Source organism: Trachemys scripta, chromosome 4 (assembly GCF_013100865.1).
Source record: "Trachemys scripta elegans isolate TJP31775 chromosome 4, CAS_Tse_1.0, whole genome shotgun sequence".
Taxonomy (NCBI): Eukaryota; Metazoa; Chordata; order Testudines; family Emydidae; genus Trachemys; species Trachemys scripta.
Window position 1 is genome coordinate 139,896,955 of NC_048301.1, and position 129,459 is coordinate 140,026,413.

Here is a 129,459-nt window from a genome sequence, read left to right on the forward strand (position 1 = left end):
CCAGCTCCTGTAGTATCATCAATGTCAATACATTCTAGAAAATGCTCTCTGACAGCCACCATTGCAGGGACATTTTCACTAGGTTCTGTTGTTGTTACAAAACACACCATTAAAGTCATTTGTTCCGTACGGCTGATGTCGGTGTGCAGTCCAGAATAACAGAGTAATATCTTGCTGACTTCAGATCTGCCACAATCTTCTCTTTGACTTTTGTTGCCAGTAATTGTATGATCTCATTTTGAATTGTTTTTCCAAGGTCGTGGGGTGTGTCCATTTCTTGGGTGGTGACTCTTCTTAGATGCTCCTGGAGCACAGCATCAAACTCAGCCATCAGCTCCACAATTTTAAGGAAGTTTCCATTGTTTGGCACATACAGCTGATCTGAAGTGCCACGCAGTGCTAGGTTTTGGGTAGTAAGCATTCTCACAATGGCAATGAGCCTTTTCAGAACATTTTGCCAGTAAAGAGACTGATGCAATCTTCTCTTGAAGCTGATCATCTATGGTGGCCTTTAACCTTAGTCTCATCTCAAGCTCTTTCCACCTATGGAATGCTCTCTGGTGATTTGCTGCCTTCTCATGGCATGCCAGATTTCTAGCCAGATTTTTCCAGTCCTTTGTTCCTGTAGAACCCAATGTGGCTGGAACATTAAACTGGAAGAGTTTGCAACAAAAACAGTATGCAGCATTCTGGGTTTTTGAGTACATAAGCCATGGCCTCTCCACTTTGTCACCATTGGGGATTTCACGCCAGTAATATGTTGGATGGAAACTTCTATTTTCATTGTCTTTGGGGAACATGACGTTTTTCACCTGCTGTGGCCCATGCAGTACAAGGAAGTCCCTCAGGCTACTGCTCAAGTGGGTCCACAGTCCTGGATCATCTAGATTTAAGGAACTAAACTCAGCAGCAGCTGTGTCTTGCGCCTCCACCACACTCTTCTCTGATCTACACTTTTCTTCAGGAATATTACAGGTTTCATACATTGGAGATGGAGATATGGATGCTGCAGTAGTTGCCAGGTCACCTGCACTCTGACTAACTGGAAGATCAGGCATCTCCTCACCACTCACATCCTCACTGGGGCCTGAAGGCTCACCATGAACATTTGTGTCTATGTATCTCAGGAGAGCTCCTTCCTGCTTAGATAGAAAAGCTTCCTTTGCTTTCTTTCTTTTTCTGAATGCTGCCCCAGAGGGGCGTTTTCTTCTTTCACTCATGACTGCTGTTCTGTGCCAGCTAGAGTGGCTCTCAACACTCAATTGAAGGGGACAAATAAGCAGGCTGGTAGCAGGGTCTGAGTGAGGGAAGATATCAGCGTCTTAAGGGCCTAACTGGCTCCTACTACCTCAATTGACTGCCTGTTCTCCTCAAGTGGGTTCAGGGAAGCAGCAGGAAACAGGAAGCTCCCTCACAAGCTGGTGTTAATCAGTCCAGGCTCCTGGGGGTGCTAGAGAGGTACATAAGAGGCTCCTCCTCCTCTCTCTAGGGTGACCAGATTTTATCGGGACTGTCCTGATATTTAGGCATTTGTCCCATGTCGCAGATAGGTAAGGGGGCTGGCTTTCAGCACCCCCACTACTAAAAATGTTCCAGTGCTACTGGGTGCCAAGACAGGCAGGCAGTCTGCCTTAGCCCCCCCCACCCCGCTGTGCCACTGACCGGGAGCCGCCTGAGGTAAGCCAGTGCCCCAGCCCTGAGCCTCCCCCCCAAACCCAAACCCATTATCCCCATCCCAGAGCCAGCACCCCTAGCCCAGAGCTCTCACCCCCTCCCACCCCCCAACTCCCTGCCCCAGCCCGGAGCCTCCTCCCACACCCTGAACCCCATCATTTCTGGCCCACCCCAGAGCCTGCACCCCCAGACGGAGCCCTCACCCACTCCCGCACCCCAACTCCCTGCCCCAGCCCAGTAAAAGTGAGTGAGGGTGAGGGAGAGCGAGCCACGGAGGGAGGTGGAATGTAGTGAGCAGGGGCAGGGCCTCAGAGAAGGGGCAGGGCAGGGGTGGGGCTTCAGAGAAGGGGCGGGGCTAGGGTGTTTGGTTTTGTGCGACTAGAAAGTTGGCAACCCTAGGGGGAGGGGTCTCATGCCAGGCTATGGGGGTGGCACCATGCCAACACTGTGGGCACAGGAATGAGTAAAGACCAGATGACTGCAATTTTCCTGGTTCGGGCAGTCCCAGGATGCATCATCCCCAGCACTGGGCCCCAAGTGCTTCCTGATTCAGCCCCTCCTGGAGAGGGAATGGGGGCTCGTGATGCATTTGCTCGGCTTTGGGGCTGCTGGACAGACACATGCTGAGAGGCAGAGGGACACACACACACACACACACACACACACACACACACACACACACACACACACACACACANCACACACACACACACACACACACACACACACACACACACACACACACCTCTGTCCTGCTGCTACTGCTGCCTGGGGGGCAGGGGCAGGGCTGCCAGGCATGGAGAGAGCAAAACTCCCAAGCTAACTGAAGGAGGCAGCCATAGCTGATCAGACGGCTCCCCTGCCCCAGAAACTAGCTCCTAGCCCATGGCAAACAGCTCTCCTGTCACATGCCCCAGAGGCATCAGGATTTCAACAGAAACGCAGCATCAACAAGGGGGAAACTGAGCCACAAAGAGGGGAAGAGACATGCATTACGAGACAGAGGAAAGGCTAGGAACCCAGACGTCCTGACTCACAGGCCATCCTCTGGTTTAACCCACAAGCCCCACAGATCCCTGTGGCTAGAACCCAGGAGGGCGGATTCCCCATTGCTTGAACCAGCCTGAGTGTCCACCGTATCCTGGGGACCTGGCAGGGACTCGGCCAGAGGGGCATGGTGGGTGAGGGCGTTTGACGAGGCAGCCGGCCAGCTTTGAGTCAGAGTCAATGAGCTCATGCTGAGAGGCTGGGCCCAGCCCTAAAGAGGCACTGCCAGACCTGGACCGGGAACTCACTGGTGTGCGGACAAACTGGCAGAGGGAGACGGGTGCAGCTGGGATCCCAGGCCAGGACCCTGCCACCAGGTGAGACAATTCTCCCATGGGGGGTGGGCTCCTTCTCCTGAGGGGTTTGGGCTGCAGGAGGGGGCTCCAAGCTGGGGTGTGTGGCCGAGGGGTTCGGAGTGTGGGAGGGGGCTCTGGGCTGGGGCACAGGGGTTGAGGTGTGGGTGGGGGGGTGGGCCTGGGGCTTGGGGGGGGAGGGTCCGCCGGGGGGCCAGAAATGAGGGAGGGGGTTCTGGGCTGTGGCAGGGGATGGGGGTGCAAGGTCTTGGGTGGGGCTGGGGATGAGGAGTTTAGGGTGCAGGAGGAGGTTTGGGGTGTGGCCTCTGGGTGGCTCTGGCAGCTGCAGTTTGAGGGGGCTCTGGGAGGCATTGACCTCAGGTGGTCACTTAGCAGACCCACCAGCGCTGCCCTGGCATTTCCCGGGGATGGAGGAAGTACATGCGGCTCCCAGGAAGCAGCGGTATGTCCCTCCGGCTCCTAGGTGGAGGAGCGACCGGGGAGCACCACATGCTGCACCTGCCCGCAGGTGCCGCCCTGAGTGCCGGCTCTGCAGCTCCCATTGGCGACAGCCATGGCGCCCCAGATTCGCACCCACCATGGCTTCCCAGCTAATGGGATCTATGGAGCCGGCACTCGGGGTGGGGGCAATGCACGGAGCCCCCTGGCCGCTCCTCTGCCTGGGAGCCGGACATGCTGTCCGCTTCCTGCGAACCGCGAGGAGCTGGGCAGGGAGCCTGCCTTAGCCCCGCTGCGGCCAGCTGGCCTTTTAACGGTTTGGTCAAATGTACTGACCAGAGCTGCCAGGGGCCCTTTTCGAAAACCAGACACCTGACAACCCTGGTCACAGTTAAACAGGAGGAGCAGATAGTTTAGCACAAGCCATTGACACCTGTGCTAAGGGACCATTCAAGATGAAATGGCCCGTGAGTTGGAGGGTGTTTGAAATGGAGAGAGAGAAATTAGACCTGGGGAGGGGAATTGATTGTGAACCAGAGACTGGGGGGGACTGGCTGGCTCCTGGAGCTGCTGGGGACCCTGGCACCCTGATTTCCCTGCCCAAGGGAAGAGCTGGAAGCACACCGGGACTGCAGCAGCCAAAGCGAGCAGGGCAGGGCCATGTGATTGTTCATGTCTCTGTCCTGTAGGTGCCCCCCATGGCTTGGATCCCAGTCCCACCCTGGGGGAGCCCTCGGTGCCCCATGGCAGAGGAGATGGCACTCGGCGTGCAGAACGGCTGCACTGGGAAACCCACAGGGGATGAGGCAGAGACTGTGGTGATGAACCAGGCGGGAACCTGATGTCCTCAGACACCTGCCCAGACCCTGTGCCATCCTGGTGCTGGAGGTTCCTGGGGTCTGGAATATAGCAAGGGAATAGGGCTGGGTCTTGGTGGCAGAGGTTCCTGAGAGCTGGGGTATGGTGGGGGGGATAGGGCTGCTTCTTACTGCCAGGGGCTCCCGGAGTTGGGTATAGTGGGGTGGGTGGGGCTGTGTCTTGGTGCGAGAAGTTCCTGGGGGCTGGGATATAATGAGGGGCCCCACAGGGATCAGTTCTTGGCTCTACGCTATGTACAGTTTTTATGAGTAGCCTGGCACCAAACAAACTCCTCCCTGATAAAGTTTGCAGATGACACAGATTGGGGGAAGCAGTAAATATAGACGAGGAGACGTCGCGGAGTCAGAGCAATCTGGATTGCCTGGTAAATGGGTTGCAAGCAAATCCTGTGTGTTCAAATACGGCTAAGTCTCCATGTGTAGATCTAGAAACACAGAACGCAGGCTCCGCGGAGACCGTGAGCCAGGCAGAGCGTGCAGGGGCTGGGTGTGGAGCAGGCAGGGCAGCGTGTGGGGTGGGCTGGGAGTGGGGCACAGGGTGAACAGGGGGCAGGGTGGGGCACAGGGCAGAGTGGAATGCAGGGTGGGCAGGAGGGCATATGGATTGCACAGACACACCAGGTTCTACACTATATGGGACTAGGGAGAGGGGTGTATGTATATCTCACACACACACACACACAACACTCTAAAGGGCAGAGGGAGGGTAGCGTGGAGTCACAGGATCTGTGCTCTGTCCCGTCCCGGCCATTAATGTGCTGGACGCCCAGGGCTCCTGCTGTACCACCAGGGCAGGCCCCATACCCATCCCGAGGAGGTCTTTGAGGCCCAGCACCCCGTCTCTCAGTAGAAAAGCCAACAGAGAGCAGCTTCCCGAGGGAGCGATGCAGCCAGCAGAGTATTCGCATGACGCTGCATAACCTTTTCAAACAAGGCAGCAGCCCTTAGTCACCTAGACGCCAGCATGAGCAAGGCCTTAGGGCGGCATGGACAAGCCAGGCTTCCAAGAGCCCCCACTGGAAGGAGCCATGGCCCCACACTGCCCTTCTCTTCTGAGAGCCATCCTGGCTCCCTGGCACACACCTTGTTCCTTTGTCATTTCCCCCCATGGGATCATGGCTCTTCCTCTGCCAGCACAGGGTCTGCCCTTCCAGGGGTTTAGATTCCAGCCAGTTCTGGGCTCAACTCAAACCCTAGCCCTGATCTCCCCCGGCCCAGGGAGGAGAACTCTCCCCCCAAGGGGTGGCCAGACCAAGTGGGAAGAGGCCCTGAGTCAGCCAGCTGGGTCATAAAAATAGCATTCAAAAATCCTCCTCTCCCCCCCTCCCCCAGCAAAGCAGCTGCTGTCATGCACCCCGCAGTGCCATCGAAGGCACAGGGAAGTGTCAGCTACCTGGCTAGGGCATGTTACCAGTACGGTAATGGATGTATCATGCCCCCAGCTGTGCCACACAAGGGCACAGGAAGGCGCGACTGATATTGGAACCACACGTATCATCTCTGGGGAGCAGGGCAGCTCACATTTAAAGCCTGAAAACCTCCAAAAGGCACTACAGTGAGCCAGGCCAGACAGTCTGAAGCACACAATATTCACAGCCCCTTGTAGCAATACAGGGGAGGAGTACCTGTGGGAGGTTCTCACACCTTCCTCTTAAGTGGCTAGTACTGGGCACTGCCAGATGGGATACTGGGCTAGATGGCCATTGGCTCCGAGCCAGTCTGGCTGCCCCTATGTCCCTTCTCAAGGGCATGCTCTAGCTTGGCCATCAGATACAGGGTTCGACCCGGGAACTGTGGCCTGGGCTGCTCCAGATGGGGCTGTTTTACAGAGTCAAAGCCCAGGAGTCCCACAGAGCATCTACTCTGACCCACTGTAGAGCACAGGCCATTAAATCCAACCCACTTCCCCATGTGGAGCCCAACAGCTTTAGTTAGCCCAAAGCATTTCAGTCCTCTGCTGAACCCCCAAGAACCAGGGGGTGGAGGGGTGGGGAAGACAAGTGAAGTGCCCAAGCCCCTTGAAATGGCAGAAAATGCCCACAATCCCAGTGCGTGAGCATGCCAGGCTGCGGTGGAAGGTGAAAAGCACTGTGGCAGATCAGATGAGACAGTCATAGCCGCGAGGGAAGGCTGAGATAGTGGATGGGAGGGTGCAGGAGGCACAAACCACACTGCAGAGGCCGGGGCTGTGCTGGCGGGTTTTCTTTTTTTTTTTAAACACTTTATTCATAGCATTATTCTGAAGAAAGATTACATCGGACCTCTGTACACGTTCTGAACATGCTTCAGTAGGAAAGACAGCTCCATGGGAACACTTCCCCCCCAGTCCCTACACCCCCTGCTCCCCAACCACACGCTCCCCCCCCAACCCCAGAGAACCGCTGCCGCCCCCAGTCCTGCCACGGAGGGGGGAATGGTGTGCTCCCCTATACAAAATAACCTTTGCATAGATTATGTTCAAAAGAACCTATTTTACAACAAGGGCTGTACATAAAGAGAAAGGTGGGGGGGCTTGTGTGTTGGGGGGGTCCAACCAATCAGAGCCCCAAGAGTCCTTGGAGCAGAGAGTCTGAAATGTACATAATTAAAAAGAGGACAATTTCTCCTGTGTGTGTCTGTGTGTTGGGGGGCCGCTGCACCCCGTGTTCCAGTCTGTCCCCAGCGGCCAGATTTGGCTGCCCCAGCCTGACAACCTGGCTCCTGCATGGAAGAGCAGGAAGGAAATCGAGAAAAACCCCAGGCGGGAGTGGGAGGCCGCGAATTTGGTCGCATCAGTTAAAAACCAACCCAAGCTAGTTAAAAAGAAAGGGCGAGTTTTTAGAATTTGGGGAGGGGGGGGGGAGCTCCCTCCACTGGGGAAGGGGGGGGGGGATTTGAACCAGCCCTGGATTGGGCAAGAGGATAGAAATAAAAAAGGGGGTGAAACGCCCGGCCCAATCCAGCCAGGGCCTTGGGCTAATCCCATGCCCAGAACCAGGTGGAGCTGTGTATACCACCCGCCTTGGTTGTTGCCCTGCCTGCTCCGTGATGCCAAGGAGGGGAGCCCTGTTCCCTCACAGGATACTTCTTCCCCGGGGCGGAGCAGCAGGGTACCCTAGGCTGCCGAGGCTTGCAGCTGGGTTAGCTTGTGCCCAGAGCCAAGCGTGTGTCGGGGCCAGGGGAACCAGATAGCTATGCCACCAGCCCCTCCCGTGTTCAAGTAGTGGTTTAACAGTCCAGACGGGGATGGCAGAGATGTGGGACGCCCAGAGTGGCCGTACTGCTGCCCGAGAAGGGCAGGGATGGGGGTGGGTGGGTAGGTGAGCTCCGATCTATCCCAATGGGAAGAGACTCTGGCATCTCCCAGGCTGTGGTCACGTTTTGGGCTTGCGGCCTCTGATACTTAGTGAGGAGGTAACCATGGCGGCAGGAGCAGCAGTGGCCGAGGGGGTGGGGGCTCCAGCCACCCCCCCCGGCGTGGTGCCGGTGGCCGAGCGGGTGTTGCCGGCTGGGGTGGCGGCGGCGCTTCGCAGGATGCGGTCGGCCGAACTGCCCCGGGGGCACTGCCGCCTCCTGCTGCCGGTGGTTCGGCCTGCGTGGCGGCGGCGGCGTTTGGGCCGCCGCTCGCCCTCCTCACCGCTCAACTCTGCTGAGGACTCTGACTCGCCACCCCCGTCGTCCTCCGATGAGCCGGCAGCCCCGGGGGACTTGCCGCCCTCTGACAAGCATCCGCGCTTGCGCCTTTGATGCTCCTGCTCCAGCGGTGGCACCAAGCTGCCAGGGCGCTGGCGGGTGGAGCGGGCCGGTGTCTGCTCGGAGGTGCTGCTCTCCCCTGACGAGGTGCCGTCTGGCTCTGGCTTAGGGGCAGCGCTCTGGGATGGGAGCAGGGCCGAGCACTCGCTGCCCGACTCCAGCTTCTCTTCCTGCCGGAGACGGGCCAGCCGGGTGAGGGGGCGGGCCTCCTCGCCATCCGACGAGCTCTCGCTGGGGGCCTGGCCAGGCTCTTCCTTCCTTCTCCACCTCCTCTTGCGGCCAGGTGGGGGCGGCTCCTTCTCGGCGGAGGTGTCACGGTCCGAGGTTGAGCCAGGGCGGGGGGCTGCTGTCTCCACGCGGGGGGAAGCTGGGTTCTTGGGGGGCCGGCCCCGCTTGCGCTTGGGGGGTGACTCAGTGCTGGGAGTGGCGGGGGCCCATTGTGCCTTGGGGGGCCGGCCCCGCCGGCGCTTCTCCAGGGGGGAGTCATTCTCACTGCTCTCTGTCTTGCTCCTGGGCGAGGCTGGCTCAGGGGCCTTGGGTTCCAGCTTCTGGGCACGTGGCTTCAGGGTGCCGGGCGGTGGCCGTGCCTCCCCCTTGCACGGCTGCTTCAGGGTCTTAGGTGAGGATGGCTCAGGAGTCTTGATCTCTGGCTTCCTGACGCGGGGTACATGGGTGCCGGGTGGTGGCTGTGCTTCCCCCTGGCTTGGCTGCTCTGGAGACTTGTTCTTGGGGGGCCGGCCCCGTTTACGCTTGAGGGGTGGCGGGGGCAGGCTGGGGGGCAGCTCCAGCCCAGATCCCTCGTCTCCCCTCTCCTTGGCGGCCCGGCTCTCCAGCTCAATCCTGCGGCGGGCGGGTAGGTCACGGAGCAGCGGCAGCTCCTTGCTGGAGGGGGACAACTCCAGCTCGGAGATGCTGTGGGCCGAACTGCTGCTGGGGCTCACCACGGTGCTGCCGGTGGTGTCCAGCTTGTGGATGCGGTTGCGCCGGCGTCGGATCAGTTCTTTTTCCTCCACCACGGTGACCAGGCGGCCTGGCAGCTTGCGCAAGACCTTGGCAGCCGGGCCGTCCTGGCCCTGGTGGTTCTGCCGGATCTCCACGTCAGCGCTGGTCCGCCGGCGCGGTGTTTTGGCCGGCGATGGGCTGTCCGAGGAGGAGGTCGTCCCTGGCTGCATTTCCCCCAGCCCCAGGGAGGCGGTGTTGGCTGCACTCACTCCGTCTGGGTGCTTGGGCTTGTCTTCCTGGTCCCCCAGCCCCCTCTTGGACACCTCCTTCAGGCTGCTGCTGCACCCAGTGGCTATCTCCAGTGGCTCTGTGGCACCCTGTGCCAGCTCTCGGGGCTGGGGCTCGGCCAGGCTGTTGGAGAGAGGGGAAGGCCGCTCTAGCCCGTTGTGCTCCTTGCTGGGGGGCAGCGTTTTCAGTCGAGGCAGGGAGTTGGCAGCCTCCAAGGACTGGTTCAGGGAGCCCGAGAGAGGCCAGACTGGCTGGGGCTCCACCTCTCCTGGCCCTTTGCCCTCTGTGGTGGAGAAAGGCTCAGCAGTGGGTGGTTCGACCCCCGTCCTAGCAGCGCAGTGGGCAGGCGTCTCCGGGGGGAGCTCTGCTGCGGGCCTATCGGGTGCCAGGCTCTTCGGCTCCTCCAGGGCACGCCTGACTGGCTCTCCCCTCTTCACGGCCACACTGTCCAGCTCCACTGGGCGTTGGGCCAGCTCTCTGGCTACCTCAGCTTTGCCCAAAGATCCCTTGGCTTTTTCAGGTGACTCCTCCCCAGAGGCTGGCGTCTCCGGGCTTGGCACTGGCTTGTGGGGGACTGGGATCTCCAGGCTGCAGGGGGCTGGTAGGGGAACTTTCTCTGAGACAGAAGATGGCTCCATGCTCCTCATCTTCGCTCCTGTCGCGAGCTCCATGGATCCCAGCACCTTTTCCCAAGTGGGTGGAGGTTCCACCCTCAGCATGTGCTCAGCAGGTGGTTTCTTTGAGGCTAGCTCCCCTGTGGGTGCTATGTTCTCATGCCCTAGCAGGGCCGGCGCCCCCAAGACCATCCCCATCTCGGTAGCTGGGAGTGTTGGCTGGGGGGTCTCCTCTCCGGCAGGTGCTACCTCAGGTCTTGGCTGGAGGAGCTTCGCACCTGCTGGTGCCTCAGGTCTTAGGTCCTGCTCCCCAGCAGGAGCTGCCTCTGGTCTGAGTGGGGCCAGCCGGGGCACCCTGTCCCCAGGAGCTGGAGCATCTGTTCTTGGGGGGGCGCTCCGCAGCACTCGCTCCATGGCAGCCAGGGGCTCTGCTCGCTGTGGGGCACCTCGTAGCACCCTGTCCCCGGGGACTGGGGTGTCTGCTCTCTGAGGGATGGCTCGGAGCACCCGCTCTATGGTGGCTGGGGGCTCGGCTCTCTGGGGGGTGCCTCGCAGCACTTTGTCCCCAGTGGCAGGGGGTTCAGGTCTCTGTGGAGAGGTCCGGAACACCCTCTCCCCGATGATGGGGGCCTCTGTTCTGTGAGGGATGGGCCGCAGCACCCTCTCGCCAGCCCCGGGGACCTTGGTCCCCGACTCCTCCCTCTTGGCTCCGGCCTTGCGGGTCAAAGCTGGCGTCTCCTCCCACACCAGGTCCCTGCGGATGGCTGCGCCACGCGTGTGCTGGGCCACCAGGGACAGGTGGTCTTCTGCCTCCTCAGCCTCCAGCCTGGCATGGTGGCCCCGCAGGTGGCGCAGGCTGGGGAGCCGGGCGTGGGGCAACTTGGTGTCCACTCCATCTGCCTCGCGCAGGGAGAGGCGAGTGCCCCGCAGTCGCTCACTCATGCGTGTGCCAGTGCGCTCTTGGCCCGCACGGCTGGGCACCTTGGCCTTCTTGCTCTTTTTGATGTAGCCTTCCTCGCTGAGCCGACCCTCATCCTCGTCGTCAGGCAGCTTGAACACCACCTCATCCTTGGCTTGGTCTATGTCCTTCCGGGCGGCCTCCACCTGCTCCTGTAAAGGAGAGAGACAGCGGTCATCTGCCAGGCAACCACAGAGCATCTGGTCTGGGCCAGGGGGAAGGATACTTGGCCAGATGGGCCCATTGGCCTGATCCAGGGCAGGATATTGAGCTAGATGGGCCCATGGGTCTGAGCTAGGGTAGCAGGGAGGAGGCAGGGTACAGGGCTTGAGGGTCCTGTGGGTCTCATCCAGGACGGGATATGAGAGGGGTGTTTGTACCTCGATGGTCCCATGAGCGTGATCTGGGGCAGAATACAGGGGGATAGATAATCCTGTGGGTGTGATCTGGCATGGCAGGGGGCATGGGATACCGGGCTAGATGGACCCCTGGAATGTGATCTGGGGCGGCAGGGAGGATGGGATACCTGGCTAGAAGAGCCCCTGGATGTGATCTGGGGTGGCAGGGGGGACAGGATACTGGGCTAGATGGATTTACACAATGCCTCAGTGCCCCATGGCCACCCCCATCTCCCACGCAGCTGGTGCCCCAGTGTCATCTCCATGAAAGGTCATAAGCCCAGGGGAGTGGGGCTCATAACAGCCTGGGAGATGGTTGCTGTGCGGCCACACCACCGAAGCTGCGTTGCATGGGGGAGCCACGCGCTTGAGGTTTGGAGGTGCTGCCGAAGCCAAGGCTGTGGACAAAGCTACTCTGGCCAGCCAGGATGAGATTCCCCCACCCGGCCCCAAGCGATGAAGGGGCTAAAGGGGGTTGCATTCACCTCTGCCTGCTTCAGCTCCTCTCGGCTGATGTCCTCCAGAGAGGCCTCCAGGAAGTTCATGGCATAGCGTTCAATGGGGGTGAGCTGCAAAGGCAGGAGATGATGAACAGGAGTTACCAGAGAGATTGGGGAAGTCAGGACTCCTAGGTTCTATCCCCAGCTCTGGGAGGGGAGTGGGGTCTGCTGGACTAGAGCAGCAGGGGGCTGGGGGCCAGGTCTCCTGGGTCCTATTTCACATAAAAGAGCCCTGAAATGGTGGGCACATATGGTTGGCTAAACCCAGAGTGCAGGGTCTGCTGGAAGAGCTTGTGAGATTCTGAACCCACCCAACGAGAGCAGGGCTCATTCCCTCCAGTAGGTGGCAGCAAGGACACAGCCACCCGCTGCTCCCCCAGCTGAGATACACTAGGGTTCGCTCTGCTGCAGGGTAGGAGCAAGGGGAGTGACAGGATGCAGGGTGGATCTCTTTCTAGCCAATCTGCCCCCGCCCTGCACCTGCTCCATGAGCGAGGCGATCTCCTGCTCAGCTTTCGACATCTCCTCCTCCTCCTCCTTGCTGGGCCGCTCGTCCGCGTCCAGGGGGATGTTCTCGTTGAACTCAGCCAGCTCTGCCACCTGCTCAGCCTTGGCCTGCGTGGCCGCCCGGATGTCCTCAGGGTCCTCAGCCTTGCACAGCGCCTGTCAGCCAGACACACTTGTCTCAGTGGGTGGGGAGGTGGAGCTGAGGGAAACCCAGCCCTCCCCGTGGCTGGGTGGGGCTTACCTGCTCCAGGATCTGGGTCTGCTTGTTGGCCATGGGATCCTCCTCATCCTCCTGCGCCATGGTGAGGACCTCCCCTTCCTTCTTGGCTGGCTCATCCAAGGGCATTTCGAAGAGCTCCCGGATGGTTTGCTGAGGGGTAGACACACACAGGTTAGGCAGAGATACCCTTAGGTTATACTGAGCTGTGACCTGCTAGAGTGAGGGGCTTTGTAAGAGCAAGAGCAATGTACTCAGCCAGATTTCTGGGATTGGAGTATTTTTTTCACACAACGCACAGTCAATCTGTGGAACTCCTTGCCAGAGGATGTTGTGAAGGCCAAGACTGTAATAGGGTTCAAAAAAGAACTAAATAAGTTCATGGAGGACAGGTCCATCAATGGCTATTAGCCAAGATGGGCAGGAATGGTCTCCCTAGCCTCTGTTTGCCAGAAGCTGGGAATGGGTGACGGAATGGATCACTTGATGATTCCCTGTTCTGTTCATTCCCTCTGGGGCACCTGGCATTAGCCGCTGTCAGAAGACAGGCTACTGGGCTAGATGGACCTTTTGTCTGACCCAGTTTGGCCATTCTTATGTTCTGTTCTGGGCAGGGAGTGGTGTCTGTTGGGTTAGAGCAGGGGGTGCTAGGAGTCAGGACTCCTGGGTTCTCTCCCCAGCTCTGGGAGGGGAGCTGGGTCTGGTAGGTTGGGGGTGCTGGGAATCTCTAATCCTGGGACCCAGCAGGGAGTTTCAGCTTCCAGCCCATGACGTAGCTGGTCAGCGAGGGCTGCAATGCAGCAGGGAGTGCGACGGCTGCAGCAGGACCAGGTACCTGTTTGAAGTAAGCTGTGGTGAAGTTCCCGCCCTCAATGGCCATGTCTCCCAGCATCCTCTTCTGATTGGCCTTCTTCAGGATGTTCTCCTCCACTGTCCGCTCGCTGATCAGCCTGCAGGGGGAGGCAGAGAGGCAACTTACCCTCTGGGGCAGGGTCAGCCACACAGAGTGGGAGGGGAGGGGACAAGCACTGCACAGGCTCCCTCTGCTGGACAGGAGGAGTCAGAGCAGGTGACACTGGGCGCGTGGCTGACCTGTAGATGTGGACATCGCGGGTCTGGCCGATGCGGTGGCAGCGGTCCTGGGCCTGGGCGTCCATGGTGGGGTTCCAGTCGCTGTCGTAGAACACCACAGTGTCAGCGCCCGTCAGGTTCACCCCCACGCCTCCGCTGCGTGTCGACAGGATGAAGCAGAAGATGCGCTTGTCAGCGTTGAAACGCTCCATCAGCGCCTGCCGAGGGGGGGGGGGGGGAAGCCACAGTGAGGGGTAGCAGACAGGATATGGGGCTGGTGGGGTCTAGAGGTTCCAGAAGTGGGGCTGGGAGTCAGGACTCCTGGGTTCTGTCCCCAGCTCTGGGAGGATGAATAGCAGGAGAGGCCGGGGGGCTCTGAGGAGTCCCTAGCCTGGCTGCTGAGGGAACCCCCAGGACACATGGGCGCAAGCAGCCGGTGATACCTGTCTCTGCTCCACGCGGGTGCTGCCGTCCAGGCGCAGGTAGATATGCCCATGGTAGTTGAGGAACTGCTCCAGCACGTCCAGCATGCGGGTCATCTGGGTGAAGATGAGGACCCGGTGCGCCCCGGCCTTTAGCTGTCGCAGCAACAGGTCCAGGGTCTGCAGCTTCCCTGCAGGAAGGAATGGGGATGGTGACCAGGCCAGCCAGGCAGGGGTGGGGACCAAGGACAGCCTAGCCTCTCTGCTTCTCCCTCAGCCCCTGCCTGAGCAGAGCATCTCTGCCCAGCCTCCCTGCTTCCCGCCCCTCCCCTGGATCGGCCAGGGGCCTAGCTAGCCATGGCCCCCACTGCCCGGTCCACCCACATACCGCAGTCGTACTGGATGAGGCGCAGGTCGGGGAACTGGGTGCGCATGTTGCAGACGATGCGATGCAGGCCGCTGGCGCGGGGCGAGATCTCCCGCCGCAGCGTCTCCTTGAAGATGGCCTGGTGGAGCAGGAGTGACGGGGGCGGGTGAGAGGTGTGAATGGTGATGGCAGGTGCCTCCACGGGAGGCATAGCAAAGATGAACCTGCAGATACAACGGGCATGGCTGAGGGTGTGAACAGCCATGGCACAGCAGCAGGCCAGGGGACAGAGGACGCGCCTCCACCGTTGTCAGCTCCAGGAGGGGAGCGGGATCTGGTGGGTTACAGTGGGGTGGAGAAGGGGCCTGGGAGTCAGGGCTGCTGGGTTCCAGCCCCAGGCCTGGAATGGGGCAGGATGGGCCTAGGTGCCAGGACTCCTGAGTTCGAACCCCAGCTCCCCAAGGCAGCTGCACAGATCCCCGTTCCTCACAGAGGGGCCCAGCCGCGCCGCCGGGCGGCGTTACCTCTCAATGATGTCTGCCAACTGCTCAACCCTCTGCTGGGGGATCAGGATGGCCTGGGCAATGGCTGAGGCCCGCTGCCAATACGCCTCTAGGTGCTGGGGGTCCCGATGCACCTGTGCCATGTAGCAGTGGCTGTAGCTGGCCCCCCTCCAGCCATCCAGCTCAGGTGCCACTTCCTGCCCCTCCTCCTCCTGCTCCCGAGGGGGGCCGGGGGGGAAGAGGGTGCAGAGGCGCAGCACCTCGGTGCCATAGATGGGGGCCAGGTTGCAGTGCTGCTCGTTGAGGCGGAAGAGCCGGTCCAGGCGCTCCTCCTTCTGCTTCTTCCGCTTCTCTTCAAGTGATTCCTGCACCAGGACCGCACAGATGGACGGACGTCAGTGCTGGCGATGGGACGCCCCCTGAGTTGCCTTGCACCTGAGATCCTCTCCCCTCCATCCCGGCCAGTCTGGGCTAGCACAGCTCCCACCTCTTCCGAGATCCTCCCCCCTGCCCAGCTGGTCCAGATCCTTCTCCTCCCCCTCTCCTGGTCCAGTCCTATCCCTGCCCCACTGCACTGAGATCCTCCTCCCCATGGACTATCCCAGCCCCTCCCTTTCCCCCAAGCCCAGTCCCAGGTTCCCTGCACATTCACTCACCAGATAGAAGGGTGACCGGGGCGGGGGAGGGGGCTGCCGTCTGTGCCGTGGAGCCCGTGGCGACGGGGGAGGCGGGGTGGGCGTGGTGGAGCGTAGCATTAGTGTCTCGGGTTCCTCCTTGGGCACTGGGCTGGGCGCGGCTGCGGGCCGGGGAGCCAGTGCAGGGCAGACAGCAGCAGCGATGGTGGTGGCAGGGGGGGTGGGAAGAGGGGCGGCCGTGGCGGGAGAAGGTGGAGCCGGTGCTGGAGCTGCAGAGGAAAGCCAAGTGGGGTTAGTGTGAGTCCTAGGGCACAACGCCCCATCTAGGAAGGCAAAGACGACCTGCTTACCCGACTGCTCCATGCTGGGCACTGGCGCCTGCACCACCCGGATCATGGGTCGTACCAGGGCCTGCAGTGGGGTGGGTGCCCGCACTGGAACCAGTGGCTGAGTGGGCAACCGCACGGGCGGCATGGGTGCCACGGGGAGCTGGGCTCGCTGTGCCATCAGGGCGGCCGGCAGGCTAGGCAGGGTGGTGGCTGTGGTTGGGCGTGGAGGCTGCTGTAGGGCTGGGGCAGGCACCAGGCCGTCCCGTGGGGCCTGCCGCACCACGATCTTCACCACACCAGAGCTGTTCACCATGGAGGAGGGCACTGGGGGTGAGGAAAGCAGGGTTAGAGCCTGGCAGGCATCTTCCCCCCACACAAATCACTGGACCCCACTCCCTTCCCAGAGCCAGGGACAAAACCTAATTCCCAGCCCCTTCCGCCCTAACACACTAGTTCCACCCCGCTCCCAGAACCGGGGCTAGAACCCAGGAGTCCGGCCTGCCGCTCACCCTGATCTGCCCTCAGGCCACTGACACTCACCTGGCGTGGCAGCTATGGGGACGCTGATAGCTGATGAAGTGGCGGCTGCCGTGGTGGCAGAGGCTGGGGCGGGCAGGATGGTGGTGGGCTGGGGGCCTGACATGGCCTGCACCCCGCCCTGCGCCTGCGCGCCCTGCTGGGTCATGGCCTGGATGAGAGCCACCTGGGCCGGCTGGCTGATGATGTGGTGCTGACCCCCAGCAGAGACCAGGTGAACTACATTCCCTGCAGGGGAGAAAGCATGAGCAGCTGGCACAGGCGAGCTTCCCCACCAGAGCACGCCCACCCCCACCGTCCCCTGTGCGCCCCCCTGCAGCGACCCAGCCGGGCTGGCATTGGGGTCTTACAGCAGGGTCAGGCTTGGAGTTTTGCTCTCTCCCTCGGGTCAACAGGCGCCTCACAGGCAGAGACGGCTGGAGCTTAGAGGGATCCCACCCTGGGCGTCTGCCCTGCCATCCCCCAGCACTTCCTTATGGTGCCCCTCTGCTCCCTGCCCACCAACGGCCCTCGGTTCCCCACTCCCCATCCCACCGGCATCCCTCCATGCACCACTGCCCATCCCACCCCACAGCGCCACTCTGCTCGCCCCCAATCAGCACCCCACGGCTCCCCTTGACCCAGTGCCTGTCAGCTCCCTGCTCTTCCTCACTGTGCCCCATGGCTGTTCCCCAGCACCCCACTCCCCCAGATCCATTCCTACCCACCCACCAGGGCCCTTGGCTCTTCCATCTCCTTCCCCAAGTGCTGCCATCTCTCGTGCCCCCTCCCTCCACCCTGCCTCGTCCGGTCTAAGAACGAGTGTTCAGCAGAGCTCTGGCTGAGTGGAGGGGAAGAGGAGAGAAAGCCGGTGAGCCAGCCAAGCGGCCAGGGCACAGAGACAGTGAGAACAGCAATGGTGGAAGCCGGGGAGCGAGGGTTTGGGGCAGGGAGAGGGCTCTTAGCGGAAGGATCTCACTGTACAGGGACTGATGAGATGCAGCCACCTCTGGGGTGGGGTGTGGGGGCTGTTTACGCAGAGATCCCTCACCAGGATGGCAGGAGGGGATGGGGGAGCAGAGGTGCCTGGGGGCCACATGGGAGGGGAGGGGTTTACCTACTTTGCAGCTGTCGGGGCTGGGCCATGGTGACCTGCCGCACCTGGGTGCCCGTCAGGGTCAGCTTGTTGCCTTGGATCTGGAAGGTGAGGGGCTTGCTGCCTGGGGCGCTCTGCAGGGGCCGGTTGGCCAGCGAGGCCAGTTGTGCGATGCTCACCACCTCGCCCGCTGCAGAGAGGAGACGGGGTCAGTTCCCAGGACACCCGCTGCCTTTCCCCCCCCTCCCTACAGCGCCCCTTGTACTCACAGGGCAGCCGGGCCTGCATGTCCGGGGAGAGCAGCAGCCTCTGCTGCACAGTGCTGGTGGCCGGGAAGTTGTAGCCAGGCAGGGTGCTGGTGGTGGAATGGACTGTCACTGGCTTCATCATGCTCCCCACGGCGCCCGGGTTCAGGGGGTTGGGGGCTAGCCGCACGGCGGGGGCTGGCACCGGGCCGGGCTTGAGGGTGGAGGCAGCAGCAGCGGTGGCAGGGGCCGGCAGCACGGGGGGCTGGGGGGCATTCGGGACCAGCTGGGCTGCAGGCATCAGTGTGGGCAGGACTGTGGGAGGAAAGAGGGGCTGGTTAGAGGGGAGGAGTCAGACAGCCTAGCCACGCCCCCATGGAAGGGAGAGGGGGATGCCAGCCCAGCTCCTCCACCCTGGGAAAGGTGGGGCAGGGCCCAAGGAGGTGTTACCTGGCCCTGCCCTGCCCTGCCCCCAAAAAAGGAGAGGGGAGGGAAATCCTGGCCACACCCCCTCAGTAGGGCATTTCAGCCCTCAGGCAGAGGAAAGGGCCCCGCTCCAGGGGACCCCAGTGGGCACCCAGCCCCGCCCCACCCCTCCCACTGGGCAGGGCCCTTACCCTGCGGGGCAGACACCGGGGCCTGGAGCACGGCAGCAGCGGCGTTGTTCTGGCTCAGCGTAGGCACTAGCGTTGGGCCCTGCGGCCTGGCAGCGGGAGGCACCGGCACCGGGGATGGCGGGAGGGGCAGGGGCAGCGAGATGGGTACGGCCATGGGGTGAGGGAGCAGGGGAGGCTGAACGGGCCCTGGGAGAACCGGGCCCATGGGGTGCATGGGGGCCAGGGCCTCTGGCAACACAGGAGCCATAGGTCTCTGCAAGGGGGTCACGGGGCGAGGGCTGTTCACCAGCACCACGGTCCGGTTCTCTGGCTTTGGCACCGGCTGCAGCATCCTGCAGGGAGGGGGAACAGACAAGGTTAAAGTGGTGGGGGGGGGGGGGGGGAGAGAAGGGAATTCGCCACTTCCTGCCGACACCCCCCCATCCCGCAAATCCAGGACTCCCCTCCAACCCCCTGCTCTGCGCTATGGCAGCCCCCTCCACACACACCCCCAAGAACCCCCCTGGCATCGGCTACGGAAGCCTCCTCCACTGCCCCCGAGATCCCCCCTGCCCAGGCTATGGCAGGCCTGTGCCCCCCCTGAGATCCCTATTCCCCCAGCCCTGGTGGTCCCCTGCGCGCACTGAGATCCCCATCCTCCCAGCCCATGGCAATGGCAGCCCCCTTCCCTCCCCACTGGGGGGCTGCGGTACCTGTTCACTTTCATCTTGACAGGCTTGGGCCTGGGCGGGGGGTCCGGGGACTCGGCGATCTCCTCGATCAGCTTCCTTGTCACCTTCCACTTAGGCAGGAAGGTGTCGGCCTCGTAGCGGGACACGCGCCCCTCCAGGTTGATGAGGTCGAAAATGCCCATGTCCACATGCTGCAAGGGGCCAGGCCCAGTTAGGAGAGGACCAGCCCTCCCCTTGGCTCCTGGTACTTCCCCCCGCAGCAACAATAACATGAGGGCAGGCGGGAAGGGGAAAGGGCCTGTGTCCCATTCCCATCTCCCCCTTGAGCGGGCCAGTCCCCGGCAGAGCCGGGACCCCTAGAGGAGAAAGGTCCCATCCCTTCCCTTCCCTTCCACCGGTCTTCCCTGAGCCAGCCAAGCCCCTGTCCTGGGGCTGGACGGGGGCTGAAGTCCCCTAGAGCCCTGTGTCCCACCCCACCCCCCTTAAAGGGCTGGGAACACCTGCCTTAAAGGGATCGCGGTTGAGGGCACACAGGACGAGGGAGGCGGTGCTGAAGCAGATGCCCTGGGTGATGAAGGGCGAGTGGATGGGCCGGGGGTCGAAGAGGTTGGGATGGTTGCACACCTTCCGCAGCTGCATCAGGATGTTGATGACGCTCATGAAATGCCCTGTGGCCAGAGTCTCCTTGGTGCTGAGAGGAAACCGAGAGCGGAGTCAGCTAGCACTCCTGGCTGCCACCACATGCTGCATTTCTGGGCTGGCGGGTGGGTAAGAACCACCCAGCAATGCCACCCTGGGATCGACCACCTAGTGCTGAGATGCGGCCATTTCTGGGGTGCAGCGCAGCAGCTGGGTAACCACGCCGTGACACTGCACAGGGACCCCTCAATCATTACTGAAATGCAGCTACCTCTGGGGTAGGGAGCAGTGACTGATTAACACTGCAGTGCAACAGAGCAGTTTGGGACAGGAAGTGAAGGTGGATTCTGTACCCAACTGACACTATGGGCACGAGTTAGAGAGGCAGAATGCAATCACCTGAGTTGGGATCTGGCTCCACCCCCTCCCAGAGCTGGGGACAGAACCCAGGAGTGCTGGCTCCCAGCCCCGACTGCTCTAACCCATTAGACACCCCACACCCCCAAGAGCCAGGGATAAACTCAGGCATCCTGTCCCCTCTGCACTCACGTGGCCTGGGCCATGAAGTCGTCGTAGAGATAGCGCTGGCGCTTGGACAGCCGGCACTTGATGACGTGCTCGTATTTCTTTGGCATTTGCTTCTCCACATCCACCTTCACCCTCCGCAGGAGGAAAGGCCGCAGCACCTGCCAGGGGTGGGGTAGAGCCATCAGTCCGAAAGCCAGCCCCGTCCCCAACAGTCCTGATCGCCTGCTGGAAACGCCCAGCCCAGCCCAATGGGGAAAGTCTGCCCTCACACCCTGGCCACCACTGGCAACCAGAACTCTGACCCCTCCCAGAGGCACCCCCTATGAGGATCCTGCTTGGGGCCCCGGCCCCACCGATTGGCTCGACTGTACTATTTAAACCAGGAGGCACAGAAAGTTGTCTGAGCAACCTACTGACTTCCTGACTGGTTCCCGATTCTGGTCCCCTGGCCTGACCACTAGACCTGTCACCCCTGCTCCGAGCACAAGATCAAACCACCTACGTCCCGGTCCTGACCCATCCCCTCTACCAACCCCAGTCCCTGGCAGACCCCACCCCAGGCCTGATTCCTAGCAGCCCCTGCTCCCCACCCCTCAGCAGCTCCCTCTCCCCTTCCACTGCAGCCCCACCCTCACCTTGTGCAGCCGCTTGACCAGGCTCTCGTTGTACTCCTGGCTACCCTCGATCATGCCTGTCAGGGGATTGGAGAACCACTCCTTGAACTCGCGGTGCGACTGGAAGACGTGGGGCATCAGGAAGTGCATGAGGGACCAGAGCTCCATCAGGCTGTTCTGCAGGGGGGTGCCTGTCAGCAGCAGCCGCCTCTGACTGGAGGAGACATGGGGAAAGGAAGGGCAGAGCAGTGAGCGTGCTGGGCCACACTGGGCCAGGGCCCTCTCCCCCCTCAGGGGGAGTACCACACCCACCTGTTGAAGTTGAGCAGCGACTGCCAGCGCTGGGATTTGAAGTTCTTGATGTTCTGGGCCTCATCCAGGATCAGGTACTTCCAGTTCTTGCGCCGGAACGCCTGGTGGTCCTGCAGCACCAGCTTGTATGAGGTGATGCAGATGTGGAAGGCATTGGGTTTGGTCCAGCCCTAAGGAGGGGAGCTGGGTTACATTGGGAGGGGCCAGAGAAGATAGGCCACCCAGATCTCCTTCCCATCCCCAAACCAGGTGGTTCCACAGCCCAGGACCAGACTGGAGCTGGTGCCCCCAAAGGGGAAAGGCCCCGGGTCCATTCCCTGACACCCCTGAGCCAGCCAGTATCCTGTGCGACCCTGCAGAAGCCTGCCTGCTCATAGAGCAGAAGTGTGCTAATGATACAGACCTGGGAGGCACTGTCAATACAGAAGATTGGAAATATTATACGGGAAGATCTGACCTTGAAGCCTACAGTGACAGAAAGGGGATGAAATTCAGCAGGACAAAAGTACAAGGTCCTGCATCTCAAGTCTAGTAATAAGAATTTCTGTTACAAGCTCATCAGTTGGAAGCAAGAGAGGAGAGAGACGTGGCTGTGGGGGGGGGAGGTCTATCACAGGATGACTATGAGCCACCAACGTGATGGAGCAGTGACAAAGGCAAATGTGATCCTAGGATACCTCAGGAGAGGCAATTCCGGTAAAGAGGGAAAAGTATTAATGCCATTGTCCAAGGTACTGAGAAGACCTCCCTGGGAATACTGTGCACAGTTCTGGGCCCCCTGGTTCCAGGGAGATGAATTCCAGCTGGAACAGGTGCAGAGAACAGCGAGGAGGATGACCAGGCAAGCGGAGGCCAACCCTACCAGAGGGGATTGGAAGAGCATGGCTTATTTAGTCTAGTCAAACAAAGACTGAGGGGGATCTGACTGGGCTCTATAAATACACCAGGGAGTGGGGGGGGTGCAAATACCAGGGAGGGCGAAGAGTTATTGAAGCTAAAGGACAAAGTTGGCACAAGAACAAATGGCTATAAATTGGCCATGAACAAATTCAGGCTGGAAATGAGAAGGCGGCTTCTAACTATCAGGAGGGTGAGGTTCTGGAACAGCCCCCAGTAGGAGTTTTGGGAGCAAAAATCTTCATTAGTTTTAAGAGAAAGCTGGAAAAACGTATGTGTGCGATTGTACGAGGGGGTTGTTTGTGCTGGCAGGGGGCAGATTTATTTCTTATGTTCCTAAAGCTCATGCTTCAGGGTTTCAACCAGGAGCAGGAAGGGAATTCCTCCACATATTGTTTTTGTGAGGCTTTTATCATCTCCTTCCTCTGAAGCATCAGGGATGGCCACACTGGAAATGGGACATTGGGTGGGCGGGCGGGCCAGGGCACTTGGGTGGCACCGAGTAGTCTCTCTCTCTCTCCAGTGCTTGGCTGGCTGGTTCTTGCTCAGAAGGTTGGGTCTCACTGATCACTGTATGTGGGGTTGGAAAGGAATTTTCCCCCAGGTCAGACTGGCAGGAACCCGGGGTTGCGGGAGATGACTTCTCCTTCCTCTGCAGTGTGTGGGTGCAGGTTGCTTGCTGGGGTCATCTGGGGATCTTGCACCTAATCATTTCCCTGCTGGTGCACCGGTCCCTCCTATTCTGCCTGTGGCACACAACAGTCTAGTCAATACATTGGCCACATTTCGCTGGCTGGATTAGCGTGAGGGTGCAGGTGGTGGCTTGTGCTCTATGTGGAAGTCAGACTAGATCTAGTGGTCCCTTCTGGCTTATACTCTATGACTCTCGTCCCCAATGCCAGGAAGAGCGGATAACCCTCAGCCATCGTGGGGAGACAGTCCTGTATCCCAGCTGGGGGGTGCACTTGGGGTAATGGAGGGGCCTCTGGTTCCTCACCTGTCGCTTGAGCTTGCGTTCCTTCTGCGCCCCATAGTAGGTGAGGATCTTGAAACTGGGGCACCAGCGCTTGATCTCCATCTCCCAGTTCAGCATCACGCTGGTGGGCACGATGATCAGGTGGGGACCCCAGCTACCTGTGGGACCAACACAGAGCAGGGCTGCTCTCAAGCTGCGGGCTCAGGGATCTTGGAGCGCCAAGGTGGGCAAAGCCTGGGCAGTGGCATGGCAATCTCTGCCACGCACCCTCCTCACCAATGAACCTCCCCGAGCCCTGGGGGAAGGGAGCTCCATCTCCATGGTCTGTCAGCCCTGGGCCTCTCTCCACATGCCACCAATGAGGCAAGTGGCTATTGCAATCCAGGCATCTGGGCCCATCTAGCCCGTCCCCACCTGGGGCAGGATTGTCCCCGTCTCTCTAATTCCCGGCAGCCCCGTCCCACACCCTCACCCTTCTCGCAGGCCAGATGAGCCAGCAGGGAGATGGTCTGGATGGTCTTGCCCAGCCCCATCTCGTCCGCCAGGATACCGTTGAGCTTCTTTTCGTACATGGTGACCAGCCAGTCCAGGCCGATGTGCTGATACTCCCGCAGGGTCCCCCGCAGCAGGTAAGGGATGGGCGTCTTCACCTGCGCAAAGGGGGAGGAGGTTAGTCTGGCTGCCATCCCTCCTCCAACCCCCTCCCCACTGCAGTCCCGCTTACCTGGGTGGTGGCCAGGGTGTAGCCCTTGGGCTGCAGGCTCTCGGCAGTGGCTGCGATGTCTGTGATCTCCTTCTTGGGCCCCAGGGCGGGGGCTGCGTCGTTACCCCCCTCTCCCCGATCCTCGTCCCTTTTCAACAGGTACTCCACGCCAAAGTCTTCCTCCCGGCTCGCCGCCGTCGCTTCCTCAGCGAGGGCATCCTCCTCCTCCTCCTCTTCCTGGCTCTCCTCCTCCTCCTCACTCTCCTCCTCTGCGGTGGAGTCTGGGGCAAGATCCAGCCAGCATCAGCCCTGCCTTAAGACACCCACCCACTCCTCAAACCACGCTCCCTCATCCCTCCATACCTGACTGGCTGCTGCTGTCCTCGTCCTCTGACTCCTCCTCATACTCCGAGGTGCTGGACTCCGAGGCATCCGAGGAGCTATCCGACTCATCCATCTCAAAGTCCGAGGCGTAGGCGCCGGCGTATCTCTGCAGCAGCTCCTCCATGGGCAGCTCCCCTGCCAGAGGAGCATGGGAACACGCAGAGGGTGGGACGGAGCAAGGGTCATATCACGTCCCACCCCCGCCCTGTGACTAGATGTCTCTCCAAATCTGTAACGCAGCCAGCACTGGAAGGACCTGGCTGCGGGTTGCAATGGAGAGGTTCCTCTGAGCACCAGCTACCAAATCCCAGCCTATGGGGCCAGGCAGAGACCTGTTTAAGTGCTCTCTGAACACTGATCACATGACTTGGGGGACAGTTTGCCAGGAGCCCTAGGGATGGTGGGACAGAGAAACCGACCCTGTGTCCCTGAGAGAGATCCAGGCCACGTCAAACATCAGCGCTACATAGCTGGAATCAGTCTCCTCCCACCCCTCCATACCTTCCTGGGCCAAGTCATCCAGTTCCTTCCTGTGATCCATGTCCCCTTCCAGCTTCTCTTCAGCATCGATCGTCTCCTCTTCATCCTCAGCTGAGGAAAAAGGCGGCTGTGTTACCACGTGGATGGGAGAAGGCCCCGTTAATCTGTCACCCCCATCAGCCACCAGTGGCAGCCAGGTCCCTCCCATCCACCCAGAGCCTAGCTGCTTCAGCAAGTCCCTTGCCATGCTCACCTTCCTCCTCGTTGGCCGTGAACTCCTCATCCTCCTTGTCAGGCTTCCACGGCCTTTTGTTCCTCTGCATGACGGACTTTGCTTTCTCCTGCTGGATGCATGAAGGAGAGGGCTGGGAGGAGAGGCTGGGGCCAGGCCCTCCCACCCCAAAAGGAGAGCCCTGGACCCCTCCCAAGCCCTCCTACCCTGGCCTAGGTGGGACACACAGATCATGCAGCTTAAGGTATCTGAGTGCAGCTGCCTCTCCAGGTCAGTGGCCTGCAAAGAGAGGTGCTTGCTCTGAGCAAAGTGCTGCCTCAGTCAAGGGTGTCCTGTCTACCGCCCCACAGACTCTCGCCGATCACCAATCCCCTTTGCCTCCCTGGCAGGTCTGACCCACCCCTCCGCCATCTTTACGATCTTGGATTGTTTCTCTACCTCCTCCTCACTCTGCCCCGCTGCCTCCTCCTCCTCGTTGTTGGAGCTGGCGATGGAGGGGGCAGCGCTGCAGGAATTCTCCAGGATCTGGGCGGGCAGGGACTGCAGCAGCTCCTCCAGGGGCAGCTCACTCTCCTGCTTCAGCAGCTCTATCTCACGCCGGTGCGTCTCTGAGTCGTTCCCTTCCTGCTGCTCCTCCACCTCAATAGTCTCCTCGTCATCTGACTCCTCATGGGGCTGGAAGTCACCATCTGTGGGGGGAGGAAGCAGGGGGTGAACCATACACCTGGGGCACTGACAGGGCAAGTGGGGAAACCCTGAGACTAAGGAGCCCTGGGAGTGAAACCTGGTGTCTTTCCCCTGTAGGGGGCGCCAGCTGATCTGACCCTGGGGGGATGGGACTGGAGGGCTCAGGGAATGGGACATGGACTCTTTCATCTCTAAAGGGTGCCATCTTCCAATCCAGCCCCAGGGCAGGAGAGACTGGCCAACTCAGGGGAAAGGGACACAAGACCTTTAACCTCTAGGGGAGGACTGGCTGGCTCAAGGTGAGCAGGGAATGGGACGCGGGTTGTTTTGGTTCCCTACCTTCTTCGTCGGTGAGGTGTGGAGGTGGTGGGGGGCTGGAAGCGGTGGAGCCGGCGTGGGAGGAGCTGATGTGGGAGGAGGAGCCAGTCTTGCTGGCCATGGGGAAGGTCTCGTTGAGGCTCTGAGTCAGCAGATCTGAGTACTTCTCCGTCTGGCCCACGATGAAGTCCAGCTGCAAGTCCAGGGCCTTCTTCCTCTTCTCCTCCAGGCGAGACTGCTGCTTAAACTGCACTACCTGCCAGTGGAGGGCCAGGGGGGTGGACAGGGACATCCAAATGAAAGAGAAGGGTAAGAGGGAGGTCTCAATAGGCAGCATATTGTTAGCCTGTCGTACTCGCTTCTGAAGAACCTTCCTGCTGTGGCCCAGCTGAGGGGCAAAAGGAAATCTCCCCTCTAACGACTGTATTCTACTGCTCAATACAAGACATTGTGTTAGTGAAACCCACCCTGGAGCAGCGGAGAGGCAGGGACCTCGAGCTAGAGAGTCCTGATGCCCAAGCTGAAATGACAGAGAGCAGGGAATGCTGGGAGAGAGAAGCCCAACAGCCTGAGCTAGAGCAGCAAAGAGGCACGGATCCCAGGCTAGAGAGGCCTGTATGTTATGTGACAATTCTTATATGAAGAAGGCCAGACCCAAAGCCAGGCTGAGCACTCCTTCTAGTGCTGCACGCCCTACGCACCTTCTCCACGTTGCTCCAGAACTGCTTGACCTCTTTGGCGATGGAGGAGGCGATGCGCCTCAGCTTGGCCTGCTCCTCCCGCTTGGCTCGCTCCTCCTTCTGCTTCTGCTCCTCATGGTGCCGGATCACCATCCGCACAACCTGGGGGAGGGGAGGAGGAGGGTGAGAGGCACGTGCGGGGAGAGGGGGCTGCACCGACCCAGGGCAGACTGTATTGGGGGTGGGGGAGATCTCTCTAGCTGCCAACCAACAGCTGGGTCACCAGCCACAGTTTGAGAAGGGTCAAGGAGGTTTCCGTTCAGCACCTACGACAGACAGAGCAAGCCTAGATGGAGCACAGGAACATGGATAGACAGATGGGCGCTTGGATGGATGGACAGGCAGATGGTGCCTGGATGGATTCCAGAGCCCTTGGAAATGCTATCTCTTAAGCCAGAAGGCGTGCTCTCTGAGCAAAACTCTTAGTAAATCCCCTGGAAAATGTGCCCACCAGTCACAGAGAGCTGCTGAGGGCAGGACTTGAACTCACAGCACCTGGGAGCCATCCAGCTACCCCGATACCAGGCCACCTGCAAACCCTCTGCCTTGCAACAGAGACGCTGTCCTGCTGCATATGTGCCTTTCCACCCTCTTTGGCACAGCATGGTGAACAAAAATCTATGCTTTTTTTAAATCAGATTTCCGACATTTAAATTAGCTATAGGTTTATATTTTAAATATAAACCTATTTAAAAGTTAAATTTGAAATGACAACCTATGTTAAGACCTCAACTTACTATAATCTATTGAGTCTATAAAATAATTAAAATTAAATACAAAAATTAGCAGTTCATATTTGTTGTCAAGTTTTAAAGAAAGACAAAGCACTGAACTGGTGAAGTCACAGGCAAAGCACCAGGAACCAGAGTTTGTTGTAGTCTTAAACTAGCTTTTGACACAAGTAGGCTCTTCTGCACCTGCAGAATAATTTGCTTCATTTCAGGTTATCCAACTAATTCAGTTCAATGACTAGATAATTCAGTTACGAAATGAGCTGGGTGTTGAAAAAGCAGAAAAACTTGTTTTCTTCTTCCAATCTATGAATAAAAACTAGGCATGAGAGGATGTGATCTACTAGTTCTAAATTTCTGAAGGACATGGTGACCGAAACCACAGTTCAATGCACTAAGTACTTCCTTTGTTTAATAAATCAGTTTTCAACATAAAACATATTTTGATAAACTGTCTGATAAACTTTTCTTGTTTATCTAGCACGTTTAAGACTGTTTTATTTAACTATTTAAAAAACTGTTTTTGTGCATTTTAGTTGACTCTCCATCCAAATACAGCTTGGCACAAATCACATGTAAAAAAGAAATGCATCATTCACTGTTTTCTAAACTAACAAAAATGTAAAAATTAAGAATCAGAGTAAATGTAAGTTAAACTATGTACTTGCTTAAATGAAGGTGTAAGAAGCATATCCTCCTGGTTAACTAAAAGAAGCACCAAATTTAGTATAAAGGTTATATTTGGTAGTAAATCAGTAGACCTCTACCCCAATATAACATGACCCGATATAACACGAATTCGGATATAATGCGGTAAAGCAATGCTCTGGGGGGGGGGGCTGCGCACTCCGGTGGATCAAAGCAAGTTCGATAGAACGCAGTTTCACCTATAACGCGGTAAGGTTTTTTGGCTCCTGAGGACAGCGTTATATCGAGGTAGAGGTATATGTTGTAATGGTTACCAACCAATGAGAATCAACCTTTCTTTAGGAAAGTAACTAAAAAGTACAAATGCAGAACAAGAGTAAAAAATGATTTAAATCAAGTCTTGCAGATTTAAATCATGATTAAAATCAGGCATTTAAATAGCTTTGATTTAAATCAATCCACCCTGCATTGTGGGTTGACCTATGCTGGAATTCCCAAATTTGGCCCTCAATGACTCTTATGCTATTGATTTCCCAGAGGGCCAGTGGGTATGAAATGCTGGCTGAGATCAATCCTGAGTGGGGGAGGATCACAGCAATAGGTTTGAGCCCCAGATGCGTGTAAGAGAGAGTTAGAAGACCCAGAACATTTTGATGTCATGGGATACTTTCACAGATCTATCTCAAACGCCCCCAGGTTTGGACCATTTACCCAACCCTACGGCTCCTCGAGGCACAGCAATTTCCAAGACAATCCAAACCCACCTTTGGGCTTTAAGGGACTTAATAAACCAGTCAGAGCTGTTTCAGGGAGGGGCAGAGCTCACCTTCCTGGCCACACCCCTCTTCCAGCGTCGCTCCTGGGCAAAGTCTGCCGAAAGCCACTGCATCTCCTCACAGAGGTAATCCCAGTGTACCTTGGGGCGAACTGGCTCCGGCACCTTGGAGAGCCTCTTCAAAGACCAGAACCCCTCCTTCTTCATCTCCGCGATGCGGTTCTCAATCTCCGCCTCCTGGAACACAGCACCAAGTCAGCAGGGATCCCAGCCCCCACCCATCACGGGAGATTGGAAGGCAGGGGTAAATCAGGGAGACCCACAGCAACCATCCTCTGGGCCGAGACCCATCTGACCCTAAACAAAAGATGACCCAAAGTGACACAGATGTAAGGGACCTAGAGGGGCTCTGAGTCACATTACCCCTCCTCCCCAGCCCCACTTCCTCCCACCCCCAGCCCTGGCATGGGCTCCTTGAGGGCATCTGGGTCATGGCCCTGGGAGCATGGAGGGCTCCAGCCCAGGGGACCCTTCAGACACAGTCAGCTTCTCACATGCTTGGCCTGCTCAGCGATCTCAGCGTGCGTCTTGTCCCACATACTGGCCGGGTCCGAGGCATAAACTCCTGGGGACGCCAGAGCTTTGCTTTGCAGCCTGGGCACATCAAAGCCCAGGTGACTGTCCAGAGAGGAATCGTGAGTGAGGTGTGATGGCGAGACGCTGCCACTGGAGGCAGGTGACCCCGAAGAGGCCGGTGACACAGGATTGCTCCCCGTCATTTTGTCTGGTGCAATCTGGGGGCAAAAGAGGATGAGGTGACTAAGACAGCCACTGCCACAGCTACATATGGAACCAGTGAACTCAATAGCCCGTTCAGACCAAGGACCGTAAAGTGCTTTTTCCCATGTGTATGCACAAGAAAGACTTGCCTGGTGCTGAGACACAGCTGTCTCTGGAGTGGGGAAAGGGGCTGTTTAGACAGGGATCCCTCACCCAGCACCCAGGTGCAGCCAGCTCTCAGATGAGGCATGGCCTCTAATTATCAGCTGCACAGAATAGTTTTGGATGGGAAGTGACAGAGAATCCCATATCCACCTGAAACTGCAGACGGAATTAAGGAAGCGGAACAGAATTACATTTAAGATTTGGACAGGTCAGTAAGATTAATACTCCAAGTCTTGAAAAAAAAAAGAGCCAGGACCACTTTAATAGAAAGGGGGGTTGACTTATTTTAAATCTCTTAATGCAGAGATACTCAGACCTCAGCGGTTCAGGAACCAAATTCGCGATCAACATTACCCAAAAAAGCCGCAGTAGTGTAAATTCATGGTTTCATTTACTATAGTAATATAATATAATACATAAAAATAATGAATTGGTTAATTACTTAGACTGGTTAATAATTAAATCACACAATGTTTTAATATCATGTGCTGCAAAGAGTTGCAGGAGACACTTTAAAGAGCTACATGCGTCTCCTAAGTCTCAGTCCGAGTATCACTATCTTAATGAAAGACCTACCCCAGCCAAGGCCTGCTCTACACTACAGCCTTGCGTTGACCTCGCTGTGGAAGTTTCTTCACTTAAATTTGGCCTCTGCCGACGCAAGTGCCTCTCTACGCTGATTTAGTAACACCACCTCCCCGAGCGACATTGAGTCACAGTCGATATAATTAGGTCGACGCAATGTTACTGGCTTTCAGGAGCTGTCCCACAATGCCCCACACTGATAATACAACCGATACAAGCGCTCCTGGTGAGAGCAGGCACCGACAACACAAGGAGCCAAGTGTGCACCCACACAAGCGATATAATAATGCAGACATAGGTTAGGTCGACATCATTTTGTAGCGTAGACATAGCAGTAGTGACTGTCAGCACGGCATTGGGGCCAGCACTCACTGCAAGGAAAGAGCATCCCCTACTGAGTTTCCACCCTGCTCCATACAGCACAGCGTCCCCTAGCCTCGCATTGGGGTTGGCACTGAGTCTGAAGTGAGAGTGCTCCCTACCCTGCAACACAGCTCCCCCAAGTGCTGGGGTCAGCACTGACTGAAGGGAGGGAGCCCCCTAGTGAGGCCCCACGCTGCTCCTTACAGCACAGCTTCCCCAAGCACCACACTGGGGTTAGCACTGACTGCGAGAGGAGAGCGCCCCCTTCTGAACCCCCAGCAGCATTCGAGTTTCTCCAGCTCTCCCACCCAGGCAGCAATGCGGCGTGTTCCGGATCAGCTCCAAGGCCAGGCTGGGAGCCCCTACCTCACTGCGCAGTGCATGGTGCTGTTGGGGAGGATTGCTCTGCATTTTACTGCTCCCTTGCTCTTCGCCTCGCGCCCCGATAGCTTTGCTCGTGGCCGAAGTGCTGTCGTCCTGCTCCAGTGCATGCTGGGAACCGGCCTCATTCTGGTCAAGCAACCGCTGGGACGAACTGTCCAGCTCCTGGGTCCCCTGGCAGCCCAGCCTGCGCTCGGGGCTGCCTGTCTCTGAATCACCTGGCAAGAGATGGGGAAGTAGCCATCAGATGTGTATTCACGCTGCCAGGTGGGTGATCTGAAGGGACTCCTCTGCTACCGAAGGCTGCCCATACTCAGAAGGCAACGCCCATCTCCTCTGGGGAGACTCACCTTGCAGAAACAGAACTAGAGGGGAGTATGTCTAGTGGTTAGAGCAAGGGGCTGGGAGTCAGGACTCCTGGGTTCTAGCCCTGGCTCTAGGAGAGGAGTGGGGTCTAGTGGGTTAGAGCAGGAGGGAACAGAGCCAGGATTCCTTGGTTCTGTGCTGTGGCGTAGATGCTCATCTTCAATGAAAAAAAAATTAAGTTTATAATGGGGAAAAACTCCCTCCCTGACTACACTGCCTTTTGCTGCCAGTTCTACCTGTCAATCAACTACCAAGAACTGGGAACTAAGCTCGGGACACACGACACTTTATTTTCAATTGTTGTTCATATTTTAACAACTGCTGAAGTTGGGATAAGCAGGAATTTGGCCTGATCTAAGTTAAAAAAATCTGCACTGATTTACATTACACCAATCGACATGCACTGTGGAAACTCCATAATACAGACACAATCTACTGCCTTAAGTTGAACAAGTTGATGAAGTTTCCAAGTTCAGCATCACTAGTATAAGTGCAATTTTAATGCATCCAGGACTGAGTTTTGCAGCTGAAACTAATTTACTTAGCAAGAATGTTCATATACTATCTTATTTATATTACTACAGTAGCATCTAAATGCATGAGTCACAAACCAGGACCCCATTGCACTAAGTGCCGTACGACAACAGAACAAGAAGACAGCAGCATGGTGTTAAAGTTTCCTCCTAACAGGAAACAAAAACATCTTGAAGTCAACAACAATATTTTGAAAGAGTTGGAAATACACCTTCTTTGTCAGGATTCCCCCAAGAATGGCTGCTTCCCAGTTTGACTCAGGGAATCCATAACCAACCTCTGCCCATCTGATCCCTCAGCCCTTTTCATCAGTGAGCTGTGTTTTTCCAACACTTTTGAATCTGGGATCTCAAAAGGGTTTCTTACAGGGGGAAGGATTCACTTGCCCGCTGCTGAAATGCAACTGCCTGTGTGGTGAAACGTGACACAGCTCTGGAGAACATCCAAAGCTTTCTGCTGCAAAGGCAATGCTACACTGCTGGCTTCCCCCAAGAGGGGGGCAAAGCCCTGAGTCACCAGAGAGTATATCCCAGCCATACCTGTGTGAGCTGAAAACTCCTCCTCCTCGTCAGACTCCACTTCCAGGGTTTCTCTTTCCCGGGCAAGACTGCTCCTGCAACAAGATGGAATAGGATGGGGGCCTGGGTCCAGAATTCCTTCTCCCTTCACACTTTTCTAAGAGGTAACAAATACTCCATCCCAGCCCTTTCCTTGGGAGGGTATTCCACAGGGATACAGACGACCCTCCCCCGCCTCCCCCGTTCCTTCCAGTTTTCCCTGCACTCTTGGTCCAACATGGCTCGCACAAACCAGTCCTTGGGTCTAGCTAAACCTGTCTCTCCGGGCCTGAAATGCAGCTGGCAGATTATGGACCTAGCTGCAGGATATAACGGAGAGTTTTCTCTGAGCACCAGCTACCAAATCCCTGCCTATGGGGAAAGGCAGAGACCTGTTAAGGGTGCTGGGGAGAGGCAGGGACGGGGACACCCTGTCTGTCCAGTGCAGAGCCTGGGAGTCGGCTGGCCGCCGGCTGGTATAACCCATCTCCACTTAGCTCGCTGGCTTGGCTCGTCTGCAAGGGATGATGTCCCAGAGGGACAGGGTGGAGTCAGGAGCTCAGACCCTTGCATTCTTTCCTCTAATCCTGGCCACTTCCCTGTCCACCACCTTGCTCCATGCTGTTGCTGTAACTTATCCCTTATCCCATATTAGCCCTTCACCCCTTTCTAATCTCCCACCCCCTGATCTATTGATGCCCTGGCATCCCTATTAAACCCAATCTTGGCCCACCCTGTGACCCCTTCCTGACCCATCCCTTGTTACTCCATCCCATTGTCATTACCTGCTAACCCCTGCCCCTCACCCCACTGACTTCATCCTGCTCACCACATTACGGCACCCCCACACCACAATCTGTGTCCCCTCCCCTTCACAACCCTGACCCCCATAAGCCCCAATCCTATTACACCTTCCTGTTTCCTGGTCCCATGTGCCCAGCTGTTCCTTGTTACCCCATCACCCCATGCCCTGTCCCGTCCCTGCCAATCCCACAGCCCCACTTCCCCACCCCATCAGGCCAGTCGCCCTGTGTCCCACCACCACCAGTTCAGCCATTCCCTGATCCTGCTGTGCCCACCCCTGCCTCTGGTGTCCTGTCTTTGCTAACTCAGGCACCCCCTGACCCCACTTTGTGATGCTGTGCCCTGGAATCCCCCGATCATGTCCCGACAACCCAGTGAGCCCGTGCCCAACCACCTCCAACCCTGTCACCCCCTGACCCCGTACTGCCAACCTCCTTGCCCTGTATCCCTCCATTGCCAATCCCCACCCCACGGATTCTGTCACCCCAGGTCGCTTGCCTGCCAACCCATGACCCTGTCCTGCCAGCCCCTGCACACCGTGCCCTGACACCACCAACTCTGCCAAGGCCTGACCCTGTCCCACTAACTCCCTCACCCTGCGCCTTTCCAATGCCAAACCTGCCATCCTGAGCTCCACTGCCTCTGTCACTCCCAATACATGACCCTGTCCCTCCCGCCCCAGCCCCTCATATCCTGCCGTCCCTGCCACCCCACGTCCCCATCTCACTGCCCCTTCCAACTCCAGCACCTCTGGACTTTGTCCCAACAACTCAGCCACTCTATTTCCCACCACCTTCAACCCACTAAGCCCCCGATCCCGGCCTGCGAGCCCTGTCACCCCTTTTCCTACCATCCCAGACGCTTCTACTACCTCCTTACCCAGTCCCACTTTTGCTTCCAGCCCCCTTGATACCTGAACCCATCCTGCCAAGCCTGTCACATCAGGGCTTTGTCCCACCATCCCTGGTCCCGCCACTACTACACCCTGGTCCTGTCCTGCCAACCCTACCAACTCCGTATTCCTGTAATCTGTGTCCTTCAAGCCTGATGCCCTGGGTACCGTCACCAAGTCCACTAACCCACTCACCTGCTGACCTCGTCCTATCACTGCATATCCCTCTACCTCCAACCCCAGTACCTTCTGACCCCATCCAGCCAACCCGGGTACTCTGGATCTCTGTATCATTAAACCTGCCAAACCCATTATCCTATATCCCCCCAACCCCATTACCTCACAACTCCGTCTTGCCAAGCCTGTCACCCCAACACCCACCATCTCCCTCTTCCCAAGACCCCGTGCTGCCGACTCCCTTTTGTCAACCACCTCTGTCCTGCCTGGAGACTGTCCTGCCTCCACTGTCACTACCAGTCTTGGCACACTGTGTCCCAGCGACCCCTGACCCAAACTGACAAACTCCCATTCCCTCTGATCCTGCCCCACCAGCCCTGGTGCCCCCGGATCCTGCCCCACAAACTCCATGACTGCCTGTTGTGCCAACACCGGTGTCCCCTGCTCCACTAAACCCCTGGCTGCCTGCTGAGCCAACTCCTGATCCTGTCCCATCAACCCTGATGCTCCCTGCCCCACTGACCCAGCAACCACCTGTTGCACAAGCTCTGATACCCCCTGACCCTGCTCAGGGAGCCTCAGATCTGCTGCCCTCTGAGACAGACCCCCAAGCTGTGCTGCCCCTGACTCCATAGCCCCGACCCACTTCAACCCAAACCCTCTTGCCCTTTGACCTCTAACCCCTGCCCTCCCTCAGCCCCTAACCCTATTCCCCCTCGATCCTGTCAGCCCCAGCCCCCTCTTGCCCCTTGACCCCCAGTGCCTAACCCAACACCCTTTGACCCCCACCCAACACCCTTTGACCCCCACCCCTAACCCAACACCCCTTCCCTCTGACCCTTTGACCTCTGACCCCTACAGCCCATGCCAACACCCTTTTGCCCCTTGACCCCTGCACACCCTAACCCACCACCCTTTTGCCCTTTGACCCCACCCCCGTTGCCCAGCACTCCCCAGAGCGAGGCTGCCCTCTCTAGGAAAGGCGGCGGTTAGTGCCGCGCGGGGAGGGGGAGCGGCCGTTGGCGGCGCACGCGCTCCCTCCTCCCTCGCGCCCCCTCCCTCCCCAAGCGCGTCTCGCGCCCCCATGGGTAGGGGCGGGGTGGGGGGGGAGTGCGGAGCCCCGGCCGGGCCGCCATCTTACCTGGGTGGGAGGGGGGAGGAGGGAGGGAGGCGCCTCCTGCTCCGCCTCCTCCTGCCGCCGCCTCAGCCCCAGCGCCGCCGCCGGGCAAGATCCGCCGCCATCCGCAGCCCCCCGGCCGCAGCCACCCCGCCCGTCCCCGCGTTCGGACCCCGCCGGCCCCGATCAGTCCCGCGCTGGCCCCTCCCCCCCGAATGCCGACCCCGAACCAGGCCCCGCCGAGCCGAGCCGAGCCGCCGCGGCAAAATGGCGGACGCCACCACCTCCACCACCAGGGCCGGCCCCCCCCGCCCGCTTCGCCGCCCGCCAACTCTCGCGAGAGCTGACAGGGAGACACAGTCAGAGCCGCGAGGGACGACGGGAAGTGGAGTTCGAGCAGGGCAACAGGGATAGGGGACAGAGCTGGACAAACACCGCCTCGAAGTCTCGCGAGAGGAGGAAGCTGGGGAGCGCGGGATGTGAAGTCCCGACTCCCAGCGAGGAAAGAAAGAGCGCTGAGCTCAGGGAATTGTGGGAAATGGAGCTAGGGCGCAGGGGATGACGGGAAAAGTAGTTCCATGGACGGGGCGGCAGAGGCGGGCGTTTGGAAATGTTATTCCATAGAGCCGGGACAGAAGGGGATGCTGAGAAATGGAGTTCCATGGAACAGGCCGGGCAGGAGACAGGAAGATGCTGGGAAATGTAGTTCTCCAGCAGAGTGCCGAGGAGGCTGCTGGGAAATGTAGTTCCAGGGGCAGATGAGGCTGCTGGGAAATGTAGTCCCATGGAAGGGTGTCAAGGATTTTCCCCACCAATTTTTGAGGGGGTATTTCCCTTGAACGCTTCAGTGAGAACATTGGACCTGAACCATGGTGGATTGTCAATATCTACTGTCTGGGGAACTTAAACAAAACCTTGTGATCATTTTTCTCTGCAAAATTTTCTGCCATGCCCCTTTCGCTGGTGCTCATGTGCGGATGTGATCGGCGCCTTCGCCTACATGGAGCCATGGGGGGGCTTTACAGAGAGAGAGCGCGAGCGGACGGGCTTGTGCTATCACTTGCTAAACACATGGGGCCAGGAATTAGCCCCCATTAGATGATCTAGCTGAAATCCCACAGGGTTGGGAACCTCCCCCAATACTTCCTGCATCCAGCCCCACACGTCCCTGGCTGATCTAGAGCAGAGTTCAGAAAAAGATGTCTTGTCTTTATTTAAACACTCCACCTGAGGAAGAATCCACCCTGTTTCTGCATAAACAATCCCAGTAGCTAATAGACAAATGGAGCGGTGATTAGAGTAAGCGGGGTGTAGGTCTGAGTGTATGGAGATAGATACATGGGGGGTGGGTGGGAGGATGGATAGAGCGGTCCATATGGGGATGAATGGATGGCAAGATGTGCATATGAAGGGATGGATATAGATGTGTGTGTATGGGAAGGGATGGATATAGAGGGCCACTGTATGGGGATGGATGGATTGGGTGTATTCGGAAGTGAGGACAGGTTAGGTGGGTGTGGATGTGGACAGATAAAGGGGTTGTGGATAGAGAGGTGTGGATGTGGAGGGAGGTGGGAATAGAGGGGTGTGGATGAGGATAGATAGATTGGATGTAGGAGGGATGGACAGATGTAGATGGGTGTGCAAGGGGAAGGAGGGCTGGATGTAGGTGGGTGTGAATAAAGATAGATGGGGGATATGTGGAGGGAGGGAGGGGTGTGCATGGGCAGAGGTGGAGAGAGAAGGATATATGTGGACAGAAAACTAGCTCTGGAGCTCCAGTCAAATCCCATTTCAAGGTAATGGGATGCTATCAAATCATACATTGCAAACAGTTCCGTTCCCTCTGCTGTCTCACTACCGCCCCCTGGGGACAGCAGTCAGCTGCACTTGAACCATCCAGCGACTCTTCCCCAAACATCCTGTTTCCTTCTGAATTAACATAGCAGGATCCTTTAGGGCTCAGCTTCCCCCTAGTTCTGAGATCTGGGTTCTTTTCTGTTCCCATTTGAACAGGCTTTGTTGAGTATGAATGACATCCCCTTCGCTCCCTTATTGCTCTTGGCTCCATCCACTGGGGGAAATGGGTCAGCACATCACTGCACAACAGGAGGCATCCCTCCCCTAGCCGCGGGTTCTGTTGGGTCAGATAGTGCAGGCCCATTCTAAACGCTTGGGGCCAGGAATTACCTCCTTGGCTGTAGAGCGTCCCAGCCTGACTGCAGTAGATAATTGTTAGTAATCCTCTAACATGGAGCATTTTTTCTGTTTGCTAAACCCTTGAGGCTCCCAGTGCCTCCTGCTCTAATCAATAGATGCTATTCCCCTCCCAGAGCTGGGGATAGAACCCAGGAGTCCTAGCTCCCACCAATCCTATTTCATTCCTTCTGTACACAGAACCTCACTTAAACACCATTGGCTCGGGGTTGGAGCATCATGCCCGACATGGAGGAAGCCCAGGGTCAGGGTTGTGGCAGCAGCTGGTGGTTGTGGAGAGCAGCCCCTCATTTTAGAAATACCTAGACCCCTCTGCTGCCACCATGTCCCCAGCAATAAAGCACCTCCTGCTGGCCTGGCTGGTGCTGCAGGCTTCCACAGCTGCTCCTGTACTCCGCTCGCTGTATCAGGAGAAAGAGCACCCATGTGCCAAGCACACCCTGCAATGCACTGTCACGGCCTTGCCAAAATGCAACTGTCACGGGAGTGAAGCACAGAGAAAATCTAGGGGCAGGGGCCAGTGGATCTTCCCTGCAAAGGACGGGGCAGGGAAGCAGGGGGCTTCTGCCCCTTTCTCGTTTTGTACCAGTGGAACAGGAGGGATGGGGAGTTTGGGTTTGGGTGGAGAATGCTCTGGAAGCCTCTCAGAGCTGGAGGAGAGAGTGTCTCTCCAGCCGTACAGCAGGGATTAGGAATGGCCAGCAATCACGCAGACCCCTCTCCGACCCGGATCAGGGCTGCTGTTGCATGAGGGGCAGTGTGGACCCCTCCCCAACTGGGACTGCAATGTGCCGGGGGCCGTGCGGCCCTTTCCCCACATAGGATTGGGGCCGCATCACACTGGGGGCTGCACAGATCTATCCCTGCACAGGATCAGGGCTGTGTCACACTGGGGGCTGCATGGACCTCACCCCACATGGGATCAGAGTTGCCATCGCCCCAGGCTCTGCCCAGATCCCTCCCCGAATGGATCGGGGCTCCCACTGTGGTGGGTGCTGCCCAGACCGCAACTGAGACCGGGGCCCCAGTTGTGCTGTGTGCCGCAGAGAGAGAGAATACGAGTCCCTGTCCCAAGAAGCTTACAATCGAAATCGACGAAGGGGAGGACAATTCTCCCCATTTTACAGATAAGGCCCAGAGAGATTCAAGGACATGCCCAAGTCCCCCTCAGCCTGCAGTGGAGCCAGGAATGGAATCCCGGTGTCCTGGATTGGTGCCCAAACCCCAGATCAGCTCACATATGGCCTCCCTCATCTCACTGCGTCAAGGCACCAGCTGCCCTCTCCTTCCCGGAGACTCCCAGCCCTGGGCCTGAATATTTCATCACCGGCATGTTCCGATCCTGCAGTCATGGATTATAACCCGGATCCCTCACCCACCCCCACGTAGAAGAAATCACAAAGAGGAATGTATCCAGAAGCACCAATCTGGGGTTTAATTAAACCGGGAGGTAGGGGTTGGGGGAAGGTGGGGGGCAAAGAGGAACCGGCAGTGTCCAATGCAAGGGGTGGGGGGGTCTCCAATACCCTTCCCCTGCAGCCGTGTTACCCCTTTCCGATCAGGTCCAGTGGGGAGAAGGAGGGGAGCATCACAACGTCGATACAGGAATAGAAAAAGCGCGGTACATTAAAAATGAGGGGAGAGAAGAGGGGCGGGGGGATCCTTTAAAATCACCACCTCAAACCTGATATAAATGTACAAAACCCAGCTCACCTGAGGGAGCAGGGGCCTATTCACACTAGGCTGGGGGCCCCAGCTCCACTCCTGCCCCCCAGTCCACAGGAGCAAAGCAAGACACCCCCCGAAATCCCCACTTATGGGGAGATTTGGGGAACCCGAAGCCCAGATTCCTGCCCCGAAACCTCATGAGCTTGGGGAGATTGCCCTTTAACCTCCACCCGTCCTGGGGTGATCCCAACAGCCCAGACCTAACCCCCCCAGGCCATTAGAGAACACCCCGACAGCTGGTCTTTCTCCCCCAAGTCCTCTCCATGGGACAGCATAGGGCGCCCAATGCCAACCCTCCTTCACCTGGATGCAGCCAGGCCAGGGGCAGATGGGGAGGCACAGCCACACCCTGAACCCCACTGTCCTGCCCTCCTGCCCTCCCCCCCCCCTTCTGAGCTTGTGTCTGTGTAGCGGCCGGGGTGGGGTGTGTGTGTGGGGAGGTTCCTCAGCGTTCTCACCCCTGATCCTGGCCAGGCCAAGGGATGCGGGAGGGGATGCTGCACCTGATGCCACGGTGAGGGGAGTGGATACCAGTGCTGAAGCCAGGTGGGAGGGATGCCGACTGGCCTGGTGTGGGGAGGACATACTGCCCCTGATGCTGGGGTGGGCGGGGGAGAATGCTGTCCCTAATGGCAGGGTGGGGGGATCCTAGCCAGCCCAGTGTGGAGGGGGATGCCATCTCTGATGCCAGGGCGTGGGACCCACGGGCATCATTATCTGGAGTCCCGGTCCTTGTAGGCGGTGGTGAGCTCTCGGAGGTCCGGGGCACGGCGGGGGGAACTGGGCCGGGCGCCGGGCACGGCGGGGATGAGGGGTGGAGGGGCACCAAGCAACCCCTCTGGGGGTGGGGCTTTGGCCAGCAGCGCAGCATGGCGGGGGTAGGCCAACAGCCCCGGGGGATGCGGCCCCAGCCCATAGAGCCGGGCGCGCTCGTAGTCCTCGGGCAGCTCACGCTCCAGATAGCGGGGCAGGGCGTAGGGCTCCCGCCAGGCCTCGAGGGTGGCATAGGGGGATCCAGGGGCCGGCCCAGCCACCAGGTATGGTGGCCGCTCGAAGACGGCCAGCGGCCCCAGCGAGTGGGGGACATGCAGAGCCCCAGGAAAGGGCCCGCCCGCCCGTAGTGCCCCCTCCAGCACACCCAGCTCCGGCTCCTCCTTCACCTTCACTTCTTTCTTGAGGACAGGGTCAGGATAGGGTGAGCGTGAGGCCCGGCCCCTCACCGGGCTGCCGTAACGCTGCTCCCGGCCTGGCTCGCTGTGTGCCCGCATGGGGCCGTCTTCCAGCCCCAGGGAGGCGGGGTGCTTAGTGGGGAGGGGCGCCGGCGAGGCACGAGGGGGGGGCCTGGAGAAGAGGGTGTCCCTAGAACAGAGGTGGGGGTTAGTGCCACAAACTGGGCTGAGGCCCGCACAATCCCCAACTCGTCCCCCTCCTCATCAGTCCCCGATCCCCCCACATTCCTCAGCCATCCCCCCCTCCTCAATCCCCAACCATTCCATCCCCTTCCTTCCCCACCCCCGCATCAGCCCCGATCCCCCCCGAATCTGCCAGCCCGTCCCCCCTTCCCCAGAATCAGTCCCAACCCCGCACCTGGACCTCATTGCCCAGATCCCACCCTGATCCCCCACAACCCTCAGCCAGCCCTGCAACCCTCATCCCCTGCCCTCCTGCATTGACCCCTGCACCCCCAGCCGCCCTGCCCCCACCTCATACCTGTCCTTCTCGTCCTTTATGGCAGGCACCTCCCGCTTGTCCGGCTCCTTGTCGTGCTGGGCCGGCCCGCGCTCAGCTGCGTCACCAGCACCCCCTTTGGGCCAGGCGGGGGCAGTGGGGAAGGAGGGGGGCGTGCGGTGCAGCCGGTTCCATGGGTCGTGGGGGCTGCCGTAGGCCTGGGCCCCGGGGCTGTCCTTCTGCCCAAACATGGAGCTGGAGTCTGGGATGGGAACACAGCGAGCAGAGCATGACACAGAACGCCATACACATGCTCCGCCGTTCCCAAAGTAGGCTCTGTCCCCAGGGCTCTCCCTACAAAAGCTCCATCTCTGCCAAGGGAGGCCCTGTCCCCATGTCCCTTCCCTATCCAGGCCCTGCCTTATCTCATGGGGGATTAGCCTACAGAGGTTCCCAGAACAGGTCCCGCTCCCCAGGTGCAGGCCCTGCTCCTCTTCCCCCCCAGAAATCCCTAGGGCTCGCCTGCCTGCTCCAGCACAGGCCCTGCTTCAGGGCTGTCCCTCTTGGACACAACCCCTTCCCCAGGGCTCACTGAGGCCCTCCTCCTCTCACATGGGGGTCTCACTCCCCAGAGCTCACATGCCTCTACAACTTTTCCCTCCACCCCCAGACTCTCACCATGCAGGTCCTGGCTCCCTCCCAGGTGGGCTTTGGCCCCCAGGGTCACCCCACATGGGGCCTAGAACAGCCCTCCCTCCTTCCCACACCGGAGTCCGCCCTCACGCCTGTGGCCCCGCCCCCTCTACTTACTGAAGGCGGGGTTCCCCAGGCCCCCGAAGGCCCCGTTGGAGAGCGCCATGGGGAAGCTGGTGGGGCGGCTGAAGGGATCTGAAAGGCAAGGAGGAAAGGGAGGGGTGAATGGGCGCAGCGACGCCCCCCGGGGCCCTGGTGCCTCATCCCTGGTGCGCCCTGCACAGCCCATGTGCCTCATGGGCAGCCCCTGACTCCATGCCTAGTCCTGGTGCCCTGTACCCTGCCCCCAACTCTTACCAATGTGTGCGCTGGGGCCCAGGAAAGAGCTATGTGGCGCACTGGGAGGTCCAAAGGAGGCACCAGAGCTTGCCTGGACGGCGCCTGTGGAGGACAGAAAGAGCATTAGATTGGTTGAGAGGAGGTCATCCCTACTGGCTAGCCCATCTCCCTCCCTCCCCCAGACTGAGCCCCAACCCTCCCACAGCCCCTGGGTGGCCTGTCTCTTCCCTCCCCCAATCGGCTCCGATCTCCCCACATCCCCCACCAACCCAGCACCCCCTCCCCCAGATAGGCCTCCAACTCCCATGGCACGCTTATGCCCAATTTTTCCAATAACCTGGGTACCCAGGGCTGGGAGGGGGACAGTGGCTGCAGGATCATGGGGCCAGGAAGGCGCTGACCTGCGGGGGTAAAAAGCGTGGCTGGGCGCGTGAGCTCTTGGCCATGAGCGAGGCTTCCAAAGGTCCCTGTGCCAGGAAGGCAGGTGATCAAGTCGTTCCGGAAATCCAGCTTGTGGGGATCACCCTGCATCAGCTGGGGAGAGGGGAGAAAGGAGGTCAGCAAAGGAGGAACCTAACTGCATCTCACAGGGCCCTTCTAGTCCCCCCACCCAGGCAGGGTCACCCCCAATGGTTACTCCCCAGGGCTCCATATGGCGTCAGCCCCCAGTCTCACATGCCTCGGTGCTAGGGAACGGGCCCTCCTGGAGTTCTGGGAACCCTGGGCCAGAGCTGACAGTCTGGGAGCACGTGTAATTCTGGGGAAAGTTAACAGCAGAAGGGTGAGGGAGGGGTCATCCGATTCGTGTAAAAAAATCTACAGAATCCTCATTTCACTGGTATCAGCCTCTGCGAGGGAATCTCAGTCCCCCCCAGCTCTAGGTCCTCTGGTTAGTGGAAGTTTGGATTAGACGTCATCAGCAATGGGTCGAGTCAGGTATCATTCCAAAGCCCTTTCTCCCTGCACACAATGGGCCAAACCGCGAACAATTATGTAGTTTTGGATTAGAGAAAAATATTGAAAACCCAAAAGGGTCTTTTAATTCTCCTTTAACCCAGGGATGTGAAACATGCAGCCCTCCCACAGTGAAACTGGGGCCCTTGCCTGACAATACCGTGGTAGTAGTTAATGCCCAGAACACGAGACCGGATTCATTTTTCTAAGGTTACAAGAAAGGGAAGGAGAGAGCTTCCAGCTGATTTGGCGTCAGCGGCAAAAGAGAAGTGGTTCATTGGTGTAGATCATCACTGTTATCAGCTTGGATTAGGAGGCCAAAAGAGGTGTAATGGGGCGGTGGTGAAGAAATCCAGGCACAAGTCACTGGCTCTGTCCACAAACTGCAAGCCTTGGGCAAGTGTGGAGCAGCACCAGCAGGGGCTGTGTTTTGCGGCGGGTGCCTGGACCGTGGTGCTGCAGGTGCTGGGCGGCAGCTGGTGGGAAAGGCAGGGGGATGGGCTACGTGGCTGGTTCCTGGTGAGCTCTGTGCAGCTGCTGGAGGTAGAAGACCAGCTGCACCAAGTGTCTGGAGGGCAGGGGGTGCAGGAGGGGAGTGCAAGAGTTAGGGGAGAAGGGGCACAGGAATCCACTTTGGCCTTCCAGAAGTGACATGTCCCAAGGGGGAGGGACGGGGTTACGTGGACCCCCCGATTTCTTGGGATGCCCAGCAGCGAGGAGGCAGCGCTCCCCTTGGCAGCTGCTCTCTCTGTGTCCCCCTAGGAAGCAGCAGGGCGGCTTGCTGAGCCCCCCACTCTGACCCCTCCATGAGGCTGCTTCTCCTTCCCTGCTGCTGGCGTGCCTGGGCTGCTGCGTGCTTTGGAGTCTGCCCACTGAAGTGAGTCAAGGAGTGGAGGAAGAAGCAACATGTGCAGTGGTCACATTTCCCCCCCCACCCCCCAAACCTTTCAACTGTACCCCCTGCTAGCCACAGTTATGCGCCGCCTGCCGCCCACTTCTACCAAGGTTCTGGTGCCCTTGACCGAGTAACCCTGGCTGGACCATCCCAGACAGTGGCTTGTCTAACCCATTTTATAAAACCTCCAGTGCCGGGGATTCCACAACCTCCCTCAGAAGCCCGGTCCAGAGCTTCATTGCCCTTGGTAGGAAAAACTTTCTAACTCCATCTAACCTACATTGCCCTGGCTGCAATTTAAGCCCGTTGCTTCTTGTCCTACCTTTAGTGGACATGGAGAACAACTGGTCATAGTCCTTTTTCGAACAGCCCATACCATAGTTGAAGATTGTTAGCAAGTCCCCTCTCCGTTGACTTTTTGCTCAAGACTAACATGCCCGTTTTTTTTAAACCTTTCCTCCTAGGTCAGGTGTTTTAAAACTTTTTAATAATTTTTGTTGCTCTACTCTGGACTCTCTCCAATTTGTCCGCATCTTTCCTAAAGCACGGCACTCAGAACTAGACACCGTACTCCAGCTGAGGCCTCACCAGTGCAGAGTAGAGTGGGAGAATTGTCTCCCTTGTCTTCGCTATGACACTCCTGTTAATACACCCCAGAACAATATTAGCCTTTTTCACAGCTGCATCACATGCTTGACTCATTCAATTTGTGATGAGGGGGAGGGATAGCTCAGTGGTTTGAGCATTGGCCTGCTAAACCCAGGGTTGTGAGTTCAATCCTTGAGAGGGCCACTTGGGGATCTGGGGCAAAAATCAGTACTTGGTCCTGCTAGTGAAGGCAGGGGGCTGGACTCGATGACCTTTCAAGGTCCCTTCCAGTTCTAGGAGATAGGATATCTCCATTAATTTCTATTTCAATTTCTATTTCTATTTCTATCCACTCTAACCCCCAGATCCTTTTCAGCAGTGCAACCACCCAGTTATTGCCCATCTTGTGCCTTTGATTTTTCCTTCCTAAGTGAAGTACTTTGCACTCATCTTTCTTAAATTTCATCTTGTTGAATTCAGACAAATTCTCTAATTTGTCAGTGTTGTGTTGAATTCTAATCCTGTCCTCCAAAGTTCTCGCAACCCCTTCCAGCTTGGTGACATCTGCAAAATTTATAAGCATACTCTCCACTCCATTATCCAAGTCATTAAGGAAAATATTGACTAGTATTGGACCCAGGACTGACTCCTGCAGGACACCACTAAATACACCCTCCCAGTTTGCCAGCAAACTATTGAGAACTACTCTTTGACTACAATCGTTCCACCTTATGGTAATTTCATCTAGACCACATTACCCTAGTTTGTGTATGAGAATGTCTGGTGGACTATATTAAAAGCCTTACTAAAAATCAAGATAGATCACATCTTGAAGGAAATTCGTTTGGTCTGCCATTATTTGTTCTTGATAAACCCATGCTGGCTAGTCCTTATAACTCTATTATCCTCCAGGTGCTTACAAACTGATTGTTTAATTATTTGTTCCAGTATCTTTCCAGGCATTGAAGTTAAGCTGATTGGTCTATAATTCTCCAGGTCCTCTTTGTTCCCCTTTTTAAAGATCAGTACTGTGGCTGCCCTTCTCCAGTCTTCTGGGAGATCACCCTTCCTCCAGGAGTTCTCAGAGATAATTGCTAATGGTCTAAGATTGCTTCAGCTAGTTCCTGAAGTACCCTACAATGACTTTCATCAGGCCCCGCCTACTTGAATACATCTGAAGCATCGAAATATTCTGTGATGGTTGCCTGGTTCCTTGCTGAAATAAGAGATGTAGAAAATACGGGAGGAATTTAGAAAAGGAATTTGGGTTGTTAAAAGGTCGCCAGTTCCTTTCTGTGCACTTGGTTCAGACGAAGACCTAGAACATGAACACGGAGCATTGAAAGTCACTGGAGGATCGGGGGGCAGGACAGGATCCTTTCCTGGTTTCTCTCACAACGACAGGACTCCATCGAATTTCGCACATTAAGCATGGCTGGGATGACTTTCCCCAGAAGCAGCCAAGCATCGTCTAGATTCGTTAGGTGGTGTTAAATGCCAAGAAGGGGTAACTGTAAAGCTACATGATGAGCTTACTTGCATTGGCAATCCATTTGCATAGAACGGTCTGGAGCTCATTAATAGCATGAGATAGCTAAAGGTGTCGGTCAAATGGATACTTTGGGCCATGACCTCCATGAAGCCTTCAGCACCCAAACACTTAGCTAAGACCGCGTCAATCTATAGGCTCCAATCAAGAACGGTAGACTAAAGCTGTGCTCAAATGCAAAGAAGAAAGTCAGAGTGAAAGGCTAACCAGACAGGTCACGGTCTGCTCATCTCCTGGCTGTGTCCAGATCGCAGCATGATGTTGATCTACATGAGACTTCGGGAATGAACGAGTTCTTTGTGGTACTACAATCTACGTTTGAACGCGACAGAACAATGCGTATGTACCAGGCAAGAAGCAAACTAATGCACATCTCACATGGGCTTCCTAAGCCAGCACCTACTGACAACGTGACCGGTGCCTTACACCAGCAGAGGCCATTTAGCAAAGCTATCAGAGATGGTATGGCTGAGGTACAAGCTCTTGACAAACCAGAACCTGGTAACACCTGCCAAGATTTGGCTGAACATTTCATTATGAGGCTACAGAGAAAATACTGGACCTATGATAAACTCCAGCTCATGTTTGACACCCTATGCGGGGGAATCAATTAGCAGTATTACCAGAAAGGACATACTGCCCCTGTCCACAAACATCTCCAATTTCACACTGAAGAAGCTACTGTCTCATACTTGCACAAAGGATGAGTTAACGGCGTCCATTGCAGAGACAACGCTGCAGCACGCAAAGAACTGATGGAAGAATTTCATCGTTGCATGGTGTAATGAAGCTGCCGCTTTGCACTGTTCAGTGGAGTTTCTTCGTGGTTCCCATGAGGTGACTGAGACTAAAATGATCTCGCCTGCCATCAAAGCCACAGAGAAAGAGGTGCTACTAAACGCCAGAGTTTTGCAAAGACACAGATGTTCTAGGTTCTGTTTTTGTGCCTCCTTCTGAAGAACAGAATCACTGTATATCCCTCAGAGATGTGTTCCTATCACTCGGCCCATTAAATGCTATCCACTGGCAGGTTTCCATGCCCTTTCAAGATGTGACACTACTGGAAGGTTGACTGGGAAGACCAAATTATCTTACTGGAAGACATTTGATTCACTTCTCTCCTTGTTCAAAGGTGCTCGAAACAGCTGTGACAGTCACTGATGAGGTTTTTAAACTAAGGCTGGAGAAAAAGCCAACAGGTGCAAAGGAGCACACGGTTTGGACAGAGACATCCCATAGGAAGGATCTATTAACCGGGATTCTCTATATTCTAGTAAAGAGGAGAGGATAGAAGTTGATAAAGTACAGGTAGGAACAGAAGAGAAACAGTCAGATGAAAAGTCGTCCCATTCAAGTACATCACATGAAGGCAGACAACTAAAAGGTGATATATTTTATAAGTACTTGTATACAAATGGTAGAAGTCTAAATACTAAAATGGGTGAACTTGAGTGCCAAATATTAAATAAGAATATTGATATTATAGGCACCACAGAAACTTGGTGGAACAATTGACAATCAATGGGACAAGGTAATTCCAGTGTGCAAAATATATTGGAATGAGAGAATAGGTCGTGCTGTGGGAGAGTGGCACTATATGTGAAAGAAAGCACAGAGTCAAATATAGTGAAAATCTTAAATGAAATAAATTGTACTATAGAATCTCTATGAACAGAAATTCCATGCTTGAGTAATAAAAGTATAGCAGTAGGGATATACTACCGACCACCGGACCAGGATGGTGACTCTAAAATGCTCAGGGAGATTAAAAAGGCTATTAAAATAGAAAACTCAATAATATGGCGGATTTCAACTATCCCCATATTGACTGGGTACATTCACCTCAGATGGGATGCAGAAATACCGCTTCTAGACACCATTAATGACTGCTTCTTGGAGCACCTAGTCCTGGAACCCACAAGGGAGAGACAATTCTTGATTTAGTCCTATGTGGAGCACAGGATCTGGTCCAAGAAGTGAATATAACTGAACCACTCAATAATAGTGACCATAATATAATTAAATTTGACATCCTAGGGGAGAGAGGGGGGAGAAAAGAGGAATACCAAAGAAACCCACCACAGTGGTATTTAAATTCAGGAAGAGGAACTACACAAAAATGAGTAAGCTAGTTAAACTGAAATTAAAAAGAACAGTCACAAGAGTAAAATGCCTGCAAGCTGCAGGGAAACATTTTAAAAACACAATAGAGGCTCAAATTAAATGTATACCCCAAATTAAAAAGAATAGGTAAGAGGATCCAGAAAATGCCACCACAGCTAAACAGAGTAAAAAAAGTATCTAGAAGCAAAAAGGCATTCTTTAAAAGTTGGAGGTCAAATGAGAAAAATAAAAAGGAACAAAATCTGGCAAATAAAGTGTAAAAATATAATTAGGCAGGTCAAAAAAGAATTTGAAGAGCAACTAGCAAAAGACACAAAACTAACAGCAAAATATTTTTTAAGTACATCAGAAGCAGGAAGCCTGCTAAAAGTGGGACCACTAGAAGATCAAGGTGCTAAAAGGAGCACTCAAGGAAGACAAGGGCACTGAGGAGAAGCTAAATTCATTCTTTGCATTGGTTTTCATTGCAGAAGATATGAGGGAGATCCACACATTTGGAGCCATTCTTTTTAGGCGACAAATCTTAAGAACTGTCCCAGAATAAGGTGTCAATAGAGGAGGTCTGGAAACAAATTGCTAAGTTAAACAATAAGAAGTCACCAGGACCAGATGGTTGCATCCAAGAGTTCTGAAGGAACTCAAATATGAAATTGCAGAACTACTAACTGTGGTTTGTAACCTATCATTTAAATCAGTTTCTGTACCCGATGACTGGAGGATAGCTAATGTGACGCCAATTTTTAAAAATGGCTCCTGAGTCAATGCTGGCAACTACAGGCTGGTAAGCTTAACTTCAATACCGGGCAAATAGTTTGAAACTATAGTAAAAAACAGAATCATCAGACACATGGATCAACACGATTCGTTGGGGAAGAGTCAACATGGCTTTTGTAAAGGGAAATCGTGCCTCACCAATCTACTAGAATTCTTTGAAGGGTCAATAAGCATGTGGACAAGGGTGATCCAGTGCATATAGTGTACTTAGACTTTTAGAAAACCTTCGACAAGGTTCCACACCAAAGGTTCTTAAGCAAACTAAGCGGTCACAGGATAAGAGGGAAGGTTCTCTCATGGATTGGTAACTGGTTAAAAGACAGGAAACAAAGGGTAGGAATAAATGGTCAGTTTTCAGAATGGAGAAAGGTAAATTGTGGTGTCCCACAGGGATCTGTACTGGGATCAGTGCTGTTCAACATATTCAGAAATGATCTGGAAAAAGGGATAAACAGTGAGGTGGCAAAATTTGCAGATGATTCAAAATTACTCAAGATAGTTAAGTCCAAAGCAGACTGCAAAGACATACAAAGGATCTCACAAAACTTGGGTGACTGGGCGACAAAATTACAGTTGAAATTCAATGTTGATAAATGCAAAGTAATGCACATTGGAAAACAGAATCCCAACTATACACATAAAATAATGGGGGTCTAAACTAGCTATAACCATTCAAGAAAGAGATCTTGGAGTTATTGTGGATAGTTCTCTGAAAATATCCACTCAATATACAGTGGCAGTCAAAAAAGCGAACAGAATGTTAGGAACCATTAGGAAAGGGATAGATGATAACACACTAAATACCATAATGCCGCTATATATATCCATGGTATGGCCACACCTTGAATACTGCATGCAGTTCTCAAAAACTGCATGCAGTTCTCACCCCATCTCAAAAAAAAGACACATTAGAATTGGAAAAGGTACAGAGAAGTGCCACAAAAATGATTAGGGATTTGGAACAGCTTCCATAGGAGGAGAGTTAAAAGACGGGGACTATTTAACTTGGAAAAGAGACGACTAAGGGGCGGGGTATAAGAGAGGTCTATAAAATCAGGAATGGTGTGGAGAAAGTGTTTTTTCCCCCTGCACATAACACAAGAACCAGGGGTCACCCAATGAAATGAATAGGCAGCAGGTTAAACACAAACAAAAGGAAGCACTTCGCACAATGCAGTCAACGTACGGAGCGCGTTGCCAGGGGATATTGTGAAGGCAAAAAACTATAAATGGATTTAAAAAAGAATTTAATTAGATGCGTTCATGGAGGATAGGTCCACCAATGGCTATTAGCCATGACAGTCAAGGATGCAATTCCATGTTCTGAGTATCCCCAAGCCTCTGACTGCCCGATGCTGGGACTGGACAACAAGGGTTGGATCATGTGACGATTACCTGTTCTGGTCATTCTCTTTGAAGCACCTGGCATTGGCCACTGTTGGAAGACAGGCTACTGGGCTAGGTGAACTATTGGTCTGACCCAGTATGGCCATTCTTATGTCATAAGTGCACTGGAGGTGTTCATATGCCGAGTTTACCATTTGAAGATCCACATTACAACACTTGCAGAGTTACAGTGTCGATGTTTTCCGAGAAGCAGACCAACGAACATAAATTGCCACCGACAAGGGGTGCATTTAGACCTGCTACCAGAAGGGCAAATCATCATGCAATGGAACGGCTCCAAGATGATCACATGCATCCAAAACTACCCTCCTCCTATCAGGCACAGATGGCCTGACCACACCAGTTGTATGTAAAATACCGTGTGCTCCTGATTTCATCCTTAGATAATCAAACACTCACATGCAAAGCCCAGATACTCATCACCCTGCAAATGTCTGGCCAGCAGATTGCCTTGTACAGAGACGTGCGAGTGCAGCATGGACAAAGATCAGTGTGACAACGTGCCTAGATGGAGAGGACCTCGATGATGACTTAGATGAAAACATGTTTTCAGTCCTAGATGTCAAGGCTAACTTCCCTAGGATTACCAAAGAACCAGGTTTTTTTTATGTAGCCAACGCATCCCCGGTTAAAGTACAGTTAAAAAAAACCCGTTACCTTTATCAATCAAACTTGTAATCTCATTAAAAAAAAAAAAGATATTTGGTTAGTTTGACAGGATCCATTTAAATGTTCTGGGTTTGTTACGTTTGGTACTGTTGTGTTCGAGGGAGAAAGGGCTTTTGAATGATACTCAAATGGACTCATTTCTGATGACACAGTATTATCAAAATTCCCACCAACTGGAGGATCTAGATCTGGGGCCAGGGGCAACAAGTGCCCCCTGCCATGCCGCAGAGAGTGAAGCCACTGAATTTATAATTCTGGAGATATTTAAGACTCAGCTGACACCTCTCTTGCCTTTCTATGGCTAAGGTGCCTCCAGAATGAGTTTTTACTACATTATGCTCCCAGACTATGAGTGCAGGATCCCAGCTGTGCTCTCGCCCAGCACCGGTACTGCAGGGGGCGCTACTGGTCAGGATCTGCTGTCCCCTGCAGTGCCCACTGGGGCCTAGAAAGGGCACCACCACGACTCTACCTTCATCTTCTCCTGGTGCCGCAGGATCATGTAGGCCACGCGGACGTGCATGGAGCACCATTTGCCAGGCTTCTACAAGAAAGATGGGAAAGCATCAGCTCCTGGGACACACCAGGGCAGTGCCCCCGCCTGGGCTATTCCCCCTTTGTGACCCATTCCTCACAGCGCCCCCTGCTGGGCACAAGATGGGCTATTCCCCTGCCCCGTGACCCATTCCTCCCAGCGCCCCCTGCTGGGCACGCACTGGCCTATTCCCCCCCATGACCCATTTCTCACAGCATCCCCTGCTGCAACAAGCGAAGTCACAGGATTGGTACACGTGGTTACTTACCCTCAGGGAGGGTCTGAAATGGTCCGTGAGCTACAAAAAGACAGAGAGCGGGCGGTTAGAGAGGGATCCGTGCCCACATCCCACACCACGCAAACAGCCCACTGCCCTGCTCACCTGACCCCCTTTCTGAGACAAAGAGGGGGCGACAGCTCCCAGCCGCGATGGCAGCTCTGGGTTAGTGCTCTGGGGAGAGAACAGGGCGTCAGGAGGCTACAAACAAACAAATCCCCCTACCACAGCCAGAGCCAAAACCCGGATAGAGTCCTCCCTCCCCCACAATTGGCTAGACTCCCAGCCCCCACACTCTAATCCAGGAGATCTCACTCGCCTGCCAGAGCAGGGGATAGAATCCACGAGGCCTAGCTCCCAGCTGCTACCCCCGTCCCCTGCCAGCTTTAACCCTCTAGGCCTCACTCCCTTCCCAGAGCTGGGAATGGACAAGGTCTACTTCCCCACTCACCTTAGGCTGAAAAGCCCCCTGCAGGGAGCCAAAGGAAACAGCAGGGGGCAGGACAGGTTGGATCCCAGACACAGGAGGGAACGTGGCATAGAACTAGGAAGAGAGAGAGCATGGAGAGCTCACTGAGTGGAAAGGGAGGTGCCATCACTGCAGGGGTCTGCTAGTCCCTAGGGAATAAGCAGCACCCTGGGACCTCAGACCTCAACCCCTGGGAACACCCAGCACTACAACATAGCCCTGTCTCCCCACCACTATATTCCAGCACCTGGGAACCCCCAGCACTGAATCATGTCCCCATCCTCCCGGTTATATCCCAATCCCCAGGAACCCCCCAGCCCCAAGACACAGCCCTGGCCCCCCACTGCTACGCCTCAGCACTGGAAGCCCCAGCACTGAGAAACAGTCCCGTCCTCTGGCTAGATCCCAGCCACCGAGACACAGCCCACATCCTAGCCACTGGGAACTCCCAGCACCGAGATGCAGCCCTGTTCCCCACCGCTATAGCCAGCCCCCAGGAAGAAATGGTTGCTCACCCTGGGCAGTAACTGTGGTTCTTCGAGATGTGCCCTCCGGGTGCTGCACTCTAGGTGTGCTTGCGCCCCCATGCCTCTGACTGGAGAGTTCTCATGGCACTGCCCTGGGCATCGTCATATAGCACTGCGCGGGCGAACCGCCCTCAGCTCCGTCTCTACCATGAAGCCCCATAGCTGAGAACTCTGAAGCGGAGGGGAAGGAGGGAGGGGAGTGGTGCACGCATAGGGACACACATCTCGAAGAATCACAGTTACTGCACAGGGTGAGTAACCGTCTCTTCTTCGTTGAGTCGTGTCCCTGCAGGTGCGCCGCTCGGGGGACTACCAAGCAATTCCCTCTAAGGTCGGGGAGGGGGGAGGGCCTTCGGAGTCGAGTCCAGTACGGAAGAAAGTACAGAAAACAGCATCAGAAGCAGCGTCAGGAGTTACTGACTAGCGTTCAGCGAACGTGCATATAGAAGCCCAAGTAGCAGCCTTACGTATTTCAATCATGGGCATGTTTTTGAGAAATATCGTAGAGGTGGAAATGGACCTCATAGACTGAGTTCGTATGTCTGGAGGTGCCTGAATATTACAAGATTTGTACCAAGAATTAATGCAGTCAGATATCCACTTGGCAAGTCTTTGATTAGAGATTGCAGGCCCTTTTGATCTAGCTACGAGTGAGACACACAATTTGGGAGTCTTTCTGAAGGGGTTAGTCTTATCCAGAGAGGAGGCCAGGGCTCTCCCAATGTCCAGGGTGTGCAACAATGCTTCTTGTTTATCTAGGTGAAGTTTGGGGTGGAAGATCGGCAGGTGAATGGGTTGGTTAATATGGAACTCAGAGGAAAGTTTAGGTAAAAATTCAAGATGGGGTCATAATGTGACCACCTCCTTAAAAAATTCTGTGAAAAGAGGCCTTTGTGGCATGTCCTCCATTTCCTCAACCAGTCGTGCCGACAAGATGGCTACCTGGAATGTTGTTTTCACTGATAAACAGAGCAGGCAGCTCAGTTTAAACTGTGATCTTGTAAGGCATTTAAGAACCAGATTACGACAATTGACTGACCGATTCTGATTTCTGAGACGTCTGAGGAACCTCAATATTGTCGGGTGGGCAAGAACAGAATAACCCTCTATTGGAGAATGGAAAGCCGGGATGGCTCTAATGGAACTCAGAAATAGCCCCGAAATTTTTAGAGAGTTAGGATATAGTCCAGTATATCTGGCAGCGACGAGGTCGGTGGAATATGTCGGAGGTCACACAAACAGATAAATCTTGTCTATTTGAGAGTATGTGTAGCGAGTAGACTGTTTTCTGCTGTATAACTACTCTTTTTACCTCCTCTGAGCAGGCGGTCTCTAATCCCATGAACCACAGAACAACCGTACTTTAAGACGAAGCACTCCAAGGCTGGGGTGAAGGATCTTCCAACCCTTCCTGGGAGAGCAGGTGAGGAGCAATGTGGAGAGCGGTCGGTGAGCAAACGAACCGCTGTATTAGGTAAAGAAACCATGTTTGTCTGGGCCCAATCAAAACTATTTGGATGACTCTGGCTCTGTCCTTTTTTATTCTGAACAGAACTTTGGCTAGTAGAGGAGTCAGTGGGAATACATGCAGTAGATCCGACAACCAATGAAGGCATCTCACAGGAGTCGGTGACCCAGTCCGCCTCTAGAGCAAAACTAGGCACATCTCTTGTTTATTGCTGGGATGGACCGGAAATCTCAATCCGCTAATCGAGCATCCTTCTCCAGTTTGGGACCTATCTGGGAGGTGCCCCAGTGTAATATGCTGGAATCTATTTCTCACTCGTGGTCTTGGAAGAAGTGCCTGCTGAGAGTATCCATTGTCACATTCTGAGCCCCTGGAAGACGGGCTGCTGTGATGACGCTCTGATTGTATATGCATCAATTCCAGAGCTTGACAGCCTCAGTGCAGAGGGAGGGGGATCTTGCGTCTCCTTGCCAGTTGATGTAAAACATGCATGACATGTTGTCCGTCACAACCTTTATGTACTTGCCCCGATTAGTGGTAGAAACCGGAGAAAGGCGTATCTGACCACTCGGAGTTCCAGGAGGTTGATGTGTAGCATGGTCTCTTGTGATGTTCACTTGCCTTGGGCCATGTGAACATCCAGGTGCTCTCCCGACCCTCGCATGGAGGCATCAGTCATTATGACGAGCGTTGGGAAAAGACGTACAAATGGGAGTCCTGCGTACACGCCGTGATGGTCTTTCCAACAATTGATGGACGGTTTTATGCAAGTGGGTATGGAAAGAAGCATATTTAAACTGTGTCTGTTTGATGACTAAACACTCCTGAGCCACCCTTGAACCAATCCCCTGGATCTAGTGACAGAATTAACACTGCAAGTGTCACCATTTTGAATGTTTGTGCCTTCACCTAAGTGTTGAGTAGCCTCAAATCTAGGGTGGGTCTCCCAGGGCCATTCTTTTTTGGTATTAGGAAGTGCCTGGACTAAAACCCCTTTCCTCTGTGCTGCATGGGAACTGGTTCTATAACACCCTATTGTAGGAGAGGGGCTATTTCCTGACAAAGCAAGCTCCCGTGAGAGGGGTCCCTGAAAAGGGATGGAGAGGGGGGTTGGTCAATGGAAAAGATGTGGAGGGGATGGCGTACCCTGTGGAGAGGATCTCCAAAACCCATCTGACTGTAGGGATCAACTCTCAAACGTGCCTGAAGAGGTAAAGGTCGTCGCCAAAGGGAGGAAGGCGGTGGAACTGGTGGAGTTGGTAAGGATGAGGGTGGTAATTCAGAAATCTGAACTAACCCATCAGAATTGCTGTGCAGAGGTGGAAGGGTGCAAGGCAGAAGGCTGAGAGTTGGATGGTTTCTTTCTCTGGAATTTGGGTGTCTTCTGCTATGGTTCACACAGCCTCTGGGAGATGAGGAATTGAGCTGTCTGGGATCTCGGAGCTGTCTGGGACTTGCTAAACCATCTCTTGTAGGCAGATGTATAGTTCCCAAGAGAACACAAAGTAGCCCTAGAGTCCTTTAATGTGCTCAGAGATTCATCTGCCCCGTCTGCAAACAGTTTACATCCATCAAAAGGAAGGTCTTCCACCGTATTCTGCTCCTCTTTCAGAAATCCAGAGCTGGAGCCAGGAAGCCCTTCTCAGAACTACTGCTGCAGAGTTCGAATGGGCAGCAATATCGACAGTGCTGAGAGAGGCTTGTAAGGGTGTTCTGGCAAGAAGCTGGCCCTCCACAATAATTGCCTGGAATTGCTCTCTCTGCTCTGCCAGTAAGCGGTCAACAAAAGAGTTCAGTTTGGTGTAATTTATATGATTCTTAGGCCCTACCAAATTCACAGCCCATTTTGGTCAATTTCACGGTCATAGGATTTTAAAAATCGTAAATTTCATTATTTCAGTTCTTTAAATCTGAAATTTCACAGTGCTGTAATTGTAGAGGTACTGACCCAAAAAGGAGTTGTGCGGGGTCACAAGACTATTGTAGTGGGGGTTGCGGTACTCCTACCCTTACTTCTGCGCTGCTGCTGGCACCGGCGCTGCCTTCAGAGCTGGGCAGCTGAGCGGCGGCTGCTGGCCGAGAGCCCAGCTCTGAAGGCAGAGCCGCTGCCAGCAGCAATACGGAGTAAGGCCGGCCTGGTATGGTATTGCCACCCTTATTTCTGCGCTGCTGCCTGCAGAGCTGGGCCCTCAGTCAGCAGCCGCCGCTCTCCAGCTGCCCAGCTCTGAAGGCAGTAGCACAAGAATGATGTGGTAGGTATTGCCACCCTTATTTCTGTGCTGCTGCTGGCAGGGCGCTACCTTCAGAGCTGGGCACCCAGCCAACAGCCACCGCTCTCCGGCCACCCAACTCTGAAGGCAGCGCAGAAGTAAGGGTGGCAATACCCCGATCCCCCTAAAATAACCTTGCAACCCCCCTGCAACTCCCTTTTGGGTCAGGACCTCCAATTTGAGAAACGCTGGTCTCCTCCGTGAAAACTGTATAGTATAGGGTAAAAGCAAACAAGAGACCAGATTTCCTGGTCCATGAAGCATTTTTCATGGCCGTGAATTTGGTAAGGCCTTAGTGATTATATTTCACCATTAACACCTGATAGTTGGTTATTTTAAGTTGTAAGGAGGCTGACGAATAAGATCTTCTACCAACGAGGGCTAAACGTTTATCATCTTTCATGGGACGTGGATTTAGCACAGTGCTGCCCTCCATATTTGTTAACTGCATCGACCATCAAAGAAGTAGGAGAGGGATGAGAAAAAAACAAGTCTTTTGCTGGAACATAATATTTCTTATCCGTTCTCTCACATGTAGACAGAATAGTGCCTGATGATCGCTGGGGGGGTCCAGAAGGGCCTTGTTGACAGGCAAGGCTATGTGGGCAGATGAGGGTGAATGAAGGACACCAAGCAGCTTATGATGAGGTTCTTTAACTTCCTGGAGAGAGATCTGCAAGGAGTTGGCAATTCTCTTGACCAGATCCTGAACTGCTTAAAATCATCCACCAAGGATGGAGGAGGAGGCATGACTGCTTCATCAAGCGTTGAGGAGATGTGGCCGGAGGAGAGACCTCTTCACTGGCTTTAGTTTCTTGCTCCTCAAAAATTTCTTCTTGAGGATCAGGTCTCCTAGAGAGGGCAGGTGATGAAGGTTGCCCATCTTTGTGATGGGTGGTGCTTGAAGCCCTGGAAAATTGTTAACGATAGGCTGCTTTGGTACCAAGGACGCAGAGGAAGAGCTTTTCTTGCTGCTCTGGTCTGCTAACGGTACCAACGATCTCGCTGGGCTTGAGGCTTTGCCATCTTTTGGTCCAGTGGTGCCCTCGGAACCTGAGGAACCAGCAGCCTCACAGGTACCAGACTGGAGAACAGATAGCGCTGAAGTAGCTGAAGATACTGACGACCTTGGCTTTTTTGAGATAAATTCTACCTGGTAAACTCAGGGCATGACCTTTGGAAGGCTTATGAGAGGAGTCTTGCATCTTCCTCCTAGATGCCATCGATGAGAGCAGTTGAGAGATAGTGGAGGTAGCATATTTTCCTGGTGTACAGGAGGAGTCCCTTGGCCGGGGTCAGAAGCCAGGCGTAGCGAGCTCTCCATCATCAGGAGCCGAAATTTGATCTCCCAGATTTTTCTGGCTCTAGATGTCAATGCCAGACAGAATTTACACTTTCGGGCAACATGTGATTCCCCGAGGCAACAAATGCACTGAGGAGTGCCCGTCACAACAGACAACATTTGACACCGGGAGAACCGGGCATAACCTCCCAGTGAACACAAACTACCTTATCTACTAACTAATATCTATCTAAATGTAACAGATTTTTTAAACAAATATTAATTATTTTTCATAACTAGGAAGCTAAAGCTACTACTACCACTTGTTAACTAATTACACTAATGTTAAACACTACAAATTAACTACAACAACAAAGCAGGACACAGTTGAGGTAATCTCAACGGGAACCACTGCCAGAGTTCTGTCTCCAGCTGAGAAGGAACTGAGGGTGGTTCGCTCACGCAGTGCTATAGAAAAGCAGCACGGGGCACGAGCGGACCAGACACTGCTATGAGAAATCTCCAACCAAAGGCGCAGGGGGCACAAGCGCACCTACAGTGCAGCAACCATAGGGACACTGCTCGAAGAACCACCCCTGGGATTGAGACATGACCCCGTCCCGCCCCGACATATCCCAGCGCCCAGGAGCCCCGGCACCTAGACACAGCCCTGCCCTCCCACTCTCCCCACACCCCAATATACCAGCCCCCAAGAGTCCTAGCACCTAGACACAGCCCTGTCCTGCTGCAATATCCCCAGCACCCAGGAGCCCCGGCACCTAGACACAGCCCTGCCCCCACCCATATCCCAGCTCCCAGGAGCCCTGGTACCTAGACACATCCCTGCCCTCCTCCCCAAATATCCCAGCCCCCAGGAGCCCTAGCACCTAGACACAGCCCCCCCCCCCCCCCCCCCCACAACATCCCAGCCCTTGGGAACCCCTGGCACAGGGTAGTGGCTGCAAACGCTGCACTCACGTTATGCCTCAGAAGCCCATCAATCTTGCCTGGGTATTTCTCAAACTGGAAAAGAAAAAGTGGGATATAAGGGGAACCCAACGCACCAGTGCTCTCTAGAGGGGAAAGGTCCTGTGTCCCTTTCCCTGCTCCCCCTGAGGCAGAGTTTCTTGCCCTGGGGTCGGACCGGAGCTGACGCCCCCGAAGGGTCACTCACCATGGCGGGGGCGGGCATCATGCCCGGCGGGAAGGGGGTGAAGTGCTGGTGCGTGTGCTGGTGGGTGTGCTGGTGCTGGTGGTTGTGCTGATGGAACTGGAAGGCCAGCGGGCGGATGGCGGCTGCCCCCATGTCGGCCCCGCCCTGCGCCGTCAGGAACCGCGAGCTCAGGCCCTGCCGGATCAGCTCTTGTTCTGAGCAGGGAGAGGAGAGAGCGGGGGTGGAGTTATCTGGGGGAAATGGGACCCCCTTGTAGTTACTCCCCCTCAACCCCCCAGAGAGATGGGACCACCCCCCCCACCTCTTCCTGAGAAATGAAACCCCTTCCACAACCACCAGCCACCTCCGCACCCTCCCAGAGAGATGGGATCCCCTTGCCGGCCCCTCTCCCCTGGAGATATGGGAACCATCTTCTGCCAGCCTCACCTTGAAAGATGTTCCCCTCCCCCCTCCGCCAACCCCTTCCCAGAAGAGATGGGACTGGCCCCACCAGCCCTGCCATACCCCCTCCCACCCCCAGTGCCTCCCTCCCAACTCACCGGATAAGGCTGCGGCTGCGGCGGGGTGCCCAGCGACCTGGAGCAGAGGGGGTGGTGGGGGCAGGCCCGGAGAGGGGGGGAAGAGGGGTGGGTGATGGTGGGTGGGGGGGCGCAGGGTGGAAGGGAAGGCGTGGGGGGGCAGGGCCAGCGAGGGGGTGGAGGGGCGGGGAGGAAGCTGCGAGGAGGAGGAGCACGGGGGCAGCAGGGGCTTGGCGTGTGCGCTGCTCCGGCTACACCTGCAGAAGACAGAGAGGAAGAGAGAAAATCAGCCCAGGGGAGAGAACGAGCGAGACCGAACGAGAGGAGAGTTAGTGGGGGGAAGATGAGGGGGTACGGAACATGGAAAGGAACGGGGGAGAGGGGGACACACATGATTGAGAGAGAGCAAGAAAAGAAGGGGGGGAAAGGCGACAGAACGAAGGGGGACAGAACGAGGCAGGAATGCACGCCCTAGCTCACTCACCCGGCGATGCTGAGGTCCAGCCCTGCTCCATAGGGCCCCGGCGGCGTGGGGCTGGCGAAGGGCGCTCCCTTCCCATGCACAGTGGGCTGGGGCAGGCCGTGGGGTGCCTGGCCCCCCTGCGGCGCCGGCGGCTGGCCCCGGGGCTGGGGCGTGGTGCGGGCAGCAGCCGGGTTGGGTGTCCGGGAGGGCGGCGGGGCTGGAGGAGTAGGGGGCCGGGCCGGGGCCACAGGGAGGGCTGGGGCTGCCTGAGAAAGGGGGTCCTTGGGCAGGAAAGGCACTAGCAGGGGGTCCCCGTCGGCCTCGTGGCTCCGCTCCTGGCTCCGCTCCAGCCCTGAGACCTTGGGGATCACAGAGAGTTTGGCTGCACAGCTCCCGTTCACGGCACCAACTGGGCCCGAGGCTGGGGAGAGAGACAGCACCCAGTGAGAGACCACCCAGCACCAGGGGGCACTCCCCGGGCTGCCAGTGCTGCCCTGATGCCCCAATGCAGCGCTGGGGGTGGGGTGGGTGGGTGCTGCCATGCAATGAGCAGGGTGGGGGGGCTCAGTAGGAAGCACTCTCCCCAGCAGTCAGTGCTAGGGGTGTGTGACAGACTGTACTCCATGTTCACACTTTTCAACAGACTATGATAAATTGTATACAAATGTATGCCTTGTGAGGTGGTTTGAAAACTCAATCTGCTGAACATTTTTGTCCTGGTAAAATATGTGTGGCAAAAATGTATGTGAAGTTATAAGATTCTACAGTATCACATTGTTGTAACGTGTTCCAAGTTTAGAAAAGCAGGCCCAAAACAGTTCTTCAGAGACAAAAGACACATTGTCGGCCCGGCCAGGTAACCAATGAACCATCATATACTAGATAAGCGGCCATTCTTTGGCAGGGTGTGAGCGAGAACTTTACATATTGACAAAGCCACAGCTGGGGGGTTCTGTGTAAACGCACTGCCTGTTGCCTGAACCCCAGCTGGAGATAATCTTCAAAGAGGGAAAAAGGGTATGAGAAACAGTGGCCTCCAAATCATCTCTCTCTCTCCATATCTCTACTTACAGCAGCAGTGAAGTTGGATTGACAAAGGCAGCATCACTGAACTGGGGGGAAATCCTGGCTGAAGCAATCCAGCCAGGCTGCTGTAAGCTTATGGTGAGAAAAACTTTTTTGCTTTAAGTTCTCTTAGCTTGTTAAGGTAGGTACTTCCTTGTAAAAGGAAGTATTTTTTCACACACCGCAGAGTCAACCTGTGGAACTCCTTGACAGAGGATGTTGTGAAGGCCAAGACTACAATGGAGTTCAAAAAAGAACTAGATATATTCACAGAGGATAGGTCCATCAATGGCGATTAGCCAGGATGGGCAGGGATGGTGTCCCTAGCCTCTGTTTGCCGGAAGCTGGGAATGGGTGATGGGATGGATCACTTGATGATTACCTGTTCTGTTCACTCCTTCTGGGGCACCTGGCATTGGCCACTGTCAGAAGACAGGATACTGGGCTAGATGGACCTTTGGTCTGATCCAGTATGGCTGTTCTTATGTTAGGTATTAGTTTGCCTTTTTGATTTTTATTTTCTTTGTAACCACTTCTGACTTTGATGCCTAATTACTTGTAATCACTTAAAATCTTTCTTTCTGTTGATACGAAACTTGTTTTATTGTTTTATCTAAGCCAGTGTGTTTGGATTGAAGCATTTGGGAACCTCCACTTGAGATAAAATTATATGCATATAATTTTCCATTGATGAAACGATTGACTTTCTGTGAGCTTGTATTGCCCAGCTGGGAGCTGAGCAGTACAAGATGTCCATTTCTGGCGGACAAGGCTGGGACCGGGAATTTGCTGGTGTCGCCCTGTATGTAATTCATGAGTGGCTGGCCAGAGCTCTCCTGTCGTTTAGCTGGGAACGATTCTGCAGGCTAGGGGCTATGAGTGAGTAGGACCAGGAATGGCTGTTCTCACAGCAAAGCAGTGCAAAAGGCACCACAGGCTAGAGAATGAAGGGGACGCAGTTGTTCAACAGTCCGGATTGTACCCGGGGTAATGTCACAGGGGGCGCTGTGCTGCAGCGAGCAGCGTGGGGGTGCTCGGTAAGGGGCGCTTTTTTCCTTTAGCACCCACCTTTGTTGGTTGAAACAGTGAACGATTGATCCAGGTCATCATTGGAGGCCTGATAGGGAGAGAAATGAACTCATGTTATTGCTGGCTGTGGGGAGCCTCCTGCTGCCAAATACACGCCAGGCGCACGCCGCCCCCCCCCCCGTCCTTGATTCTCTGAGCTCCCCAGGGAGGGCTCCCCTCCCAAACACGCCTGCCCGGGGGGGGGGGGGGGATTCAGGGATGTGGGGGCAGGAGGGATGGGCTGGTGGAGTTCAGGGGGTGGGGATGGGAGAAGGGGGCAGGAGGAGGGGTGAGGTTCAGGGCCTCTCACCTGCTCCCCTGGGTCACTCTCCATGTCGCACTGCAAGGGAGAAAGACAAAGGTGGGATGAGCGGAGGGCGAGCTGCCCGAGCCTGCCCCTAGGGGGTGCCGTGGGCCAGACAAAGGGGGGAGAGGCGGAGCGCGAGGGAGCCACTTACTATGTATCCTGTTTCCAAGTAGGAGCGGAGGGAGGCCTGTGGGAAAGAAGGGGTACGATTGGCAGCACCGCCCTCTGATGAGCAGAGTTGAGATTCCCCTGCCATGTCATGAACACCCCCCGGCCTGCATCCCAAAGTCCTCATCCAGCCCCCACCCTCCCTTGCACCTCCATGCTCCATCTCCCCGCACCCTCCCTTGCACCCCCAGCCTTTTCCGCGACCCAGCCCCTACTCTTCCAGCATCCCGTCCCCCTTTCACAGCACCCACCCACCCCTGCAATACCCTGCTATCCCCCTGCCCAGCTCCCCACCCTCCCTTGCAGCCCCATATCATCCAGCCCCCCAGTTCTCCCTGCCCAATCCCACACCCCCCTCTCCACTCACCTCTTTCCTCCTCCTCTTGCTGCGTCTCCTCAGCGCCCGCTCCCCCGCATGCCGCCCACACCCCTTCTCTGAGCTCTCATCACGGCCCTCCTCCTCCTCTGAGCCGCTCCCCTCGTCCCGCTTCCGCTTCCCCGAGTGCTTCAGCCGATGCTCCAGCCGCTCGGGGGTCCTCAGTGTCGTGTCCTTCTGTGGGGAGGGGGAGATGGTGAAGCAGCTCCTTGAGGACAGATGACACCTGCCCAGCCACCCCTAATGAGTTCCCTCACCTAGCGCTCAGACGCAGCCACCTCTGGGGTGGAGCTGCTTATACTGGGATCCCTTGCCCAGCACTGAGATATGGCCACCTCTTGGGCAGGGCACAGGGACTGTTTACATAGGGATCCCTTGCCTGGTGCTGAGAAGCAGCCACCTTGCGGGCGGGACGTGACAGGTTACAACTGACCTTTACTCTGGGGTACACGCCTTGATTCCTAATCAGTCCAGTCTGACAAGAGGAGCGAGCATGAGTCACCGCAGAACAGGAACACACTGAGACTGGGGAGCTCCCCACCCTGCATTGCTGAAACCTGGATTCCCTGCTTCACATCTTAACCGGAAGATGTTTTACGGCATGTCTACACTGCCCACGTTACAACGCGGCCGCGCTGTGCCGTGGGCAACGGAGTCACGCTTTATCACCAGGGGAGAGCTCTCCTGGGGATAAAAAATAACCACCTCGAACAAGGTGTCTATACTGGTGTTTTTTCACACCCCTGAACGAGTGAAGTTTTGGCAGTGTAGACACAGCCTTACTTGCGGCCTGACACAGCACCGCTTCCCAAAGGAGAGCAACCATCTTGGACACAGTGCCCAGCATCCCAGACAAAAGTCATGGCCCCGTTCCCACCGGCTATATCCCAGCCCTCGGGAACCCCTGCCATTGAGAGATAGCCCCATCTCTCCCACTATATCCAGTGCTAGGACCCCCAGTTCCAACGCACAGGCATCCCCGTCCCCCCCAGCTATATCCCATCCCTTGGCACTGCGACACAGCCCCTCTGTCATGCTATATCCCATCCCCTAGCATCAAGATGCAGCCCTGTCCCGGCCCCTGCCCCACTATATCCCAGCCCCCGGAACCCCCCATCCCCAAGACATATCCCTGTCTCCCCAACTATATCTCAGCTGACAGGAACTCTGGCACCTAACTACGTCCCTCACTATATTCCAGCCCCCGGGACCCCCCAGCACTGAGACATGGCCCCATCTCCACGGCTATATGTTAAGTACTCCAGAAACATAACCCCATCAATCCACCGTATCCGGGCTGGGCTGCCTATAATTGTCTGTTTTGGGTGTGGTGTACGTGTGTCGCACACCACTGTGCTTCGCCTGGAATGGGCTCTGCTATGTGTCTCCTGTGCCCTATAGTGCCTGTAGCTGAGAACGATTCTCAGCCCCTCACCTCCAGTGCCTCCAGACTGATGAAACTAGCAATGGCGAAGCCATCAATCAGATCCTCTTCCTCCTCCTCCTCCTCCTCATGGCTGCAGGAGGAGCCTGATGGCCTCGTCCTCCGGCGCAAGGGCCGGCGCCGGGGCTTACCGGGCGCCACAGGGGCCGGCGGGGCGGGACCTTCGCTCTCTGAGTCTGAGGAGGAGGAGAGGATGCCCCGGTGGGCGGGCTCCCCTGGGCGTCCCCCTCGACGTTGGCTCCGGCGGCTCTCGCGGTCCCGCCGCGAGCAGCGACGCAGCCTCCGGGCCCTGCCACCTCCCCCGCTCCAGCAGGGGGCAGGAGCTGCCGCTGCTTCCATGCTGCTCCCGGCCAAGCCTCTTCCTGCGACGCCCTTCACCCCTCTCCAGCCTGCTGCATGGCAGCTGTTCTGAACTGGGTCCTCTCCTCTGGGCGCTGATTGGTGGAGAACCGGAGCGGGGAGGTGCTCCCCCAGGAAGTGGAGGGGGTGTGTCTTCGTCCTCCCCTTTAAACACTTGCCTGGCAACCTCCCCTTTAAGGGGGATTTTGACACACGCTGGCAATCTTCCCCTTTGAAATCCGATTTAGGGCCCCCCAACACGAACTCCCCGTGGCAGTTTCTTTGGGGGGCCTCCCCTTCAGAACGCCACAGCGGCTGCTCTGTGCGTCCTCCCCTTTAAGGCAGGCCTGTCAAATAATAGAGGTTCAATGTCCCTTGACATAAACTCCAAGACAGGGAGGGGCCGAGGTGCGCCTCCCCTTTAATTCGGATTAACTTGCTGCGGAGGCGACAACCCTCTTTCCAAGGACCTCCCCTTTAAGGACAGGCTTCTCGCACAGGCCTCCCCTTTAATCAGGCCTCACCTCACCCCTGCGGGGTTGGGGCCCCCAGATTTAAATCCCGCCCCGCACAAAGTGCAGCGGGGGCTGGGCGGCTTCTGGGCTTTGGCCTCCCCTTTAAGTGTGCGGGCTCGACCCCCCCCCCAGCACAGACAGTCCCTTTGGCAGGCGGCCTGCGCGCGAGGCAACTTCCCCTTGGAGAGTCCGGAGCGAAGCGTCTTCAGCCCCCAAGCACGTCGGAGGGGAGGAGTGACTTCCCCTTTAAGACTCCAGCGTCCACTTCTGCCAGCGATGGCAATGGTCGATGGGCCGAGGGAGGGACCTCGCCTTTCACAATCCAGGGGCACAACTGCCCCCGCCAACGCGTCCGGCTTCGCGGGTCCAGACTGATCGGCGTCTGCCTCCCGGCGGGGCGGGGTCACGGCCCCTTTAAGAAACCGGACTGAAACCGCTTCTCAGAATTCACGTCGGGGCCACGTCCCCTTTAAGAACCCGGAGTTTAAATCTCACCAGCCACTTCCGTAATTAGGCCAGCTGGCGTCCCCTTTAAGAGCTTGGCGTCAAACTCCTCCGACAAGAAACCCCTTTCCACAATGGGGCAGGAGCGAACTCCCCTTTACCAGCTCCGGGCTCCCTTTAAATCCACTGACAGCCGCTGGGATGAAGAGGGGGGTTGTTTTCTTCCGGCAGAAATCCCCCTTGACGCCTGACGTTGCTCTGTCCCTTTAAGAAAGCGGGCGTAGAGGGCAGGAATCCGTTGACGGGGCGGGGAGGGGGCTCTCGCGGCCGTTGCGGGGAGCGGGGCGTCTCGCGACCCCCGCGCTGATTGGCCGCGAGGCTCGTGCCCAGCGCTGTCCTCGTTGCCCCCCGTTGATTGGCCGGAGCGGTGGGGATGGAATGGTTCAGTCCGAACCAGTCTCTGCTTCCTTCACGGGAGGGGGCCCGGTTGGTCTCGCCCTCCCCCTCCACGGGCCGCGCCCCGCTTGCCCCTGTCCCCCGACTCTCTCGGCTGTCTGTCTCTGCGCGTCGCTGCCGGATCCTCTTCTCTGCGCACGGCACGCGACGCAATTCCGTCCACAGCGTGCGATCCCTCCGCCATCTGATGAAAGCGCAGAAAGAGGAAAAAAAATCCCTCAGCTGGAAGTAGTCCCTGCAGCCCCTCCCCCACATTGTGATGTCACAGCGTCCCCAGGAGACGCAACAGCCTGGTGATGTCACAGTCCCACAAACTGCAGCATGATGTCACAGCATAGCTTGATGACATCACAACATACTGTGATGTCATAGCCCTGCCACGCCACACCACACCACAATGACACTTGATTCCATCACCCAACCTTGTGATGTCACAGCCCCAGTGCCCCACCCAACCACAGCACCATGGCACGGCCAGTCCTGCTCTCAGAGTCCCATGTAGTCACCCCAGGCCAGTCCAAACCCAGCTCCATCCCTCCTCCACCCCAAGCCACAGCAGTGGGGAGGGGGTATGACCCGGCATATCTCATCCCTATCCAGTGCCGGCACTCAAGGGACAATCACTTTGTTCATACAGCACCAAGCACAATGCAGACCTGGACTGTGACTGGGGCTCCTAGGTGCTACAGTAAAGGAGTTGCCTTAACACTGGCCTCCTCCCATCTCCTTTCCCGCGCATGAAAACAGGAGCCTCTTCTGCTGCAGCTCCCACCCTCTTTGGGCCCCTGCTCCCTTAAGAGATGGGGCACAAACAGGGCAGACTCGGGCAAGGCATTGCAGTGGCTATGGCAGGCTCAGAGCTGCCAAATAAGCCCGAACAAGCAAGGCGCAGCACTCAATTACTGCCAACAGTAGGGTTCAGGGTTAACAGCCTGGGCCAGTTAGTCCAGCAGCTCCAGGTGGACATATCTCCCACCCACAGGGAATGGAGGTTGAGGGCTTACCTCCCACCAGCTTCCTCCTGTACCTGCTACCTCTCAGATCACAGCCGAGGAGCTCACTGCAGCAGAGCACCCCCTAGTGGTGTGTAGAGATCAGCACTGCCTGCAAAGGGAGATTGCCCCCTACTGAGCTCCCCCCCTGCAGCACAGTGGTCCCTAGTGCCAGGGTCAGCACAAATGAAGCAGATCAGACAACAGGCTGGATGTTTTTGTTGAAAAGTTTAATAGAAATATAGATCTCAAAAAAAACCACACACATAAAACCAGCAAATATCCACTGACTGACCCAACGGGGCCCAGCCCAGGAGACACCGCCCGCCCAGGGCTCCTACCAGTGCCCCCGAGGCTGCAGTCACACGTCAGAGGGGAAAATGCCCTCCTCCTGATGCACACAGGGAACTGATGCCACAAGCCCCCTCTCCTGCCCTATATCCCAGCCCGACTGGACAAAGGCCACTTGCCCCCCAGGAACCCAGTGGGAGGTGATCCTAAAATGGCTAATACTGCCCCCCCTCCACACTAAACTATCTGCCCCCTGGTATGTTCAGCCCCTGGGGGGCAGTAGACAGGCACCGGGGGGATGGAAGCACCAGGAGGATTTGTGCGTAGGCAACTGAGTGCTGAGAATGGAAAGGTTCAATCACACCTGCTGGACATTCATCCCCCCCCACCCCGCTCCTGGACTGGACCTGGAGCCTGTGAGGGGAGCAGTGGCGGAGGCAGCTTGGCGACGGGCTGCAGGACGGCTGCCTCAGCTCAGGCAGATCTGGGAGCAGCCAAGAGCTGCCCCCAGGGAAGCAGCCAATTCTGGGTGGAACTAGGGTTCAGGGAGGAGATGACTCCGCCTGGGCAGCAAAGGATTCTGGGTAGAACTAGGACATCTCTCTCTCCCAGAGAGATCTCTGCTTGGACGTGGGTCCAGGAGCCCCAGGGGAGCAGAGGATTCTGGGAGTACCCCATAGGACACGATGGCTCTAGGAGGATCCAATAGCAGACCATTCTGGGTGTACCCCCAGGGGAGATGCTCCCTGGAAGAGCTGAGGCTTCTGGGAGTATCCTGGGAGGTAACTACTCTCCTAGGATCCCAGAGGATTCTGGGAGCTCGCCCAGGCCAATGAGCAATTCCAAGGACAGAGGGGCCACTCAGTCTCTGGCTCAATGCCCACCACGGATCTGGACAGTGCACAGCGCCCCCCTAGTCCCCATCAGCTTCAAACAGGGCATCCAGCTCGGCCAGGCGCTGACGCAGCAGTTCCTCCAGGTCAGGGTGCTGGGGTGGGGCCCGGCGCCCACCTGGTGCTCGCCCCGCCAGCCTCCCCCGGGGCCGGGCACGGCGCTGCTTGCGGGGCAGGCTGCTGTCCTGGAATTCCATGGTGCGCTTCAGCTTGCGCTGGCTGGTAAGCACCAGTGCCCCGTTCCGCTCCCGAGGCTCCTCGAAGATCGTCTCGAAGGTCCTACGGGGGGAGGAGAGGGGGCTAGACGGGACCCAGTGCCCGAGTCCACCAACCCACGCTGTATCCCAGCTGGGACGCCGACAGCACAAATGGGGCCCAGACACCTCGGTCCTCACCTACTGTGTCCCCCAGCTGGGACACCCTCAGCACAAGGAGTGGGGAGAATGGGGATCGGACTCCTGGGTCCTCCACTCAGGACCAAACACCTCCTGCTGTTTAGGGGGGCAGCGAGTTTGTGAGCTGGACCCCTGGGTTCCCAGCAGCAAGAACCAACCACAGGTAGATTTAACCTCCTGCATCCCTCCACAACTCTGAAGCCAGGCTCTCCCCTTCCTGTGAGTTGGAAGAGGGGGATGTCCCCCCATCGTAGCCACCCCCAACCCCTCACCCCCTCCAGCAGCTGCACCCAGGGCCCTCTCACCGCTTCTCGGTGGGAGTGCGATAGTTCTTATTCGTGTAGATCTCCTCCAAACTGAACTCCTTCTTGTCCAACCTATTACAGGGAGACCAGACTTAGCAACAGCGCACGGAAATCCCTTGTCCGTATGGAGACTCGGCAGCCTCGGGGGTGGGACGTGGGGGCTGGACGGCCGCCACACAACAGGAATGGAAGAGAATCCTATGGCCTGCTGTAACCGCTGGGGAGATTCAGAGCCGGGGATAGAACCCAGGAGTCCTGACTCTCAACCACTCCCCTCCCCCCAGAGCTCCCAATACCTGACCGGCCGGGGCAGGCCCATTGGCGTGAGGTTGGCTTGCTGTTTGGCTGGGGTCTTGCGGATGCGGAAGCGGGACACTTTCCCTGTGGTCTCTTCCTGGGAGCACTGCAGGGAATGGGGAGAAAAATAGAACAGGATCAGGAAAGATTCCCTGTTATGTACACACAGAGTGGAGAGTGCCCCCGGCAGCACGGCACCCTGCCGAGCCACCTCCCTGTTCCCGACAGCACGGCACCCCCCTCCGAGCCCCCCCGCTCCCCACCAAGCCCTCCCCTGCTCCCGACAGCACTGCGCCCCCCACCGAGCCTCCCACTGCAGCACGACACGCCCCTGCCAGCATGACGGCCCCCCTTCCAGGATACTCCCAGAAGCCTCAGCTCTTCCAGGGAGCATCTCCCCTGGGGATACACCCAGAATGGTCTGCTGTTGGATCCTCCTAGAGCCGTCTCCTCGGGGTACTCCCAGAATCCTCTGCTCTACCAGAATCCCCTGCTGAGCCCCCACCCCACTTCCCGCAGCATGGTGCCCCACGCCGAGCCCCCCCGGCCAAGCCCTCCCTTGTTCCCGGCAGCACTGCACCCCCACTGAGCCTCCCCCACCCCCCGCTGAGCCCCCCCGCCACTCCGGCAGCACTGCGCCCCCCCGCAGCAAGACACCACCCCTCCCACTCCCACCAGCATGACGCCCTCCCCTCTCAGGATACTCCCAGAAGCCTCAGCTCTTCCAGGGAGCATCTCCCCTGGGGATACACCCAGAATGGTCTGCTGTTGGATCCTCCTAGAGCCATTGTGTCCTCAGGGTACTCCCAGAATCCTCTGCTCTACCAGAATCCCCCGCTGAGCTCCCCCCCCCCCCCCCCCTGCCGCACCGTGCCCCCCGCCGAGCCTTCCCGCCGCAGCACGCTGGCCCCCCCGCACGGCACCCCGCCCCCGCCAACCCTGCCCCCCGGCAGCACGGCATCCCCCGCTGAGCCCCCCACTTCCCACAGCATGGCGCCCCCAGCACCGCACTGGGACTCTGGGACCAACACTGCCTCCCATTGGTCCACCTCACCTTGGCATCTGTGCGTGACAGGAGAATCCCGCCTGTGGTGACGCCATGGCCCCTGTCCCCCTGCTCCGGGCATTGGGAGCCGTCCCTGTGAGGCAAGGAGACCATATGGACCAGGAACCTCTCAGGGCCGTTTCTGGAGGGCCAGGCGATGCCATGGCACCAGGAGCCCAGATGCTGGGGCAAGGCAGGATGGCAGTGGGACGACCTAGGCCATGGCAGGGCGGCAAGAGGGATGGGGCAGGGGTTACCTGGGACAAGGTGGGGTGGCGAGGTGGTGTTAGGGGCAGCCAAGGGATAGCAGGTGGGGCAGGGTTACCTGGGGCAAAGCAGGGCAGTGGCAGGCTCCTCGTGGTGGGGTGGGCCCGGGCAGGAGGAACGGGCCTCGTCGCAGCGGGTCATGCACACCACCGGGCTGAGCAGGTGGCGGGAGGCCGGGGACGGGAAGGGGAAGACCTCTTTGCGCAGGCAGGGCAGGATGGGGGGCGAGGGGTGGCCCCGCAGCAACTCCCGCGACACCTCCAGGCTGCAGACCGTGTGACGACGCCGGCGAGGCGGGCAGGGGGCGGACGCTGGCAATGGGGACGGCATGGCCCAGGGGAAGTCCGGGCAGGAGTAGCTGCGGCCCAGGCGGGGCTGGCTGGGGTCCTCAGGGCTCAGGCGCCACTGGCAGATGGGGGGTCGGCGGCTCACAATGCTGTCCCCCTCCCCATCATCTTTGGCCTCGCCAGGGACCCTCCTCTCAGCCGGCTGCGAGATGGCAATTTTCACCTCGATGTTCACCCCCTGGCGCGAGCTGTGCGCCCCCTGCTGGCTTGGCCCGCTCCGGCTCTGCGCTGGCTCCTCCTCGGGGCGGAGAGGCTCCGCCGGCTGCCCCCCACCCTCTCCCTCGTCCGGCTGAGGAGACGGCGGGGGGCGCAAGCGCGGCTTGACCGGGCTCAGGAAGATGTCGGCGAAGGTCTCCAGCTTGGACTTGACACTCTGGAAGAGCGGGGCGATGCCCCAGTGCCGCAAGGGGGGGACCGTGGCCCGGGGGCGCAGCAGCGAACAGATCGGGGGAGGCCAGGCGGAGGAGGAGGAAGGCAGGAGGCTGCCAGGTGGCTCGGCTTCTTCTGGGACAGGATCTGCTGGGAGGAGGGCACAGGGTTCAGGAGAAGTCAAGGGAAGACCACATCCTGCGATGCACAGACAGCCCTCAAGGGTACTGAATCCACTAAACCCTCAGCAAGCTCCCAGAAACCCCCCGCCCTCAAAATGCACACACTTGCCTCCCCAGCCCTATTTTCAGAACAAAAGAAGAAACGTTGACTTCCCACAAAACGAGACTTGGGGAAAGTCACATTTCGAGCAGAAAGGTTTCATTCCGATAAAGATCTAAATGTTTTTTGGACTGATTCAATCTCTTTAGAAGCTTCTCAGCACGTCTTTTTCTACAAAACAAAGAAATGGTTGCTAAACAAGAAAATGATACTCTCAAAACATCCAAAATAGAATATTTTTTTACTGAAATTTCATTTAAATTAATGTTTCTTTCTCAACAACATTTTCGGTCAAAAAACGTTTTGAGGAAAAGTTCAACCCTTGCTTCCCATGGAGCCCCACCCCTGTGTCCAAGCTCCACCCCCAGCCCCACCCCTGCATGAGTTGGAGCTCCGCCTACCTGACTGTGGGCACTGCTCCCACTGGTCCGAGGAAGATGCTGTCAGCTGATCAACCCTGTCAGGAGAGAGAGGGGAAGTGAAGCTCTGGGCCAGCGCCCCCTAGAGGGCCCTGTGTCCCACCCCAGCTGGTTGGTAGGGACGTGCACTTACGTGCTAGGAGGCGACGGCATCAGCAGATCTTCCTGCTGAAGGCTGGCATCCTGCCAATGAGAGGTGGCATCTGAGCTGGGGCACGGGATGGGGTCCACCCCCCCGCACCCGAGGCTGACAGGACAGCGGCACCTGGTCAGGGCAGCTTCCTCCTTGGTCGTAAGCCCAACCCCTCCCTCCATTGACCTACCTGGGATAGCACCCACTGCTGAGATCCCCACCCATCCCTCTCCCCTCTGGGCTGGGCTCTGGCAGCCCCCTCCCTGTCCCCACAGCTCCTCCCAATCCCTCCCTCACCCCTGTCCCCACCCCCCATCCCTCCCCCACCCCAGCCCCTCTGGCCTGGGCTCTGGCAGCCCCCCCACCCCCATCCCCTCCTCTCTGGGCTCCGGCAGCTCCCTCTAGCCCCCCACTGCTCACTGCTGCCATGGGGCACTCCTCCAGTGCCACGGTCAGGACGCGCTGCTGGGCCCTCTCCATGGGCGACGTCACCAGCTCCTTCCCCTGCTGGGAGATGGAGGGAGATGACCCCGGCCCCCGGCTCTGCTGCGGCGCCCCCTGCCGCAGCAGCCACTGCTTGCTCTGCAGCCGCTCTGACTCGGACCCGGCTGTACCCTGGGGCGGCCAGCACGATGCGGGGGCCTTATTCTCAGGCCTCTGGCAGATGGGAGACCGGCGCTCCTCGGGGGAGGGTCTGGAAGAACGAGACGGGGCCACGGACCCCAAAGCCCTGTCGCTCACTGGTACAATCTTTGCCCCCCAGGATCTTCAGCCCCCCAGAGACTCCCCTCCCCCCCAAATCACACCACCACCAGCACCCACTCCGAGATCCCACTCCCTGCATCCCTGCCATCAGCTCCACTGAGACTCCCGCGACGCCCAAAGCACCCCGCTTCCCCACAGCCCCCCCCCCCCCCCAACCCCCCCCCCCCCCCCCCGGCCCCCCCCACCCCCAAAGCACCCCGCATCCCCACGGCCCCCCTTACTCCTAAAGCACCCCGCTTCCCCACGGCCCCCCTTACTCCCAAAGCACCCCGCTTCCCTTTCCCAGCCTCCCACATGCTGCTATACCTCCCCCGGCAGACACCCTGCTCAGTATTTGGAAGGTGCCCGGTCAACAGGTGCCCTGACACGTGATCCACCCCCACTCACCTGTCCGTGGCCGGCTCCTGATGCCTAGGGGTCCGATCCGAACCAGGCAGAGGGCTCCCAAGAGGGGGCAAGGCCTTCCCAGGGAGGGGGTGTCCTGGGAGGGAGGGGGTGGCCGGATGAGCTGAGGGGGAGTTGCCCCTTTGGGAGACCTGCTGGGCAAGAGACACCATGGGGTTAAGCATGAACCCCATCCCTTCCCCCCAAACTGACTCCCAGCTCCTGGCACCCCCAAATGACCCTCCTCAAGAGCCCAGCCTGGTCCCCTCCCATGTGTAATGGGGGCACAAATACCAAGCGGTCCTTCCCCGCCCCCCCGAGCTCAGCACAGGAGTTACTGGGCCATCCAGGGGCAAACCACAGCAGGGAGAGAAGGAGGGTACATGGGGGAGAGGCTGGCTGGAGAAAGGGAGCAGGACGACAGGGCTGGGAGGGCTCAGGGGAGGTTGGGGGGGCTCAGGCCATCAGATCTCTAAGCAGGGCCCCCCAACCCCCAGACCATCCCTCCCCTTCGCACTCACAGCCCCTTGTGTGGTGGCAAGACACTCCTCCAGGGCAATGGCCAGGACCCTGTGCCGGGCTCTCTCCATGGGCGAGGCCACCAGCCACAGCTCCGCCCCCTGGCCCCACTGAGGCACCCCCTGCTGCAGCCGCTGCCGTCTGCCCTGCAGCCTCTCCGACTGGCGCCTTGCCTGAGGAGACCCAGCCCTGCCCCGGGGCAGCCAGCACAGTGGGGGAGCCTTCTCCTCAGGCCCCCGGGGGGCGGGGGAGCTCTGCTTTTCAGTGGAGGGTCTGGAAGAGAGAGATGGGGTCACTCACGGGGGCCATTGACCCCAAATCCCCCTGATTACTGGCATGATGTTCGCTCCAGGACCCAGAGACCCACAGCTCCCCCTCCCCCGCCCAAATCCCCACCCGGCCTGGCTCAGACCACTGCCCCTCATTGTCTGCCACCCACAGCCCCTGAATCTCTCCCCACCCAAACACACAGTCCTCCCGGCCACGCCCAGGGAAAGAGGAAGGGCGCTGCCCCCGGTGAGGTCTGCCCAGAGCGGGATGGACAGGCCCTGACCCCAGAGGGGAGGCCGCTGGACAGAGGTGAACCCCCCACACACACCTGTACACGATGAGCCTCTGGCGTCGGATGTTCCGCTCCGAGGCAGACAGCCTGGTGCCGCCCCCTGCCAGCGCCCCTCTGGCCACGGGGTGCTCCATGGCTGGCTCCAGCTGGGATGTAGGGGGCAGCCCCCTGGGATCAGGGGTTCAGAGGTCGTCCCGGGACAGCCTCCTGCCTATTCATCCTCCAGCGTGGCCGCCTCTGCCCAGGAAAGAGAATCCAGATTTACAATGAACACTGCAAGACCCCCGCCCTAGCCCAGCTCTAGGGGGCACGGCTCTGGTCACACCTCCTGCATCCTAGGGTTGGCAGCATGGCCACAATAGCAGAGGGCTGAGCCATGGGGGATCAGACTGGGGTGTGTGTGTATGGGGGGGGCTCTCCCCAATGCTGTGGGGAGGGGCTGCAGAGGTGGCACATTCCCACCATGCAGGACTCAGAGATCACAATGGACAAGCAGAGCAGGGAGCCGCTGGGAGAATAATTACAGGGCATTAGCAGGCAGGCAAAGCCATTGCTAGCGGTAACCAGAGAGCCCCTGCGCAGCTCAGGTGTGACCTGACACCAGCTTGGGAGCAAAGGGGAAGCTCGGGAGGTGTGGGGGTTGGGATCCATCACCTAGAGATGGTTTCCCAGGCCACAAAGGACACGCATGGATCCTGGGCAGTCGGGGACAGGCTAGAGGGGCCCTGATGGGGCATCTCCATCTTTGTCCTGCCTCCCAGCACTGACCCTGCCTAACTCTGCCCCTAGGACTCCCCCACCCTGATTCTCTCCACCCCGCTTCAGGTTCCTCCCTTCTTCCCCAGCTCCTCCCCACCAGCCCTCTCTATTTCCCCTCTCTCAGTCTCCCACTCTGATTACTCCCAAATCTCACCCCCACTGGGTCCCTACCCCAAAATCCATCGCCCCAGTTCTAGGTCTCTCTCCTCCCCTTGAGTCTCACCCCCACCCAACTACTCCCCCTTTCCCTCATCCACCCGCCTCTCCCTCACCCCTTTACTCTCATCCCCTCCCGCAGGTCCCCTCTTCCCCCAGCTCTCCCCATGTTCGTTCCCCTCCCATGCTGCACCCCTCCTCCCTCGCCTCCACAAATTGCCCCCCCTCCCTGTAGGTGCCCCCTCTCACCATCTGCTCTCCCCCTGGGTCTTCCCCCACGGCTCCCATCACTGGTCCCCCTAAACTGCCCTTCCACCAGGTCTCCCCCATTGGTCCCTTTCTCCCCCGCTGCACTCCGGCTTTCCCCCAACAAATCCCTCCACCACTTCTCTCACTGTCCCAAATCCCCCAAGCCATCCATCCCCCAGGTCTCCCCACACCTCCGCTGCCCTTCCCCTTCCCCCATCCCGCCCCCATTATCCTCCCCTCACTGATTCCCCCCCCACATTGTCCTGCCCCATGAGTCCCTCCTCAAAGGTCCTCATTGCTCCCTAACCCCCTAGATCTTCTTCCTCCCACTGCTCTCCCCACTGCCCCTCTTCCACCACTGCTTCCCCTCCCAGCTCCCCCCATTTCCCTCTCCCTCCCACTGCTCCCTCACTGCCCCCCTCCCTCCCACTGCTCCCCCTCCCAGCTCCCCCCCATTGCCCCCTCCCTCCCACGGCTCTCCCCACTGCCCCTCTTCCACCACTGCTCCCCCACTGCCCCCCCTCCCTCCCTCCCACTGCTCCCCCTCCCAGCTCCCCCCATTGCCCCCCTTTCCCGCACTGCTCCCCCCCACCCGCTCACCGGCTCTCGCCCGCTCCCGTTCGGTCTCCGGCTGCGGCTCAACCTCCTGCCGCCCCGCCCCGTTTCTGCCGAAGCTCCACGGCCTGACCCCCCGTGGCCAATAGCAGCGGGCCTTGCTCCCGTCCCCCCGCAGCCAATAGGCGCGCGCCTTGCTGCCCGGGGGTCCCCGGAGCTTGAAGCCGTGGGGGCCGCCATCTTGGCAAAGGGCGAGAAAGAAAGCCGTGTCACGGCTCAAGCTGAGCCGCCGCCATCTTGGGGTGGGGCAACCGTGCAAGGTGTATGTGTGTTGGGGTGGCAAGGGGACATAGCGGAGCCGCCATGCGGTGCTGCCATCTTGGATAAGGGCATCGGAGGGTGTGAAGCAGTTTCAGGGGGAGGCCATCTTGGATGAGGGCGAGAAGCTGGGGCTTTAAAGGGACAGGCGACCCTGGGTGGTGGGTGACGGAGGCTCCGGCCAATCCCCACCCTGGGGGCGTGGGGCCCTCGTTCTTTGTTCCCCAATGGACCCGTTTACACCGCGCCGTATTAAAACACGTGCCGAACTTCCCACCCATGCAGCTGGCTCTGACTCAGCCACCTGGCCTCTTCCTGATCTACCGCTTGTCTCCCCCCAGCGCGGGTCCTCTGCAAACTGGGCCAGGGATCCCCTTATGTCTCCTTCCAACATAGCGTGGGGCCCAGAGCCGATCCCTGCAGGGCCCCCTGGAAACACCTGGCCAACGAGGAGTCCCCTGTGCCACGTGCATTTGATACCAGTCTAGCTTTTTAACCATGGGGCTGATCCAGGGAGGGGTGCGATACCAAGCCAGGTGGGCCCATTGGTTTAGAATTATAGAAGATTAGGGTGGGAAGAGACCTCAGGAGGTATCTAGTCCAACCCCCTGCTCAAAGCAGGACCAACACCAACTCAATCATCCCAGCCAGGGCTATGTCAAGCCGGGCCTTAAAAACCTCTAAGGATGGAGATTCCACCACCTCCTTAGATAACGCATTCCAGTGCTTCACCACCCTCCTAGTGAAATAGTGTTTCCTAATATCCAACCTAGACCTCCCCCACTGCAACTTGAGACCATTGCTCCTTGTTCTGTCATCTGCCACCACTGAGAACAGCCGAGCTCCATCCTCTTTGGACCCTCCCCTTCAGGTAGTTGAAGGCTGCTATCAAATCCCCCCTCATTCTTCTATTCTGCAGACTAAACAAGCCCAGTTCCCTCAGCCTCTCCTCATAAATCATGTGCCCCAGCCTCCTAATCATTTTTGTTTTGGCCTCTGCTGGACTTTCTCCAATTTTTCCACATCCCTTCTGTAGAGGGGGGACCAAAACTGGACACAATACTCCAGGGTGGCCTCACCAATGCCGAATAGAGGGGAATAATCACTTCCCTCTATTAGCTGGCAATGCTCCTACTAATGAAGCCCAATATGCCGTTGGCCTTCTTGGCAACGAGGGCACACTGCTGACTCATATCCAGCTTCTCATTCACTGTAATCCCCAGGTCCTTTTCTGCAGAATTGCTGCTTAGCCAGTTGGTTCCCAGCCTGTAGCAGTGCATGGGATTCTTCCGTCCTAAGTGCAGGTCTTTGCACTTGTCCTTGTTGAACCTCTTTTGGTTGAACTTTCTTTTGGCCAAATCCTCCAATTTGTCTAGGTCACTCTGGACCCTATCCCTACCCTCCAGCATATCTACCTCTCCCCCCAGCTTAGTGTTATCTGCAATTCATCCCATCATCCAGATCCTTAATAAAGATGTTGAACAAAACTGGCCCCAGGACTGACCCCTGGGACACTCCGCTTGATACCGGCTGCCAACTAGACATCGAGCCTTTGATCACTACCCGTTGAGCCCCACAATCTAGCCAGCTTTCTATCCACCTTACAGTCCATTCATCCAATCCATACTTCTTTAACTTGCTGGCAAAAATACTGTGGGAGACCATATCAAAAGCTTTGCTATAGTCAAGATATATCACATCCACTGCTTTCCCCATATCCACAGAGCCAGTTATCTCACCATAGAAGGCAGTCAGGTTGGTCAGGCATGACTTGCCCTTGGTGAATCCATGCTGACTGTTCCTGATCACCTTCCTCTCATCCAAGTGCTTCAAAATGGATTCCTTGAGGACCTGCTCCATGATTTTGCCAGGGACTGAAGTGAGGCTGACCGGTCTGTAGTTCCCCAGGTTCTCTTGTTTGCTCCAGTGAGGCAATGACTGTGTTTGTAAGGACCCCTTTTTACATAGTCACTAGTCTGACTATCACTGTGATGGGATACCTGTGCTGGGCCTAAGTCCCCCCACTGCCCGTGTGTAGGGGGGATCCCACTCCTACAGATGGTGCAGGCCATCTTCCCCCAGGCATTTCAGTACCCAAAAGGATCCCTGTGAACATTTTCCCTTTGCTCAGATCCCACATCCCCCTGACAGGGAATAGGGCTGGGGTTAAAATCAGGGCACATTCTCTGTATAAGTTCTTGAGGGAGACTTCACCAAGCGCCACCTTGCCTGCTTCCTTCCCCGGAGCAGGATTCCCCATCCCCAACCCAGCTGTGATCTCCCGGATGGAGCGAGGGGAAGAGCCGAGCATCCCAGATCTCCAGGGCTCCGAGGAAAGGGAGATCCCAAGAGGATCCCAGACAGATGAGGAATGAGTGACACCGGCTCAGAGACTGTCTGGGACTTAAGGGAAAAGCTGGGATCCAGTAAGGCCGCCAGGAGCCCCCCGAATTCTGTCTCATCTTGCTCAGTATCATTCCCAGCAGGTCCCTGTTCTCACGGCAGCCGTCACTCCTGGATCCCACCCCTGGCAGTAGCCCTCCCCTCCCCCAGCCTTTATCTGAGGCCTTTCCTGGGCCGTTGGGACAGACCCAGCCCTTCCTCTCCCCTCTGGAAAAGGGTTTGGGGGGATTCGCTTCCTGACCATCAAATTTTCTTCTCAGTGACAAACCCCTTTGCTGCCCCCTCTCTCCCCAGCGCAGGAAACGAGCCCCGGCTGGATTCTTTCGGTCTCCCAGCAGGTGCCAGGATGGGGGAAAATCACCAGCAGGAAGGGCCTGCAAGAGCAGAGCCGCATGGGATGTCCCGGAGCCTGAAGATGCCAGTGAGAGTCAAGACAAAATGGACCCCAGGCCAGGGCCAGGGGAGGAAAATCTTGCTTAGAAGAAGAGAGAGAACACGAAGAGGTGTCCAGAGAATAAGTCTCGTGAAACACCAGCACATCCACATGGGTGAGAACCCTGACTGATGCCCCGACTTCGGGAAGGGCTTTGGGGGAGCGCGATGCTGGCTCCCTACCACATGGTCCACACTGGGCAGAGACCCCATGCATGTCCCGAGTGTGGGTGGTGATCTGGGCAGAGATAGTCCCTCTCCAAGCTCCAATGTGCCCATGCGGTGAGGAGACCCCATCAACATCCTGACTGCGGGAAGGGTTTGGTGTCTGCTCCATCACTGCCAGACCCATCTGGGTGACCCACCCCTACAAAAATGTCTGGACTGTGGGAGGAGCTTCAGCTATGCTCCAACCTGGCCACCCACTGGTCATCCCCACCGGAGAGGCGCCCTACAAGGGCACCAAATAAGGGAGGAGCTTTGCTGAGAGTTCCCATCCCTGCAGCACCAGCATACCCCCACCGAAGAGTGGCCCTCCTGGTGCGGCTGCGATGACATGGCAGCTGGAGGAAGGGCTTCTGGTTGGTCTTTCATTTCGCTCAACACTGGAGGACAGAGTGGGTGCTGGAGCAGCACTACAAGTGTCCCAAGTGTGGTAAGGGCTTCAGGGAGAGTGATGGGCCGGTCGAGTACCAGTGCAGATAGATTTTAAGTGATAGCAAACAGATCAAAGTAGATTACCTAGTAAATAAACAAAATCACAAACTAAGTCTTATACAAACTAGAATCAGCAACATCTCACCCTGTCTGATGATACAAGCAGGCTTACAGATTCTTGAGGCACAAGCCGCATCTGCGTTGCAGCTTGGGTTCCCCTCCCCCATTCAGAGTCCTTTGTCTCCCAGGGCTTCTTTCAGGTGTTGAGTTGTGGGGGAGTGAAGACCAAGTCATGATGTCACTCCTCATCGTGCAGAGACTTTCCAGCAAGCTGGAAGAACCTATAAATGTGACATGGGGAGTCCACCCCATTGGCCAAACATTCTCCATTGCCTATGTGCTCCCTCCGAGGAAACTTCCTTATACAGACTCCCTGTGCTAGTGGATTCTTCGCTGGATGGGTGTTGATGACAGCAATTAACATGGTCTGGCTACTCCATTGTTCTACCTGAAAGGCTAATTGTGGGTGTTTTCAACTTCACAACATCTTTCAGTAACACATACATGGCAAAACTTTGTAACGTTACATACAACGATAACACCTACAATCCAACAGGATATTAAAGTTTGACAGATCAAGACTTTTAGAATGATACCTCACAAGGCATGTACAAAACATATTAAAATTCTATGACAGTGGTGAATATGGGGATGTCAGGGTGTCAAAGGGATAATGATACTACCCTCTCCTGTAAAGTGACCTGAGATTTACAAATGCACATAAGAGCTAGGAATTATTATTACTCTCATAATAAAAATCTTGGTCTTGACGGGCCTGGAGTGTTCAAAACTCATGAAATATATCCTAAAACAAAAACAAAACCCATAACATTGGTTTAAAAATTGGGAGGGATCTCTGTATAAACAGCCCTCATGCCCCATACCAGAGGTGGTTGCATCTCAGATTCAGGTGCAGGATCCTATAGAAACAGCTCCCACAATCCACCTCAGCGGTGACTGCATCTCAGCAATGGGTGAGGTATCCCTATATAGACAGCCCCACACCCCTCTCCGAGATGGCTACATCTTAGCAGCAGGTGAGGGATCCTGTATAAACAGGCCCCACATTCCACCCCTGAAACAGCTGTATCTCAGCACCGGCTGAGGGATCCATGCGAAACAATACAAACAGAAACACCATCAAGCAGCGCTTAGACCCTCACAAGCTTGTCCGATAATGTGGTCTCACATTATTCATAATTAAGGCCCTACCAAATTCACAGCCATGAAAAACACATCATGGACCGTGAAATCTGTTTTTTTGTGTGCTTTTACCATATACTATACAGATTTCATGGGGGAGACCAGGGTTTCTCAAATTGGGGGCCTGACCCACAGGGCATTGCAGGCAGTTTGCAAGGTTATTTTTTGTATGGGGGTCATGGTATTTCCACCCTTATCTCTGCGCTGCCTTCAGAGCTGGGCGGCCAGAGAGCAGCGGGTGTTGACCAGGTGCCCAGTTCTGAAGGCAGCGCCCACCAGCAGCAGCAGAGAAGTAAGGTGGCAATACCATACCATGCCATCCTTACTTCTGCACTGCTGCCTTCAGACCTGAGCGACCAGAGAGTGGCAGCTGCTGACTGAAGGCCCAGCTCTGCAGGCAGCAGTGCAGAAGTAAGGGTGACAATACCATACCATGCCATCCTGACTCATGCGCTGGACTCCCGGCCAGCAGCCGCCGCTCTCCAGCAGCTCAGAAGTAAGGGTAGCAGCACAACAAGCCCCCCCAATAACCTTGTGATCTCCCCCACAATTCCTTTTTGGGTCAGGCTGCCTACAACACCATGAAATTTCAGATTTAAATATCTGAAATAATGAAATTTACTATTTTAAAAATCCTTTGTCTGTGAAATTGACCAAAATGGACTGTGAAAATAGTAGGGCCCTATTCCTAATCTCTCCTCTTGTATCCGGATAGCACAGGTGTAAGAAAGCTCTGTTACATACTCTAGCCCCATTGAACGTCTTAACTACAGTGGGTTATCGTGTATATTCATCACCTTTCCTGGATCTCTTTTGTCACCATCTGCACGTCTCACGTGGTTGTGTGGTAGTTTTGAGGAGTCTTCTGCCTAGATAAGCATTGAATCGGTGGGTCAGGACTCCTGGGTTCTAGCTTCTATCCGCAGGTGTGGGGGGAGAGGAAGTGGGGTCTAGTGGCAGTCAGGACTCCTGGGTTTTAGCTTCTATCCGCAGGTGTGGGGGGAGAGGAAGTGGGGTCTAGTGGCAGTCAGGACTCCTGGGTTCTACTCCTATCCCCAGCTCTCGGGGGAAGGGAGTGGGGTCTAGGGGGGTCAGGGCTCCTGGGTCCTGGTCCCAGCTAGGAGAAGAGCGCGAGCTAAGCACTGTAGAAAGGGGATTGGGGGATCGGAAGTGACTCTAACCAGCGGTGTCTCTGCAAGGCCCGGAGAAGAACGGGTTAAATCCCCCGCTCTCCTGAACCTTCCGCTTCCCAGGGAGCTGCCAGCCGCGGGGCTGGAGCAGCGCAGGGACCTTCCTGTCCAGCCCCCCCGGAGCCCGAGTGCTGGCCCGGGTGTGCGCAGGGCCGAGTCCCCGCTCGGGGAACAGCAGCAGGGGCAGGAAATCGCTGCCCGGAGGGGACCGGAGCGGAGCCGAGCCCAGCCCAGCCCGGTTCTCCCCCGCGATCTCGCTGCCCCGAAGGGTCCCCGGCCTGGATCCGCCTCCCCCGCAGCAGAGAGCGGGGCCGGCGGGGCCAAAGCCCGGGCGCGTTCTCTGCCCCGGGGGGAGATTTCTCCAAGCGGGATCCCCCGGCCCGGCCGCGATCCCCCGCATGGAGCCAGGGGCAGAGCCGCGGGTCCCGGATCTCCAGGGCTCCCCGGGCAGGGAGCTCCCCAGAGGCGCCCGCACAGGTGAGGAATGAGGGACACCGGCTGGGAGCGAAGGGAACAGCTGGGGTCCCAGCCAAGCCAGCGGGAGCCCCCCAGGTCTGTCTCCCCTCGCTGTGTATCGTCCCCAGCCGGGGACAAGGAGTGTCCCTATTTCTGTCCCTCCTCCCCAGGGGACAAGGGCACCAGCTCTGGATCGCGTTTGGCTTCCAGGCCCCATGGGAGTCCTCTTGGCTTCTGGCGATCTAGCCAGCTGCAGGCTCCTTCATTTAGCCTTGGCCCGGTGATCCGGCCACTTGCCCCCCATATGGGTCTTCCTCAAGTACTGGACCTGGCGGCTAACCTCCCCGCTTCGCAGTGAGGATGCTGGCTAAGCCCCTTGAGGGCCGCTAGTCGGCTGACGCCTTCCCATCATCCCCATGTGCCCAGAAGGCCAGGTGGCATCTCCCAGGATGCACTGGGAAAGAATCACCTAGCAAGCTCAGCTGAGTGCAGCACAAAGCATTGTGGGATGTGCTCCCCAGAAGCCCTGGCATTGCAACCCACCTGCCTGGGGGAAGGCAGCACCAGAGGACGTGGTGACTTGGACAGAGCTTGGCAGGGGGGCTGCTCACGCTGGAGCAGACGTACCCTCACTCATCCTCCACATCTCTGCCTCTATAACTAGACTTGGTGGCCTTGGTCTGGATGGGGGCACTAGATAAGCTGGGCCAGGGGAGCATTCCGAAAGGCTTGTGGCAGGCTGATTAGTGTCATGGATTGGAAAACCAGAGGGGACCATCCATAGATCCCTAGATGGTTGGCCAAAAGTAACCATGATGGTTGTCCAGCCTGCCCTTCCTGTGTAGCCCAGGCTGGAGAGCATCGTCGTGGGACTTTCATAGAGGAGGGCTCGTTTCCCGTTTTACAGATGGGAAAACTGAGGTACAGAGAGGGAAATGGACTTGCCCAAGGCATCCCAGTAGCAGAGCCAGGAATAGAACCCAGGACTCCTGGTGTTCTATCCAGTAGGCCGCACTGTCTCCGTAAAGAAAGACAACCCCGTCTCCATGTAATGGAAAATCCATCCCATCCCTTGGTAAGGCTGTTCCACTGACTAAATCCCCTCCCTGTTAAGAATCAATATCTTATTTCCAGTTTGAATTAATCCAGCTTCAATTCCCAGCTGTTGGGTCTCGTTCTCCCTTTGTCCAGTAGATTAAAAAGCTTTCTTGTATCAAAGATACCGCAGACCTGGGAAGGAGTGACTCTGAAAAGGACCAGGGGAGGGTGATGCCATTACTGTAGACTGTCCAGTTCTGGGGTCCACACTTCAGGAAGGATGTTGATAAATTGGAGAGGGGTCAGAGAAGAGCCACAAGAATGATTGAAGGATTGGACAACCTGCCTTAGGATGATAGACTCCAGGAGCTCCATCTATTTAGGTTAATAAAGAGAAGGTTAAGGGGTGCTTTGAGCAGTCTAACTACATATGTGGGGAACAAAATTTTAGTAATGGGCTCTTCAGTCTAGCAGACAAAGGTCTAACAGGACCCAAAGGCTAGAATTTGAAGCCAGACAAATTCAGACTGGAAACAAGGTGAACATTTGTGATAGTGAGGGCAATTTGCCAATGTGACAACTGACCAAGGATCGTAGTGGATTCTCTACCATGGGCAATTTGAAAAATCAAGATTGGGTGGTTTGTTTGTTTTTTTAGTTGTTTTTGTTTTTAGAAGACCTGCTCTGGTTCAAACAGGAATTATCAGGAGGGATGTCCTCTGGCCTGGGTTGCACAGGAAGTCAGACTAGATGGTCCCTCCTGGCCTTAGAATCGATGGTGATATCGTCTTCCAGTGACCGTGATCAAGTCACTTCCCTTTGATAGGCTAAATCAACTGAGCTTTGTACGCTATAAGACAGGTTATCCAGAACGGACAAATCATTCTTGTTGCTCTTCTCTGAGCCCTCTCCAATTTGTTAACACCTTTTCTGAAGTTGTGGACACCAGAACTAGACCCGGGATTTGGATGAATGGATACCATAAACTGCCATGGGATAAGGGAGGATTCTCAGATTAGTTTAGGAGGAGTAGACACAACACAGAGAGGTTAGGGTAGATAGGTGAGGTGACTTTCTCCCTTTCCCCCGTCCTTCACAACCAGATTAAACTTTTCAGACGTATCAATGGGTGAATGATAAATTCCTTTGCTGGCCCCTCCTCTCCCATGTGGGAAGGGTTTGGGGGGTGGGGGGTTTGCTTCCTGCCCATCGGGTTTTCTGTTTGGTGACAAATCCCTTTGCTGCCCCCTCTCTCCCTGTCACATAACTGGATTTTCTCTTTCTCCCAACAGGTGCCAGGAAGGAGGAGGAGAATCCCCAGCAGGAGCCACACAGGCCATCGCAGAGCCCCGAGCAGGGAGAGGCCAACAGGGTGGGATGGCAGAGGGGAGACCTCCAAGGGGTGGAAAATGGATTTGGGCTTCTCAATAGCATGTCTGTCCCCCAGAGACTGACCATCTGTGGGCAATGTGGGAAGAGCTTTAGCCAGTATTCAGATCTTATTAAGCACCAGCGGATCCACACGGGGGAGAGACCCTACAGCTGCTCCCAGTGCGGGAAGAGCTTCAGCCAGAGCTCCCACCTCACCAAGCACCAGCGGATCCACACCGGTGAGAGGCCCTACAAATGCCCTGACTGCGGGAAGGGCTTCAACGACAGCTCCTACCTCCTGCAGCACCGCCGCACCCACACGGGCGAGCGGCCTTACGAATGCCTGGATTGTGGGAAAAGCTTCGGAGACAAGTCAGGCCTTACCCGCCACCAGAAGGTGCATCACGGTGAGAGACCCTACAAATGCCCTGACTGCGGGAAGAGCTTCAGCGACAGCTCCTACCTCATCCAGCACCAGCGCATCCACACGGGCGAGCGGCCCTACAAATGCACCGAGTGCGGGAAGAGCTTCAGCCGGAATTCGCACCTGGTTCAGCACCAGCGGGTCCACACGGGGGAACGCCCCTACAAGTGCGCTGATTGCGGGATGAGCTTCAGCCACAGCTCCACCCTGATTGGGCACCAGAGGACCCACCGTGGCGATAAGCCCTACAAATGCCCCCAGTGCAGGAAAAGCTTCCGGCACAAGTCAACCCTGGTGAAGCACCAGCGGACCCACACCGGGGAGCGGCCCTACAGCTGCCCCAAGTGTGGGAAGAGCTTCAGCTGGGGCTCAGCTTTCATCAAGCACCAGCGCACCCACACGGGGGAGCGACCCTACCAATGCACCCAGTGTGGGAAGGGCTTTGGGGACAGCTCGGCCCTGATCCAGCACCAGCGCATCCACACCGGGGAGCGGCCCTACAAGTGCTCCGAGTGTGGGAAGGGCTTTGGTGACAGCTCCACCCTGAATCAGCACCAGCGCACCCATTCGGCAGAGAAACCCTACAAATGCCCAGAGTGTGGGAGGAGCTTCATCCTCAGCTCCCACCTTGTCCGGCACCAAAGGGTCCATGTGGCCTAGAGTCCCCATGTGAGGACAGTTCTGTTCACTGTTCACATCTCTTTAGGGACCTTAGAAACCAGGCCTCCTTAGAAGCCAGAGACCAGGTCTCTTTAGGGACCAGGCCTCCTTAGAAACCAAGGACCTTAGAGACCAGAGACCTGACATAGTTTTTCCCCTGGGGCAAGGCACAGCCCATTGCGATATGGATGCAGGGTGTGTATGGGGGGAAGCGGGGACGGGAATGACTGAGGGGCCCATGGGTGGAAATTAGTTGAAGTGAGGAAGGAAGTGAACGTGGGGGTCCCTTCTGGCCCAGTCAAGATGGGGCTATTAGAAATGCTTAGAGGCCACACGGCAGGGTTCTCACCCTGGAATCGCTGCCCCAGAAAGGGGGTCTTGGTAACCCTACCCCTTCCTTGTTGCTAAGGGGGGGGGGGGATTTCCCGGCTATAAGGCAGTGGGATCCTGGTAGGGAAAAGGTGAGAATCCCCGTAATAGTGAGGGAGTGATCTCTGAAGGACTTGGGGGCTTTTGTCTGTGCCCGCTCCTAGGTGGGGTTGGGGGGGACCTGTTCCTTCGTTCCCCTGGAACTCCACAGCTCTGGGCCTCACTCTCTGCTCCTTCCCCTCTCCCAGGGGCTGGGGGGGGGTATAGGGGGCCATGGGGAGGGGTGCGTGAGACTGCTGGAAACTGGAGGAGGCTGCTCTCAGAGGCCAGACAGACGTATGCTCCCATACGGGGGGGAGGGAGTGCCTGATCTCCTTCTCCCTGGTGGCGTCTCCAGAGCCTGGCTCCTCTTTCCACGGTGCACAGAGTCCACTGGCACCTGGAGAACATCCGTTCCTGTGCTTGGTGCAGCTGGCATCCAGCCAGCCCCACCCTTGGCTCTCGGTTCCCATCAGGCCCCTGGATCCCACCCTCCTGCTGTTTTTGGTGATGACCCAGTCTCCTGTGGTGTTAGTCAATTGTATCTGTAGGAAATAAACTTCCCCACCAGGATCTGCCTCCCCCGTCTCTGTGCTGAGGGCCCTGTCTCAGGGCTCAACATGGCCCTGGACGTGTTGTTCTCGCCTGCAGGGAAGCTCAGAAGCTGCTTGGACTCCCAGTTATCACGATTTGCCGCTCTGATCCTGACACAAACCCCTGCAGAACGCCGTCTCGTCTGCCTGACCCCTGGCAGGAGCCCTCCCCTCCCCCAACCTTTCTCTGAGGGCCCAGAGAATCATAGCCATGTAGGGCTGGAAGGGACCTCGAGAGGTCATCAGGTCCAGCCCCCTGTGCAGAGGCAGGACCAAGTAACCCTAGACCAGTGGTCTCCAAACTTTTTTGATCACGCACCCCTATCAGTAAAAAAACTTTGAGCACGCACCCCCTGCCGCGCCGAAGGAAAACAAAACAAAAAACCCCTCGGACTCACGCCTGACGAAGCAAAAAAAAAAGTGCTCTTCCTGCCGCGCACCCCTAAGGATCCTCTAGCGCACCCCACTTTGGAGACCGCTGCTCTAAGGATCCTTAATTTCATTTAATGACAAGCCTTTTGTTATCTTGATCACTCGGCCTCTGTTTAGAAACAAACTCCCTGCCCAGAAGCTGGGACCAGCACAGAACTTAGGGCTAGTCTACAGCGCTGCCGCGGCAACGCTTTAACGTGCCACGTGTGGTCGCGGCGCAGCGCTCTGAAAAACCCCCAACGAGCGGCGCTGGGGCACTGTTTACACTGGCGCTTCACAGTGCTGAAACTTGCTGCGCTCCGGGGGGTGGTTTTTCACACCCATGAGCCAGAAAGTTGCAGCGCTGTAAGTTGCCAGTGTAGGCTTAGAGGATCCTGAATACGCTGCCAGGCACTCCAGTTAAAAGATAGGAAACAAAGGGTGGGAATAAATGGTCAGTTTTCAGAATGGAGAGAGGTAAATAGTGGTGTCCCCAGGGGTCTGTTCCGGGACCAGTCCTATTAAACAAATTCATAAATAGTCTGGGGAAAGGGGTAAACAGTGAGGTGGCAACATTTGAAGATGATACGAAATTACTCAAAATAGTTAAGTCCAAAGCTGACTGCAAAGAGTTACAAGGGGATCTCACAAAACTGGGGGACTGGGCAACAAAATGGCAGATGAAATTCAGTGTCGATAAATGCAAAGGAATGCACATTGGAAAACATAATCCCAACTATACATATAAAAGGATGGGGTCTAAATTAGCTGTTACCTGTCAAGATAGAGATCTTGGAGTCATTGTGGACAGTTCTCTGAAAACATCTGCTCAACGTGCAGTGGCAGTCAAAAAAGTTAACAGAATGTTGGGAATCATTAAGAAAGGGATAGATAATAAGACAGAAAATATCATATTGCCTCTATATAAATCCATGGTACACCCACATCTTGAATACTGCGTGCAGATCTGGTCACCCCATCTCAAAAAAGATATATTGGAATTGGAAAAGGTACTGAGAAGAGCAACAGAAATGACTAAGAGTATGGCACAGCTTCCATATGTGGAATAAAACTGGGACTTTTCAGCTTGGAAAAGAGAAGACTAAGGGGGATATGACAGATGTCTATAAAATCATGACTGGTGTAGAAAATTTGAATAAGGAAATGTTATTTACTCCTTCACATAACACAAGAACAAGGGGTCACCCAATGAAATTAATAGGCAGCAGATTTAAAACAAACAAAAGAAAGTATTTCTTTCCAGACAATCTGTGGAACTCATTGCCAGGGGGTGTTGTGATGGCCAAAAGTATAACAGGGTTCAAAAAAGAACTAGATAAGTTCATGGAGGATAGGTCCATCAATGGCTATTAGCCAGGATGGGGAAGGATGTAACACCATGTTCTGCATGTCCCTAGCCTCTGTTTGCCAGAAGCTGGGAGTAGGCAATGGGGGGATGAATCACTTGATGATTCCCTGTTCTGTTCATTCCTTCTGAAGCACCTGGTATTGGCCACCGTCAGAAGACAGGATACTGGGCTAGATGGACCATTGGTCTGACCCAGTATGGCCAGTCTGATGTTCTTATATAGAACCCAGATGTATCTGCCCCACACTGTAACCCACTAGTTCCTACTCCCGTCCCAGAGCTGGGATAGAACCCAGGAGTCCTGACTGGGTCTCTCTCTCCGCAGAGTTAGTAACAAAGTAAGAATATACATTACAATTTTAAACTTAACTAGTGTCCCTTCAGTGATTTGCCACAAGATGTCAGAACATGTTAGTGTTAGCGCTGAGTGGGTCTAATATTTATTTAATTTTCTTTCTTTTATATAGGAATTAGATACAGGGCTCCTGTCAACTAATTGCTAAGTTACCTGCCAAAAAACTAGTTTTCAGGTGCCTAAGTAGCCCCTGGAATCATGGTTAAAGTTGCCTCCCTGACCAAAATCTGAAATGGCGCCTCTGCACAACTGGACTATTGTCTGGTGTCCCTGGCCTACTTCCTATGACCCCACTGCTGTGTACCGCTATCTCGTGGGGGTTCTCCATCTCTCCGGTGCACGTGGTCAGCCGTCAGCCAGCCCAGCAGTCCTTCTGGGCCTCAGTGCCGCAGGGCTTGTCCTCGGGCCTGGGGCTCAGCACAGGGAGGATGCATCTGTCTCCTTCACCAGCTCTGGCCCAAAACTGAGCTGCTGGGCCCGCCTCTTAAACGTCCTGTCCCACCTCTCTGCTTCTGGTGGGGCGGGCGTGGCTGGCTCGGCTCCACCCACCAGGGTGAATGGTACCTCCTCCCTATCAGTCTCCAAGGGAGGCTATGCCCCCTCTCTACATTTTCCCACCCCATTGGCCGTGAAAGGGTTAAACTAGAAGCCCAGAGTGCCCACAGCCTTGGCCACTGGGGCTGGGGGGAGAGACTTGGAAGGTTTCAGGATCTAGGACGGCTGGATGGTGGAGTCCCATGTCCCAAGGACAGGCTCAGACAAGAGGTCTGAGCCTGGGCATGTGCCCCATAGACCCAGAGCTGGAAACAGGGACTAGACTCTGCCCAGAGCCCGGGGACTTGAGAGCACATGGGAGCCAATGACCGGGGCCCACTGGCAATGGATGGGTGTCCACACAGAGGGGGACTGGGCCAGGTTAGAATGGACCTCTGACCTGTGGAGGGAGCACAGAGCTGGATTGCTCTGACACACATGGATGGACTGATTGATTGGACAGATGGAGAGATGGACCAATTGCTAGCTGAGTGAAGTGAGGCCCCACCCTGAACTTGATGGCATGACACACAAAATTGATTCCAGAACTCCAGGGAATGTCCACAGCATTGCTGATCAGACCCCTGGGGATTTTGGAGATCAGAAAACCGGCCTGGGGGAGCCACCCAGAGCCCCCGGCATCCGGTTAGCAAAGCCTGCAGCTTCAGCCAGGCCTGTCGTGGTTTGGCTAGAGAGGGAAGACATGGCTGATGGCAGTCATGGATGCCTTCCAGCCTCACAACATTCCCCCAAGCCAGCTCGTCCCAGAGGCCCAATGGAGCGTGGCAGGTGGCCACCCACATGACTGAGCCCTCAGACGGGCAGGCAAGAACGAATGTACATAATTAGAAATTGCCATGGAGGGAGCCGCTGGGGCGGTCACTGAGCTCAGCTGATAGGAACAATGAGCTGTGCAACTGGCACTGGGGGCGAAGACACCCCGAGACCCTGGCAGAGGGAAGAGTTGGTGGGGGAGGGGTTGCAGGGAGTTCCTGTCTTCCTCCCTTTCCCAGGCAGAGCCCATCTCATGGCGCTGTCCAGGGACCTTCCTGCCCCAGTGCCCCGGCTGCCTGGGTCCCGCATGTGCGCCAGAGCAAGTCTCCCTACGCAGGCTGCAGCCCCAGGGCAGTGAGCGGGGCACCGGGTGCAGCGAGTCGCAGCCAGAGGCAGCCCCAGGGAGGGGGAGACACAGCAGCTGAGACAGGAAATCGCTGCCCGGAGGAAGTGGCCGCAGGGCCAGGGACATTGGAGCCAAACTGGGACCGGAGAGCCCCCCCTCCAGCCAGCTCCGGGGCAGCCCGGGGGTCTGTGCTGTTGGGCCAGCCAGGGACCCTCCCCCCCAGCCCGCTGGGCCTTTGGGGCAACCCAGGCCCCTCCTCTCCCCCATGGGGCAGGGGTTGGGGGGTTCGCTCTTGCCCGTCGGGGTCTCCCTCCCTTAGCCGCCCCGCTCTCCCCGGCGCAGGGAAAGGGCCTGGCTGGATTCCATCCCCCAGCAGCCACCAGGACGCAGGAGGGGAGCCTCCGGGAGCTGGGCTGGCTCCAGGTTTTAGCCCTGTGGTTAGAGCCCAAAACGTAGAAGGCCCAGGTTCAAATCTCCCCTCTGCCTGATGGGAAGTGAACCTACATCTGCAGTTAGTGCCCGAACCACTGGACGACAGGATGTCTGGGAGCAGGACTTTCTCGGTCTCTCCTACTGCAGCTGTTCCATGGGGGCACAAATAGTTCAGTGGAACCTGTAGCACACACATTCCAGCTAACCCTCCTAACAACTGGGCTACAAGTCGTTCTTGCTCTGCGTCTGGCCCAGCGAATATTTGGGTCCTGGCTTAGGGTGCCCCCTCAGCATTTGCTATTGGCTGGCTTACGCAGCACTCAGCATGCTGGCATTTGTGGATCCCATTCCCAGGCACCTCTCTCTGCCCCCGCACTGTATAGAGAGCCTGGGCCCCTAACTCAGGGCTGTGGATTGAAGGTTGGTGCCATGGGGTGGCCGCCTGTGAGTCTTTCTCACCGTAGGTACAGGCCACCTTCACCACCACCGGGCTTTATTGTACTGTTTATTGGGACATTAGGTGGGGAGGGCTCTGAGTTACTCCAGAGAATTCTTTCCCAGGTCTCTGGCTGGTGGGTCACACCCACATGCTCACAGTCTGATTGCCATATTTGGGGTCAGGAAGGAATTTTCCTTCCACTCTGATTGGCAGAGATGCTGGGGCGGGGGGGAGGGGGTTTTTCACCTTCCTCCGCAGCATGGGGCACAGGTCACTAGTGTAAATGGTGAATTCCCTATAACTTGAAGTCTTTAAACCCTGATTCAAGGACTTCAGTTGCTCAGCCGGCAGTTAGGGGCCTATTACAGCAGCGAGTGGGTGAGGTTCTGTGGCCTGCGACGTGCAGGAGGCCAGACCAGATGGTCCCTTCTGGCCTTAAAGTCTATGAGGTGCTATTTACATAGTTAGCAGTCCCAGGCAGCGTCCCCTCTTCCTTCTCGGTGAAAGGGAGCAGCGCTAGCAGCAGACAGCGCAACCAACCCACCCACCCACTTTCAGGGCTTCCTTCCTCTCCCTCTGTCTGCTCCCAGCTGCTGAAGTTGCTTCTCCCCTTCCCCGCCATCTAATTAGCCTATCAGCTTGTAGCTCCATTTGTTAATTGCTCCTCCCTTTAGATCCCAGTTAACCCAGCCTGGTGGGGATTTGAGTGACAGGGCACCGAGGCAGCTCCTTGGCCGGAGGTTTTCAAACGGAGGCTGGACAGGTCTCCGTCTTGGATGGGTCAGACACAACGAATCCTGCAGCTTGGCTGGGGTTACACTAGATGATGCTCGCGGTCCCTTCTAGGCCTACGGTTCTGTGTTCCTCTGAACCCCTATTGTAGGTGCCTAAGAGCTAGGCCTTGCAATGATGAGGCTAAGGCCCCTTGGTGGAGACAGCCCTTTGGACCTCTGCTGTTGTTTCCTCGCCTGAGGGATGAAGGCAACAAGTGCTGCCCCTAAAAGCCAAGGGCAACGAGGCCAAATCTTCAGCGCGGGCCACTCTGTGCCACAGGCGTTCATTCCCCCCCTGCCTTTTGCGTGGTGTCTGGGGCTCCTTTGGGAAACGCGAGGGGTATGCGCCCCGGGTCTGTGCTGGGCGCTGGGGATGGGCATGCTCAGTTCATGGCGCATGCACACAGCACTGAGACTGCAGGACGGGAACACCCGCTGGGATGAATGGAGCAGGACGCACTTCTCCGAGCTATTGTTGCAGGCTGTAGTCTTCTCCCTGGGGTGTTCTCATTGCCCTGAGGTGAATGGGCCACTTCACACCTCTCCCATGATGCAGATGGACATGTGTATCTGGGACAGGCATTTGGCATCTCCACTCTCCTGCCCCCAGCTGGGTCGTGCTCCGCACAGCCCCACCAGCTCCCCATGGCCCCTCCAATCTTACCAAGGCATGGGGCAGCACGGAGGAGGGGGAAGGCAGCAGTTGAATGGTGACGTGTGCCCAGGATTCCCCTTTTCACACACAGATGCCCCCAATCCCGCCCCCTCACTGCTACCGGCACTTCCTCAATAACAAACAAGGGAAATCCCCTGCCGGAAAAGTTACCGTTGCCCGCAGCTGATGGAGGGGGGCTAAAATGCAAACTCTGAAAGGCAAGGAATCGATTTCTGGGCAGCAATCTTTAATAGACGTGCCAGGGACCCAGAGGCTTGGATGCATTTTAAAAAAGTCATTATAAATAACAGAGCCCTCGGTTACAGGCCCTTCCCCAACCCGCGTGGCCTACACCAGCCTCCACAAACAGCCTGGATGTTTGAGGCCATTAACTCATTTAATCTCACTTCCGTAGAGCACAGGCCGGTACTATTTAAGTCCAAAGCCCAAAGCATTTCAGCCCTGTTGTGAGCAACAGGCAGAGAGCACGAGAAACCAATCAGCCGCCAATGCCTGAGGTCACTGCACTGGCAGGGAATTGACTGGGTGAGGCCATACTCAGAGAGTAGTTATCAATGGTTTGCTGTAAAACTGGGAGGGTGCATCTAGTGGGGTCCAGTACTAGTCAATATTTTCATTAATGACTTGGATAATGGAGTGGAGAGTGTGATAATAAAATTTGCAGATGCCACCAAGCTGGGCGGGATTGCAAGCACTTTGGAGGACAGGCTCAGAATTCAGAATGACCATGCCAAATCGGAGAATTGGGCTGAAATCAACATGATGAAATTCAATACAGAGAAGTGCAAAGTTCTTCATTTAGGATGGAAAAATCAAAAGCACATCTAGAAAATGGGGAACAACTGGCTAGATGGCAGTGCTGCTGAAAAGGATGTGAAGGTCACAAATTGAGTATGAGCCGACAATGTGATCCCTCTGCAAAAAAGGCTATCATCATTCTGGGGTGTATTTACAGGAATGTTGTAAGGCATGGAAGGTAATTGTCCTGCTCTACTCAGCACTGATGAGATCTCAGCTGGAGCACTATGTCCAGCTCTGGGCACCGCACTTTAGGAAAGGTGTGATCAAATTGGAGAGAGTCCAGAAGAGAGGAACAAAAACGATAAAAGGTTTAGAGAACCTGACCTAGAAGGAAAAGTTAAAAAACCCAGACATGTTTCTCTTGAGAAAAGAAGACAGAGGGGGCACCTGATAAGAGTCTTCAAATATGTTAAGGGCTGTTATAAGGAGGACAGTGATGACTTGTTTTTCATGTCCACTGAAGGCAGGACAAGAAGTACTGGACTCAAATCTGCAGCAAGGGAACTTAGGTTAGTTATAAGGAAAAACTTCCTCACTCTCAGGGTAGCAAAGCTCTGGAAGAGGTTTACCCAGGGAGGTTGTGGGATTCCCATTACTGGAGGTTTTCAAGGGTAGGTTACACAGACACCTGTCAGGGACGGTCTTGGTCCAGCATCAACACAGGGGGCTGGTCTTGATGACCTCTTGAGGTCCCTTTTAGCCCTACAACTCTATAATTCCATGCCCAGATGTTCAACAGCTGGCGACCCACACCCCACACTGCATGGGAAGTTGACAACCCCCCCATGGCCCCAGCCAATCTGACCTGGGGGGAAAATTCCTTCCTGACCCCTAATCTGTCATTCCAGAGCATGCGAGCAAGACCCACCAGCCAGGCAGCTAGAAAGAAGATTCTCTGGACCACCCTAGAACATTGGTCCACCCCATCTGGGATCCAGTGTTCAGATGGGGCAGATCTGTGCTGCTTCAGGTTCATGCTGTTCTCTTCCCAAGGGACTGACTGACCCAGGATTTCTCTGGGGCAAGGTATCATGTACATACCTTGTAACCCATCTGGCCCGAGCTCTTAGCCAATAGCCAGGGCCTCGCAAGACTGGTCCTCTTCGGACAACATCTCGCTGAGACAAGGCAGGTCTATTCCAGGTGTGATGGTGTTGATTTACAAAGACTGCCCACCGTACCCTGTTTCCCTATACACCGCAGAAAACAAACAGCAGGCAGGTTCCCTGCAGCACAGTCCCCACCTTTGCCCCTCCAGTGGGCTCTGTGACCAAGAAGCTCTGTCTCTCTGCTTCCTGCCAGAGTCATGCTCCCATCTCCTTCTCTTGGCTTGCTGACTCCAACCCACGCTGATCTCCTAATGCTCGTGTTTGCAACCAGCTCAGTTCTGACCCGCCATGTCTCTTGGCAGTCGCTTCCTTTCTCGGTGGCTCTCTCTACTCCATACGGGAGCCAGTGGCGCTAAGGAGGTCTGCGATTGTCACCTGATAGCAGCCGCCAGTGTCTTTCAACATCACATCCCCTACCTGCACAATCTGTGGGTCGGCTGATTGTTATATTGAGCCATAGAACATAATTCTGCATCTAAGAACAGATAGATACACTCACGCTCTATTTCAAGGTGCTTGGAAAAATACACGCACACTTCAGATCATTTTGAAAACCTCAACATCAGGTCCAGGGGTAGATGGAGTGGAGCTGCTTTTCACATTCTAACAGGTATGACCCAGCTCTACACCTGGATGACCCATCGATCTCTCCCTGTGTTCCTTCGTTCTCCTGGTATGATCCACCTTTAGCCCCCTATAACCCATCCCTAGTTCTCTTCCCCAATACAATCTACCCAGCAAACAGCCAGAAAGGCCCTGCCTAGAGCCAGGAAGATGCAGCACCTTGTCCAGGAGGGTGCCCATGGGCCGAGCCGGCTGCACCCCCTAGCCCACGGCGTGGCTGGCACGGTGCCGCCGCAGGCTGCCGTTGGTGGTGTAGCTGCGCCCACAGTCATGGCACTGGTAGGGCCGCTCCCCGGTGTGGCTGCGGTAGTGCAGATAGAGCTCCGAGCTGCAAGGGAAGGCGTCCCCGCAGTGGCTGCAGCGGTAGGGCCGCTCTCCAGTGTGGGTGGCCCGGTGGTGGGTGAGGTGGGAGCTCTGCCGGAAGCGGCGCCCACAGTCGGGGCAGGGGTAGGGCCGCTCTCCAGTGTGGATCCGCTGGTGTGTCTTGAGCAGGAAACTGCGGGAGAATCCTTTCCCGCAGTCGGGGCAGCGGTGGGGTTTGCTGCCCGTGTGGCTGCGCCGGTGATGCAGGAAGCGGGCGCGGAGCCGGAAGCCCTCCCCACACTGGGGGCACCGGTACGGGGGCTCCCCGCCCGGATCCCCATGGATCCTCTGGTGAGCAGTGCAGTGGGAGCTGATGGCAAAGCTCTTCCCGCAGTCAGGGCATTTATAGGGTCTCTCCCCGGTGTGGGTGCGCTGGTGGGTAACCAGAGCCGAGCGCTGGCTGAATCCCCTTCCGCACTGGGCACAGCCGTAGGGGCGCTCCCCGGTGTGGGTTCGCTGGTGGGTCAGGAGGGAGGCGCTGAGGGCGAAGGCCTTGCCGCAGTCGGGGCACCGGTAGGGTCTCTCGCCCGTGTGGGTGCGGCGGTGCCGGATGAGGCTGGAGTGCTGGGAGAAGCCCCGGCCGCACTGGGCACAGCTGTAGGGCCGCTCCCCGGTGTGGACGCGCCGGTGGGTGACCAGGTACGAGTACTGGCGGAAGCTCTTCCCGCAGTCGGGGCAGATGGTCAGAGCGTCGCCCATGGGGGCTCCCGGCGCGAGTCTCCCCCCAGGCAGCTCCGCTCTGCAGGCCCTGCTCCCGGGGGCTCCCCGCCTGCGTCCTGGTGGTTGCTGGGGGGCGAAATCCAGCCGGACCCCTTCCCTGCACCCCGCAAGGGAGGGAGACTCCGAGGGGCAGGAACGAACCCCCCAACCCTGCCCCGCGGGGAGAGGAGGGACCGGGGCTGCCCCGAAGGCCCTGCGGGCTGGGTGGGGGGTCCCTGCTTGGCTTAGCTGCACAGACCCCCGGGCTGCCCCGGAGCTGGCTGGGGGGGTCTCTCCGGTCCCAGTTCGGCTCCGATCCCCCTGCTCCGGCCGCTGCCTCCGGGCAGCGATTTCCTGCCTCGGCTGCGGTGAGTGTCTCCCGCTGCGCCGCGCCGCGCCGCGCCCGGGATCCCCGCGCCCCTCTCCCCGCCCGGCCGGGGCTGCAGCCGGGGACGGGCCCTGCGCACACGCGGGCCGGGCGCGGCGGGGCTGGGACAGGAAGGTCCCTGCGCTATTGCAGCCCGGCCCCATGTGCTCTGGGGCGGGGGAGACGGGGTGGGAAAGCCCTGCGCTTAACCCTTCCCTGCCCAGCACGCTCCCGCCTGGCCTGGCCGCCTTCCCCACAGCGTGAGGCGTGTCTGAGTCCCTCCCCCGGCTGCAAAACACTGGGAGATCCCTGGTGCTTTGAAGTCCCCCCAGCTCGCCAGGTACCGTGTTACAAACTGCTGCCCTCCCACTTAGCACAAAAAACCTTGCATCGCTGGCAATCTTGTCGCTGTTTGCTGCCTCCGCCTTTCCCCATTCTCTGGTCCAGGGGAGGGCAGGTGTGCCAGATAGGGGGAGGCTTGTCACCATTTTGCTACCTCTCTGCTTTCCCCATCTCCTGGCAACCCCTTGGTGATGGTTAGAGGTGCGACTTCACACTGTGCTCCCTGGTGAAGTCTCTGTTTTAAATGTGGACCCCCATAAAGAAAGAATCATAGAACGTCAGGGATGGAAGGGACCTGAGGAGGTCATCTAGTCCACCCCCCTGCTCAGAGCAGGGCCAATCCCCAACTTTTCTTTTTGCCCTAATCCCTAAATGGCCCCCTCAAAGATTGAACTCACACCCCTGGGTTTAGCAGGCCAATGCTCAAACTGCAACCCCCCCCCCCCAACCTGACCCTTTTTTAGGTCAGGACCCCCACAGTTACAAGACTATGAAATTTAAGATTTAAATATCTCAAACTGTGAAATTCAAGATTTTTAAAATGTGGTGACCGTGAAATTTACCAAAATGAATTGTGAATTTGGTAGGGCCCTAAAGATAAGCATTGCTACCCCTCATCTTCCCAGGTTTGTGATTCGCCGGGGGACATTGGCAGCCAGATGCCGAGGATAAGGCAGCCGTGCGCATGCTCAAAGGCAGAAACTTAGGCATCTAAGGAACTTTTACCCTGAAAATGTAGCTGCTGAGTTTGTTGAGGTGCCTAAAGGGTTTGGCGGAAGTTTTGGGAATTGCAAATGGAGCCTAAAATTGGGATGTAGGCACCTAAACCTTTGAAAATCTCACCCTAAGTCTCTATGAAGAGGAACAAAGAAGACCCAGGAATTATAGACCAGTCAGCCTAACTTCAGTAGCTGGAAAGAGACGGGAACAAATGATTAAACAATGAGTTTGTAAGCACCTGGAGGATAATCGGGTTATACGGAATAGCCAGCATGGGTTTGTCAAGAACAAACCACGTAAACCAACCTATTTTCTTTCTTTGACAGGGTTACTGGCCTAGTGGTTAGCAGGGAAGGAGTAGATATGATATACCTTGATTTTAGCAAGGCTTTTTAAACAGTCCCACACATAGGTGCCGGCTCCATGGGTGTTCCGGGGCTGGAGCACCCACGGAGAAAAATTAGTGGGTGCAGAGCACCCACCAGCAGCTCCCTGTGGCTGCGCCTCACCCCCCCCGCTCCAGCTCACCTCCGCCTCCTCCGCGAGTGTGCCGCTGCATCCTGCTTCTTCCCCCTCCCAGCGCTTGTGCTGCGGAACAGCTGTTTCGCGGGGCAGGGAGGGATGGAGGAGGAGGGTGAACGTGGCACGCTGGGGGAAGAGGCGGGGCTGGGGTGGGGATTTGGGGAAGGGATCCAATAGGGGTAGGGAGGGGGCGCAGTTGGGGTGGGGACTTTGGGGAAGGGGTTGGGATGGGGGTGGGGCCAGGGGCGGGGAAAGGGTGGAGTCGAGGCAGGGCCAGGGGGCACGAGCACCCACTGGCGCCGGAGAAAGTTGGCGCCTGTGGTTCTACATGACATTCTCATAAACAAACTAAAGAAATGCAATCTAGATGAAATGTGGGTGCACAAGTGGTTGAAGGACCGTACTTAAAGAAGAGTTACCAATGGTTCACTGTCAAACTGGGAGGGTGGATCTAGAAGGGTCCCCTCAGATGTCAGTCCTGGGTCCGGTACTAGTCAATATTTTCATTAATGACTTCTTGGATAATGGAGTGGAGAGTAGGCTTATAAAATGTGTAGCTGGCACCAAGCAGAGAGGGGTTGCAAGCACTTTGGAGGATAGGATTAGAATTCAAAATGACCTTGACAAGTTGGAGAATTGGTCTGAAATCAACAAGGTGAAATTCAATAAAGACAAGTGCAAAGTACTTCATTGAGGAAGGGGAAAAAATAATCAAACGACCAACTAGAAAATGGGGAACAACTGGCTTGGTGGCAGTGCTGCTGAAATGATGTGAAGGTTACAGCGCGTCACAAATTGACTATGAGTCAACAATGTGATGCCTCTGCAAAAAGGGCTAGTATCATTCTGGGGTGTATTAACAGGAGTGTCATACGTAGGGCACAGGAGGTAATTGTCCTGCTCTACTCCGCACTGGTGAGATCTCAGCTGGAGCACTGTGTCCAATTCTGGGCACTACACTTTAGGAAAGATGTGGACAAAGTGGAGAGAGTCCAGAGGAGAGGAACAACAATGATAAAGGGGCTAAAAAACCTGACCTAGGAGGAAATGTTAAAAAACCCGGGCATGTTTAGTCTTGAGAAAAGAAGACGGGGGGCGGCGGGGGAACGGGACCTGATAATAGTCTTCAAATATGTTAAGGGCTGTTATAAAGAGGACAGTGATCAATTGTTTTCATGTCCACTGAAGGTAGGACACAAAGTAATGGGCTTAATGTGCAGCAAGGGACTTTAGGTTAGATATAAGGAAAAACTTTCAAACTCTAAGGGAGTTAAGCACTGGAACAGGTTACCTAGGGAGGTTGTGGAAACCCCGTCATTGGAGGTTTTCAAGAACAGGTTACACAGATACTGGTCAGGGATGGTTTAGGTTTACTTGGTCTGCCTCAGTGCATGGAGAGGGACGTGATGACCTCTCCCAGTCTCTTCTAGTCCTACATGTCTATGATTCTAAATTGTGGCCATAATATGTAGCGTACATGCCTGGCTTCTTCAGATCTTCGTAAGAATGTCAGCATCTTCCTCCTTTTTCAGCCTTGTCAGCCAAGCCATCCCTCACAGTACTCATGTGAAAAGCAACAGAGGGTCCTGTGGCACCTTTAAGACTAACAGAAGTATTGGGAGCATAAGCTTTCGTGGGTAAGAACCTCACTTCTTCAGATGCAAGTAATGGAAATCTCCAGAGGCAGGTATAAATCAGTCTGGAGATAACAAGGTTAGTTCGATCAGGGAGGGTGAGGTGCTCTGCTAGCAGTTGAGGTGTGAACACCAAGGGAGGAGAAACTGCTTCTGTAGTTGGATAGCCATTCACAGTCTTTGTTTAATCCTGAGCTGATGGTGTCAAATTTGCAAATGAACTGGAGCTCAGCAGTTTCTCTTTGGAGTCTGGTCCTGATTGAACTAACCTCGTTATCTCCATACTGACTTATACCTGCCTCTGGAGATTTCCATTACTTACATCTGAAGAAGATTTAAAAGTCACTATCATTGAACAAAAAAACTTCAGAAACAGACTTCAAAGAGAAACAGCAGAACTAAAATTCATTTGCAAATTCAACACCATTAATCTGGGCTTGAATAGGGATTGGGAGTGGCTGGCTCACTACAGAAGCAGCTTTTCCTCTCCTGGAATTGACACCTCCTCATCTGTTATTGGGAGTGGACTACATCCACCCTGATTGAATTGGCCTTGTCAACACTGGTTCTCCACTTGTGAAGTAACTCCCTGCTCTCCATGTGTCAGTATATAATGCCTGCATCTGTAGCTTTCACTCTATGCATCCGAAGAAGTGAGGTTTTTACTCACGAAAGCTTATGCCCAAATAAATCTGTTAGTCTTTAAGGTGCCACCAGACTCTTTGTTGTTTTTGTAGATACAGACTAACACGGCTACCCCCTGATTCTTGATAAAAACATGCAACTCCAGAAGCCAAGGCCCTGAGAATGGAATTAAATTGAGCCTCAATTCATTATCCAAACCTCTAAGGCCTCCCCAATAACCACACTCACCCCCAACACAACCCTTCCTTTCAATACCTCCATAACGACAACACTGACTTCCAAACTGTTGCCTGTGGAGGTTGTCTTTATTACATGCAGCCTGGTGGAAGGCAGAGGTTGTGATCGGTGTCCCCTGTTGGTCCAGGAGTACTGACCATGGAGGCAGTCCCTACCTCGAAGAGCTTACAGTCTGTTCAATAGATACATAGCATCTAGGGCTGGGGCAAGGGGTTGGGGCGTGGGCCTACCTCGGACGGCTCCCGCTCAGCGGCGCAGCAGGGGTGCTGAGGCAGGCTTCCTGCCTGTCCTGGCACCGCGAACCGTGCTGCACCCTGGAAGCAGCCAGCAGCAAGTCTGGCTCCTACGCGGTGGTGCGCAAGGGGCTCCGTGCAGCTCTCGCCCGCAGGCACCGCCCCCGACAGCTCCCATTGGCCGGTGCGGAGCCGGTGCTTGGGGTGGGGGCAGCGCACGGAGCCCTGTGGCCCCCTGCCTAGGAGCTGGACCTGCTGCTGGCTGCTTCTGGGGCGCAGTGCGGTGTTGGAACAGGTAGGGACTAGCCTGCCTTAGCCGGGCAGCACCGCCGGTGGGACTTTTAACGGCCCGGGTCGCCGATGCTGACCAGAGCCGCCGCGACCCAGCGCCTGACATTCCACGACCCAGTACCGGGTTGTGACCCACAGTTTGGAAACTACTGATCTAGTCTGACCTCCTGTATGGCACAGACCAGATAACTCCCTCCAACTTATTCCTAGAGCAGAGCTTGTAGGAAGCCTCCACTCCTGATTTAAAAATTGCCAGGGATGGAGAATCCACCATGCCCCATGGTAAATTGTTCCATTGGTTAATTACTCTGTTAAAAATGTATGCCTTATTGCCACCTTTTATGCCTAAGGGACTGGGCGATCCAATCCCCATTAAAATTAATAGAGAGGGCATCTGAACCCCATGGTTAGCTCTGAACCCTCCCCTCCCCTACACACTCACATGGATCAAAAAGGCACTAGCAGTCTGGCTGGAAATCAAGGGATTATATCCAAGTGGTTGTTGAAATAAATGAGGCCCCTAAAAATGTTTAACTCGCCTTAGTTGTACCTCTGCGCAGGAGGGAACATGTATGAAAGGAGCCACATGTGTGGGTTTTAAGGGATGTTATAAGGGATGAACCGTGGCTAATACACACCCCAGGGCTGGGACATGTATGGAGGTGGGGGGGGGGTGCATGGCATTCTATACTGTATGGGTTCTCCGGTGTGTAATAAGGTGGGAGCGCCGAACAAAGCTCTTCCCGCACTGGGGGCATTTGAAGGGTCTCTCCCCACTGTGGATCCGCAGGTGGCTGGTCAGGGTGGATCCCTGAGTGAAGCATTTCCCGCAGATGGGACATTTGTATGGTTTCTCCCCTGTATGAACCGTCCGGTGCCGGATCAGCTGGGAGCTCCGGACAAACCCCCTCCCGCAGGGGCACCTGTAGGGCCGCTCCCCGGTGTGGGTGCGCTGGTGCTGCAGGAGGTGGCAGCTCTGAGCAAAGCTCTTCCCGCAGTCGGAGCATTTATAGGGCCGCTCCCCCGTGTGGCTGCGCTGGTGCCGGTGCAGGTTGGGGATCTCGTTGAAGCCCTTCCCGCAGTCAGGGCATTGATAGGGTCTCTCTCCCGTGTGGGTCCGGCAGTGCAGGGTGAGCTGGGAGCGCCGCAGGAAGCCCTTCCCGCAGTCGGGGCATTGGTAGGGGCGCTCTCCCGTGTGGGTGCGCTGGTGGCGGATCAGGTGGGAGCTCAGGCCGAAACTCTTCCCGCACACGCTGCAGCTGTAAGGACGCTCCCCGGTGTGGATGCGCTGGTGCTGGATCAGGGCCGAGCTCTCGCTGAAGCCCTTCCCACAGTCAGGGCACCGGTAGGGGCGCTCCCCGGTGTGGGATCTCTGGTGTCGGAGGAGCCGGGAGCTCCAAGGGAAGTTTTTCCCGCACTCAGGGCATGTATTCGCTCTCTCCCCCGCCTGGGTTCCACAAGACACCATGTCATATTCAGCTTCGACACCAGCTCTGGATTGACTCAGTTTCCCTGCCGGGGAGGCTCCCCATTGCCGTTCCGCCCCATCGGTGTCTCCCCGCTCGGGGCTCTGGGATGTCCTGGACAGCTCCGCTCCTGCAGGCTCTTTCTGCTGGGGGATCTCCTCAAAGCTCCCACTCGCCATCACAGCACCTGCTGGGAGAGAGAGAGAATCCAGCCGGGGCTTGTTCCCTGTGCCAGGGAGAGAGGGGTCAGCAAAGGGGTTTGTCGCTGAGCAGAAAACCTGATGGGCAGGAAGCGAATCCCCCAAACCCTTCCCAGAGGGGAGAGGAGGGGCCAGGGCTGCCCCAACATGCCAGCTGAGCCCTCAGAGAAAGGTTGGGGGAGGGGAGGGCTCCTGCCGGGATGGGATCTGGGAGTAACAGCTGCTGTGAGGACAGGGACCTGCGGGGGACGATACTGAGATGAGACAGAACTGGGGGGCTCTCTGCAGCTTTGCTGGGATCCCAGCTGTTCCCTTCACTCCCGGACAGTGTCTAAGCCGGTGTTGCTCATCCCTCACCTGTGTGGGCGCCTCTCAGGATCTCCCTTTCTTAGGAGCCCTGGAGATCTGGGACCCTCAGCTCTTCCCGTCGCTCCATCGGGGGATCCCGGCTGGGTCGGGGAATCCTGCTCAGGAGAAGGAAACAGGCGAGACGGGGCTCGGCGAAATTTCCCCCAAGGGCTCGGTACGGAGAACTGCTCATTGATTTTAACCCGGGCCCCGCTCTCTGCTGGGGGCACACGGGATCCGCCCTGTGGGGTGACAGTCCCTGTGCTGCTGGGCCTAGGGGCAGCAGGACTGATCCCCCAGAAATCTAAGCGGGGAAGAGCCCTGAGCCGTAGCTGCCCCGGGTCCATCAAAGCCCGTCGAGCTCCTGATCCCCGAGGGGCAGCGGCGCCTCACCCAGCGAGATCAGAGTCTGGTAATTCTCCTGCATGTCGTCCCTGTAGAGCTGCCTCTGCCCTTCGTCCAGGAGCCCCCACTCCTCCCGGGAGAAATACACAGCCACCTCCTCGAACCCCACCGGCGCCTGGAACCACCGGGGCAGGGACCCCAGCCACGGTCCCCAGCACTAGGACTGGGGCAGGAACTACTTTAGGATAGGACTAGGATGGGGGTGGGGTCTTGTGCTGCTTTTCGTGCGGCCCACTTTGCAAAGGTCTCTGGGAAACGGAGTCTCCCTTTGCAATGCACCAGGGTTGGCTGTTTGTTTGGGGGCATGCTGGAGATTGCAGACTCACCCCCTCTTGAATATTCACGAAGGGGCGGAGAGCTGTTACCTTTGTTCAAGACAGTCTGTTTTGCTGAAAGATCTGTTCTGGTTCAAGCACGAATTAATTCCGGGTAGGGTGAGCAGACAGCAAGTGTGAAAAATCGGGACAGGGGGTGGGGGGTAATGGGAGCCTATCTAAGAAAAAGACCCAAAAACTGGGACTGTCCCTATAAAATCGGGACATCTGGTCACCCTAATTCCAGGCAGGTCTCTGACCTGTGTTATACGGGAGGCCAGACTAGATGATCCCAATGATCCTTTGTGGCTTTAAGATCTATGAATCTCTCCACTAGCCTGGTAGGTGCAGGGAGGCCCAGGGGCAGGGCTGGGCACTGAGAATGATCAGCAGCCAGGACAGACTGTCATATGGAGTGAGACTGGAAAGCCAGGGGCTGGTTAGCCTAGAGAGGGGAGGAGTGAGAGGGGACCCGATAGATAAGCGAGATAGAGACAGTAGCTTGGGATCTCCTGTGCCACAAGACCATCAGAGAATGGTCAACGGACTTGAAAGGCAACACATTTCAGAGGAAGAACTTTCCGACTGCAGTCCCAGCCATGAGACAGGCCTGCCCAAGGCAGACACAAGGTGGGAGAGGGAAAGAGGCGCAGAGAAGGGAATGACTCCCTCAAGGTCCAGGAATACCCAGTCCCATGCTAGTACCTTCTCCACCACAAGATTGCACACGTCTGTTTCTCCAGCAGGCCCTACTCATTACACACATCATGGGCTCCCTCTTTCCTGCCATTCCCTGGCTGAAGTTCCCTGTGTGCCACCCTCCCAACCCCTCTATTTCGGGGACTCCCTCCTTCTCCCTCATGCCAGGGGCTCTGTGTGTCCCCCATTCCCCCCCAAGCCAGCAGTTCCAACTTATTTCCAGTAGCATGTGCTGCAGCAGGACAGGCCTGGATCTTTACAATGGTTGAGTTCAGGTGTTATTCCAGCAGCCTCTCACCACTTTCTGGAGGAACCCAAGCAAGAGAAAAGAATTGGTGACTGTTAACAACTGATATCCCTGCCAAACTGGAGCAGACTTTCCAGGACAAAGAAAAGGCACTTCTCTAGCCCAAGGGCTTTCCCTCTGCCGTATTTCAGAACTCTGCTACAAACGAGAGAGGTGTTAGAGCTTCTCAAAGAAAGGCTGCAAGAGCATTTTATAAATCAAAACATGGACATTTTTATTATTTTAATGTTTCAAGCCTGGTTACACCCAGAGGGACCAATCAAGTGTGAGATCCCATTGTGCTAGGCATTGTATGTATTGAAGAGACAGGCCCTGTTCCAAAGAGCTTTTTATATATTATACACCCCTCTACCCCGATATAACGCTGTCCTTGGGAGCCAAAAAAATCTTACTGCGTTATAGGTGAAACCGTGTTATATCAAACTTGCTTTGATCCACCGGAGTGCGCAGCCCCAACCCCCTGGAGCGCTGCTTTACCGCATTATATCCAAATTCGTGTTATATCGGGTCACATTATATCACGGTAGAGGTGTATATAAAACTAGACTTGGCAGAATTTTTAAAAATAATTTCAACAGATAATATCAATGTTTATTTTTAAGCATTTATTTTTATCTCTTTAAATTTTCACAGTTGCCGGAAATTAAGTGGGGAGGGTCAGATAATTATTTAATGATAGCAGATGTTGAGATTAAAAAAATTAAAGTTTTATAAACCATTAAAACCAAATTGTCAGCATCACATGTCAAAATATACAAAGTCAATATCCTGACATCACCCCAAATCCTACCTGTTTTTACGATGCATTCACTAGTCCATTTGTAACAGGCTTATTTTCAGTCACTGGATTTTGACTCCAAGAAGTTCTAAAGCAGCATTTTTCTTACTCTGCCTATCTGTAAATGTTGATTATCACTGGAAATATTTTGTCATTGGTTTGTGTGTGCATGCTGAAATTGACATTTACTGACTAAAAAAATTATTCCTTCCAAGGCTTTATGTAGATCCACAGATTCTAAAGCCATTGTGGTCATCTAGTCTGACCTCCTGTTTCGCACAGTCCATAGAGCTTCCCCAAAATAATTCCTAGCGCAGAACTTCCAGAAAAACATTCCATCTTGATTTAAAAATTGTCAGTGATGGAGAATCCACCACAACCCCTGGCCAGTTCTCCAATGGTTAATTACTCTCACCATTAAAAAATTATGCCTTATTTCCAGGCTGAATTTGTCTGGCTTCAACTTCCAGCCACTGGCTAGTGTTAGATCTTTCTCTGCTAGACTGAAGAACCCATTATTAAATATTTTTTTCCTATGGAGTTACTTATAGACTGTGATCAAGTCACCCCATAATCTTCTCTTTGTTCAGCTAAATAGATTGAGCTCCTAGAGTCTGCCACCATAAGGCTTTCCAATCCTTTAATCATTCTCGTGGCTCTTCTCTGACCCCTCTCCAATTTATCAACATCCTTCTTGAATTGTAGGTACCAGAACTGGACACAGGATTCCAGCAGTGGTTGCAAAAGTGCCAAATACAAAGGTAAAAGAATGGCTCTACTCCCACTTGAGAGTCCCCTGTTTATGCATCCCAGGATTGCATTAGATCTTTTGGCTACAGCGTCGCAGGGAGAGCTCATGTTCAGCTGATTATCTACCATAACTTCCAAATCTTTTTCAGAGTCCCTGATTCCCAGGGCAGTCCTCCATCCTGTAAGTCTGGCGGACACTTTCTGTTCCCAGATGTATACATTTAACCGTATTAAAACACAGGATGAACAAGGCACGAGCAGGGTTTGGAAATAAGAGACTACATGGGAGCCAAGTGATCAAATAAATAAACCCCCCAAAATGTTTAATGCCAACATTCAAAATCTCCCTAACCACATCCCTGAGCAGGAGTGAAGGAACGCGTGTGGATTCTCTGATGGGCAAGAAGGTTTGAGCTCCGGCTGAAGCTCTTCCCACATTCAGGGCAGTTATAGGGGCGCTCTCCCGTGTGGGTGCGCTGGTGTTTATTAAGATCAGAGCTGCCGACAAAGCTTTTCCCGCAGTCGGGGCATTTATAGGGTCTCTCTCCCGTATGAGTTCTCTGATGGGTGATAAGGTACGAGCTCCGACCAAAGCTCTTCCCACATTCAGGGCAGGTATAGGGTCGCTCCCCAGTGTGAATCCTCTGGTGCTTAATAAGAGCAGAGCTGTCGACGAAGCCACTCCCGCAGTTGGGGCATTTATAGGGTCTCTCTCCCGTGTGGGTTCTCAGGTGTCTATCGAGCCTGGAGCTCAGGCTAAACTTCTTCCCACACTCAGTGCAGATGTAGGGTTTATCCTCTGTGTGGACTATCCGGTGCCGGATGAGGTGAGAACTCAGTGAGAAGCTTCTCCCGCAGACGGAGCATTTATAGGGTCGCTCTCCCGTGTGGGTGACTTGGTGTCTAATAAGGTGCGAGCTCACACGGAAGCATTTTCCACATTGGGGACACTTATAGGGTCTCTCTACTTTATGGATCCCCTGGGGTGGGCTGAGAGAGTGGCTTTCTCCATAATCAGGGCGTTGGTAGGGTCGCTCCCCTGTGTGGATTCTCTGGTGCTGCTTCAGGTTGGACTTCTGATTGAAGCTCTTCCCACAGTCAGGGCATTTGTAAGGCCGCTCTCCAGTATGGACCATCTGATGCTGGAGCAGGCGGGAGCTCAGAGAGAAGCTCTTCCCACAGTCAGTGCATTTATAGGGTCGCTCCCCCGTGTGGATCCTCTGATGCTGCATGTGATTGGACCTCTGACTAAAACTCTTCCCGCAGACAGAGCATGTGTAGGGTTTTTCTCCCGTGTGGGATCTCTCGTGGCGGATGAGCATAGAGCTCTGGGTGAAGCTTTTCCCGCATTCGGGGCATTTATAGGGTCTCTCTGCTGTGCAGATTCTTTGCAAGTCAAGGAGCTTCTTAGAACATTCTTCATCAGTGGGTTCTCCCTCTGTCTTTCCCTGCTGCTGTCCTCTCCTTCCCTGGCTTTGGCCAGCGTCTCCCTGCTCAGGGCTGTGGGGCATCCCTTGCAGCTCTGCCCCCACAGGCTCTTCTTGCTGGGGATTCCTCTTCCTGGTCCTGGAACCTGCTGGGAGAGAAAGAGAATCCAGCCGGGGCTCGTTCCCTGCTGGGGAGAGAAGGGGCAGCAAAGGGGTTTGTCACAGAGCAGAAAACCTGATGGGCAGGAAGCGAAAACCCCCAAACCCTTCCCTCACCCTGGCAGGGAAGATCCTGGCTACACCCAGTGAATCGTCGGAGTTGTTATAGGCCTGGGCATCAGTGGAAGGCATCTACCCTGCCCAGAAGCATCATTTATACCACCCTCCATGATGTCGTGGCTGCAGGCTCAGAAATCGGGAGGGTTTATGCAAGTGAGCCAATCCCCTAATTTCCATACAATTATGCAAACAAGACAATGAATAGAAAATCCCCGCAAAAATAATAATATTTTTTAAAAGGGATTCTCCCCTCTCTCTGTAGTCCCCTCTCAAGGTTTCCCTGACGTCACTCCCTTTGGTTCCCCACCTTGCACAATGTAATACCTGGCCAGAGGGACATGGCCTAGAATGTAAGTCTCCATGCACTCCTGTAACCATAGAGATGGGGTCTAGAGAACACGTCTCTCTAGCCCGCCTGTAACCACAGAGATGGGCTTAGAAGAATGCACGTCTCTTCTGCCCACCTGTAACCACAGAGCCAGGGCTTAGAGCGCATATTCCCAACCCTAACCCCAGTAAATAGCGATGGGACTCAGAGCACAAATCTCCCTGCCCAGCCAGTAACCGTAGAGACCCAGCTTAGAGTGTGCATCTTCCAGGCTCAACCATAACCATAGAGACTCTATCTAGAGCATGCACTTCCCTGGCTCCCCCGTATCCAAAGAGATGGGGCCTAGAATGTGCATTTCCCCATGCCTGCATGTAACCATAGAGCAGGGCCAAGCATGCACATCTCCCCAGCTTTGCTATAACCATAGAGATGGGGTCTAGAGTGCGCATCTCCTTAGCTCCACTGTAACCATAGAGACAGGGCCTAGAGTAGGGTGACCAGATATCCTGATTTTATAGGGACAGTTCCGATATTCAGGGCTTTTTCTTATATGGGCACCTATTACCCCCCAACCCCCGTCCTGATTTGTCACATTTGCTATCTGGTCACCCTAGCCTAGAGTGCGCATCTCCCCAATTCCACTGTACCCATAGAAACGGGGCCGAGAGCGTCTGTTCCCCCATCACAGTGTGACTGGCCCAAGAGTGGAGAGGGGTGAGAAATGCTTTGGGGGTGTTTAATTTTGTTCGTAGTTTTGAGCTTTATGGAGGGGGCCCAGGGAGAAGCCCTGGGATCTGCTACTCTGTGAAAGAAGAGTGTGATTTTGCTAGGTTCTGTTTAATTTGGAAGGACTTTGGGGTGTATTGACAGGAGTGTTGTGTGTAAGACACAGGAGATAATTGTCCTGCTCTACTCGGCACTGGGGGACACCCCAGCTGGAGAACCGGGGCACAGTCTGGGCACCACATTTTAGGAAAGAGGCTGTTCTTTGGACTCTGAAGAGAGTCCGGAGACCAGCAACAAAAACAATAAAAGGTTCAGAAAACCTGACCTATGAGGAAAGGTTTTAAAAAAACTGGGCATGTTCAGTCTTGAGAAAAGAAGACTGAGGGGGGGGACCTGATAACAGTCTTAAAATATGCCAAGTGCTATTATAAAAAGGACAGTGATCAGCTGAAAGTAGGACAAGATGCAATGGGCTTAATCTGTAGCAAGGGAGCTTTAGGTTAGATATTAGGAAAAACTTTCTAACTCTATGGATAGTTCAGAGGCAACATGTTCCCGGGCTGGAGTTTGTGGAGTCCCCGTCATTGGAGGTTTTTAAGAACAGGCTGGACAAACAGCTGTCAGGGATGGTCTAGGTCAGGGGTCAGCAACCTTTCAGAAGTGGTGTGCCGAGTCTTCATTTATTCACTCTAATTTAAGGTTTTGCGTGCCCGTAATATATGTTAATGTTTTTAGAAGGTCTCTTTCTATAAGTCTATAATATATAACTAAACTATTGTTGTATTTAAAGTAAATAAGGTTTTTAAAATGTTTAAGAAGCTTCATTTAAAATTAAATTAAAATGCAGAGCCCCCCGGACCGGTGGCCAGGACCCGGGCAGTGTGAGTGCCACTGAAAATCAGCTTGCATGCCGCCTTCGGTGCACGTGCCATAGGTTGCCTACCCCTGGTCTAGGTTTACTTGGTCCCACCTCAGCGCAGGTGGATGGACTTCCATTTTTATGATTTTGCTGTGGGACCAGGGGAAGTGGGTGAAGGGACTGTGAAGAGGCCAGCTTGGGGCCTGACCAGTTACAGCTGGACTTGGATATCCCAGAAGAGCACTGAACTTGAAGTGTGACCTGGCTTGAGGGCTGAGTCACCCAGAACACCACCACGGCAAAGCCAGATCAGCCGACAAAAGGGGGTGCTGAAGCTAGACGAATCCCTGTCGTGTCCTGACCCCAGAGGGGCTTGGGTGGTAAGTGCACCCCCATGACACTCCCCGTAGCCCCAGAGACGGGGTCTAGCAGCACCTTCCTTGCACATGTACACCCGGCTCTTCCCCGCTTGCACATGTGTGTGCACCCCCCTCTCCCCATGCACACCCATCCTCTCAGCCCACCACCTGCACACACTTCCTCTCCTCCCTGTGTGGATGGAAAGTGTGTGTGTGTGTGAGAGAGAGAGAGTGAGTGAGGGGGGCAGCGTTCAGGGAGATGCTGCTCAGGGAGGGCAGGGGATTGTGGAGAATTTAAGGGTCTCTTGGAGACGCGGGGGGTCTCCAGCTGTTGCTGGTGGGGACGGAGAGGCAGAGCTCAGCACTTAGGGGCGTGGGAGGGGCAGCTGGCCCCACTGCCTCTATCGTATGGGGGTGGTGGGGTTCCAGGGGCGGTTCCCTCAGGAACCCAAGGGGGTGGGGAGGAGTCCTGAACTGAAGCCTCCCCCTGGGGCACCTCCGAACCCCCCGATCCCCGAGGGGCAGCCGCTGCTCACCCAGCGAGATCAAGCTCTTGTCATTCTCCTGCATGACGTCCCTGCAGAGCGGCCAAGCCCCCAAGGGGGAACCACCAGGGAGCTGCAGGCCGGCTGCTCCAGCCACAGTTCCTACCCCAGCAGCCCTGGGGACTAAGGGGGTGGGAACAGGCTGGGGGTGGGAGCCTGTCCCACGTTTAGTGCAATCCCCGTTGCAAGGGACTCTGGGAAATGGAGTCTCCCTTTGCAATGCACCATGGGCAGGGCTGGCCATTTACTCGGGGCATGCTGGAGAGTTCAGAGCCACCTTCTTCTGCATATTCATGATCAGGGCGGGGAGCTGTGGGCGCGTGGTAGGGCTAGGGAGCCCCAGAGGGCTGGCAGGGGCCGGGGCAGGGGATGGGAATGATCAGCCGGCAGCCTCTCGTGCGAGTGGAAAGGCAGGGAGGGGACTGGTTAGTGTAGGGCAGTGATCTCCAACCCTTTTTATGCCCAAGATCACTTTTTGAATTTAAGGGCAACCCATGATCTATTCCTGACCCTTCCCCAAAGCCCCAGCCCATTCCCTCCATCCCCCCCACACTCGCTGTCCCCCACCCTCACTCACCTTCACTGGGCTGGGCAGGGGGTTGGAGTGCGGGAGGGGGTGCGGGCTCTGGGCTGGGGCCGAGGGGTTCACAGTGTGGGAGGGGGCTCTGGGCTGAGCCTGGGGCAGGGGGTTGGGGTGCAGGAGGGGCTGAGGGGTGCAAGCTCTGGGAGGGGGTTGAGGGCTGGGGGTTGGGGTGCAGGAGGGGGTGAAGGGTGCAAGCTCTGGGAGGGGGGTGAGGGCTGGGGCAGGGGGTTGGGTTGCAGGAGGAGGTATGGGGTGTTGGCTCTGGGAGGGGGCTCAGGGGTGCAGGAGGGGGCTCAGGGCTGGTTTGGGGGTGCTGGCTCTGGGAGGGGGCTCAGGGCTGGGGCTTGGGGTGCAGGAGGGAGTTTGGGGTGCTGGCTCCAGAAGGGGCTCAGGGCTGGGGGTTCGGGTGCAGCCTCCCACCGGGCACCATTTACCTCCAGCAGCTCCCATTTGGTGATGCAGCGTGGTTGCCGCTAAGGCAGGCTTCCTGCCTACCCTGGCCCCATGCCACTCCCCCACTCCCGAGGGTCGCCAGGAGGGCTTCAGCTTGCTTGACCACAGATGCTGTTCCAGGAAGAAGGGCTGCTAAGCAGAGATGGGGTCCACCTATCGAGGAAGGGGAAGAGCATATTTGGCTACAGACTGGCTAACCAAGTGAGGAGGGCTTTAAACTAGGTTAGAAGGTGGCAAGTGACCAAAGCCCACAGGTACATTAAAAACATGGAGACCTGGGAGAAGGTTTGGGATTTGGGGGGAGCATGGGCTGTTATAGGAGGGATAAGGGAGAGACAAGACAGAACTGGGGTGGGTGAATGCCCGCTTCATCAGACGCAAGTAATGGAAATCTCCAGAGGCAGGTATAAATCAGTCTGGAGATAACGAGGTTAGTTCAGTCAGGGAGGGTGAGGTGCTCTGCTAGCAGTTGAGGTGAGAACACCAAGGGAAGAGAAACTGCTTCTGTAGTGGGATAGCCATTCACAGTCTTTGTTTAATCCTGATCTGATGGTGTCAAATTTGCAAATGAACTGGAGCTCAGCAGTTTCTCTTTGGAGTCTGGTCCTAAAGTTTTTTTGCTGTAAGATGGCTACTTTTACATCTGCTATTGTGTGGCCAGGGAGGTTGAAGTGTTCTCCTACAGGTTTTTGTATATTGTCCTTCCTGATATCTGACTTGTGTCCATTTATCCTCTTGCGTAGTGACTGTCCAGTTTGGCCAAGGTCCCTGGAAGGGGGAGGGGGCAACCCGTTACAATACCTAATAAATAATGTACAGCACCCACCATGGTGCAGTCCTGGTACCTGACCAGTGCTCCTAGGTGTTACCATAATACACCTAATAAATAATGTACAGCACCCACCACAGTGCGGTCCTGGAGCCTGACTGAGGCTCCTAGGTGTTCCAATAATATGTGCTACCTCTGACTGGTCCATCTTCTCTATGGACCCCCTGATGTAACCCCCATATGGTCCAGGACCCATGCACTGTGCTTCTCCCTCCAACTCTCTCTCTCTCACACACACTTACTTCTTCCATGTAATAAAAGAGAGGGTTGGCCACAGCCTGATGATCCACTCAATTTATTGTGAGCTGATGGCGCATATTGATGCCACCAGCAGGAGGAAAGAGGGCATGACAGAGAGGTAGCGGTGCTTGTTTTTACCTCTCAGACTCTCAGCCTGGTTGAATGGGACCTGAACCAAGCAGAGAACATAGGGCAGTGGAAACCCAGAGGTTGTGGGTTTGAGCCCTATAAACAGACCAACCAAGGGAATGTGGGTACATAATCCAGTGATCCTCAGGCTGGCTGTAACCTGTGCTAACAGGGTGCCTATGTCTCTCTCTAACAGCTAAATGATGGGTTTGTCAGTGCCTCGCAGGCAACATGTCCTTTATTGCAGACAGGAGGGAGGCATAGGTCTAGGAAACAAGAGGTACTAGGTTCAATCCCAGGTGGGGAGAGGTGAGACACAATGTAGTAATGTGCCCCATGAGGGCTACCAGGCCAGGATCCCAGCTGGCTCCATAATCCGTCACTGCAGACCCTCAGCCTGATGTGGTGGCACATCCCTCCAAGGGCCACTGAGGTTTGATCAGTGACCCCTATCCTGTAGGGCAGTGGGTTTCAAACTTTTTTTCTGGCGACCCAGTTGAAGAAAATTGTTGATGCCCGCGACCCACCGGAGCTGGGGATGAGGGGTTTAGGGTGTGGGAGGGGGCTCTGGGTTTGGGAGGGCTCAGGGCAGGGGGTTGGAGTGTGGGAGGGGGTCAGGGCTCTGGGCTGGGTGGGCAGGCTCTGGGCTGAGGCCGGGGATGAGTGGTTTGGGGTGCAGAAAGGGGCTCTGGTTTGGGGGGGCTCAGGGCTGGGGCAGGGGATTGGGGTGTGGGGTTGGGGTGCGGGCGTATCTCGGGCAGCTCCCGGTCAGCGGTGTAGCAGGGGTGCTAAGGCAGGCTTCCTGCCTGTCCTGGCACCGCGGACTGCACTGCGCCCCGGAAGTGGCCAGCAGCAGGTCCGGCTCCTAGGCAGAGGTGTGCAAGCGGCTCCGCGAGGCTCTCGCGTGCAGGAACCATGCCCCCCCCCCGACAGTGGAGTGCGGAGCCAGTGATTGGGACGGGGGCAGTGCGTGGAGCCACATGTCCCTCCCACCTAGGAGCCAGACCTGCTGCTGACTGCTTCCAGGGCGCAGCGCGGTGTCAGAACAGGTAGGGACTAGCCTGCCTTAGCCGGGCAGCACCATCAATGGGACTTTTAACAGGACCCACGGCGCTGACCAGAGCCGCTGCGACCCAGTGCCTTCCATTCCGTGACCCAGTACTGGGTCGCGACCCACAGTTTGAAAACCCCTGCTATAGGGCCACTCAGCCAGAACCACAGGGAGATGGCAGACCTTTATCCTGAGCCAGTGTCATGTCCCCTCTGGATTCCACTAGCACAGGACCCCAGCCAGATCAGTGACATGTATCCCCCCGGGGTTCTCCAGGCCAGGGCCCCAGCTGAATGCAGTGGGATGTGGCTGCATGATCCACCACTGGAATCATAGAATATCAGGGTTGGAAGAGACCTCACCAGTGCCAAAACCCTGAGCCTGATGCAGTGGTATGTCCCCCCAGGGGTTAACGGGGAAGGACCCCAGGGAGAAGTGTCTCCATAACCCACTTTTGCAGACTCTCAACTTGATGCAATGGCTGAGGGTCCTGGGGCAGGAGCCCAGCTGGAGGCAGCAGCAGGTTCTCCCCAGCCGAAGGAGCGTGAGTGTTTGCAGCAGCCTCCCTGCCCTGCATCAACTCCCCCCACAGCCAAAGAAGGGGAAGTGGTGCTCGCTGGTGTGGGCCCCCTGGTGCCGGGCCAACATGGAGCTCTGGGCGAAGGCCCTCCCGCAGTGGGGCCACTTGTAGGGGCGCTTGCCGGTGGGGGTGCGCAGGTGCTCAGAGAGGTAGGAGCTCTGGCTGAAGCCCTTCCCGCACTGGCTGCACAAGCAGGGGCGCTCGCCCTTGTGGGCCCGCTGGTGGCGCAGCAGGGAGGAGCCGTGGCTGAAGCGCGTCCCGCACGGCAGGCAGGTGAAGGGTTTCTCTCCCGTGTGGATGCGCCGGTGCCGCAGGAGGCAGGTGCTGGAGATGAAGCTCTTCCCACACTCCATGCACTTGTAGGGCTTGTGGCCCGTGTGGATGCACTGGTGCCGCACCAGGTGTGAGCTGTGGCCAAAGCTCTCCCCGCACTCGGGGCATCAGTAGGGCCTCTCCCCCGTGTGGATCCGCTTGTGCTGCAGCAGGTTGGAGCCACGGCTGAAGCTCTTCCCACAGTCGGGGCAGCGGTAGGGCCGCTCGCCCGTGTGAGTGCTCTGGTGCTGGATCAGGGCCGAACTCCAGCTGAAGTTCTTGCCGCACTCCCCGCACTGGTAGGGGTGCTCCCCGGTGTGGATGCGTTGGTGCTCCAGCAGGTGGGAGCGCCAGCTGAAGGCCTTCCCGCAATCAGGGCATTCGTAGGGTCTCTCCTCCAGGTGTGCTCGCCGGTGGGTTAGGAGGTTTGTGCTCTGGCTGAAACCCTTTCCGCAGTCGGGGCAGTGGTAGGCTTGCTCCCCCTGCTGCATCCCCATAAGGACCCCGAGTGCCCACAAGCCTCTTCCCTCCTGAAGATCTCTCTGCTGCCACCCTGGCCCGTTGGCATCTCCCCACTTGGCGCTCTGGGATGTCCGTTGAGGCTCTGCTTCCACAGGCCCGTCCAGCTGGGGCTTCTCCTCACCTGCTGTCCTGGCACCTGCTGGGAGTGAGGGAACATACACAGATGCAAAGGCCAGAAGGGACCATGGTGATGACCTAGTCCTGTGTAACTCAGGCTGGAGCATCTCAGCCAGTGACTCCTGCATCTAACCAGCTTCTGCTTTCACCAGAGCAGAGCTTTTAGAAACACCCCCAATCTTTCCCTAAAGACCCCAGGTGATGGCGAACCCACCAACGCCCTTGGTAACGTACCCCAGTGCTTCATTCCCCGGCTCGCCCCTTATTTCTAGTCTGAATGTGTCTCGCTTCAGCTCCTGAAGCTTGCTCTGTCTTTGGCTGCTAGATTGAAGAGCCCTCTGCTCTGAGCGATCTCCTCCCCACAGAGGGACGAGTGGCATCAAGTCACCTCCTTCTGGAAAAGCCTAATTGATTGAGCTTCTTTGGGGCCTCAGCTGGAAGCAGGTTACCCAGACCTCACATCCTTTTCATGGCTCTTCTTTGAACCCCCTCCACTTTCGCAACGTCCTTTCTTGAAGGGTGGATACCAGAACTGGACACAGCCTCCTGTAATGGTCATTGCCCTAGGGATGATTTAGTGGTCCTGCTTTGAGCAGGGGGTTGGACTAGGTGACCTCCTGAGGTCCCTTCCAACCCAAATCTTCTATGATTCTATAGAGGTGATACCCCCTCCCTGCCACTACTGGGTTAGTTCCCTGTTTATGGATCCAAGGATCCTGTTACCATCCTAGCCAGAGCATTGCACCTGGAGCTCAGGCTTTCTCTAGGTTTCCATCCAGCCCCCTTAGAGGGTCCCTACTTCCCAGGATACAGCCCTGCTCCCCCCCATCCCCACGGGTCTCTGACGTGTGCGGGCACCTCTGGGGATCTCCCTTTCCCTGGATCCCTGGAGATCTGGGAGCCTCGGCTCTTCCCCTGGCTCCATGCTGGGCATCGCGGCCGGTCCGGGAATCCTCCTCGGTGAAATCCCCGCCCAGGGCTCGGGGCAGAGAACGCGCCGGGGCTTGACCAAACCCCTTCCCAGCCCCAGTCCCTGCTGCCCTGACCCCCACCCCACACTGCCTCCCAGCTGGCTGCTGGGGCGGGGGCTCTCCAGTCCCAGCCGGGGGTCAGCTCCGATCCCCTTGTGGCTGCGGCTGCTTCCTCCAGGCAGAGATTTCTCCTGCTGTTTCTCTCCCTCTCCCCTGCCCCCGGGGTCCCCACTCACCGCCCGGCCGGGGCGATTCTCGCCTGGGTTGTGTGGGGCGGCAGATGGGGACTGGGCCCTGCGCACACACGGGCTGGGAGCCCGGGATGCTGCTGGGACAGGAGGGTCCCGGCGCTGTCACAGCCCCGCTCATCCTGGCTCCGCTCTAGTCCTGGGCGCTTCTGAGCTCTATGTTTTTAACCCAGGGATTTGCCGGATGCAGTATTATGAAAAGGCTCCTAACACGGAGTGGCTGGGCTGGGCTGGTCAGATATCGAGCCCCTGGGGAAGACACTACAGACTAGACCAGCGTGGGGAGCAATGGGGTGCTATGTGCCCAGGGAGGGGTACCAGGCGGTAGATTTCCCTGTGGATGCTCTCTCGAGATTGGAGAGAAAACACATGGGATCAGAATTACAGGCCCCCTTAAGGGCTCAGAGTCCTGTGTCCCAATTAATGTGCCCTTGTTTGTCCCACTGTGTCAACCCCCACCCATGGGTCCATTCTCCAGGAACAGCTGGAGCGCGGAACAGGTGAAGTATCACAGCAGACGTGGAGAGCTCCTCTCCATAACGGTGTTCTCGATCTCAAATTAAACCCATCCCCCAATCAAAGTCTCCTCTTCTGTAGTTCTGCTGGAGACCTCCTGGGAGGCCCCAGGGATGTGGGGTAGGAGCTGGGACTGAAGGGCTCTGACATATCGCTCATTTCAGCTCCTGAAGTGACCTACACTCTATGCTAACGGGTCCCACACTTTGTTTCTTCTGTTCGCTCTGTTCATTGTACCCACAGGGGCTCCTCATAGATTCCAAGGCCAGAAGGGACCATTGTGATCATTTCTTCTGATCTCCTGGATAACAAAGGGCAGAGACCTGCTCCAAAATAATTCCTAGAGCAGAGCTTTTAGAAATTCATCCAATCTCCATTTAAAAATGGTCAGTGATGGAGAATCCACTACAACCCTTGGTAAATTGTTCCAGTGGTTAATTACTCTCACTGTTAAAAATTTACGCCTTATTTCCAGTCTGAATTTGTCTAGCTTCAACTTCCAGCCATTGGATCTCTGCTAGACTGAAGAGCCCATTATTAAATATTTGTTCTTCATATAGGTACTTACAGACTGGGATCAAGTCACCCCCTAACCTTCTCTTTGGAAAGTTAAATAGGTTGAGCTCCTTGAGTCTGTCACTATTAAGGCAGGTTTTCTAATCCTTTAATCATTCTTGTAGCTCTTCTCTGACCCCTCTCCAATGTATCAACATCCTTCTTGAATTGTGGGTTTCGGCACTGGACACAGGATTCCAGAAGTGGTGGCACCAATGCCAAATGCAGAGATAAAATAACCTATTTACTCCTACTCAAGACTCCCCGGTTTGTGCATCCCCCCCACATCCCCCACAAGCTCCCTGTATACCACCCTCCCAGCCCCCTCTACTTCAGGGACTACCTGAACCTTGGCCCTATCCCAGGAATTCTGTGCCCCCCCCGATTGCCCCCTCTTCCCCATTCCAGGGGCTCTGTGTGTCCCCCCATCACTCCCATGTCAGGGGCTCTCTGTGTCCTCACCAGCTCCCTCTTTTCCCCATGCCAGGAGCTCTGTGTGTCCCCCATTTACCCCCTACCAGTTGTCTGATTGACAAACAGAGAAATGCCGTGGAGTTGAGGGTAAGGTCTCATTTTGCTTAGCCAACAGGCCTGGGTTGCGGGACGTCACTTCCAGCAAGGATAAAGCAACACAAGGAGGAGGCGACAGAGTCATTTGTAAATGATGCTAAAGCTTCCCACTTCATTAGTTATTTCTATTATAGCCACACCCACAGGCCCACCCCAGATCAGGGCCCCATTGTGCCAGCCACAGCACACACCCAGAGCAAGGACAGTCCCTGCCCCAAAGGACTCACAAGGGAAAACAGAAAGGGCAAGAGGGTAAACTGAGGCACAGAGAGGGAAAGGGACTTGCCCAAGGACACACAGCCAGTCAGTAGCCAAGGCAGGAATACAACCCAGATCTGCTGACTTTGAGGACCACGTGGCCTCTTAGTCTTAGTTCTTCCTGCCTTGATACGTTTATGTGAATCCTTCATTTTGTGTCTCTATCACACTCTGCCTCCCACAGCTGGGCAGACAGGGGTGAGGGATTCGTAGAGTTTATAGCCAGAAGGGACCATTCTGACCACCCGGCCTGACCTCCTGCATAACCCCAGCCAACGAACCTCACCGCGTGATTCCTGCAGCCAGCCCAGAACTTCTGGTGGCGCTAGAGCGGAGCTGTTACAGTGGTCCAGGCTTGGTGTGTAAAGACTCCAAGTGATGGGGAATCCACCACATCCCTCAGTGAGTTGTTCCAGTGGTTAATTCCCCCACGGCTAGAAATTCACACCTTATTTCCAGTCTGAATTTGTCTCCCTTCAGCTTCCTTCCACTGGATCTCATTTAGCCTTTGGCTGCTACTCTGAAGAGCCTTCTGCTATCAAAATTCTCCTCCCCATGTAGGTACTGGGATCCAGTCATTGACTCATCTTCTCTTGGATAAGCTAAATAGATCAAACCTCTTTAGTGGCTCACTACAAGGAAGGTTTCCCAGACCTCACATTGTTCTTGTGGCTCTTTTCTGAACCCTTTCTAATTTGTCAACACCCTTTCTGAAAGGTGCATTCCAGAACTGGACGCAGCCTTAGGGTTACCGTATTTCCACAATCAAAAAAGAGGACACGGGGTGGGGGGGTGGGGGGAGCCCCGCCCTAGCCCTGCCCCACCCCCATCCACTCCCTCCCACTTCCCACCCCCTGACTTCCCCCCTCAGAACCCCCAAGCCCCCCTGCTTCTTGTCCCCTGACTGCCCCCTCCTGAGAACCCCCCAGCCTAACTGCCCCCCTAGGACCCTACCTGTCCCCTGACTGCCATGGGTGGCAGGTTTGTAGAAATGTTGGTGGTGCCCAGAACCTGCCCCCCCCCCTCCACCTGCCTAAGGCTCTGGGAGGGGGGTTGGGTGGAGGGAGGAGGTCTGGGGTGCAGATCCTGGGCTGGGGATTAGGGTGTAGGAGGGGTGCAGGCTCTGGGATAGAGTTTGGGTGCTGGGTGCAGGGTCTGGGCTGGGGCAGGGGGTGGGTGTGCAGGAGGGGGTGAGGGGTGCAGGCTCTGGGATGGAGTTTGGGGGTGGGAGGCAGTGCAAAGGGAGGGGGTGCAGGCTTTGGGAGGGAGTTTGAGGGCAGGAGGGGTGTGTGGGAAGGGGGAGGGGGTTTGGGATGAGTTTGGGGCTAGGAGAGGGTGCAGGGGTGAGGGCTGTGGGGCTGAGGATGAGGGGTTCATGATGGAGGGGGCTCATGGATGGAGCAGAGGATTAGGGTGCGGGGGGATGAGGGTTGGGGCTGAGGATGAGGGGTTCATGATGAAGGAGGGGGCTCATGGATGGAGCAGAGGATTAGGGTGCAGGGGGATGAGGGTTGGGGCTGAGGATGAGGGGTTTGGGGCATTGGAGAGGCTCAGGGCTAGGGTGGAAGGGCAGGGTAAGGGCAGCCTGCCCTGCCATTAGTGGTTGGGGGGCACTAGGACCCTGGGGCAGCAGACAGCAATTGCCGCAGGAAGCAGGGTAGGAATGTGCACAAGCAGGCAGGGGAGAGGGGCGCGTTGCTTTCTTTCGGCCAGGGACAGGGGGAGGATCTGCGGGGGGAGGATGCGCAGAGGGGGGTGGCAGGTGGAGGCCGGGGCCCGCTCCAGGCAGGGCCGGTGGAGAGACCCAGCTCCAAATATTGCTGGAGAAGGGCCCCCGGCCCTGGATATTGCTGAAGCTCGGGCACCACAAAAACTATAACCCGCCGCCCCCCCACCCCATATTCACACCCCCACCCCAGACAGGCCTATCCAACCCTCCCCCTGCTCCCTGACTGCCCCCCGGGACTCCCCTTACTATGCCCATGCCGGTCAGATGCTGGCTCCACGTGTAGTCAAAACTCGCTGCAGGCGGGGCAGTTTGTGTTGTTACACCCACTGGGCTGCAGGCAGCGGGGGGGGGGGGGGGGAAGCAGGGGAGGGGCTCTGGCTCCTGGAGGCCAATGGGAGCGATGCAATCGGGCCCAGCCGCCCAATCACCACGCCGCACTCTGCATAGAAGGGAGGGAGAGGAGGGGAGGGGGAAAAATCCCGGATCTTATAACCTTGTTACCAATTCCTCCCGGATGGCTATTTAAAGACACAAAAGCCGGACATGTCTGGGGAAATACGGACGGATGGTAACCCTATGCAATCTCCTCCAATGGTCTCCCCAATGCCGCATACAGAGGCGATACTCCCTCTCTGTTTCAGAGTAGCAGCCAATATTCCCCAGTTTATAGAATGAAGAATCACATTACCCTCTTAGCTAGAGCATCACACTGGGAGCTGATGGTCAACTGGTTATCCACCAGGACCCGTAAGTCCTATTCAGAGTCACTGTGTCCCAGTATACAGTCCTTCACCCGTTAAATGCAAATTCTCATACATTCCTGAATGTACAGCATTGCATTTGGCTGTGTTAAAACACATCTTGTTGAGACGATCCCAGTTATCCAAGTGATCCTGGTTGGTCTGTAGAACTGCTATGGCCCAGGCCCAGCTGGGTACCAGAGAGCCATCAACCACTGCCCCCTACCTAGTGTGGACACTCTGGTGTCTCTTCAGCTGCGAGTTCCGTAGGAAGCTCTTCCAGCACTGGGAGCATCTGTAGGGTCGCTCCCCCGTGTGGATCCGCTGGTGCCGGATCAGGAGGGAGCTCTGGTTGAAGCACTTTCCACACTCGGGGCATTTGTATGGTCGTTCCCCCGTATGGCTGATCTGGTGGCGGCTGAGGCTTGAGCTCTGGCTGAAGCTCCTCCCACATTCAGGGCATTTATAAGGTTTCTCATCCCAGTGGATCCTGCGATGGGTGAAAAGGTTGGAGCTAAGGTTGAAGCTCTTTCCGCAAACCAGACACTTGTAAGGCCTCTCGCCCGTGTGGATCCGCTGGTGCCGGATCAGGGCTGAGCTCACCCCAAAAGCCTTCCCGCACTCCCCACACTTGTAGGGTCTCTCGTCCATGTGGATGCGCTGGTGCTGGGCCAGGAGGGAGCTGTGGCCAAAGCTCTTCCCGCAGTTGGCGCAGCTGTAGGGTCGCTCCACCCAATGGATGCGCTGGTGCTGGAGAAGGTTGGAGCTCACACCGAAGCTCTTCCCGCAGTCAGGGCATCTGTAGGGTCGCTCCCCAGTGTGGCCGATCTGGTGCTGGACAAGCTGGGAGCTGAAGTGGAAGCTCTTCCCGCACTGGGCACATTTGTGGGATCTCTCCCCCGTGTGGCTCCTGCGATGGCGGCTCAGGTTCGAGCTCAGGCTGTAGCTTTTGTTGCACTCGTGGCATTTGTAGGGTTTCTCTGCTGGGATGGAGGTCAGCTGGGCGAGATCATTAGGTCTCTGCCCCGCGGGGGCTCCCTGCTGTTGTCCTACCCCACAGGCATCATCTCCCTGCTTGGGACAATGGGACATCCCATGCAGCTTTGCTCCCACAGGGCCTTCCTGCTTGGAGTTGTCCTCCTCTGTCCTGGCATCTGCTGGGAGAGAGAGAAAATCCAGGGGGTGAGAGGGGATAACAAAGGGGACTGAGCAGGAAACATGAAGATAAGAAGCAACCCCCCCCAATGCTTCCCTGAGGGGAGAGGAGGGGCTGCCCCAACATCCCAGCTGAGCCCTCAGAGAAAGGCTGGGGGAGGGCTCCTGCGAGGGGTGGGATCCGAGATGTGCCATGAGGACAGGGACCTGCTGGGGACGATACCCAGCGAGGGGAGACAGACCTGGGGGGCTCCCGCTGGCTTGGCTGGGACCCCAGCTTTTCCCTTCGCTCCCAGCCGGCGTCGCTCATTCCTCACCTGTGGGGGCGCCTCTGGGGAGCTCCCTTCCCGGGGAGCCCTGGAGATCCGGGACCCTCGGTTCTTCCCCTGGCTCCATGCGGGGGATCGCGCCCGGGCCGGGGAAGGAAACAGGCGAGACGGCGCTCGATGAGATGACCTCCCGCGAGGGCTAAGAGCGGAGAACGCGCCTGGGCTTTAATACCAAACCCAGGTACCCCTCGCCCCCGTCCCTGCTGCCCTCGAGCGGGCTGGGCTGGGGGCACCGTGCGGGGCTCAGCTGCACAGACCCACCCGCGCTGCCCCGAATCGGGCTGGGGGGGGGGTCTCCCTCTCCCTCTCCGCCTTCGGCTCCGGCCCCCTAGTCCCACCAGCGCTTCCTCCAGGCAGCGATTTCCTGCCTCTGCTGCTGTTTCTCTCCGTCCCCGCGCGGGGCTGCAGACGGGGACTCGCCCTGCGCACACGTGGGCCGGGAGCGGGGCTCGGGACCCAGATGCCTGGAATGCTGCTGGGACAGGAAGGTCCCGGCGCTATCACAGCCCCGCTCATCCCGCCTCCGCTCTAGTCCTGGGCGCTTCCGATCTCTATGATTTTAACCCAAGGATTTGACGGATACAGTAGTAGGCAAAGGCTCCCATGGAGAGACTGGGCTGGCCAGATATGGGAGCCCCTGGGGAAGACACTACAGATTAGACCAGCGTGGGGAGCAATGGGGTGCCCTCTCCCTAGGGGATGTGCCCAGGGAGGGGTAGCAGGCGGTAGATTTCCCTGAGGGCGCTGGTCTAGTCTTTCTCTTTCTAGAGATTGGAGAGGAAACGGATGGAATCCGAATTAGGGGCTCCTTGGGGTTCGGGGTCCCGTGTCTCAGTTAAAGTGCTCCGGCTCCACGCTGCCTAATCCCCCCCCCCCCAGAGTAACCTCTGCAGGAGGAAATCAGCTGCTTTTAGGCGAGGGTCCATTTCAGATGGAATGTTGGGGTCTAGCCGTTCCATGGGGGTTGGCTCTGGTGGTTCTGTGGCAGCTGAGTGGAATGTCGGGGCCTGGAGGTTCGGTGGCAGCCGAGAGCAGAGTGTGGGTGTTTGGAGGTTCCATGGCAGTCCGGTGGAATGTTGGGCTCTGGAGGTTCTGTGTGGGATGTTGGGATCTAGAATCATAGACTATCAGGGTTGGAAGGGACCTCAGGAGGTCATCTAGTCCAACCCCCTGCTCAAATCAGGTCCAATCTCTAAATCATCCCAGCCAGGGCTTTGTCAAGCCTGACCTTAAAAACCTCTAAGGATGGAGATTCCACCACCTCCCTAGGTAACCCAGTCCAGTGCTTCACCAACCTCCTAGTGAAATTTCCCCCCCTACTATCCAACCTAAACCTCCCGCACTGCAATTTGAGACCATTACTCCGTGTTCTGTCATCTGGTACCAGTGAGAACAGTCTAGATCCATCCTCTTTGGAACCCCCTTTCAGATAGTTGAAAGCAGCTATCAAATCCCCCTCACTCTTCTCTTCTGCAGACTAAACAATCCCAGTTCCCTCAGCCTCTCCTCATAACTCATGTGCTCCAGCCCCCTAGAGGGGAAACGCTGCATGTCCCATTCCCGGACCTGAGAACAGAGGGGATAGTTCCTGTCTATATAATCCAGGAGAGGCTCTTCTGGCGGCTCATCTCTGGGTCCCTCAATCCTGGAGAGATATAGACAGATTGCAGGGAGCCTAGGGCAGAGCAACAGACATGATCAGAGGCTGCAGGGACCCATTTACAACGGGAGAATAAAGGAACCAGCTCACCAGGGGCTGAGTGGGGAATCTGTGAAAGAGGGTGGTGCTGGGATCTGTGGGTTTGAATCCCAGTCTGGGAGCCTTTGCCTCCCTTGGTTCGGGAACAGAGGAAATCCCCAGCTGCAGAGAGACGGCTCCAAGCCGTGCCACTTCCATTGTTAAAGGATGAGATAAAAATCCCCCATCGAGCCCCATCCCTCTTTTCATGGCCTCTTGTAGAAAAATGCCACAGACTCAGTGGGGTTGAGGCTGGAGAGCTGAGAGATGTGTCAACTACGGTTTTTAGCTATTTCAGTGGAAAGAGCAAGGTTTAAAATGATAACACACAGTCTTTTCCTCTCAGATGTGCCTTAAGCATCAGAGTTTATTGGAAACAGACAAATGCAAAAACAACAATCAACTAACCATTCAATGGGACCCAGTCAGCATGCCCCTCCCACTCCCACCCAAGTGCTCAGGGAGCAGAAGGCAGAATTTTGGTCAATACAGAAGTATAATTTCACCAGCATCTGCTCCTTCCACGGTCTAAGGTACTGTATCAATAGAACTTTAAAATCATGGAGCTGGATTATGATCTCAGTGACCCTGGCGTAAATCCAGCAGCACCCCACTCAATCACTGGAGTCAGGCCTGCATTCTGATCTCAGTCCCAGTGGTTTAAATCCAGAGTAATCCTGTTGACTTTCCTGGAGTCCTTCTGGATTTACTCTGGCCCTTTGAATTACTGGGTTTATGTGTGAGAGACCCATTGTAACAGGACTGAGAGTAACTCACTAGCAGCCTGGATAAAAAACATAGATCAGAACCTTTGTGTGTTATCCAGCAATTGAACATGGCTCTTAAAGGAACAAATAATAATTGTTAATAAGACCCATCAGAATCCAGCCCTAACTCCACTGACATCAGAGGGGTCACACGGGATTTACATGGGCATCAAGATCAGAATCTACCCTTAGCGCTGATGCAGTCAGGGGTTACGGACATTGATCTAAAGATCCCACATCTTTTTATCTAATTTCCTTTTAATATTTTCCAGGAACCACAGCACCACCCAACATAATCAAGATAGACAGACTACTCCAGCATATTCCCTTCTTTCCCCCCAGGGCTGTATCCCAGGGTAGCTGGTCCCTGTGGATAGACTAAGTCCAGCCCCCCTGGCCAAGAGCAGGTGAGCTTAATCCAACTAATTAAAGATGGCTGGGCTACACCTGGGCCGATAAAGGGCTGCTATTAAGTGGCTAGAGGGAGGAACGATTGAGACAGGCTGAGCCTTGGAGCGGGAAAGCCACACTGCCGTGGAGCTACTTCCTGTGGTGGGTCCCTGGAGCAAGGGGGGCTCAGGGAAGAAGCCCTGCCACTGTATAAAGCCATGATACACCAACACCTTGAATACCGCATGTAGTTCTGATGGTCCCATCTCAAAAAGCTATGCTAAAAATGGAAAAGGTATAGAGAAGGGCCACAAAAATGATTAGGGGTATGGAACAGCTTCCATATGAGGAGAGATTAAAAAGACTGGGATTGTTCAGCTTGGAAAAGAGAAGACTAAGGGGGGGGGGTAATACCTATCTCATAGAGCTGGAAGGGTCCTTGAATGATCATTGAGTCTGGTCCCAAGTATCACTCTCCTCCCCCGCCCCCGATCCCTAAATGGCTCCCTTAAGAATTGCACTCACAACCCTGTATTTTGCAGGCCAATACTCAAACCACAGACCTATCCCTATGAGAGAGGTCTATAAAATCATGGTGTGGAGAAAGTGAATAAGGATGTGTTATTTACCCCTTCACATAACCCAGGAACCAGGGGTCACCCAATGAAATGAATAGGCAGCAGGTTTAAAACAAACAGAAGGAAGTACTTCTTCACACAGCACACAGTCAACCGGTGGAACTCATTGCCAGGGGATGTTGTGAAGGCCAAAAATATACCTAGGTTCAAAAAAGAATTAGCTAAGTTTAGGGAGGATTGATCCATCAATAGCTATTAACCAAGATGGTCATAGATGCAATCCCATGCTCTGGGTGTGCCTAAGCCTCTGACTGCCAGATGCTGGGACTGGATGACTGGGGATGGATCACTTGATAATTGCTCTGTTCTGTTCATTCCCTTTGAAGCACCTGGCATTGGCCACTGTCAGAAGACAGGATACTGGGCTAGATGGACCATGGTCTGACCTAGTATGACCGTTCTTATGTAGAGGTGGCTGAAACTGGGAAACTGCCAGGAACAGGGGTGCCCGAGACCCCGGGGTGGGGTGGGGTGGCCCTGAAGCCTGGGGCCAAGATTAAGTTAAGGCTATTTCCTGTTCTGTGTGCTAATCTCTGTGAAAGAAATGGACCTCCTTGAAAAGACTGGGTGTGGCAGGGCATGCTTTAGAGTTGGGGACAACGCCAGCACGCTGACACGCCTTGAACAAGGAAGCCTTCTCCAAAGTGTCCATTAAGCTGTGATGAACACGAGAATGTTGGTAAATACTTATATGATTGATATGCATGCACGCCTCAGTTTCCTAGCCTATGATATACTGCCAGAGAGTCCCCCTGCAGTCCTGTCAATTTCCCTCCCTCGAGAGTCCCCTCCCCACAGCTGAGATGCATCTGCTTGGCGTGGGTCCGCTGGTGCTTCATGAGGGCAGAGCTGTCTCTGAAGCCCTTCCCGCAGTTGGTGCATTTGTAGGGCCGCTCACCGGTGTGGGTGCGCCAGTGCTTGTTGAGCTTGGAGCTGTCAATGAAGCACTTCCCGCACTCGGTGCATTCGTAGGGCCGCTCGCCGCGGTGGATCCGCCGGTGCTGCATGAGTGACGAGCTCTGGTTGAAGGTCTTGCCGCACTCGGGGCAGCTGTAGGGTCTCTCTCCAGTGTGGATGCGCCGGTGCTTGATGAGGTTGGAGCTCTGGCTGAAGCTTTTCCCGCAGTGGCCACAGCTGTAGGGTTTCTCCCCAGTGTGGATGCGCCGGTGCTGGCTCAAGTTGGAACTGCTGCTGAAACTTTCGCCGCACTCGGCACAGCTGTAGGGCTTTTCGCCCGTGTGGGTGCGGACGTGCTGGGCGAAGGAGCCGAGGCTGAAGCTCTTCCCGCACTCGCTGCAGATGAAGGGCTGCTCCCCGATGTGGGTGTGGTAATGCTTCACCAGGGTGTAATTGCGGTTGAAACTCTTCCCGCACTTGCTGCACTGGTAGGGCCGCTCGCCCGTGTGGATGCGCTGGTGCTGGAAGAGGTGGGAACTCCGGATGAAGCCCTTCCCACACTGGCCGCACTTGTAGGGGCGCTCCCCGGTGTGGATGCGCTGGTGATCGATGAGGTTGTAGCTGAGGACAAAGCACTTCCCGCACTCGGTGCACTTGTAGGGCTTCTGGCCCGTGTGGATGCGCTGGTGCTGGACCAGGTGGGAGCTCTGGCTGAAGCTCTTCCCGCAGTCTGAGCAGCTGTAGGGGCGCGCCTCAGCCTGGGCTTGGTTGTGCTTTGTCACCACCCTGATGTCCGTGTCATCCAGAGATATCACCTCTGTCTCCTGCTGCCGTCCAGTCCCTCTGGTCTCTCCCTGCTCAGCGCCCCGGGACATCCCGCAAGGCTCCCTTCCTGCAAGCCCTTCCTGCTCGGGATTATCCTCCTCCATCCCAGCACCTACTGGGGAGAGAGGGAGAATCCAGGCAGGGCTCGTTCCCTGTGCCAGGGAGAGAAGGGGCACAAAAGGGAGCAGAAAATCTGAAGAGCAGAAAATGAATCCCCGGAAAGCCTTCCCCACGGGAGAGCGGAGGGGCTGGTTCTGCCCCAATGGCCTGGCTGAGCCCTCAAAGAATGGCTGGGGGAGGGCAGGGTTCCTCCTAGGGGTCAGGCAGGGTGGGCAAGAGCCAGGAGTGACATGTGTCATGAGGACAGGGACCTGCTGGAGATGACATTGAGCGAGTCCAGACTGTGGAGGTCTCCAGGCAGCTTTGCTGGGACCCCTTCACTCCTGTAAATTGCCAAACTAACCTAAATTATTTGATGCCAATTTTGCCACTTCAAG

General features: G+C 56.1%; 5 protein-coding genes and 1 pseudogene across 14 annotated transcripts; 1 reads left to right on the plus strand and 5 right to left on the minus strand.

Moving 5' to 3' along the window:
• Positions 1 to 6,538: 6,538 nt before the first annotated feature.
• SRCAP (Snf2 related CREBBP activator protein) lies at positions 6,539 to 35,407 on the minus strand. 4 transcript variants are annotated; one of them, XM_034768170.1, is made up of 34 exons: positions 35,389 to 35,407; positions 32,357 to 32,430; positions 30,903 to 31,135; positions 29,198 to 29,437; positions 28,695 to 28,880; positions 26,451 to 26,591; positions 25,771 to 26,005; positions 25,183 to 25,433; positions 24,766 to 24,877; positions 24,534 to 24,623; positions 24,012 to 24,167; positions 23,670 to 23,929; positions 23,418 to 23,595; positions 22,967 to 23,103; positions 21,073 to 21,242; positions 20,782 to 20,974; positions 20,168 to 20,304; positions 19,484 to 19,670; positions 19,001 to 19,170; positions 18,309 to 18,640; positions 17,716 to 18,006; positions 17,472 to 17,636; positions 16,375 to 16,599; positions 15,856 to 16,158; positions 15,527 to 15,774; positions 14,892 to 15,235; positions 14,389 to 14,591; positions 14,022 to 14,191; positions 13,600 to 13,796; positions 13,343 to 13,457; positions 12,532 to 12,660; positions 12,264 to 12,446; positions 11,769 to 11,852; positions 6,539 to 11,037 (listed from the first exon to the last, which is right to left on the minus strand). In XM_034768170.1, exons 3-34 carry the CDS (start codon positions 30,945 to 30,947, stop codon positions 7,705 to 7,707), a joined length of 9,210 nt encoding a protein of 3,069 aa, XP_034624061.1. In that variant the 5' UTR covers positions 30,948 to 31,135; positions 32,357 to 32,430; positions 35,389 to 35,407; the 3' UTR covers positions 6,539 to 7,704. The 4 variants fall into 4 exon arrangements, with proteins under 4 accessions (XP_034624061.1, XP_034624060.1, XP_034624058.1 ...); XM_034768169.1 differs by lacking the exon at positions 35,389 to 35,407 and adding an exon at positions 32,767 to 33,206 and having other exon boundaries at positions 24,766 to 24,853; XM_034768167.1 differs by lacking the exon at positions 35,389 to 35,407 and adding an exon at positions 32,767 to 33,206.
• Positions 35,408 to 38,991: 3,584 nt separating this feature from the next.
• Positions 38,992 to 66,277, minus strand: FBRS (fibrosin). Of its 3 annotated transcripts, none has more exons than XM_034768186.1 (18): positions 64,372 to 66,277; positions 62,928 to 63,110; positions 62,544 to 62,579; positions 62,396 to 62,425; positions 62,086 to 62,134; positions 59,974 to 60,373; positions 59,511 to 59,746; positions 58,972 to 59,165; positions 58,776 to 58,820; positions 52,233 to 52,325; positions 51,887 to 51,955; positions 51,773 to 51,802; positions 51,442 to 51,513; positions 42,411 to 42,543; positions 42,028 to 42,111; positions 41,788 to 41,865; positions 41,020 to 41,239; positions 38,992 to 40,668 (listed from the first exon to the last, which is right to left on the minus strand). In XM_034768186.1, exons 1-18 carry the CDS (start codon positions 64,717 to 64,719, stop codon positions 40,023 to 40,025), a joined length of 2,946 nt encoding a protein of 981 aa, XP_034624077.1. In that variant the 5' UTR covers positions 64,720 to 66,277; the 3' UTR covers positions 38,992 to 40,022. The 3 variants fall into 3 exon arrangements, with proteins under 3 accessions (XP_034624077.1, XP_034624076.1, XP_034624078.1); XM_034768185.1 differs by having other exon boundaries at positions 62,928 to 63,113; XM_034768187.1 differs by lacking the exon at positions 51,442 to 51,513 and having other exon boundaries at positions 62,928 to 63,113.
• A 1,058-nt stretch (positions 66,278 to 67,335) lies between these two features.
• PRR14 (proline rich 14) lies at positions 67,336 to 76,334 on the minus strand. Of its 4 annotated transcripts, none has more exons than XM_034768200.1 (12): positions 76,164 to 76,321; positions 74,436 to 74,636; positions 74,011 to 74,110; positions 73,322 to 73,470; positions 72,590 to 72,863; positions 72,170 to 72,219; positions 72,019 to 72,074; positions 70,678 to 71,485; positions 70,362 to 70,446; positions 69,307 to 69,413; positions 69,011 to 69,082; positions 67,336 to 68,589 (listed from the first exon to the last, which is right to left on the minus strand). In XM_034768200.1, exons 2-12 carry the CDS (start codon positions 74,531 to 74,533, stop codon positions 68,331 to 68,333), a joined length of 2,058 nt encoding a protein of 685 aa, XP_034624091.1. In that variant the 5' UTR covers positions 74,534 to 74,636; positions 76,164 to 76,321; the 3' UTR covers positions 67,336 to 68,330. The 4 variants fall into 4 exon arrangements, with proteins under 4 accessions (XP_034624091.1, XP_034624089.1, XP_034624090.1 ...); XM_034768198.1 differs by having other exon boundaries at positions 73,840 to 74,110; positions 76,164 to 76,318; XM_034768199.1 differs by having other exon boundaries at positions 70,678 to 71,482; positions 73,840 to 74,110; positions 76,164 to 76,317.
• A 6,102-nt stretch (positions 76,335 to 82,436) lies between these two features.
• On the plus strand, positions 82,437 to 87,311 carry LOC117876273 (zinc finger protein 629-like). 2 transcript variants are annotated; one of them, XM_034768256.1, is made up of 2 exons: positions 82,437 to 82,858; positions 85,168 to 87,311. In XM_034768256.1, the coding sequence occupies exons 1-2, from the start codon at positions 82,780 to 82,782 to the stop codon at positions 86,328 to 86,330; spliced, it is 1,242 nt and encodes a 413-aa protein (XP_034624147.1). In that variant the 5' UTR covers positions 82,437 to 82,779; the 3' UTR covers positions 86,331 to 87,311. The 2 variants fall into 2 exon arrangements, with proteins under 2 accessions (XP_034624147.1, XP_034624148.1); XM_034768257.1 differs by lacking the exon at positions 82,437 to 82,858 and adding an exon at positions 82,958 to 83,912.
• Positions 87,312 to 95,374: 8,063 nt separating this feature from the next.
• On the minus strand, positions 95,375 to 104,643 carry LOC117876318 (zinc finger protein 420-like). Its single transcript, XM_034768356.1, has 4 exons — positions 104,435 to 104,643; positions 102,719 to 103,680; positions 98,195 to 98,200; positions 95,375 to 96,943 (listed from the first exon to the last, which is right to left on the minus strand). Exons 1-4 carry the CDS (start codon positions 104,466 to 104,468, stop codon positions 96,176 to 96,178), a joined length of 1,770 nt encoding a protein of 589 aa, XP_034624247.1. The 5' UTR covers positions 104,469 to 104,643; the 3' UTR covers positions 95,375 to 96,175.
• Positions 104,644 to 107,031: 2,388 nt separating this feature from the next.
• Positions 107,032 to 129,453, minus strand: LOC117876316 (annotated as a pseudogene).
• Positions 129,454 to 129,459: the final 6 nt, after the last annotated feature.

What these genes read in the sequence shown, in the direction of transcription:
- SRCAP (XM_034768167.1), bottom strand. Translation starts at nt 32,861, where the DNA reads ATGGGTTATACCAGCCGGCGGCCAGCCGACTCCCAGGCTCTGCACTGG. An exon ending in CTCCCCAGCACCCTTAACAG is followed by an intron (nt 32,431 to 32,766) that starts GTCTCTGCCTTT and finishes ATCTTGTTGCAG; the next exon opens with GAGCAGTCTTGCCCGGGAAA. An exon ending in GACTTCATGGCCCAGGCCAC is followed by an intron (nt 19,671 to 20,167) that starts GTGAGTGCAGAG and finishes GTTTCCTCTCAG; the next exon opens with CACCAAGGAGACTCTGGCCA.
- FBRS (XM_034768185.1), bottom strand. Translation starts at nt 64,719, where the DNA reads ATGGAAGCAGCGGCAGCTCCTGCCCCCTGCTGGAGCGGGGGAGGTGGC. An exon ending in AGGGGGCTTTTCAGCCTAAG is followed by an intron (nt 51,956 to 52,232) that starts GTGAGTGGGGAA and finishes TTCTCTCCCCAG; the next exon opens with AGCACTAACCCAGAGCTGCC. An exon ending in GGCACCAGGAGAAGATGAAG is followed by an intron (nt 42,544 to 51,441) that starts GTAGAGTCGTGG and finishes CCCTCTCCCCAG; the next exon opens with CTGATGCAGGGTGATCCCCA.
- PRR14 (XM_034768198.1), bottom strand. Translation starts at nt 74,533, where the DNA reads ATGGAGCACCCCGTGGCCAGAGGGGCGCTGGCAGGGGGCGGCACCAGG. An exon ending in CAGAGGCTCATCGTGTACAG is followed by an intron (nt 74,111 to 74,435) that starts GTGTGTGTGGGG and finishes TCTCTCTTCCAG; the next exon opens with ACCCTCCACTGAAAAGCAGA. An exon ending in ACTGCCCTGCTTTGCCCCAG is followed by an intron (nt 70,447 to 70,677) that starts GTAACCCTGCCC and finishes CTTGCCTCACAG; the next exon opens with GGACGGCTCCCAATGCCCGG.
- LOC117876273 (XM_034768256.1), top strand. Translation starts at nt 82,780, where the DNA reads ATGGAGCCAGGGGCAGAGCCGCGGGTCCCGGATCTCCAGGGCTCCCCG. An exon ending in CCCCAGAGGCGCCCGCACAG is followed by an intron (nt 82,859 to 85,167) that starts GTGAGGAATGAG and finishes TTCTCCCAACAG; the next exon opens with GTGCCAGGAAGGAGGAGGAG.
- LOC117876318 (XM_034768356.1), bottom strand. Translation starts at nt 104,468, where the DNA reads ATGCAGGAGAATTACCAGACTCTGATCTCGCTGG. An exon ending in CCAGACTCTGATCTCGCTGG is followed by an intron (nt 103,681 to 104,434) that starts GTGAGGCGCCGC and finishes CTCTCCCAGCAG; the next exon opens with GTGCTGTGATGGCGAGTGGG.